General features: G+C 43.5%; 4 protein-coding genes across 9 annotated transcripts in view; 1 reads left to right on the forward strand and 3 right to left on the reverse strand.

Annotated features, from left to right (window-relative positions):
- Positions 1-13,407: 13,407 nt before the first annotated feature.
- nek7 (NIMA-related kinase 7) lies at positions 13,408-75,771 on the reverse strand. Its single transcript, XM_071906934.2, has 10 exons — positions 75,513-75,771; positions 52,836-52,923; positions 46,444-46,584; positions 44,829-44,891; positions 40,320-40,430; positions 36,280-36,388; positions 33,732-33,839; positions 26,299-26,393; positions 16,026-16,139; positions 13,408-13,678 (listed from the first exon to the last, which is right to left on the reverse strand). The coding sequence occupies exons 2-10, from the start codon at positions 52,893-52,895 to the stop codon at positions 13,568-13,570; spliced, it is 912 nt and encodes a 303-aa protein (XP_071763035.1). The 5' UTR covers positions 52,896-52,923; positions 75,513-75,771; the 3' UTR covers positions 13,408-13,567.
- Positions 75,772-82,755: 6,984 nt separating this feature from the next.
- Positions 82,756-93,741, reverse strand: lhx9 (LIM homeobox 9). 3 transcript variants are annotated; one of them, XM_071906931.2, is made up of 6 exons: positions 93,562-93,741; positions 92,344-92,546; positions 90,643-91,001; positions 87,154-87,159; positions 86,101-86,303; positions 85,180-85,434 (listed from the first exon to the last, which is right to left on the reverse strand). In XM_071906931.2, the coding sequence occupies exons 1-6, from the start codon at positions 93,739-93,741 to the stop codon at positions 85,180-85,182; spliced, it is 1,206 nt and encodes a 401-aa protein (XP_071763032.1). The 3 variants fall into 3 exon arrangements, with proteins under 3 accessions (XP_071763034.1, XP_071763032.1, XP_071763033.1); XM_071906933.2 differs by lacking the exons at positions 85,180-85,434; positions 87,154-87,159 and adding an exon at positions 82,756-82,812; XM_071906932.2 differs by lacking the exon at positions 87,154-87,159.
- Positions 93,742-103,643: 9,902 nt separating this feature from the next.
- c9h1orf53 (chromosome 9 C1orf53 homolog) overlaps positions 103,644-144,179 on the reverse strand; it is a 485,525-nt gene continuing 444,989 nt past the window's right edge. Inside the window, exons 2-4 of the mRNA XM_078285836.1 lie at positions 107,009-107,560; positions 105,091-105,192; positions 103,644-104,717 (exon numbers count right to left, since the gene is read on the reverse strand). Of these exons, the coding sequence (XP_078141962.1) occupies positions 104,646-104,717; positions 105,091-105,192; positions 107,009-107,296 (462 nt within the window). The 5' untranslated portion in view covers positions 107,297-107,560 and the 3' untranslated portion in view covers positions 103,644-104,645. The remainder of the gene's footprint in view (positions 104,718-105,090; positions 105,193-107,008; positions 107,561-144,179) is intronic.
- Positions 109,842-144,179, forward strand: part of dennd1b (DENN/MADD domain containing 1B) — a 104,464-nt gene continuing 70,126 nt past the window's right edge. For all 4 annotated transcript variants that reach the window (XR_013505108.1, XM_078285831.1, XM_071906927.2 and 1 more), the window contains exons 1-3: positions 109,842-110,091; positions 110,711-110,775; positions 129,475-129,518. Coding sequence is in view for 3 of the 4 variants with exons in the window: in XM_078285831.1 (XP_078141957.1) it covers positions 110,075-110,091; positions 110,711-110,775; positions 129,475-129,518 (126 nt within the window). In the remaining variant the exon portion in view is untranslated. The remainder of the gene's footprint in view (positions 110,092-110,710; positions 110,776-129,474; positions 129,519-144,179) is intronic.

A 144,179-nucleotide genomic window follows, 5' to 3' on the forward strand; every position in this document is an offset into this window, starting at 1 on the left:
GTCTGGTCTGCGTGTGGCGGAGCTGGCAAAAAAATGGATCTGAACACAGTTTCAGACTGTTTGAATAGCCTGCAATACACTGTAAGATAAATGAATGGCTCCCTGTGTTTTTCCAAGCATTCACAATGTATTCAGCTTCTCTTTAGCCCGGGTCAGGTGTATAGTGGTACAAGGTAGTGTTCACACAGTGTACAGGTTAGTTTGGGCAAATGTGCTCCCCAGTGTGGTGGCGAGCCTCGTGAGCCGTCTAGCCTCTAATACATCCTGCTGGCCATTATCAGCGGCTCAGCCTGGACCTTTGGCCGTGGCACAGTGTCTCATTTGGACAGCGAGCCATAAAACCCCAGGCTCTGTCACTCAGTGTCACTTAAACCAGAATTGATCAGGTCTATCTCTGGCCCTTGCTTTCCTTCCTTCCTCCCCGCTCGCGTTCTTTCCTGGTCGCTTCATGAATAATGAATGAGGATATATGCAGGCTGGAGCTCGGATATTAATGGAGCTGAAAAACACAAGGAGAACCATCCTTTGTGCTGCCAGCCATCGCTTCCCTACCCTGCTGAGGCTGCCCCTGCCTGGTCGCCCCTTTGTTTCCTTCCCTCGCCTTATCCTTCCTCTCCTTTCCTTCTCTGCTGCTGCCGGCGGGCCTAGATAATGCTCAGCCTCCCTCTTTCTCTCTTGAATTAGAGATACTCCTTTCTGTCCTGGCTGTCACAGCAGGGTCAAAGGTCGAACAGTGACTTTGAAATGAGCGGGGCTAACTTTCAAATTATAAAAAAAAAAAAAAAAAAAAAAACAGCAGAGCAGACCGGAGAAGATAAATGAAAAGTTGACTGGGCTGTAGATGCGAGGTGGCTATTGTCTGTCTTTTGTTTGACCAGCTCTCTGTCATTCAAGGGCATTGCAGTGTTGTTTCCTCCTTTGTTTGCCCCCATCCTGTCTTTCTTCCAGCCCTTCCATGATCCGTCTACTCCGGCCAGAGACGCCCCTGGCCAAACCTTGGCAGTCAAGGGCGAGAGGTAGGGTGGAGGGCGGCTGGCTGAACACCGGCCTCAGCACACACACAGCAATTCTACTATTCCAACATCATTTCTTTTTTTTCTTTTTTCTTTTTTTCAGTCATCAAAAGTCATCAAAATGATTGTCTGATTTTTTTTTTAACACAAAACAAGACAAGCTCAATCATATTGCAGCTTTGTTGAGAGCGACCGACAAAGGTTCAGTAACACTGTACATGTGGCAGAGCGGGCTGGCAGTCGGCGGAGCCTGGCCCTGGGCTGGCAGAGCCGCTGCCCATCCTTGGATGACTCACCCAACTAGGCCAGAGGGCACAGATAATGGGCAGAGTCTTCTAACCCTTTATTTGTGCCAGAATGTCTCCGCATTCGACAATGCTAACGTCCGCACCTTATATGGGCAGACGCAGACGGAGCATTCCTATTCAGCGGTCCAGAAAGCCGTGGATTGGCTACTGCCAGAGAGGTCTGGTGGCCGGGCTCCCCTCAACCCCCTGACCCGCGGTGTTATGATCTACTACGTCTCCTGTGGACCGCCTCTCATCCCTCACTGATATTTAATGGCCCTTTAATCTGAGCATTTTTAATTATAAACTGGCTCTCTTTGTCGGTTGGCTGCTGGAGCTTCCATAAAGCTGAATGATTATTAAATAATGCGGCCGTGCTTTTAGAAAACGGTGCCCTTCACAAAACTATTCTTTAGAGGCTTTGCTACGTGAAATGTTCAGCGACCCTTCATGAGGCCCAGACTCTTCTCAAACGCTGCAGATTTGAACACTTTGTTTCAGTGGAGGCGCTGAACCCTACCTGATCTCACAGCTTCTCTGCTGAACAATCTACAGTCTAAACACCTTCCATTATAATACATATAGGCAGCGTGGAATTACAGTTTTAATATAATGGTCAGCGGCTCCAATTACTCTGCCAGTCATTCTGTTAACATGTTGTCAATATATTCATATATTCCTTATTGTCACGACTTTTTTCACGCACACAGTTCTCACAGCTTGAAGTTTGCACAACTTGTTAATGGGACTTGCAAGTTGGCAGTACTGTTTTGCTGTCCACGTACTCCAAAGACTCAAATAAAATATATTTCTACCATGAAGAAAGGTTTTGATCTTGGAAGTGAAGCAGAGTGTCAGTGAAATACCGTATAAAAAAAAAAGAAAAAGGAGTACAGTTCAAAAAGTTTAAAATTCAACTTTTTGGTGCTTGCTTGGGTGAGCGTTTCAGCTAATTACGCACAAATCCCTCGCGCGCGCAGCTCCGATCCACCGGCGCCGCTGTCTCGGCAGAGGACAAAGAAAACAAAGGAGACTGACAAACAAACAGTGAGTGAAAAAAAATATATAAAAGAGAGGGAAGCTTTCTTTCCATATAGCAGCTGAGCTGAGGCGACAGTGGCGTTTAATCAGTTGGTTTTTGCAGCGCCGTCAGCGCGAGCAGCCTCGCTGGTGCAGCCCTCTGATCAGCGCTGGGAGAGGAGCTCCCCGCCGAGCTGCTGCCGCCCCTGAACCGCAGGTCAGTCCTTGGTGAGTAGGTTTCATTCTGCTGTCGCCTTCATAGCACCATCTCCTTCTCTCATTAAGATGCACTGTGTGTGTGTGTGTGTGTGTGTGTGTGTGTGTGTGTGTGTGTGTGTGTGTGCAAATGTGTGTATGTGTGCACATGCATGTATTTATGGGCTTGTGCCTGGGCTTGTGTTTGTTTGTGTGTGCGTGCGTGTATGTGTGCGTGCGTGTAGGTGTGTGTGTGTGTGGATGCAAATGCACCCCAGGACTAGCCTAAAGGGGATGTGGATTCCCGGCCTCCGCTGAGATCCGGCAGCACAACTAGGATTTCTACCAGTAGGGGGGGGGGGATGTGGTTGTGCGGTTGTGTGGGTGTGTGTGTGTGCATGTGTTGCTATGCCTCTGTATGTGTGTGTGTGTGTGTGTGTGTGTGTGTTAGAGAGAGATGCAAGACGCATCAAGTGACTTGGTGCCTCGGGGTCAGATACACACACATGCAGGGAAGGAGCTGGTGCTGCGGCGGGGTAAACAAGAGCAGACTGTTAGATCTCATCAGCCTCATCACACGCTTTATTATGCTGATTTGGGAGTAAACTGTAAACTAATCAGGAAGCCGGGAGTCACAGGGGGACACCCGGCTTAAAGGTTAGGTGTACAGAGAGAGGAAAACTTGCTCTGCCTCTAAGTTCGTAACTTTTACACCCCCCCACCCCCCCCCACCCCCGTACAGCGAGAACCGGTGGCTGTAAGGCAGGCTGTAACCTCTCACCTCGGGTTATATAGAGCCGCTCAGTCCGTGCGCACGCTGTGATTGACTGGCACTGAGAGCACCCAGTGCAGACCGGGGAGGGGGGTGGGGGGTGGAGGGGGGTGGGGGGCTGGGTTATAAATGGAAGTCAGGACTCTGTCTGTCTGTCGCTATATGCTAATGTTGGCCTTTAAACAAATTCACCAAACACCTCCTCCCTCATGTTCATTCACTTGCATAAATGCATATGATTCTCATTCCGCGGCGAGCCGTCGACTCTGCCTGAGAAAACAATGCGGAGGGAGGAACGTTATAAAGTTCACGATGTCTATTAATTTTGAGGCATCTGAATAACTTCCTCTGTGTTCTATTAGATCTGGCCGCATAAATAAAAACAGATGAATAACAGGAAAAAGTTCCTTCTTTGCCCCCCTCTCATGGTCGACTTTTTAAACATTATTGTTCTTGAGAAGCTGTTGAAAGAAGAGCACAAAAACGTAAAATTTTGATAAAAACGTACGCAAATTTTCAAATAGCCTTTTTCTCCATTAGTGTTCCTGTGTACTCCTGAATGGGTAAGAGTGTACTTGACGAGAATTCAGACGTACACACACATACATGCACTGTGTGTTCTCACTAACACACACACACACACACACACAAATGTGGCAGACGAGCAGGTTGGAAAACAATAAGTAACAAACTAGCAGGCAGCAGACTGATAAGAGAGAGAGACGCGGACGGAAGAGTTAGCTGGTGAAGGTGATGGAGCGGAGACAAGGGTGTTAATTAAGAGTTTGGGGTGAAGGCATGTCAGGTGGTTTTGCAGCACAAGAGCACACACACACACACACACACACACACACACACACACACTTCTATCCTACCCCTCTGCCTCACCTCTAAATGACCATTGTCAGTGGGCTTTTAATCACCTAGAGAGTGTTTGTGTTAACAGGTACAGCATGGCTTCTCTCCGCTCGCTAAACTCAGTGGTGATGCGCTGATGTGGCCAGATGGAGAGAGCATCAGTTTTAATCTGCACCTGTGTACTCTTCTCAGAGTGAGTGTGTATGTGTGTGTGTGTGTGTATTGGTGTGCCTTGATATAATAAGCTTGTCTTGAGTGTGTTCATGTGGGCTGTCATCATAAGCGTGTGTGTGTGTGTGTGTGTGTGTGTGTGTGTGTGTGTGTGTGTTCAACCCGAACCCCCCTCCTCTGACACAGGAGGCTCCAGCGGGGCTGTCTGTCGTTTAGGGCTAGTAAACAAGGTGCATGTTTAGAGTGGAAGGGTCCTGCTGCTTTGGTGTCTCCTCCATGCTGTCAGAGAAAACATCAGTGGAACACGCAACACAGCAGAGCGCAGAGCAGCACAGAGCGGGACAGAATACAACAGGACAACAGGACAGAACAGGGAGGGAAGGGAAGGGAGGGAAGGAAAGGAAAGGAAAGGAAAGGAAAGGAAAGGAAAGGAAAGGAAGGACAGAATAGGACAGAATAGGACAGGACAGAATAGGACAGAATAGGACAGGACAGAATAGGACAGGACAGAATAGGACAGAATAGGACAGGACAGAATAGGACAGGACAGAATAGGACAGAATAGGACAGGACAGAATAGGACAGAATAGGACAGGACAGAATAGGACAGAATAGGACAGAATAGGACAGGACAGAATAGGACAGAATAGGACAGGACAGAATAGGACAGAATAGGACAGGACAGAATAGGACAGAATAGGACAGGACAGGACAGAATAGGACAGAATAGGACAGGACAGGACAGAATAGGACAGAATAGGACAGGACAGGACAGAATAGGACAGAATAGGACAGGACAGAATAGGACAGAATAGGACAGGACAGAATAGGACAGAATAGGACAGGACAGAATAGGACAGGACAGAATAGGACAGAATAGGACAGGACAGAATAGGACAGAATAGGACAGAATAGGACAGGATAGAATAGGAGAGGAGAAGACAAGACAGGACAGGACAGAACAGGACAACACAGCATAGCATATTATAGCACAGTGGTCAGCAACTCATATGATGACCTGCCATCTGACATTAAACACAACCTTAGCTTTTCTCTCTGATGCCTATAAAAAGTGTGTTTTTTGTTTTGTTTTGTGTGTGTGTGTGTGTGTGTGTGTGTGTGTGTGTGTGTGTGTGTGTGTGTGCGCGTGTGTGTGAAATACATATTGGTTAGCACACACACACTGCTCACCTGGAGGTGGTGGGTGGGAGTGGGAGGATGGGGTCTGTGTTTAGCTGTGGGCCCTGCAGACAGGCCGATCAAAGGCTCCTCAGTCTTTGTCTGCTAACGTTGAATAGACAATAGTAAAGAGGGCCTGCTTTGATTTCAGCTCACTTCTATTGATCACAGCGGAGCGGGGATTGAAATATGAGAGACTACGCTGAACTGGATTCTTCTTCAGCTATTGATTATATCCACAACAGACGGCATTGCGTGGTGATCCAAGTTTATATTTTTTTATCTTTTTTATTTTATGAAAAAGTGTGTCTGGCTCCTCGCCTGTCTTCCAGGTGCAGTGATACTGTTCTTTCACCAGACAAAGACAATGCCTCGCCTTAAACCTCGTTTCAAAGCGATAGGCTACTTCTTCAAGTTGAAGCCCAAAACTTATCCAGGATATGTTTTGACAAGAACCCCCCCACTCTCTGGCTGCTTGTACACCCATCTCCTCTCTCCCTCCCTCCCTCCCTCCCCTCCAACCTTTAAACCCGAGTGAGGAGGACATTTTGTTTCCATCAGTTTGGAGGATGGAGGAGGTACAGTATATCCAGGAGATGGTGGGAATGGGTACAGGGGGAGTGGGAGGTGGGGGGGGGGGTTGGCTGCGGCACAGAAGAGACCGTGGGAACAAGGAAACGCAGCATGGCCAGGTACAACACACACACACACACACACACACGCTCTTCTCCCCTGTGTGCAGGGCCTCAGCTCGACTCAGGAATGTCTCTGCTCCGCTGGCGACGGTGTTTAAATCACTCCCGAGATGCAAACTGCTCGGCCCGCATTTGAGATCTGGTATCAGTTTATTTGTCCTGGGCTTCACTGTTATGAGGTGAGATGCAAAGCTGCCTTGGAGCTCAGGTTGTGTGCTGGCACACGGGCCAGGTTTGGTTCACCTCCCACTTGGAACAACAGTGTCCATTTGAAGCTTGTGTTCATTTAAGCTGAACTTGGCCTGTAATAAAGATGTGCTCAATTCTAGTACCAATTAGAATTAGAATGTAAATGCAGTATTGCATAATGTTGCATGACAATATAGTTGCATACTAACCTGGAGGTTTTAAAAGCAGTTAAACAGCATAGAAATACAGTTTAAATTACTAGATTACATTTTGCTTTCCTCTTACACACACAATATTTTCGAATTTTCATCTATAAAATCAGAGCTAATTTCGAATGTGACCTCATATTATTCAACAAGCTGAAGAATCAGTCTCCCGGTGCTAAATGCAATCGGCCTCATCGCGGACTAAGCAGCACATGGATTCGTGAGGACATCAGCGCGTCTCTCACACTGTATATTTTTATTTATTGCGTGGCAGAGATAAGACTTTTCCCCGGCTGTGTCTATGTATAGCCGGCGAGGGCCCTTCATCTTTAAAAGTGGCTCTTTAGGGCCTGTTTAAGTTGAGCTGACAGATGTGGTTATTTGGGGACAGCTCATTGGCAAGTTTATGGCCAGAGTGCTTATTTTACTAGAGCCCAGCACATGTGCTCGTGACAGTGAGGGAAATCCTTTCGGAAGTCTGGCATACGGTTGAAATATAGGAGGCTTAAGAGGACATAAAACCGCCCGATGTTTATCACCTCAAAACTCTCAGGGAAGCGGCGTCCTTCACGGACACAAGGGGATACAGTTCCGCTGGGATGGCATCGGCGTAGTTTTCATTCTGGATGTCGTCGGCGTGATCTAAATATTTGATTTGCGCTTACAGAAAACATTTAGACGACCACATTAGCATTATGCAAATCAACTCCTCTAGCAGAGCATTAATGCATTCATTAATTTAAAGTCGCAAATGACTTTTATTGGATTTGGTGGATTTCATCAGGACCTGAGTGCAGTTATTAAGGCAATTGCGCAATTGAAGCATACAGTATATTTTGATATGAAGCCAACTGAAATTAAACATGGTAATCAGAATGGCAAACTCTACTATCTTTATATGTTGTCAAGTGTGTGTGTGTGTGCTCAGATATTGTCATACTGTGTACATTAGGCAGTAAACAGTGTGTTGGGTGTAAACTAATGTATGTATTGGTTGTCTTTAGGACCACTATGCACTTCTTTCAGTATGTATTTGATTTGGAATGACTTGGAATAGATTCAGACAAAGATTCCGGCCGACTCTCTCTCTCTCACACACACACACACACACACACACACACAACCCAAAAGCTGACATCCCTCCCTTCTGTATTTACAGGCAGTAGTCTGGTCACCACAGAGGGGAGGAGGTGGAGTGACTAAAGTCTCACACAGGAAGGAAAACCAGCAGTGCCATGCATGCGTGTGTGTGTGTGTGTGTGTGTGTGTGTGTGTGTGTGTGTGTGTGTGTGTGTGTGTGTGTGTGTGTGTGTGCGTGCGTGCGTGCTGGGGAGGGCTGTCTACATCTGACACACCCCCAGCCACCTGTAAAGCCTCTCTCTGAGGATCAAGTTTCTTTTGAACACTTTTAAGACAGCATTTGTTTCCAATAGTTTACAGTTTGTGAAAAGGCCCGTTCCGGAAGGCTGGGCCGGTGCTTCCGAGTTTCGTTTTGCGGGCCGGCGTTTTACAAACCTCCTGTAGGGCTGCTGCACGGAGCGGGGAGAAGCAGTGCGTGCCTTTTAAGAGCCCCTGACGGTTTTAGTGAGCCACTTGGCTTTTTATTCTGGCTCAGCTCACTGCGGGCTGCTTGTACTTTACTGTGCCCCCTCTGTGCCGGCCTGGTGGTTGCAGATTAAGGACATGCAGAGCAAGAGTCACTCATTACACCGGTTTGTGTGTGTGTGTGTACACATGCTTATTATTATGAGTAGTGTTGGGTGTGCGCGCCTGCCTTCACATATGTTTGTGTGTCAGGAACAGTGCTGATGAGTGACGCCAGTTGCGGCCTGCTGGGTGCAGCCACCAACTGATAAATGACTGCAGGGACTGTCTTTCTCTACCTGAACCTCACAACACTTTCCCCCGGAGAGCGGCTGCTGACAAATACTCTAACCTGAAAACCTAGTAGGCCTAACGCATAACCGTTTCATTCTAAATATGAGTTTAACCTGTTTAAAGTTACTCAAGTTCAAACAATAGCGTCTTTCAAATGATAAACAGGACTGCGCTGCCGTTCCCGGTTGTGTTTCGAGACTGTCCCTAGTGATTCTTCTCTCCCAGCAAACTAATGTGTTTGAAGCTCAGGCTGCCATTGCCAAGCATGCGCCACAAGCTATTTCAAATGTGCAAAAAAATATTGATATTTCAGGCTTCTAAAAACAAAACAAACAAACGGGAAAAAAAAATAAAAAAGACCCAAAAAAAAACTCCCAGTCAATGTCCTCTGGAACGGCCCCATATTTCTGCCTCAAAACATTCAAAGATCACCTGGGACAAATGATGAGCTGAGAGACGTTGTTCTGCTCTTTCTTCCCCGCTCTCGTTCTCTCTTTCACATACACACGCACGCTTTGCTTATATCCTATCTTAAAAATACGATCTCTTTGAAATCAAACTATCTAAAGAAGGGGTGCAGGCCCACCACTTTTGGTGCTCTTGTTCTCCAGCACAAGCTCTGGCAGGAGCAGCGAAAACCGAGACAGATCAATGAGAGACGCTTCCGGCAGCTGACTTGGTTTTCAGATTTGGACTTGATAAATCTTCCCACAATATTGGTCGGTTAACAAAAATAATCACCCCCAAAGCCTTGAAGACGCATTGTGTCACACAGGCTACAAGCTGAAAACAGTTTTCCATATGTTAATTTTTGAACACATTTATATTTTATCCTATACACTTGGAAGAAAACAAAAGGTTGGATAGGCTTGAAAAAGCAAAGTTTGGCTTCTGATTGTTTTTATTCTCCTTACAAATGAAGCCAATAACAGTAATGTGAGAGCATTGTGGGCAACAACATATATACTGTATATATATTTAATTTCCTTCTAGACTAAACTAAATCCTAATGCATTAGCACTATTAGCCAAATGATTTAAGTTTACATTATAACAAAGCTGCCATCTGCCACAGTGCATATGTGGTTGTTCAAAAGGTTCTTACCAATGGAAAAAAGTGCAATGCAGCCGTTTCACCACTAGATGGACTTAGGGGTGCATGAATTTGGGATGCACAGCAAACAAAAGAAAGATTTGTATGTGGTCTAACTTTTTTTGCAACATGTTTTTTTTTTTTTTTTTATAAATCATTATACCCAAACTGCAGAGCCTTTCTGGCGATATATAAATATCTGTATAGTTTGAAGCAGGGGAGACCATGAAGGTGGGGCTGCATGCTGCGGAGCGCCAAACAACTCAAGTATTAATTCCAGATATTTACTTTTGTTTGTTTTCACTGTGTTCGCGGCTCCATGGGAGCAATTTTTGCTGTGATGAAATTGAACAGCAGTCCCTGTGGAGTTCATTACAGGGAGAGAGGCAGTGTCCCCCCCCCCCCACACACACACACACACACACACCTCTGCTGCTCCCTGGCCAAGAGGGATTCGGACGGGGGAGCACCCAGGGGGGCGGGTGTGGGTGGGGGAAACCTAGAGAATGGGGGGGGGGGGGGGGGGACTCAGGGGAAGCAGGGAGGAAGAAGACACACAAACACTCTGCTAATGACCTCAAACACACTAATGAAGCTGCCTGCCAGCACGTCATTTACTCTTAATTTGTGCTTGGTAGTGAAGTTGTGCTGTATATAGTCGGCCTGCTGAAGTTCACTGTATGTGTAGGCTACTGTGTGTGTATGAATTTAATATATGATGGTTTGGTTTCAAGTTCTCCATTACAAAAACATTGTAATTCTAATCTTTTTCACTAAATGAAGTGTTGAATCTGTCTTCTCGAAAGCGAGTGATACCCTGTTGGCTGCTTGCACAATCAAAAAACTGTCGTGACTGAGACGTGTTTGAATGACTAGACCTGATGTGTGAAATTCCCCATTAAAAAGGTGTGAAGAGATCAAGTATTCACGCAAATGTCCAAAAGAAATTCAAAGGCTTTATTGCATTCAGTTAGCATACAAAGCGTTGGTGATGAGGGTCTTGAAAGATGACATGAAATGTTCAGAAAACAAAACAAAACAACCAAACTACCAAGACAATAAATATCACTTGCCTATTTCTTATCTGTTTTTACTTTGTGGAAAACCTGGACTCTTCAATATTAACTTCAGAGGGCCAGTGGAACAGTAGGGTATACTGTGCTGACCCTTATTAGAGCCGAGGTAAAGGGCTGAGTCGGAGGAGCGGTGACTGCGTCCGTTACACAGAGACACAGAACACTCCCTACGAGGAGAGGCCATAACCCTAAAAGTGACCTAGCACTGTGTGTGTGTGTGTGTTGAACAATCGCCTAATGAGGACAAAAAAACCCTGAATCTTACCTTCCCTACATCAACAGAAAACATAAACATTCTTTGAGGCATACACTGTACACATCTATTTTAAGGCAACGTGACTCGGCTCTGCACTGCGTACTGTGTGTGCTTAACTAACAGCAGGGGCAAAGGCAAAGCAAAATCTACGCATTTGGTTTTAAAACTTTTAAAACGCATTACAAACGAGTCGGTAAACAGATTAATACAATTTGCAATGGCTTCCAACGTCTTCTGATACAGTAAATACCATTTTACATCTGGTATGTGATCTCAGGAAAGTTAACCTTACAGCTGACAATGCTGCTTGTCATTGTAAATGTGTATTATGAGAAAAGTCTCTTTACAGATAATACTAAAGCATCAGGAGACAAATCCCCCAAGAAAACAGTACTATGCTCTAAAGAAAATCTGGTTCCTTAGAGGTTCTTTCTCCCAAACCATAAAAGAACCTGTTTTTGGTAATGTTATGGTGTTAAATACAACTGTTTGCTATAAAGGGATCTGTATAGCACCAAAAAGCACAGAAAATAACTAAAAAGTGCTCTATAGCAAAGGTTCCATTATAATTACAACCAAATCACTTTTGGTGCTATATAGAGCCTTTTGTTTAGAGAGCGTACAGGCAGAAGATGGACTTGAACAATATGTTCAGCACTGTGGGTGAAGATGATAAAACAGATTAAGATAATCACTGAAATGGAAAAACAGTTTCACTGTGGTGGGAGAGGAGAGCAATGTGAGGGAAAAAAATCTAGGACAAGGTGTACAATTGCAAACAAAAATTGCAAACACTGTATTTAAAAGTCTCAGACAAACAGCTATCAAGACACCATCAAAATAGTCTGTTAACCATAACAAAATAACTTACATTTTCTTGCACCTAGAAACTTAGATTTTGTATACAACACATGTTAATGAGTACTTAAAGTTAATTAAAAAAAAGCATGAAAAGCAGCCATACATGTACACTATTTCCAATGAATGGCTGACAGACTATTTGATAATGTTAACAAACCGTTCATAAGACACTGAAATAAAGCGTTATCAATCGCTGTTTGCTATACCTTTCATTTCATATCACTGTCACTATGTAAACCAGTGGGTCCCAATCCTGGTCCATTGAGACCCACTGATGTAAACCTATCCACTGTAAAACATTATCACCATTCCCTCCCTCCAAATGAAAAAAGGGTCACTAAAACCCAATAGTATTAAAACTAAAGGAACTTTTCCGCTATGTACAGCAAAACAGTAATGAGTCCCAACGGAGATTTTTTTTTTTTTTCTAGTACAAGTCTTTGATATACTTTACATAAAAGACACCTTAACATACATATATACCGCTCTGCTCTCTCTACACGTTTCTTTGCTCTTTAGTATGTCTACCGAGGACAAGAAGTTAGTCAGGCATGCTGTGGTTTACTCATGATATGGACGGCAACACAAAGGACGGCTCTGCTATCTATTTCTTACTCAACAAGACACATACACTGCAAACTTACACAGCAACATGAACAATTACAAGACGACTTGAGTCTATATAAGCTACCTTTCTGGTGGGTCAAATGCATCCACTGCACCACGATGGAGTGTTGATATACACTACCATGTGTTTTTACTCTGATTTTATCATGTCTTCATTGTGATTTTACTGTCCCTAATAATGGAATGAGACAAACAAGATTCACGCTATCAAATAGCGCTTTTAAAACGAGGAAATATTGTGGTGACAGCGACCGAGGCAAACAGTCGATGTAAAACTATTGTTATGGCCTCTGCCACTCCTCCTGGAGCTAGGCTGTCAACAAAAAAGGGACATTTTGAAATTTTCAAAGACAACACGCCGGTTTTTCCAAATGATTTACATTCAAAAGTGAGACATTTGCCCATGCTCTCCCCTAACATCCCTCTATACCTTCTAAATGATCCTTCCTTTCTTAATACATTCATTAGACATGATCACCCCACCAGCCTTCCAGTACCAGGGTAAAAAAGTGCAACACAGCAACACTTCAACCATCTACAACACTTTGTTACGCTCTCAACTTTGCTGCTGTTGTGTGAAAACCTCATAGCTCAAATTTTGCCACTGACTGTTTACATGGTCCTTTTCTGTGCCGAGTGAGTTTCATAACCATATATGGTCTCATGAGACCCACTGAAGACCTACAACGTAATTTCAAAAACACGTTTTAATCCGATAGCAGAGATTTGGTGCTGCTGTCTCCTGGTATCATTCAACTCAACATTATCATTTTTCACTAATTCTGCCATATTCACAATCTGCTCTGTATAGCTAAATTATTAGTAGTAGCTGCTGAAGAATGGCTGTAGTTCACAACACGAGAATACAGAGGACACGGGTATCAAAGGCACAGCAATAAACATGAATTGGTTATGATACACTGATATTCAGTGCCATCACATGATTATAGTTTAAGGAACTGGAGGTCCATCTGATAAAAAATAGTATAATCTCTATAATCTTATATCCTAGCGTTCGAAAGGCTTAGTACCTTAGAAATAAAAATCTTTTACGTGTACTATTTATCATCGAGAGCTAAACTTTGGAGTAAGTTATTGTATAAAAGAGCTGATAGATGTGTACGAGTCCAGCATAAAAAGCAAGGGAGGAGGAGGAGGAGTTCTGCAAGCTATAGCGTGTGTAGCTCTGGGCTTAGCTGCCCTGTGTCAGGCCCTGCATGTGTTTGGCAATGTCGTACACGTAGGTGATGTCCGGCCTCTTCTCCGGGTCTGGGTTGATGCACATATCTACCAAGTTCCTCAGCTGGTGAGAGGGACGGGGGGGGTGGGGGTTGGGGAGGTGAAGAGAGAAATAATAAAACAGTTAGTGGCTTTAAACAAAGCGGCGAGAGAACACGCTGTGGAGCTAAAACAGCAGATTCAGACAAATGAACAAACCCCCGGTAACAGACCCTGCTCGTCTTTCACACCCTCCAGATGAGCTCTTCCAATAATAGCAATAACAAGGCAACAGGTAACTGAGCTGAGACAAAGACGTGAGGCTGGGTTAGCGCGCTAATCGCTTATCGGTCTGCTGAATCCACTTTTAGCCGAGCCCACACACGCACACACACACACGCACGCACGCATACACGCATACACACACACACACACTGCTGCCACTCCGTTGCCATCCGGAGACAGCATTTACACTTGAAGCCGAGCGAAGCGGCTGATTGGAGCAGATAGATAGACAGGCTCGCAGGCGGAACAGCCACCGCCATCATTAAAAAAAAGGAAGATAGAATGAAAGATGGAAAGGAAAGAAAAAAATAACATCTACGCGGGGTCGCTATGGTAACCGTCTGCCGACTTCCTGGCCGCTGTTGCGTGGCGCTGGTTTGGACGAGTTCTCCTCAGCCGTTTGTGTGTGTGTGTGTGTGTGTGTGTGTGTGTGTGTATGTGTGTGTGTGTGTGTGTGTGCGAGTGAGAGGGAAAGTGAGAGAAAGATGCAAATTCAGACAGTCTGAGAATTAGTCCCACGGAATGGAGGGAGGAGGGGGGAGTGGGGGGGCACGGCGAAGAGATGCAGATATGTAAAATATTCATGCGCTTCTTTGCGTGGCGGGTGGGGTGGGGGGTGGTGGGGGGTGTCAGGTGGAGGGAGGGGGGGTGTGGGAGCTAGTGAAGGGGGGGGGGGCACAGACGGAGATGGTTAAATGACACAACAAAGATGAGCAGCTGACAGTTTGCTGCCGATCCTTCAGGAGCATTGTTTACATCCAGACAGGCGCTGCAGGCACCCCCCTCATCTCCATCTCTCCATCTCCCCGTCTCTCGCTCTATCGTTCCCTCTCTCTTTCGCTTTGTCTCTCTTTCTCCTGGATGGGGGTGACATGTGGGGCAACGCAGAAGCTCAGCGTTGTGTGTGTGTGTGTGTAGGGGGGGAGCTCTTGTGACAAACATACACTTGCACAAATGCACACACACATGCACACACGCACACACACACACACACACACACACACAGCAGAGTCCTGAGACAACTAGCAATTAGCCTTTATCAACCTAATGAAGTAGATACCACACTGTAATGAAAGCCTCTCACTGCAGGGTTTCATTATTTGGCTATGGAGACATGAATAAGGATAGCAAGTCAAAACTAGCCACTGTGGACCTGTTGTACGCAGACACACTGGCAGCAGAGTGGAAGGCATGGAGATAAAAAGAGACACAATAGGTTGGCTGCTTTTCCCCGCTTAAATAGCATAGACACAGGGGGACATCTCCCCAGTGCCGTTTTACTATCAAGCAAATACAACTTACAAAGCCTACTTAAAAAGAGCTCCCATCAACAAAACATGGGCTCAATGCTAAATGGCTTCAGTACCTGCAGTGTGCGTGTGCGTGTCATTGTCTGAGCTTTTGCATGTGAGTACATTGGAACTTAAATAATTTTAAGGGGAAAAAAAGACAGAAAGGTTAGAAAAAAAGAAAATGCCACCCACAAGAAGAGGGCATGCAAACACAAAGCCATGCACACTTGTACACACGTCACTGGCAATCAGCAATAAGGCGATCTTTAACCGCAGCCCTTCTATATTACATTTGCGAGCACGGCTAAGTCTAAGCAGAATTACAGCAGATGATTTAACATTTACTTAGGGAAACATGACACTCTAGCCCATTTAGTTTCACCCCACTCTGTAGCATGGCCAGATGCTTTTGATATGTGCATTTAATTTTCAAACGGTTATGTAATCATATCGGGTCTTTTGATCACAGGGCTTCGCCGGAGTAATATCATACTGTACTGGAGCTAAGGCCGGGTGGACTCTACTCTTTGTGTACGTATATGCGTGAGCCATACAGTCGCAGGCAGAACAACGTTTTTGCCATATCAAAAATGAACTTTCATAGTCAATACAAGTAAACATCAGTAAATTGGCAGAGAGAAAGAGAAGCAGGCCAGCACTGGCTAAAATAGTAGCTCATGTTATTAAATATTTGAATAAAATATACCATGATTAATATACAGTGTATTGATGCTATAGCCTGTTTCTTTTGAAGATGGCAAAAAGTTACATTAAATGAAGCTAAACACTTTTAAACACTGTGACCGGATTCAAGTCTAGTATGTGATATAACTGTAATGGGCCGGTGATACATACCTCCTCTGAGTAGTGGTCCGAGGGGAGAGGGGGGTAGTCGCACTGTTCTATCTTCTTACACAGGGAGTACAGGTTCATCTTATCCCCATAGAAAGGACTCTGGAGGGCTGCCATCTGAGAAATACAGAGAGAGAGATAAAGAAGTAGGGATGGGACAAAGAGAGGGAAAGGGCAAAAGACAGAAGGATGGGGAGTGAGAGTGACAGAGCAGAGAAAGAGTAAAAGAGAGAAATAAATAAAAGTCATGAAGATTTCTACAGTTTTGTGTACATCGCAACACTTCTGTATGTTTCGTTAGGGAGTGATGGTGGTGGTTTCCAATTCAAGTGAACCAAAACAGAAATATCCCAGAAAGTTTCTCTTGGCTTGTATGTTTCCCTCTAGTTAACTGGCCATTTCTGCTGCACTGCACTGCTTCCAAAACTTGGTGATGAGAAGGCGAGGAAAGTAGGAGAGGAGTTGAGAAAGGGAGAGAAGCAGGAGAGGAGAGGAGAGAGTAGGGATAGGAGAGAAGAGAATTTTTCAGTTTGCTGGAGCAGTGAGGAAATGGTATTCTCTAGGAAATAAATGCAAGCAAGCAAAGCAGAGGAGAGGCAGATAGGGATGGTAACGAATAGTGGAAAGGAGAAGAAGAGATATAAGTGAGGGGAGTGGAAATAGGTGAAGAATCCCTCTTGCCTTTCCCAGTATTGAAAGCATAGCATCCTGTTTTTTGGATATGAAAGGTAATGGACATTTCCAACCAGGGTGTGATCTGGATGAATCTTTTTAAAATTTTGAGGGGGTGGTTGATGGCAGAGGAATGCTGACACCTTGGAACAACGAGCATGCATTGCTATAACAGTACAAGATGAAGAGAAAAACAAGGCCAAAGCTTATCATCATGGGAGCAAGGAATTCCGTGATACATTATCAATTTAACTTATTACATTTCTCAGGTGTCCCCCGCATTACAATTCGAGACAGCCTGCTAATTGGTAGCGTGAAAGTACAAGAGAACAAGTTCTCCGAAGGTGGATCCAAATGGATTCCTTCCATCCAGAATGCAGCAGGCTAGTGTGAATTGGCCACCTCTCGCTATCTCAGGCACTACAGAGATACAACATTTCTGTGAAAATAGGACCATAAAGAAAAAAGCAGCATCACAACAGAGGCTGTCTTTTAGTTGGAGCAGAGATACGCAGCCATGTGCCATGGAGTGACAAGAGACTGCAGGTTTTCATTCCAACCAAGGACGATACCAGGTGATTTCACTGATTAGCACACCACACTCTTGGCACTCCATCGCACATGGCTGCCTACCCCTGAGGTTGATAAACACACTAGCTAAGGCCATCTATCACAGAATATTAAAAGAATACACAGTTTTGGAGAGGTTGGTCAACTTACCCGTTAAGTGATGAGAACATAGACATCCAAATTATTCATGTGTTCCTGGCAGATCGTTCAGAACGATCATTCGCTCTGGTGCTGCCTGCTAACACTTCCGCATGCACTAGCATTATCTCAAAAGTGACAAAATGAGAACTTGTAGTAAGTAAGTAATCTTAAATAATGTGGCTAAGTCTGGCAATGGCTAAGTCTGGCATTTTTACACAGGAGATTGGAAAATTAAAAAATAGCATACAGTTTTTACCTAACAGGGGCTACTTTTCCTCTTTCCATATAAAGTAAATATGGTGGGTGATGGGAAACTGTGTACAGCTAAACCTCAGCACACAGCAGACAAATACATTGTTGCTCACCAGAAAAAACAAAAAAAATATAATACAAACCACTAACAACTTTTTATCACAAAAAAGTCACATTCTTACTTTAGATAATGCTACTCGCCTACCTATCACTCAGCATAATGTATGCTACATTGTTAGCATGGAGCACATGATGGAGCACATGATGATGAGAGCAAATGATCTACCAGGGGCACTTGGATGATTTTAGTGTCTATGTTCTCATCATTTAAACTTGTTTTTTATGGTAACCAGCTGGGAGATTTATTGAGTACTTTGAGTGAACACCAATGTTTATCACAATTAAGAAAACTGGTTAAGTCATAAGGAAAGCCGTTAGCTACTGAGCCATCACATACTTTGCCCTCTTGCTGACAGTTCACAAAAAGGGTGCCACTGCACAACAGTAGTGATTTTGCATAACCATATACCTTAACTAAACATTTGTTCCAAAGCATAAAGATTTTACATATTTCTAGTAGTACAGGAGAAGCCAATGCCCAGTGCCAAGTGCATCAGTGGGTATTTTTAGATATACTGTATGTGGAGTAACTTTGAAAAGTACCTGCAAAACTGTACTATTTATTGATTTTGCACCTGCTGATTTGGTGGTTGTGTTCAAGACAACTAAACCATGCCTTGATGATGCACGGGGTTGTTTTCCACTACCAATTAAATGCCTGTGTCTTTAGGACAAAAAATAAATAAATAAATAAATACAGACTGTTTTTACAGTTTTATCTGCACAAAAACCTTCATTAGCACCAAACAATATGCCCCCTTGGCGTTGGTATCCAGAAGTGTGAATGTCCCCTGATGGCTACGATACTCTTGCAAAAACAGAATGGCTACATTCACACATTGAGACAGTGAGTGCCATCAAAACTCTATCAAAATTAATCCCACACATATAATAATGTTGCCTCACTATTGAGGCTTTAAAGAAAAATCTTGTCAAGTGGAAACACTTTTTGACCCTTTGTCTCGCTTCATTGCCTGTTGCTGTGAGTGGAACCCATTTACATTGCCCAAAAACTGCCTAGTACATCACCAACTTGTAGGGAGTCTCTTCATTGTTTTCACTGAAAGATGTGTCAAAGGTTGATGATGCAGAGACAGAAAAGCTCTTGTTCCCTATTGGGCAGATTTGACAGAGTCTCTGTCACTGCTTCCAGTGGGAAGTCAAGATGACGGCAGTGGAATCTCAGCGGGCCATCTCTCTTCTGGACACATTTCACCATCTCTCCCTCACTCACTCGCTCTCTTAATCACACACACAGATATCCACGCACATACGCATGTGCACATACTTGTAGAAAGGATCTCTCTCTCTCCTTGGACACCTCTCCCTCTGCTCCAACAATTACAACTGAGGCTGGCACAGCAGGGAGTTGACAGTGATGGGAGGCGTGTGTGTATGTGTGTCTGTGTGTGTGTCAGTAATGATGCGCTTCCATTAGTAATGGAGTCTCATATCTGTACCCCAAGATTTCAGATTCAATTCGGCTGCGATTCAGAGAACAAAACACATACAGACACATAGACAAATGCACATAGAGGAATGCATGTGCATAGGGGCACACCCTCACACACGCATACTAATCGGAGCTAATGCAGATGATAGTTTTTACCACAGTGCTGTGATATTCCAAGAGCCAAATTCAGGTCAAGCAGTCAGGGGAGAGACCCTTCAATCCTCTATACCTGAGTACTATCAAACATCACAGTTTTGTAGAACTCTATTCCTTATTTAGCAACATCTTATTAATAAAGGGAAGTAAAAGTTGTATTATTGTGAAAATATGACTTAGCTGCAGGTCCTCTTCTCATAAATTAATTTTGATGATGTCACACGGTGGGAGAATGCCCTTCTGGGTTCTCCATCTATTCGTTTGCTTGAACTGGTGCCATATAGTGACGTTAGGCACTAAACCCTACTCTAAATATAGCTAAATATTTTTATGATCGTGAGAAAGGCATTTTATATTAAATTACATTGTGGCATAAGCACTGCTTCTATGAATGTATGTAATGTAATATGCTACAGTATATTTCCCAATGGGTCGGTTGTTAACTTTAATGTTACTGTAGAACAGAAGAGATTAAAACAGATGATCAACTAGGGAACCTGAGAGCTGGCATCACATTCAAATCAACTGGTAATTAATTTGGTGAATATATCACAGATTCGCCATGGGACTGTACAGAATCTGTCCTTGTCCAGAAGTTTAATACAAGATTTATGTCCTCATTTCCCTGTATGCTGCCAGTTTGAGTGACAACTAACCAAACTCTGTCCTCTTTGAGGAAGACTAACAATAGGTCCAAAAGAAAACAAATTCAGTTCTCAGTGTGTTTATACTGTCCTCTCCTCTGACAGAGAACTCGCATTTTTATCTAGCTCATTTGAGCTCTGATGACATCTCAGTCCACCTTACTGTTCACAGCTACAGCTTTTGTTACAGCCCTTTATGATAATTTGAAGGCAGTAGTGACAGTATCAACATCAAGGCTAAAGCACATAGGCCCATTACTGAATGTGATGTGGCTGATAATAGGTTGAATTTGACTGGACAGTACCCAAACTCCAGCCATTACATCACCAGCTAATTTGACAGCCATTGCAGCCCATAAATACGTCACCAGTCCAATGATGCCAGAAAATTACAGTTTTTACCGTGAAACATTTACCACTAATGTCAGTGGACATGTTGCACTTTCATTTAATAAATGAATCACTTCCCCGGGCAAACCAACAAAAGAAGAGAGAGCTCTCAAAATGCACAACTAGAGGGCACTGCCAAGCGGCCTCAAATAGACTGAACTCACATTCAGAACTCAGGTCGCTTTCTTTCAGGAGGGTCTGAGTTTGTCTGGAGTGCTCACATGTGCACAAAAAATGCTGACTAATTGTGAAACACTCTTAATTACTTAATTATAAATATGCACTGCTTGGTACTGTATAGGTGTTTGTGTGTACGTTTGTGGGTTTGTGGGAAAGGCTTAGGCAATGTATTCCAGGAATATAGATAGCTAGAGAGCGAGAGAAAAAGAGAGAGAGAGAAACAGACAGACAGAGAGAGAAGAGGAAAAAAAGCAGCCAGCTATAGTAGCCAGTAGGTAAAGGGTTAAACAAGGCCCCATCGTATTTTCATGCATCTTCTGCTTTTGACAGATGAAAAATGTCAACTGTCCTGTTTGTATTTGGGAGTTTTTGCACTATTCATCTGCTTCATTAGTGCCTGCTGCTCCTAGCCCCTGACAGCTGCCGGCCCCCTGCTCTCTGTACACACACACACACACACACACACACACACACACGCACGCACATACACACGCACACACACACGCACACAAAAAAGCATACAGATGCGTGGCCACATACACAAACACACACACCCAGGCGCAGGCATGCATGCACATGCACAAGTGCGCGCACACAGACACACACACACACACACACACACAGAGACTCCTTTTTTCAGACTCTGTTGTCGCAACGGGCTAGATGATTGACTCACTCTCTGACCTCTGACGCCCTGGTGTGTGGGTGTGAGAGAGAGTGTGTGTGTGTGTGTGTGTGTGTGTGTGTGTGTGTGTGTGTGTGTATGGTTCATTGATATTCAAGAGACATCCACTGCACACGCATGCCTGCTGTCTGTCTAAGGGGCGTGAGCTGCTGGTGGCAGAACACACTCGCACGCACGCACACACACACAAACACACCCACGCGCACGCATACACACACACACAAAATCTCTCCTTTGTTCCTAGGCTCTTCGTCAGCTGGCCAGGTTGCACTCTCCCCAGCCCAGGCATGTAAGCCAGCATCCCTGTCCATGTAAAAGGTCTGGATGGGGCCTTCCACTTTAATTAACACTGATTCCGATCTCTCTCCAGCTCCTCTCCCTGTACGCCAATTAAAGGAGCTGAGAGAGGCTCCTGTCTGCTCCCTGCACCCCTTATCCCTGGAGCCCACACAGCCTGGGACCGAAGGGCCACGCACAAGTTCTCACACACACACACACATGCACACACACGCAACAATGCATGCAGAGACACAGGCCACATCAAAACAGACAAGCTTAAATACTAACGCACATGCACAAATATACTGTATGTGCACTCTCTCTCTCCCACCGTCTCTCTCTCACTCTCACACACACAGTACTGTACATGTGAGGAAAGCATGATTTTTTTTTTTTTTTAATCTGCTCGTTGGTCCTTCATGTGGCTTTATAATGATATATTAATCAAGGCGAGCGGTTGCAGTATGGGGACAGTCATTAAAAATACACCCACACCCAGAGGAGTCATCACTCCTCTACTTCACCGCATTAAAAAAGGGGGAAGTAAGGAAGAAAGAAAGGACGAGAGGATTAAAAGCACCAGATTGTTCCTAGGAGTTGAACTTTTGAGGAAAACTGGTGGAAAAATAAAGACAAGTCCTTATTTTGTCTGAATCACACTGCAGCTAAACTGAGTCTGAAAGTTGGTATTCGAATTGTGAAATTTTAAATACTCAGCCAACTCTGGAAGCATATAACTCCTTGTTTAGTCTCATGATTTAATCCCTTACACTGACGGCAGTGGTTGAACCACAACTGCAAAGACCTTCTCAGTCCTCACACTGTATCAATAAAAATAAAAATCTCTGAAAAACAAACTGGCTTGTATCTCGTGTCCCTTGGATGGCTTTCATTGGAATCCCAACCAAACACGCAGGCAGAGTTTTAAACTCTGGACATCTGAAACATGCTCATAAAGGTACAACGACCTGGGATACATGGTTGGGTTAGCTAGTTTGCTAGTTTTAGCACAGCGGCCACCAAATACTGGCACTGGCCTGAGGGGCATACATGTTGGTTTTAAAAAATACACATGATAAGAAATAGGCAAAATGATACCCAGGCTAAGCACAATCAGCAGGCTGTCTTTGTAAAACGCCTGTTTTCAAACATAGAGAGTGAAAGAGGGAGCAACTCATCACATCCAAAAGCCGGCTGCTGAGAACCTAGCATTTTGGGCCTCGTAAAACCAACAGCAAAACAAGTGGGGAGGGAATGGAATGAGGCAAAAGCAGGGGGCAGGACGCATGAGACATGGGCACAGTCAGAGGTAAGGATGGCTGCGCTCCATACAGGAAGGAGACACATTCCAGCAAAGCTTTTCAAGATATTCTCCTCCTCGGCTAACCTTTTTACAAAACACACCAACCACACACAAACACATGCAAAACACATCCACACAAGTGCGAGACCACGGGTGTGTGCGTGTTTCTTTTTCACACGGCACATGTTGAGTACGATACAAGCGCCTCTGTGTGTGTGTGTGTGTGTGTTAATAATGCAAATGTGAGGTGGTTCTGACTGTGAGCAGGCGAGGAGAGTGCGGCGAGGCTGCAGTCTCATCGATTGGCGCGTGACCGTGGCGGCCTGTGTTGCCCCAACCCCCTCCTAACCTTCCCGGTCACGGTGGGAAACGACCCCGGCAGAATCCCTGTTACCACGGTGTTGGGTCGTTTTGGGGGGGTGGGGGTGTCAGGTGATGTAATGAGGTTGGACACAGGGAGAAAGGGATCAAACAGAATGGGAGATGAAGACAGACGCAGATACAATGGCCAGGTATTGACGGGCTTGTCTGGCTATATGGACCCCAACCCAACCCCTGGGCACAACAATGAAATATTCAGGCTCTCTCAAATGGAGCCGTTTCACACATAAGGAACGGAAAACCCTGGGATACAGACACACACACCGACACGCACACACATCGACACATGCACATACACACACACACAAAAACACGCGAACATACTCGAGCACAAACCTAAGCCCCTACCACGTTCAGAGTGAAATCAATGGGTACCAAAGGGATCAGGCCTGGATTTCTATGTGAATTCCTCATGCCTGAAGGTTAAGAGAGGAAAGGGGAAGAGTAAGGAGGGGAGGAGAGCAGAGGGAGGAGAGAGGAGAGCGGAGGAGAGCAGAATGGAGGAGAGAGGCAGAGAGAAGGAGGTAGCTTTCCTGACACTCAGTGCACCGCAGAGCCCTCTCACCAAGAACAAGAGTGGAAAGCATGGGTCTGTTCTTCAAAGAGAATATGCATGGTGCGGTGAGCGCTGCTCTAGTAACAATATGGTTGTAAAATCTTTATCTCCACAGGCTGCTTGCGTGACTCACCTTGACCTGGTGGCTGGAGTTCTGTCTCTCCTTTCTCTCTCTCTGACTGAACACCCATCTTTCTCCTCTTCCAATCCATATCTCTGCTTTGGCTATTTGTTATTTTCTCCTTTCACCTCTTCCTCTCTTCTTCTCTGCTCTTTCCATCCGTCTAACCCTTCTGTCTCCCCCTTCACATCATTCTCTCTTAGGACTTGTAGCGCCTGCCCCTTCCCATTTTCTTCTTCCTATATCGCAAACTTTTTCACCTTGTATCTTTACTCCCTGCCTCTTACCCTCTCTCACAGTCACAGAGCAACTAGTCCCCCTCCATTTCTTCCACTTTTGCTCTCTTGCTCTTTCCCCCCTCATTTCTCTCTCTGGACTGCAGTAGTTGGTTCAGTTACAGTATTTAGTCCAGATGTCAGTCTCTAGTAGGTGTCCTAAGGGTGAGGGGTATAGAAGATTGTTGGACTGTACCTCAGTCTGAAACTGAGAACCAAACTACACTCAGGTTGCACACTTAATCAAAAAAGATGCAGCATTGAGTATCAAATAAAATTGTTTCTTCAACAAAATATTCAGGAGAGAATTACAATCAAACCAAGCAAATTCCAAATGATTTGCATATGATATGTTTTAGGTTTTTTTGTTTTGGGGGTTTTTTGTTAATCTTTTTGGACTTTTTTACAAGTGCTCAAACAGAAAGTATGTAGAAACTGTGCAAAAACTGTCTACAAATGTATGGCAATTCATATCGCAATCACATTGTTCTTTTTTTTTTTTTTTCTCAATCACGCAGACCTAAATTAAACCATGTCAACCCAAGCCAGACTGACCTACATTGGTTGAAACAAACCAAACCAACTACACCAACATTAGTCTAATTAAACAAAACTGTGCTGTGCTGGAATAGTTACCAATTCATGATACCTGCTGAAGCTATACAACCAGAGTAATGTGGACCAGTGCAATATGGGCTTTATAAAATGTAAAAGCAATATCTTCCCTCTAACACACATACACACACACACACACACACACACACACACACAGATTGCAGAAACAGAATGTGACCTGCAGCACTCAGTGCCTTCAGCCAACCACAGCCTAGCGTTGCCCCAATGCATTGTGGGGGACTAATTAGCATGAAGAACCGTGGTCTCTGAGCAACCATGACCTGGAAGCCGAGCTAACACTTCTTCTTCCTTGCTCCCTCTCCAGCTCTCTGCCTGAGGCGCTACAGAGAAGGTGTAGTCACTGGTGTGTTGAAATGCAACCCAAGTGAACAGCCACTCTGGGGAGTTGGGAGAGAGGAGGACAGGAGAATGTGGGTGTTTTCCTGGCCGACAGTGAGTCTATTTGCCTGCTGCTGTGTGTGTGGGTCTGACTGTGTGTGTGTGTGTGTGAGAATGTGTGTGTTCAAACCCGTGTGTGTGGCAAGTGCATGTGCAGGGTGGCAAGGTGAAACATCAGACTGACTACGATCATTCCCTGTCTATCCTTGTTCTACTCCTCACTCTTTCCCCTCTGCTCCCTCCTCTCTGTCCTCCTCCAGGGCCTGTCTCCGGTCGGTGTGGTCTACAGCAGAGTCCCGTGGCGTTTCTCTCCTGGATAATCAGACTAGTCAGTGTCACTGGGCGGCCTTATCTAAAACACATGGCCATGTCACTTCCCCTCACTCGCCAGATTTCCAACACTCAACAGGTTCCCCGGCTAAAGAACTTTAACTCATAGAGTCGTAAGGCCTCAGCTCAGCCAGACGATGGGGAAAGAGGGGAAGGGAGGAAAAGGAGGGTGACATATTATACAACATACACTGAATGTACAAAATATTGGGAACATCTTCCTGATATTGAGCTGCAGCCCCTTTTGCACAATCCACATCTCAATTGTCTCAAAGCTTAAAAATCTCTCTTCTCTAACTCGTCTGCTTCTCTTTATCTACATCTCCTTTGTGATTGGTATAGATTTAATAAGGGAAATCAATAAGCGATAATGGCTTTTACCTGGATTCACCTCATCAGTGTACTTCATAAAATGAGTTAATGTCCTGAATATTTTATACATTCAGTGTATATATATATATAAATATAATATATATATATATATATATGATGCATGGTTATATTGTGTGTATTATGGAATATACTGTAGTTGCAATGTAAATACAACTCATGCAGGATAGTGCTGGTGGTGATGTGTGTATGCAGAATGTACTTGACTATGTGGGATAGAGGGTGGTTTGTTTGTGCGGTGTGTGAGTGTGTGTTTTGTAAGAGAGTGTGTGTGTATGTGTATGTGTGTGTGTGTGTGTACACTCATGTCACTCCTACAGTCGACTGCAGGGTGACAGTGTGTGCACATATTCCCATAGTTTACCTCGTAGAGCAGGCATCCTAGCGACCAGATGTCAGATTTGAAGTTGTATCCGTTTTCATGTATCCTCTCTGGAGACATGTAGTAAGGAGTACCCACTGGAACAGAGAGGGTGGGGGGAGAAGGAGGGAGCGAGGGAGAGTGTGAAGGAGAGAGAGAGCGAGTGGGAGAGAATGAGAGAAAGAGGACAGAAGGCATGAAGAGAGAGAAAGACAGAGGGGCAGAAAAGGACAAGGAGAAAGAGAGAGGGAGCGTTGTTAGCATTTTGTATCGCCAACCCATGCTTTCCCCAGTTCATCAATGAATGCATCACGGCTCACACAGTAGAGGAAACTCAATCTGTGACACATTCAGTGGATGGAATACTTACCGTATTCAAAAAAAATAAATAAAACAAAACCATTTGAAAACTAGAGGGAGACTGTAAAGTGCACTGCCTTTGTTGATTAAAAATATGTACAGGTAAGATAATATTTAATGGGGTTAGATCAACTTTGGAAAAGTTAGCATCACACACAAACATCCATACAGTGCATGCAACCGTACATGTACCACAGACGTTGCATGCATATGTACAGCAGGAATACACACACACACACACACACACATACACACACACACACACACACACAATATACATAAATCAGCTTTGATTACTGGGGCTCTGTAATGATCTGAAACAGTAGTCAGAGAGTACGCCCAGGGAGCAGCGGTGGAGTCTTAAAAGTCGTCCCGTTTCTGGTTCTGGTTTTGAAACTCAAGAATCCCAAACTGCCATGGTGACTGGCAGAGCTCCAGAGAATCAGACCTTCACCCAACTGGACACACGGAGGAACCGCAGCCCGACATCACAGCCGTAACGCACCGCAGGAAGCTTTGAGAGTTCGCTGTATCCTTAGCTGCGCTTCACTCGCTGTACTTTTTTCATTTGCTTTGTATGCCGTGACTTCCCACACAAAAGTCTATCAAGGATGTTAAGGAGAGGTTCAATATTAATCACATATGGTTAAGGATGGAAATTTTACTGGCCCGCTAACCTGTGCCAAGCAACTCTCAGCCTGTGCTCGTGCAAAATCCTTACAAGCAAGATTTCGAATAGAAGTTTACAGTGATATGGAGACGGCAGATAAATAACCTCTGCTGAGCTGGTGTGCCAAGTCCATCAGTTACATCCCTGCATATGACAATGTGGGTAAGATACAAGACAGTAGGCAGACTGTAGAGCTCCAGATAATACAGGAGGCTTCATAGATTACATCCCAATGCAATAGTCAAATTATTCAACTTCTTCTATGCCAGAGTCACTTCATATCTACTCCTTATGCTCCCATGCGCCTTGTAATCCCTATTGATTAAATATCTGAACATTGTTATGCTGAAATACTTTACATCAGTAACTTATACTACTACTTTTAATATTACACTACCTGAATTCCAAGTCTGATTACAATACGATATAGCTGACCTACCATTGCACTGGTTTACTATGTTGCACTGATATTTTTTTATTATCTCATTTTTACTCTTGCACCGTGACCAATGTTCCCTCTAAGCCAGTGGTGTCCAGTTCTGTGCCATGGTTGAGTCCACAGGTTTTCATTCCAACCAAACACTACACCAGCTCATTTCGCTAATTAATTCCTCCCTCTCTGGTTGAAGGAGTGCCAATTTGTGAAATGAGCTGGTGTAGTGTTTGGTTGGAATGAAATCCTGCATGGTCTTCCATGGCACAGAACTGGACACCACTGGCTTTAAGGGAAAATTGGCCGTGACCCCAAGATAAAAAATTTTTCCTGCACTGTGTGCTTATGTGAGGTGGAATGACAACAAAGGTGGAAAAGTTTCATTCAATTTAATTCCTTTTTGTAACGTTTTCATTCATTGACAAATAGAAAACCTTTAAGAAGAAAGGTTAACAAGAATTTGTAAAAGGAAAAATGTTTTTTTTTAAATAACCCAAAGTCAGCTGTGCTCCTACCCTAAACAGAATGTGTACTGGGAAATAGAGGTAGATAGAGCAAGGAGAAAGAGTTGCTACAGAGGGCAACCAGTAGTTTTGTTGAGTTTACACTACACATAAACAGCTGAAGTGAGCTGGGTAGGTTAGAACAGCTCTCAGGTGGAGAGAGCTCAGGAGAAAAAGTCTACTTGCAGGAAAATGCTAGGAAAAACACAAAACTGCACACTTCCACACACTCTCCAGAGCCGTTCCACGCATGAACAGGTCGGAGGAAATTCAAATGATGATATAATTGCAATTAATAAAATTATTACAGAAGGAGATATTAGAGTTGAAGTCAATGGGAGCCGAAATGAAAGCTAGCACTTTTAATTTAGGTGCAGATTTAATTGGGCTGAGAAAACATGCTTTTATCTTAAATGTGTGGTCCTGAATAATGAAGTGTTACCTATCATTCCAAAAATAATCATCATCTGCACAGGCAGAGAGGGAGCAAGAGAGAGCGAGGGGGAGAGAGAAAGTGAGAGCATGAGAAGGGGAAGAGGGGAGAGGGGGGCTTGTTTTAATTGGTCATCAGGTTGGTAGGGCGGTGTGTGTGTGTGTGTGTGTGTGCGTGTGTGTGTGCTGTGAGGTCTCCTGGTGCAGTCTGAACAAGCTCCCCTAACATCCATTATTAGTTGATTAAAAAGAATCAGCCTCTCTTATGCTAATAGTTGCATAAAAAAGCCAGAGCAGCGCTGAGCTCAGGCTCCTTCGGCATGCTAAATTAAGGGCACATTACTTATTCATGCAAATAAATTGAAAGTCATGTTGGGATTGATTTTCATTATTGTGAATGGTTGTGACAACAGTGTATTTTCTGGCAAACGGGGTAAGTGTTGTTGTATCGGAGGAATGCGAGGTGCCGCCCAGTATAAAGAACTCCTTGTTTATTTAAACCACAGACTTCTAAACCACACTGCTAAATGCATTGCTTAATGTGCGATCTTAAATACATCCAGTATACATTGACTTTATTTTCTTGTTTATACACTGAACTTAAAGCTTTCACAGGACAACTTACACAGTGCAGAGCATTTCATGAGTGCACATTAATGTTGTAGGTCTTGACTAATCTGTGCTCCTTAATTTCAACACATTTCTGTTACGAACATCGTCTCCTCCCAAGCAAGGTTCTACTGGAATCTCAATGGCAGCGACTGAATTTCTCATTTGGGCCCCGGGCAGAAGTTTAGAAACCTCTGCTCTATCGTGTCCTAACAAAATAGGACACACAGTTAGAGGCGGAGGGGCTTGATAGGAGCAACACAGCCAGAACGCAGAGGGAGAACGGAGGAATGTTAAGACACGATCTATTTCTCTGTATTCCCTCATATATATCCCTAATATTTGTGTTTGATTTCTGTGCCTCCTGCTAAGCCTACCTTTGCTTTTATAAGATAACTAAGTCTTTCTACTCAATTTCAAATCATCATATTTATTTCCAACATCAATCACCCTGGACTCCATCTCGTTCTCCCTCCTCCTCTCTTTTCTTCTGCCTCCCTCCCTCTCTCCCTCCCTCTCCCCCATTCCTCATCGTTAACACCTTTCTCATTACAGGTGTTAATTGCAGGTATATTATACTCCTTATTACAGCCAATGGGTTAGTCTCTCATTCCTCGAGTGATTGTATCAGCTTTCCTGTTGCTCCCGTTCTCTTTTGTTCTTTTTGTCTTTACTCCGACCCCCCCCCCCCCCCCGCAACCCAGCGCACCCATCCTCAGCACTGAAATGCCAGAATATGTGCAGTGTGTGTCTTTTGCATGCTTACATGTATTTTGGTGTGTATGAATGTCCCAGAGCATGTGTGTGTATATATGTCCCCGAGTGTGTGTCTGTGTGCTAGCCGTGAGCACATGCCTCTCTTTGTTTGTGTATTGGACATGCACGTGACCGTGCATGAGTACTTGCCTCTGCATGTGTGTGTGCCTGGGCGTGTGTGTTGTGCATGCATGTGCCTGTGCGTGTGTTCGAGCCTGTACGGATGTGTACGGGCTTTTTGCATGTGTGCTTGTGTCTGTGCATGCGTACATCTGTGTGCATGTGAATGTGCGTGTGAGAGAAAGAGTCTGTATGTCTCTCAGTGTGTGCAAGTGTGTGTGAGAGAGAGAAAAAGGGAGTGTGTGAGAGAGAGTCTGTAAATGTGTGTGTGTGTGTGTGTGTATGACTGCGGGCTGCTGAGCGGCTGAGTTGAAAGCCTGGGAGCTGACAGGCTGTATGCCTGGACCTCCATCTCAGCTCCACCACCCTGCTCTACTGTTCACTTGGGTGGCTGGGCTCATTACAGACCCACACTAGCGCGCGCACACACACACACACACACACACACACACACACACACACACACACACACACACACGCTCTCCTCACATTCTTTCTTTCTCTCCTTCTCTCTCACTCTGCTTTCTTTTTTCTCCTCTCTTTTTTTCTGTCACACTGTCATATTCTCTCCTCTTACTCTGCTCCTTCTAACTTTTTTCTTTCTCTCCTTCTCTCACTCTTTTTTCTCCTCTTTTTTTCCTGTCACTTTGTCACATTCTCTCCTCTCGCCCTGCTCGTTCTACCTTTTCTTTCTCTCTGTTTCTCTGTCACTTGTTCTCTACTCTATTTCTTATGCTCCTTTCTTTTTCTGTCATATCGCTTTCTCCTCCCTCTCTCTCTCACTGTGCTCTGTTCCTTTCTCCTCTCCCACCTTATCCTTCTCTCTCTGCCTCATTGTCAAACTGTAGCTTTCTCTCTCCCTCTCTCTACCTAGCTCCCTCCCTCCCCCCCAGTCCCTTTCTCTCTCTCTCTCTCTCTCTCTCTCTCTCTCTGGCTCTCAACACACAGATGGCACCCCATTCTGGGAAAACGTATAGAGAGGAATGCGAAAGAGACACTGAAAGTCAAGGCAGCAGAGGGAGGGACAGAGAAAAGGAGAAGAAATGAAGACAAGAAAAATGGGGGGAGAGAGAGAGAGAGAGAGAGAAACACAGATTGGTGAGTTGGAAGTTGAAACAAACAGCAAGAAATGTCAAAGGGGAATGCAGGAGAGAGAGGGGAAAGGAGGATTGCATTTTGTGTCCTTGTGTCCACAGGTCATGTTAACTTAGGGACATTTTCCCCTTCTATAGCACTGGATCAGCCACTGAGTACACACACACACACACACACACACAGGCGTCCTCATACACATAAATCATCTGAAAATAATTTGAAAGACACTGCTTGTTTACTTGAGAGGTCAGGACCAAGGGAAAGCTATTGATACACACTCTACATTGACATAGGACTATATTGTTAAATAGATACCACCTACTGTGGTTACACAGGTATAACAAAGTACATGCAAAATGTACCGTTATGTGAAAGCCATGTAACTACAATTCTGATGTCTTTTTTTCCTCCATGTCAACCACGGGGAGTTTACATGATTATTTATGGTGTGATTTATTTTTAATGATTCCCAGGCCTACTGTACCTGTTCTAAAGCAAATGTATGATTTAAAAAACAAACACAGGTGTTCATCTGAAAATAAGGTTGTTGTTTCTTATTTCCTGAGAAGTTGACTATTTGCAGATGCACCTGACTGCGCATTTGGGGACTGTGATTTGTGTAGGTCATCTAGATGGACAGACTGATGATTCAAGTATTCTAGGTGACCCCACAGCCAGTGGAGCTGCCTATCCTCTGTCAACCTAAAGAGGGTGCTGTGGACTCAACGTTTAATGAGCAATCACAGCCGCTTTCACCTCGCTCCACAGGCACTGCAGGCTGCTTAGTTGATAGGGCTTCTGTTGAGCTGATCATGTGATTCACACCTTCTCAAAGGCTGGGCTGCTGCTGCACAGAGGCTGAGAATAGCGCATTGTTTGTGGTATTAACTTAATAACAGTTTGACAGAAGGAAGCAAGATGGTGCAAATGACAACGTTTATATTTATCCATGCAATCCACTTTTCTACATTTTCCAATCTATGAAGCGATTTCAATTGCTTAGGGTGTTTTGTAATTTTACAGTATCGCACCTCCATGTGCTTCAACAGACAGAGTGGAAACTAGTCTAACCAGCTCTACTACATGCTGATCTGTGCCACAGCTTACTCTATGGTGCTTTACATTCAACTGGTCGAGTATATTACCAATGAAACCAAGAGAATAATTTCTGAGAGCATTGATGCAAAACAATTAAGGTAACAGGGCAATAAAGACATAGGCAATCATTTCTAGTCCACTGAATAAACTGACCAAATAAATTTGCTGCAGGAACACTGAAGGAGAAAGACTTTTACAACAGGGCGTGGTGATGAAGGCAGGCAGGGACAGGCTGTTAACAAACTGTAAAGATGTTGGCCTGTGTTTTAAACACTAGGGCATCTCTGAAGTGAGGTAGGTGTGTGTACATGTGTCTGCGTGTGTGTTTGTGTTAAACCCCATGTCTCCTGTGGAGTGAGGCGAGCTGCAGCAAGTCCACACCAACAGGGGGATTTGGTCATTACTGACTGCCACTGACACTAAATAAATAGATTTCCTTTGGGTTAACAGTGATTGGACGAGGCTTTAAGTGGTACAAATATGTCTATTCCTTTGAAAGTCAATGATCGCTTAAATTCTGTTTCAGTCTCTTTTTGAAGTTCTGCGCCCGGATGCAAAAGACTACATGGCCCATATGCATCGAACATCTAAGAATACATTTGGTCATGTGACACCACTGACGCTCAGTGAAGATCATGCAGTCTTGTGATTTGACTCAAGATTAGCACACCTATTCTTAAAGATTTTATGTGTGCAGGTCATGCTGTTGCATAGTTGAAAGTTTAAGATAAGGGTTAGATTTGTACAGTTTTTGGTAAAATTTGTGAATAGAACAGACTTTGAAACTTGGCAACATTCACTTTTCATTATCATGACTGTCATCTCGTCATCTGACATCTCTTGGATAAAAGACTCAACAGGTTAGTTACTTCTACTAATTATGCATGTTCCTGGGCTACAATCCTCTCTTCTTTAAAAAAAAAAACCAAAAAAAAAAAACATGGTGTTATATGATTTCACTTCCTATAAGTGTCCACATACGCACACACATACACCTTCTAACACCAACAATAACCCTGTTTGTCGCGTTGGCCAGTATGTTTTATGGCACACAGTCACAATCAGAGCCGTGTGTCGACTGGCTCTGCCCAGACATCATCTGTGTCAGGGTCAAAGGTCAAGGCAACAGGAAGTGGCTAACTGGCCAATGAAGGGGCTGGGTGCAGCCCTGGCCCCGCAGCACTACAACATGACACATGGTTCTGGGCTCACCATTCCTAATGAAACACATCCAGCTCCGGGTGATTACTGGGGGCCTCTGTGTGCGTGTATACGACTGTGTGTGTATGTTCATAAATACAGAGTGTGTGTATTTGTGTGTGTGTGTGTGTCCACATATGTCTAGACTGCTGTGATTTACCTAGTGAGTGAGCGGCAGTGGTTTTGGAGCTGAAGAATCGTCCCAGTCCCAAGTCTCCTAGCTTCACCACTCCTGTGGCTGTGATGAATACATTGGCTGGCTTGATATCTGGAGATGAGGGGAGGGGAGGGGAGGGGAGAAGGGAGACGAGAGAAGTAGAGAGGATATGAGAGGACAGCAGAGAGGACCGTATGCTTACAAAAAATTGCTACAATCAAACTCAATGAATGTTTAAATGCCACTTTGGCAGCATGCATCAAGCAAATAATGTTCATGTAAACATAGACTAACGTAAATGTGAAGTTAGTGACAGATGATTTTAGATGCCAAAAATAGATGCGGGGTGGAACAAGGGTGCCTCTGGTATGGACTACATCATCATTAACAAAAAAAATGTTTTATTAGGGCATGCAATCCGTTTTAGAAAAATTGTGCATATTATTTTGAAGCCCCACCCCCAGCGTCTACCGATCTGCGTGTGTATGTAATTCGCATCACAAGCATGACATCCATGGTTGAGTTTAGCTTGGGGAAAAAAATTTTTTTAGTTGTTGCACAGAAAACTTGACTGAATTGTATAAAAATATTTATTCCAGTTAATGTGGGGGGTGGGGGTGGCGATTTCTGTTACTTTCTCTAAAGTAATGTTAATGTGACCTGCAGCAGCCTTTGAAATTTACTGCTCCCGTATAATTGTAAGTGGCTTTTGAATAGGCGGTCTCTGCTAAGTGGTCGTTAAAGCTCAGAGCTCAGGGTTCATTAGTGTCTCTGTGCCCTAATCAGAGTCAGTCCAACGGAACTACATCACCTGTAGCCGTGTATGGGTGCTGCAGCCTATATACATGAATCCAGGCCTTGATATGACTGGGTCTTATTGGAAGCATGTGGGCCCATAAACACTGTGTTCTCTGGTCTATGTGCTGTTCAACACCTCCAGTCAGGCTTTCTCTGTCATATGCAACAAGGTGGTTCACACTATAGAAAATCCACCTTCATGTTTTGTTTTCATTGTGTGATGATTTTCAGGACTTCATGTTACAGCAGAATGATTTTACTCAAGCAATACATGTATTAAAAGGCATACTATGCTGGATTGTACTGTTTAAAATATTTTTCAATGACCACACCACTTCACTGGACTGGCAAGTATCCCCCCTTCTGCCTCCTCTTGCTGCGTTTACAGTGTTTAGGACGTTTCTGAGCAGTAGCCTTTTTCTGTCTTTCAGTGTTGGGGCAGTGGTACGTTCAAGACAACTGGGAAACTTCCCACTTGGAATTTCTTACTTCTCAACTCAGAGTGTTCAAGTGGTTGAGGTGGGAACAATATGGACGCCTGAAAGAAAGCTGGGTTTGTTTGGCTGCTTTCAGAGCAGCAAAAGCTTTGGAATCGCTGTTATACATCTCTCGCAAAAGCACATGAAGAGGAGAAAAGGCGCTGAAGGAGAATGTATATTTTATGTTATTATTTCATTTTTTAATCATCTAGCCCTATATATGTTTGATTACGCCATGCACAAATAGAAACTTGAAAGTCTGTTTAAAAGCTCAAAACGCTTTTTGTTTTTGTTCTTATCATTCATTATGAACGCCGCCAACGAAGCGTAACATTTCTTCAAAACAGTGTAGTGTGTACTCCGTGCAGCTCGCTTTTCTAGGCATTGTGGGACTCGGCGAAAAAAGAAAATACAGTGAAGCAAAAAGAGCTGCAGACAGGGCTCGTTCAAAAACTAGAGTCAACTAAGATTTAGCTTTTCCCCGCTGGCGAGTATTAGCCTAAAAGAAGGAAGGAGATGAAGAGTGATGCAGAGTTGGCCTGTTTTCTGTTGGACAGGTACGGTATCCAAATGGCTAGTTAGATATCCATCGGTGTTATTATTATGTATTATTATGTTGGGTAACGTTTTCTGCAAGCCCATATGGCATGAGAAAGCCTCTGTTGCGGTTTCACCCAACCAGAGCGGAGGTGTGTCCTTCATAATGATGGTGGGAGGGTGCGGGGAGACGGTGACAATTTGAATGTAGAAACAGAGTCAAAATAACATGTAGCATGGGGGAAAATCCTGCATAGAATGCCTTTAAGTTTTTAAGGATATTCAGAGATATTAAAACACATAATAGCTAGATCTTCTAAATTGTTTCATATATTGTGTTAGCGGGGGCTTATATAAGAGTTTTTATTGCTCTAACATGATAACACATTATCCACATCATTATTATTTTCTATATCTGCTTTTGTTCAAACATTATTTTCTAGAAAATTAATGAGATGTGAACAGTTGTGTAGCCTTCGTAGAAGTCCCTCCAACTAGTATCTATCCTTCATTAGTACTCCAGGATTTTCCAAACAATTCCTCTTGTTGGTAGAGTAACACTGCAGGCACTTTACTTTAAAAAGTGGGATTTGTAGGTGTGAACTAGGCCAGATTAAAGAGATACTATAGACTTATATATGGTACTCATATTGAATGAAGCAAGACAATCAATTCTGTGTATGCATATGTGTGTGTTTATGTGTGTACATGTGTATCCATCAATGCGTCAACAGTACCTCTATGCATGACTCTCCGGGAGTGCATATGTTCCAGCGCACTGCAGAGCTGGACGAAGTACTTCCACACTGTTCTCTCTGGGATCAGCCTCCTCTGCTTCTTAAAGTGCTGCAATGCGCATGCACACACACACACACACACGCACACACACACACACACCGAACAGTCAGAGTCAACACAACATTAGCATACCTGAGAAGAAGGAACAAATAAAATCTTTAACGGGAATAGCAAAAGGCCTTGTGTGGCACGGAATATAATTTTAAGAAGGCAGTAATAATGTTTGTGTCTGTGTGTGAGTGTGTGTCTGTGTGTGTGTGTTTATGTCTGTGTGTGTGTGTGTGTGTGTGTGTGTGTGTGTGTGTATACAGCATCCATCCCCAGCCTCTCTCCCCAGCTCCATGACTCCACTGTTAATGGAACCCAGACCGCTCTCCTCTCGTCTCTCCCTAGCCTAACCAAGCCCCCGTCTCATTTTCACTATGGCCTGCAATGGAAAGCACATGCATTCTCAGGAGCGGGGAGAAGAAATTTGTGGTTCCTTCCAAAACTCTCCCATCTGGCACACAGCTCTTTTGTTAGGTACTGCTTTCAGTGGCACAGCGGTTCCAGTTATTTCTTTATTCATTCATTTATTTATTTATTTATTTTGGAGGGCTGAGTGAGTTGTTCTGGATCATCAAGACTGCGGTCCCTCTCAGAGCCACAGTGATGACAGAGCATCGACTTAGACATGACGGCAGATCGGTCCGCAATGACAAGAAGCAACAAATGATGAAAGGGACTCCCCCTCTGACCAAAAAGCGGACAAAACAAAGAAACAAAATATAGTAACAAAGTACAGCGAAAAGCACGGTTTTCTGAGGTGTTCTCATGGCTCCATAGGTCGAGGCACAAGCCATGAATTCATGCCAGTGTGGATTTGACCTCTATTACATGTCATGTCTTTTCTCCTATTCCTGTTCCAACCTTTCCTGTTTATAGTTACTGCAATACATAAAAAGCACAAATAATGACATCATTTAACATTATAAATAATGTCAAGAATAGCCAATAATGAGTTTTACTTTCTTTCCAGCAATCATTTTGTCAGAGTATGGATTAGAATATCCAGTTTTATTTAATAGTGGATCTCTCCTTTTCGAATGAAACTCTTCACTTTATCATAAAGTGTTCCTTGAAATGTAAAAATGAGTGATGAAAAGTGGTGAAAGCGAATCAATCAACATCCTAATGGCGTATGATCAAGTTATTGGGCAGCTCTTGGCACAAGTCTACTATAGAGTAATGGCTTGTTTTGCTCATTTACTCTTTATTACATATAAAGACATAATAACCCGTCATTCTCCAGTGAGGTCAGGGGTCAAGGAGGAGAAATGACAGGGCTGTTAAGGGGCTAGTCAGCTAGAAGTATTGGTCCACATCCCTAGACCTACTGCGCAATGTCAGAGAGAAAGAGAAAGACAGGGAGAGGGAGAAAGAGAGACAGAGAGAGAGAGAGACACCGATGGGGAGTGAGAGAGCAAGCGTGTGCAAGAGTGAAAGAAAAAGAAGGAAGGATGGTAAGTGATAGTGAGAGACAGAAGAGAGGGAGAGAATAAAAATGTGAAAGTGAGAGAGAGAGAGAGAGAGAGGGGGAGAGAGAGAGAGGGAGAGAGAGAGAGACAGAGAGAGAGAGACCTTGGCCTACATCCAAACAAAGCCTCAGTGAGGAGCTATTCTTCCCTTGCCCTCCCATTTCCATATCAGAGGACTGTTTGATGTCAATGGGGGAGCACATAGACACCCACCAACACCACCACCACCCTCTTCTCCATGCCTTTAACAGCAAACACTGCACATGCAATATTCTGTAAGTGCATGCAAATCAAGGACCATTTGATTTCATTTGAATTCTGAGATGGTCAGAGAGAGGGAGTAATAGCGAGCGAAGGAGGGAGGGAGGGTTGGCAGAGGGAGAAAAGGAGAGAGTGGAGTGGAGGATGAGAAATCAAAAAGAATAAAAAATGTTAAATTCATGCATGGGGGGGGGGGGTTCTGTTTTACATATGGCACACTGTACGAGTGTGTTTACTTCACAATACGGCCCGGGGAGGGGGGCTAAGCCCTGGCGCGTACCTCTGGACTGCCACTGCTTAATTAGAAAAACAAATCATTTAGAACGGTACAGGAGACGAATGGTGCAGAGTAGAACCATGTGTGTGCGTGCGTGTGTGTGTTGTCAGCAGCCATAAGGAGATGACACAGTCTGAATACTCCCAGCATCCTCGGTAGCTCAGCTAGATAGCAGTGACGCTCAGCGGTTTGTTATCATACCTCTTAAGGCTGCCATGTTACATCTCTGTAAAGTGCGTCTCTGTGTATGTGCGTTCGCGTGTGTGCGTTTCCATGTTTGTGTGCGCACAAGCGTCTGCATATGCTTTGCTTATACAGTATATGTATGCAATCAGTGTGTGAGGGCGTGTGTATATATAGGAGTGTGTGCGCGTGTGTGTGCTGAGCCTGCCATGTTCAATCTCTCGTACTGCTAATCCTCGCCTCTCCTAATTTGCTGTGTTGAACTGTGCGGACGTGGAGCTGCTGAGTATGACTGCAAACGGCTTGTCGAGCAGCGCCGATACAACGCTGCTGCATCATTTATGCATGGGAGACACCGGGCTTTTTACATGCACGCTACTAATTTGCTATACTGGCAGGTTGTGAATAACTGGGGTTTTGGTCGAACTTGGAGATGCATAACAGGGAGAGCTTGAGAGGGAATCGTTACTACTTTCGAACAACCATGCAGCTTCTTCTTCAAATTCAATGACAGCATCCTTGCAAGCACAATTCTCCCTCGCTATAAAGCTAACAGTTTAGGACATGGTGATATGGTCATATATACAGTACATTTGCTTACATTTATTTATTCAACATTAATTTCACTGGTTAGTCCCACTGAGATTAAGAATATCTTTTTTTTGGAGGAGATCTAGCCAAGAAAGCAGTATTGAGGCAAACAAAATACAGCAATGTACATAAGCAAAAATATGATGAAAAATCACAGAGGGCGAGTGCAAGACCAAATTCATTCACTAATCCATGTTAAGACAAAATAGCAGCTGTTGCAGCCACTACCTCCCCTCAAGATTTCATCTGAAAAGGTATGAGGACTATTTAACATCAAAGCCAGATCATTTACGCTCACTATTTGGTCATATACCCCCTACAGACAACATGTGTGAACTTTCCGACTTTTCACCATCATTTGATTCTTAACAACTTCCCTTTATACAGTCTAGGCAGCCGTTAACGCAGTCTATTGGGGTTTCAAGAGGTTTGCAGGAGGTCTGACTCAGTGTCCAGGTAGTTGAGATCCTGTACCAACCAAAAACCACAGACCTCCTGCCACCATTCCTTCAGTTATACAAGATCACGTCAGCAGTTTGGTGCTTTCATACTAGCATTCCTTTTGAGCTCCCTCGGACAACAAGCAGAGAAGGGGCCCTCTCTAACTTGAGGCATGGCGTTGGACTGGCTATGATTTTGTCAGGTATTGCACCTCATGGACTAGACATTTAGTCAATAATAGAGTTATCCTTTTATTCTACACAGTATCAAAGTACTATAGACTGTATAGACCTTCTATCCAGAAACTGACATTTCACTGACTTCACTAATATGCTGTAAAATGTATACAACTGTGCACTGTCTGATTCAGTAGCAGACAGTGTAGGTTGCCTCATATTCATGAGTATTAGTAGTAGTAGATTATCAAAATCAGTGCCAAAAAAGAACCAGTATCAAAATCAGTGCCAATATAAAAACTATATAATTGACTATATAAAAACACTGAAATTTTGGTTTAGCTGATATCCCAAGCTATGCTGCCATTTTTGAGTCTCTCCTTTAAGTCTGTTGTGCCTGGGTGTTACCTCAAGCATTCCTCGAGGAGACCAACTAATCAACTGCTCTTCCAGTAGTTCAGCTAAGTCTAGGCAAGATGTAGTGAACAAATGGGTGTGAGTTGGCAAGTTTGCCATTGTGTGGAGTCCCTTACCTTGATCATGCGTGAGAGGTCCCCTGCATCCGCAAGCTCCAGTACTATGTTCAGCTCATTCTCCTCAATAAAAGATGCATGGTACTTTATCACATTGGGGTGGTTCAATTGCTGTGGGGGGAAAAGAAAGGGGTCGTGGAGGAAGAGAGAAAAAGAGAATAGGAGAGGTGTTGGTGACAGTTTTAGCATTAACACAGCTCTCTAGGTCAGCACTGCCTAATCCAAGAGTTACTATCATCCCTCATAGAAGCTACAGACGGTGGCGCCTTCTTGCAATACTGCAAAGTGCCGGTACCCAATGGTTGTGTCATGGCACAGAAGTGGCACATCATTTTGTAACTGGGTGGGCTCATTTAATTGAAACGCAGAAGAAAAATTGGCCTGTGGCACACTGGCGTGCCCTGTAGTGAGCTCAGCGTGTGCTTTGAGATTCTATTCAATTGTAAATAAGATGAAGGTTTAGATTAACTTCATTAACATCTGGACAAACTCGCTGCAGATTACATGTTTTCTCCTGGTTAACTCATTTTGTACCCTATCCAGCATTTACTTGCACTATGCTGCCCCTACTTATTCACACAAAGCTTTATGTGGCGTTCCCAAATAATGACAACTGCTGCATAGTGCTATTATAAAATTTATATCAAAACAACCCTATCATCCCTTGCAGATGATAAACAACAGAGGTTTATGTCTTTATGTCATGAGTTGTGCAATGCATTGTACTTTCACCAGCTAAAACCAATTAAAACAAAACAGTCAAATCCATGTTTGGTAGTAAAGTGTGGACCTAATGAGACGGTTTTGTCCTCAAGTGTGACAAAGCTGGGTGACATGTCACAACAACCCCTCTGTCTGTGATGACAACAGCCCATGTGCGAGACACACACACACACGGACACACACAACCACACACACACACACACACGTCTGACAGGCTGACACGGCTGGCAGACAGAAAAACAAGCGTCCCAGGCTCATCTCTGGGTGAGATTCCTTCCTGTTGGTTGGTCAATAAGGCGGGAACAACATTCCCTGAAGTAAACAAAAAGGCTCTATCCATCCCGAGAAGGAAAAGAGAAGGGGGGAGGGAGGGAGGGACGATGAAGGGAAAGAAAACAAATGACACAGTGACACAGACAAGGAAAAGGAGTGATGGAGACAGGGAGGGGTGAAGAGGTAGAGACAGAGAACAAAGGTGAGTAAAAAAAAAAAGCATGAGGAGGATAGGGCGAGAAAGAGAGAGTTAGAGAGAGGGAGAGAGAGGGGAAGAGATGGAGGGAGACGGTGATATGTGGAGGGCTGGAGAGATGGAGCTGTGTGGCGTGGCGGTGTCGGAGGGAGGGGGTGGGGGGGTGGGGGGGGTGGGGGTGGGGGGGGGTGATGCGAGCAGACGGAGCGGTGTGACACGCGTCCTCCTCTCGGCTCCGCTCTTCTCTTTCTCTGCTGTGATTAAAGAAATGTTCATGCTCCGGATGATGCCGAGAAGAGGAGAGGAGAGGAGAGCACAGTACAGTACGCTACGCTACACTACACTCTCCACTCCATCTCTAACCCCCACCCCCCCACCCCCCACCCCGTCCTCCTCTCTTTCTCATTCCTTCTCTCTTTCCCCTCCTCATGTCTCCATCTTTCCTTCTCCCTCCCTCATCCGCTCATGCCAGATGTATTTTTGGCTCAGGGTGGCAGTTCTGTGCGGCTCCACACTGTAGCACAGCCAGGGAAGCCAGAGTGATGACAAGTCTCTCTGTCTCACTCTCTCTCTGTCCCTCCCTCATCCCCCCCCCCCCTCCCCCTTCTTCCAACACTCGAACCCCAGGCGCAGGATACAGAGAAATGACGGGGATATGTTCACACGCAGATGTTTATGTAAATGATGGATGCAAAATCATCAACTGTGTGTCTAATCTGTCAAAGTCTATTGCATTACAACAATCATTCATTAAGATGATTAACTGTTATGATTTGTAGCCTACTATATAGATGGTGGTTCTCAACCAGTGTGTGTAATTACATAATCACACAAGGCTGATATTGTGATGTGTGATATTTCCAAATAAACAATAACTTGGTGTGCTGGGGATCTCAGGGTTTCAAGGTAGAACAATGTACTGACAAATGCAATCTGATGGTAAAATTAACCATGATAGGAAACAGGATAAATTTCAAAATGGAATTGCATGCACAAAAAATGTGGCTGCTAGCAAACAACAAAGCTGAAAAAAAAAAAAAAGATTTTCTGTTACATTCGAGTAGAGTAGAAATGGTTGCTGTAAGCCAAGATAAAGTGGAAAGACTCTTGTATGCTGGCTTCTAATGGACTTCTAATGTCCAACATTAGTGGAAGTTGCTGCTGTGTCTTTGTATGCACAACATATTTTACAACTCAGTGAATGACAACCACACATCTAATCTTGGGTCGATGTTTCCTTTAAGAGGGAAACTTAAATGTGTACTAAATTTGCCAAGAAACATACTGTTCATCAAGAGACCTCAAACATAAAGTGGGTGTATAGTGTGTGCATCAGGTTAAATGAAGTTGGTTGCTGCCAGTTCTCTGTCTTGTCAGTAAACCGCTGGTATAATCTAATCAGATGCAGAACCCAGGCACGCGCACACACACACACATTAGTCTTCAGAATACAATCCAGGGCTGACAGCAACAAGCAAAAGAGAGGATTACCCAAGTTGCGGGATTTCAAGAATTGTGAAACTAGCAGATTAGCAGAGAGCAGGCTCTCTCTGCACCAACATTCCTATCAGCATGGATTTAGACAAAAGGATGTAGTGGGAAGTGAGATTCTCAAGCTGAAATCATCATGCCAGAAGAGTAGAGCACAGATGAATGAGCAGACATAGACATAGACAGACAAACAAACAAATAGGCAGACTGTTGAAGGGCTATGAGTGTGTGTGTGTGTGTGTGTGTGTGTGTGTGTGTATGTGTACACGCACACGTCTGTATGTGTGTCATTCCAGTCGGTCCATGCCAGTGTGCCTCTCATTATTCTGATTTGGCTGTGTCTCCTGTTGGCCTGTCTAGTGGGGGATAAGGCAGAAGGACTCTCTCTCTCTCTCTCACACTCGGCCCTTTATTATTAGGCTGGCCGGGCAGCGCAGGGCAGGGCATAACTACCACGCTCACTAGCAATCAGCTAGAAGACATTGCTTAAAGGGCGAAAAGAGAGGAACAAAATGCTCTGAGGCGGGAAGACAAGGCAGGGAGAGAGAAAAGGAGGAGGGATGGATGGAGTGACATGGCAACAGGGCGAGAGAGGAAAAGACAGAGGAGATAGGAACAAGCTGAGGGGAGAAGTAGGAAAAGGACATGCAGAAAAGGATGGCGGAAAGGGGTATAGAGGAAGAGAAGGTGGGAGCAAGAGCAGGAGAAGGATGCATATAAAGAGGGAGCAAGCGAGATAAAACAGAATGAGAAATAAAGGAAATGGGAGATGCATATAGGAAATAAGAGAATGCAGTCACCTGGCATAGTGTGACATTTAACCCCCAACTGACCCTTGCTTGGAGGTCACACATACAGATCCAGGCACACCCCGCTGTCTCATGCTGTCATATCAATGATCTACCACTCAGATTACAGTTCTTTACAGGGTATCTCCAGCATCGGAGTATCGTTGTCTGTGATTGGCCCGAAGAGCCCGGGGAGCTTCACTGAAGTGTTTGAGTGGCACAAACTAATTGGCTGTAGTGTTTTCTTGTTTTCCCCAATGTGTATGTGTGAGCACGCGAATGTGTGCAAACTGCCTCCAGCTCACATACACAGAAAAAGCTGCACATATGATATGGAGGGGGAAGATAACCAGGAATACACACACGCGCCGCGGATCTTGCAGACAGGGGGAGTTATTGAAGCTGTCATTAGTTTGTTCATTAGCGTTTGAGAGCAGCACGACTGACACATGTTTAAGGTAGTTTGATAAATGAAACCGCTTCATTTGGAAAAAAAAAAAGAAAAGAAAAGAAAGAAGGAGGGAGGGGAGGGAGAGAGGTAAAACATCAAGAGACACATGAGGGAGGCTGCTAAATTTCCATGCTGATGCACTGTTGCCCCCCCTCGAAACATTACAGAGAGATAAAAAACAATAGTTTTGGCATTAAAAAAAGAGTCAATGTGAGCCTGGAGGGATGGCAAACTGGTGCAAGTGATGCACGCACGCACACGCACACGCACACACACGCACGCATACACACACACACACAGGTGCAGGTACACACATGCTCGCAGACATACAGAGACAATAATGCACATGTACAGTCACACACACACACACACACACACTTATGTACACAAATACTCACACACACTTCTGCGTTCATAACCATGCAAGGAACACACACGCACACGCACACACACACGCACACACCACACAAATCCGAGCCGTCTGGTGCAGATCAATTGTTTTCCTGTGGTGGAAGGTCTCAGCTGAGGCACCTTAAGAGAACTGAGCGCAGCGCATGACGCCGTCTCCCTCTCCTCTGGTTCTTTACCTTAAGGAGATCTATCTCTTTGATGCAATCTTGCCGAGCTTTGGCATCCATCAAGTCGAATATCTATCAAGAGATCAAAAGGAGAGAGAGAGAGAGGAGAGAGAGGGGTGTTATGACATATTCAAGAAATGGAGAGATAGAGAGATGTAGAGAAAATGGCAAAAAAAAAAAACACTAAACAGAGAAAACAGGAAACATGGCTGCTGTTATCTAGAGGGTGGCGTTGGAGTCAGTGCATGATGTTGTACATCTGAGTGACACACACACATCCCTGTGTAAGGTGTGTGTTAGGTGTGTGTGTGTGTGTGTGTGTGTATATATACATGCTCACCCAGAGAGATACAGAGACATATATTCCTGGTGGTGTATATGTGTGTGCGTGTGTTCGTCTGTATGTGTGTGCATATTCACCCAGCAAGGTGCAGAGTCACATCATCTTTAATATAGCCTACACACAGTCGTACAGCACTTTGCTACACTTAAAAATAACATGGCATATATAGCAGCTGCATGACGATCAAATGTATATATAACACATTAAAAGTGTGTGTGTGTGTGTGTGTGTGTGTGTGTGTTGGGGGGGGGGGGGGTGTAGAGGCTCCATGCTGTCAGACTGATCAGCAGTAAGCACTGGGCAGTGATAGAGACGAACCCCAGAGCCAAAACATAATAACAATACTCTATTATATTGTTATTATATGTGTTTTACCACGCACATACTGTACATGCTTCCATGTGTTAATGAATGTGTGCATTTGCACAATTGTTGAGTTTCATCATCTGTGTATTAGTGTTTGTGCATGTGTATCAATAGCATCAGTGTGTGTGTTCATGAGAGGAGAGCAGGAGGTTTTACTAAGCAGCCTACAACAGAGCTCTGCAACATTCCTGTGTGGCCATCTCTGCCAGCTGGAGGGAAGCTTGACCAAGTATGTGCTTGCGTGTGTGTGTGTGTGTGTGTGTGTGTGTGTGTGTGTGTGTGTGTGTGTGTGTGTACGTGTGTGTGTGTGTGTGCACCTAACACTCTAGGTTATCACAATACATTTCTTTAAGAGTAAAAGATATCTGGAATTTAAGGCAAATTTACATACATATTTTAATTGCCAGAAATTTTCTGTAAACCATATATGCATATGTTTTGCCAATGATTTTGAGTTTGTTTACATTTCAGTCTTGAATACAATTACAGACATGTTAAAGTTTGTGTGCAATTGTACTGTTTGTGAAAGAAAATAGACCTGGATTATGAGTTATGTATAAAAATGGAATAAAAACATTCCACGTTTCATCTGCACACCATACCTTTCATGAATTTACACATAGCCATAATTAATATGTCCAAAAAATTTGGAGTGGTGCTTAAATTCATTCTTTGCATGACTACAAGACAAATCTAAACCTTCATGAGGACAAGAAAAAAAAAGATCAGCATAATGATAGACAATGAAAGGCTAGAAGAATATTTCACTATAGTAGCATATTGTTACTTTTTAGCACTCATACCCCCTCATGAGTTCAGGAAACCAACCAACAATATTGACTGCTCCAGGTATCCATAGTGATGCAGCTCACTTGTTTTAACAAGCATAAACAACGACCACTGCCTGTGTCTCACCTGGACCTTCTTCAGGGCCACGGACGTGTTGTCTAGCAGGTACCTCGCCCGGTACACCTCACTGAACTGGCCCCGACCAATCTTCTTCTCGATCTGGAAGTTAGCCAGCGAATTATGGCCCATATCTGGCTGTAATGGTTTCTAAAAGGCCAAAACAAAAATACAATAGCAAACATTCATCCACGCACGCACGCACGCACACACACACACAGACACACAAACACACAAACACACATTAGAGGGAAGGACAACAACGAATAAAGACACATGATTGCTGACATTTTGCGGTAACCATGTATTTGCCATTGCAGTGCAAGCATCTCCACATCGTAATGAGAACAAGAGGAAGAAAGGATGAGGGCTGAAGGATGTGGGTGAAACTGTGGTGAGTTCCAGCTTCTGTAGTTTGTTTTGCTGAGAGGCTGCTCTAGGCTGCTGATGATTTGACTGGCATTAGGCTGATGTGTCACGCTATGAAAGTTCTCCAGGAATTACTACAGCTGCACTGCACAGTGTACACCAAGCTAAAGCCTATAGACTGCGGACTATTTGTGGTGCGAACAGGAAATCTTTCCTTGCATCCCTGTTGTAAAATATAGATTTTAGGAAAAATGCATGGGGTAACAACAATTTCTACCCATTCACCATCCCCCTTAAAGAATTTGAACATATTTCCTACTCCCTGGCCTATAAAAAATTGCACACAACTATGGTGCAAGACTTTACTATACTTGCATAGCTATCCAAAGCACACACTAGCAGTTCAGGCCTACAAATGTTTTTCCTCATCAATACACAAGTGTGAGCTTACAAGATACCTGGAAGGTATTGCAAGTCATGCTAACTATAACGGGCAAAATGTTTGCAACATTAATGGGCTAATTGGTAGTTCTTTAGCAGCCTGACCTAACTTTTTAGGGGCAGCAGGGTGTCACAGTGAGTAGGAAGACCGTCCTTTAACCGGGGGACCCAGGTTCAAATCTCTGTGTTTGCAAGACAGTCCCAGGGGTGCTGGGGTGAAGGGACAAAATTTTCCCTATGGGGAACAATAAGATATCACTTTACATAAATGCAGCCAATAAGCCTTCCATCTCATTAGGTTACTAAGTTCACTAGAATCTAGCGTAGCATTGTCCTCCTTCCTTTGTCTGCCAACTCCCATCACTGACAGCCTGGCACTAGGCCACAGTCTCTGAAGTGCTTAAACTTTCCTTCTCCTCCCCAAAGGATCGGCTGTGCACTCGTCTACCACAATTACAAAAAACAAAAACACTCAAAAATAAGCCAGAATGAGCCCCTCGGACATGATGTGTGAAAAAACGCACAGAGCGGGCTGCGTGACCTTTCCAGCCTTTTAGTAAACTTGTACAAGGCGTCGGCGGGAGCGAACAGAAGGTGACAGATATCAGAATGCCACATGTCACCAGCGCTTCTCCCAACATGGCCGAGGGAGCGGCTCGCGGGCAAGCGACTTAGGACCAAGGGATGGAAGACGAGGAGGAGGAGGAGGAGGAGGAGGAGGAGGAGGTCAAAAAAGAATCTCCTCAGCACTGAAACACACAAGAGGGGAGTGTCATCATGCTCGCTCGCTTCACTTGTGTTTCACAGTTTGATGGAGTCAGCATGAACACAGACTGCAGGCCACACAGGATTCCCTCAGCTAGCAAGCTAGCTGCTCAGTCACTACCACAGAAGACAATGCTGTCCACTTGAATACATTGATTTCAACAACGCAAAAAATGATGAACAATTTGCTAGAATGAAAAAAATATATACAAATGACAAATGAAACAGAAACACAAGTTTTAAAACTAATATGTGGTCAGCTGTAAAATCATTAATTTCTGCAAATTATATTTAAGCCTATGGAGCAATGTCTGTGCCATGTTGTCAACACTCAATTAATTGTCTATAGGCTGACAGCACTAACCCAAACACTGCATAATGCATAGGATCAATGCATACTCATAACAAATACACACACACACACACACACACACACGGTTATGGGAAGCAGGATTCACAACAGGACTGTTCGTATAAGAGGTGGGAGGGCTGAGGGGGGGGGGCAAGGGGGCAACCAATTTAAGCATTTCATTGTTTTTTAAGTTGACAGCCAAGGGAAGAGGCGTGAGCCAACGAGATGCCCCGTCCAATTAACACCGCCGAGGTGTGTGCATTTTTCAGCATGACACCGCCATCATCCCGAGCTGTCTTGGAGTCGCTCTGACAGCGAGCATGACACACTGTTCCACAACCTATTGTTCAACATTACGGCAACTCTGAAGAACTCCTACTGTACTTCACTAATAGCTACCACTACAAGCTGTAACAATAATAAGATATTATTCCACCGGGGAATTTTCATGGGAATTGAACTTGCATAGAAACAAGGCAAAATACATGATACACTAAAATCTACAAAGGCGTGCCACATTGAAAGCTAGGCAATATTGTGTATTGACTTTTTTTTAATGGTCACTGCAGCATTTGTTCACAAAGGATGCAGAGTTCGTGGTGTATAGATAGGAGAGAGGGAGAGAGAGACAGAGAGAGGGAGAGAGAGAGAGAGACACGAGGAGGACAAGGGGGCATTGCTTTCACTCGCTGCATGGTAGCTTGACAAATGTTAGCATGAGCCTCTAAAGCGCTGTGACAACCGCCTGCTGAGAGCACAGTCTTGCTAATGTGTCCTGGCATGCCAGCCCCGTAATCACACATTTACATATGCAATGACCTACATTTGCATGTCAGATCGCACACTGTCCGGCGTGATTAACGGTGGGCACCTCCCCGCGTGGAGTCGCCCTGGGTGGCAGCAGAGGCCGTGCGAGGGCGGAGAGAGGGCCGGAGGGGGGGCGGCTTTTTTGGCAGCCGAGGGGCCGGGCTGCCAGGCAGGATTATGTCAGCCGGCGGCCCCGGCATTAGACACTTCATTAGAGCTAATCTGTTTAGCAGTGGGCAGTGTATGTAAACTTCACAGGCCATTTGCGGCACCTCTTCGCCCCCTGGCCTGGCCTTCAAAGGGCAGCCGGGCCACGGCTGACTGACAGGCCGTCTCATCTGCCGCGCACGGCTGTCACACAATCGGGAGCTCCCAGCTGAAACACAAGGCCCCAACACACACAGAAGCGCACACACACACACACACACATAAGGGGGAGTCACAGAGGAATGACCCTGAATGACGAAGGGGTCAGTGGCTGAACAAAAGTAGGAGGAGTGGGTTGTACAGACCACAGCTCGTAAAGGAGCAAAAGCTGTGTATGTCTGTGAGTGTGTCTGTCAGGTGAAGCCCAGAGAAGACCCTCCTCTGGCCTGATGGACCTTTCAGAGGAAAAGGTCCTGTGTATCTCAATGGGTAGAGCATGGCACTAACGCTGCCAGGGTTAAATGTCTGATCCTACTGCGCTGCCCATGCTAAAAGAAAACAAACAAAAAATTATAAGGCATTTAGGATAAAAGCATCCAGCAAACGGCATCAAAGGAAGACTTTTCAGAAGACTCAAGAGCACAGCTGCGTCTTACCTCACATCCAATCATCTTTCAGTCTTAACATCCATCTGTCACAACCATCTCACATTACTGGTAAGGCCAAAAATACAGAGGTGACCTAAATGCACTAAAAGTGGCCAGTTTCTTGCCAAGTCATTCCTGGAAGAACTTACCGCAAGAACTAACACAGCTATCTGTCTATAATTGGCAGCTGACTGTATCAATATGGGGTCACATGTCAGGTAAGATCAATCACTTACTTTAGGTTGTCAACAAAGGCTTGGGTAAAGTAACAGTTAGTGTTCAGCAGGGTGACGATTAGCAACTCTTTCCAAATTCTGATCCTCATAATATAGATTTCCATTATCTTTTTCTTGTCTTGTATTTCCAGAAATGAAATAGTCGGGCTGTATCATGTGGTGAGCCACTGGCGTCCAACTCTGCTTACTCTTTTCGCTCACGTCATTCTGGTTGGTGATGGGGACAAGCTGCAGGGGATGGAGATTAAGTGGCAGCCATGCAAGGCATTATGGGTAACGTCTGTGAGGGACAGCGTGTCTTGGGTATAAAGGTGACACACAATCGCCATGGGCAACTCACTGGCAGGGGGATTGAGAAAGGGAGGGGAGAGTGAGTGAGAGAGAGAGAGAGAGAGATAGAAAGAAAGAGGGGGGAGAGAGGGAGGAGAGAGAGAGAGGGGGGGGAGAGAGAGAGAGAGCAGACAGACAGCTCATCGGAGGAAGTGTGATACGGGCTGGCCAATAATGACACCATCGCCAAACACAACTGACAAGACACATGGAGAGTGGAAGAGGGAATGCGGGAGACAGAGAGAGGGAGAAAGAGAGGGTGAGAGAGAAAGGAAGACAAGCAGCAGAGGGGAGGAGGTGTGATGTGACAGCCCAGCAGTGCCAACGGCTGCCACAGAAAGGCCAGCGGCAGCAGAGAGGTGCCGTCTCCCACAGAGAGAGAGAGGGGGAGAGAGAGGGGGGAGAGAGAGAGAGAGAGAAAGACAGAGAGAGAGAGAGAGAGACAGAGAGAGAGACAGAAAGAGACAGACAGGGAACCAGGCAGGGGGGCCCACTCCCACCCTCACCAGTCACCAGCCCCCTTGAGCTCGGCACCATGCAATATTCATCCTCAGCCAGTCAGCCAGTCAACCAGCCAGTCAAACAGCCAGGATTCACCCCAAAGGTGCTTCTCCTGCTTCTCTTCTCAATCTGCTCCACAGCCGCACTGCCTTGTCTTAGCGCTTACAGACAGATCCGTCTCTGTCAAAATCTGCAGTGACGATCAAAATCTGATCTGAGGGGGCCTCCTCGCCAACCCTCCCACTCACTCAAAGAGCAAATGCGCCATTAAAAATGCACATCTTACCAGCTCATCTCGTTTACCTAATGCATATGCATCATACCTCCGGGACCAAGAGAAATGATATCGCAAGCGATACAGAATATCCTTCATCGCATATACAATTCAGATTTCTTCAGGAGGAGGCTGGTGGGGTTTTTTTCCCCCAGTGCTGCCGAGCAGACTGAACCTTGAGAAAGTGTGAAACAGATTCAGGACTTGTTGAAAGACACCCATCTGGATGCTGGTTAGACAGGCATCTACATACTCTAACTGACTCTCTCTCCATCTCCCACTAAATATGAAATCAGTTCAGACATGCTCTATGTGAGTGCAAAAACATGACGTAACATAGCAAGTTCAATTTACTGCCAATAACCCAAGCACAAAAAGTGGGCCTAGAATGAAAAACTGATGAAAATTGCTGGAAATAGATTGAAAAACAGTGAGAGAAATCATTAAGCTGTAACAACAACACATCATCAACTGTTGGGAAATCATTGGAAGATCCAGTGAGTGTGGGGGAGTGTGTTGCTTAAAGCTCAAATTAATCATTAGAGCCTTTATCTGACTTTCTTTTGTGCGCAACCCAATTATCCTTAATTTTGCAATTACAAATCTTAGAATAAATTAACCCCCTTGGCAATTCCAGTGTTAATATTGCAGTGCCCTTGCATACACAAGATAAACAACAACTGAGAACACAGGCCTATTTTTAGTGTAGTTTCTCTCTCTCTCTCTCTCTCCCTCTCTCTCAAAAAAAGAAAACAGCAGCCGTTTTCCACATTTACTCTAGGGCATATGGATGATCCTCTTTGTTAAAAGTGTATTCAATAGTTAGGGAGGTAAAAACATCCTTCTGGAAGGAAATCAATGGGGCTGATGTTGGAGAGTGGTATTAAAATCCAACAATGACCAGATTTGCACAGAACCTGAATCGTATCGAACCGAGAGGGGCATGCTGGGAGGTCAGACTCTGCCAGCCTCCAGAGCGCTGATCAATAGAAACAATTCAACGCTCATCCATTGCTGTCTATCTCAGACTCAGGCTACAGTGGTCTGTGCTTCTCTCAGCCAAAGGACAACTGGACTGTATGGAGCAACTTTGTTAAGGCAGGAAAACAAGATAATATACAACAGATATACTTCAAAATATGGAGGGGGTGGGATGCTATGTTTGTATGTTTTACTGTGGTGAGTGAAGTTGGGAATTATTTGAGGGGAAGGGAAGGAGATGGCATCATCATAAATTATGAAACAATTGTCATATAGATTCCCTATAGATTTATGGGAAAAGAATTTATAAGGCCACCACCTATCTTATTCAATTTGAACAAATCACTCACTACAGGCAAGGGGACGAAATAGGCAATACACTGTGACACGACTGCAATTGAGGGGTTACTGAAATAGAAATGGTTAGTGATTTGGCTGCACTTCTAAATGGTAGAAATGGTGACAGGGTGACAGAGAAATAGGAGTGAAGAAAAAGAAGTGACAGACAGAGGTGCAGAGAAAGTGTGTGTGTGTTTGTGTGTGTGTCCTACCTGTGGTTGAAACACTGGTACAGCTGCTTGCTGTCCTTGTGGCTGTGTGTCCATATCCATGGTGTCAGGAGCTTGATCCTTTACACCCCTGCGAAACACACACACACACACACACACACACACACACACACACACACACACACACACACTCTGGTCAGCCTACTCAATGTTTAGCATCAGACAAACCACTCCAATTCATCCTTCGGTGAGAACATCACCACTAAACTCTACTATAACATTTAACCGCAGCAAAAACACAACCTCCAAACAACAGTTCACTCAATGCTGTTGTTCAGAAACAAACTACTGACTACTGGTTGCTGCCACTGTTTGGTCGGTGTACAGTTTCAGCAGAACTAGATCCCGGGTCATGACTGTGGATTCAACACTCTTTGTCTGAGCCCTCTCAGGTTGCAGCGTGGTACAGTTACAGCAGGCAGCGATAGTGAACTGAACAAAGTAGAGATAATGCCACTCTGTATATTTCATTGGCATTCGTCCAGCGAACCTTTTATGGGAATAACTGGTTATACAGGCGTTTAAGTAGCTCCACTTCATTTTCTGTTTTCTAAGGAAATATAGGTCACACAGAGGTGAGAGTATGGAGTATGGGTGTATGGCATGGTGCTGTATAATTGCATGTTCTGGCATGTAGCCTAGAAGCAAGCTAATTGCATAAGATACTCCACCACCGGTTGCTTGGCTTACCACCACACTTAAAACAGACGATGCCATAATGTGAAATGTTACCTGAATGAATAATTTACACATATCTTTGCAGAAAAAGTATGATGCAAAAATTATATTCACACATGCAATTAGCTTATGATTCCAGAGTCTCCGCTCAACTCATGTTTGTGGGAAATACTCGAGTTTTGACAGATGCTGTGGGATCCCTTCCAGTGCATACTGTAATGCACAGAACATGTACTGGTCTAACACGCAACACCTTTTTACTCATAATTTAAGCATGATACAGGGCATGCATAACAACGACCATGTGTCATCCACAAGAAAACACATGTGTAAGGTGGGGAACATGCATGTACTCAACATATGAAATGAAGCTGAAGAAACGCGCACGTTCACACACACACGCAGTCATGTGTGTGTGTGGACGCAGGAATACACATATGCATCGGTACATGTTAAACGCTAGTGGAGAAAATGGAAAGCTTAATGCAGGAAAGCAATAACAAGCAGATGCTGTGGACAGAGTAAGACAGAGAAGAAAATAAAAGTACATACTCTTGCTCATGTTCAGTCCTCAGAAAGGAGAAAAAAGGAATGGGCAAGATTGTATGATTGGTCTACAGATCCAGATTCTGGTGCTGGAACTGTAACGATTCTACCACTATCTGTTGTCTCTCGGCCAAACATCTCTCATTTACACACACACACACACACACACACACACACCCACCCACACACACACACACACACACACACACACACACACCTTCTATACAAAGGGAGAGGGACACAACACACTTCACGGTGGGTCATTTGCATGTTTTTCCACCGGAGTGACGGCCATCTGTCTACGTATCTGTCAGTCTGTCATTTGTGTAGTACTAACTGTCTCTCGTCTCTGTCGCCTCTGACGAACAGACAGCGAGAGCTCAAACCTCCCTGGCCAATTAAAAATCCCCTGGTACAATAGAGAGAGGAATGGCACTGAGGAACTGTCTCCATGCTGATGTCATCAGTCCCATTCACTAAAGGTTAATAATGCTAATTAGACATCTGCATTAGATATCTGCATGGTCTGTAAGCGTGTGTGTGTGTATGTGCGCGAAGAGGAGCCGGGTATTTTATATGTGTATGTGCGTGTGTGTGTGTCTGTGTGTGTGCGAGCAGACACGCATTTTGCCAATACTGTGGTTGTTTATTTTACATTAGTTCAGCTTTTCTTTTCAGGGTTCGCTGGCCTGCGTGTGGGCTTTGAAGATCATGAAAATAAAGTGTTTGCACAACACCATTTCTCCTGGGATTGCATAGACTATATTGGGAATATTATTTTCTGAAATTTACATTAAAAGCTTGTTTCAAATAAGTTTAAAGTGATTCAAATGTAAAGGGAGCTTACAAATTATGAGAATTTAAAAGCACTCAATGCTGGAGGCAAAAAAGGCAAACTAGAAAAACATTGTTAAACGTCCAATCCTGGATCCTTTGCTTCTTATCATTTTTTAACTTAATAAACTCTAAAAGAAAGATCATTTATCAGTGGCTATGTTTAGATGAGTAACCTCGCTATTGGCCTCTGGTTAAGGTCTTACTCAGGTTAGGCTGTTTACATGCATCCTTGACACCCTGTGATTGGGTGTCAAGGATGTTACCATGAATAAACCAATAAACAGGATATTCTTGTCTACCTGTGGTGTTCCATCCACCGAGAGAACAGTCCAACAGGTAATTATACTTTTCATCAAGAGTATCCACCAAAATGTACCAATAATCCTGTGCATGTCTGAGTTTGCGCAGACTGCAAAAAACAAAATCGGTAGAAATAAGATGTTTACATGCCACAGTAACCCATTTTAATATCCGAGTGAGCCAGACATCTTAACCGGGTTTGTCATGATCAGAGTACAAGCTCACCCAGGTTATTCTAATGGCATTTACATGTTTCCACCCAAAACCAGGTTACCATTCTCTGTGCATGTAAACATAACTAGTGGTTCTAGTAAAAAAAACAAAAAAACAGGCACTTCAGCTGCCCATGATGATCACCATGACGTATTAAACATAAGCAGTCATGCTAATGAGGTCTAATGAAGCTAATAAATGCATTAATTAGCAAATATTAGCATGTCAACATACTTGTGAAGTTCACATAACACCACCCATGTGTTATGTGAAGACATGTTAAAGCAGTTATAGTACTTTCAAGAAAATCAGTTTTTCCTCATTAATATGCAAATTCATGCAGCAAGGTGCTCCAAAAGGTAATCTGATCATCTACTGTACAGGGAGAACCTGTGGTGTGAGTATGACGCTTCTATCATGTAATGCTCTTCAGTTGTATCCACACACAGACACACAGACAGATGGATGTCACCATGGCGACATAATATCCCACATACTATGTACCATGGTGCCGGGACATTCATAAACAAATAAATAAATGAATGATATAATAATGAATTAATTTAAAAATGTACCAGAGAGAGAAATGTTGCTTCTGTTGAAAATTAATTACATCATGATGCTGACGATGCTGATCATAATATGTAAAATATTTTTACAAAAATATTTAAAATGTGGTATTTTATTTGTTTTTACCTCTAGTCTGCATCTGTAAAACCACTTGTCATGAGGTGTGTTATTCCTGTGATTTTATATGTTTGGTGAAAGTAGGAATGAACAGCACAATGAATATTGTGGATTAAAAAAAAGATTTTAAGTTCTTCCCAGGTGACTATAAGCTTTCATTTTTCTTATATTCAACTCAACACCATCAGATGGACTTTTTCTTGATTTTAAAGAAATGTGCTCCTATCCACACCCAACAGTGTTGATCAATTAAAATGCTTACTTTTCCAAACTTCAAACGTGTTTATTATTTGCAAAGTTATTACACTGTGTCCTTGATTTAAAAGACTGAGGTGCATAGGGCCATTTCAAAAGGAAGCTATTCAGTGAAGTGCAATATCAAAACAAAAGTCAATATTATACATTTAAGGGCACGTGTAATTTAGGAGCAGTAATTAGCTAGACTATCTATCTGCTTCGTAGCTCAGAAGAGGCCAGCTCATAATATCTCTGAACATACACCTAAACCACAAATGGAGAAACGAAGAATCAGATTACTATCCTTCTTCAGTGTATTTACACCCATGTTTAAATGTGGCTTGGAGCCCTATTCAGAAAAAATATGGAAACATCCTGGATCTGCATTTTTAATGCCAGGTGTAAATGGGGCCTACTGCACAGTGTTGGAGCCAGAGGCTGGCTGACTGGCTGGCTGGCTGGCTGACTGGCTGGCTGGCTGACTGTCGTGGCATTTTGATACCGGTGTCATAGGGGACTTACTAGTCATCCACACAGCCAGCCTGCCTGCCTCTCTTAGTGATTCTTTACACTTCAGCCTTGTGTGTTGTTAGATTGGGGCTGGCACCCTTACTCCTCTCCCTGACCCTCTGTGTTTCTGACTGCCTACGTGTCAAAATAACCAGGGGCCATCTGGGCTCCCTGTCGTTCTGCCGCCTCCCACACCCCACGTTAACGAGATCAATTAAGACTGCCACATTAGATCAGCACACACCGGAGAACACGGGACAATTAACGAAGCTAACTCAATCAGGAGGAGTAAACGAGGCGAGGTCACACTCTCAGGCCTTACACTCTCACATCCAGTTAAAATAATGTGTAAAATTAAAAAACAAACAAACAAAAAACAATGAACTTTGTTTCTAACAAGGGATGGGGGCAACTTATATCCAACTATAATAAAAATTAAAGGCTAGGGCTAATAAATGGACAAATATTAACCTAACCCTCATAGACTCAGGTACTGATTTAAACTTCCATCACGTTCTTATCTACTAAACCCCTCTCACCCTTCCTGTGCCGCAAACCCCATTTTCTGCAATTGCTCTCATTTTTCTGTTCCACAAAAGGTCCGTCTCCCATCACAGAAAGGAATGTTTCCCTTCCGCAACATTCAGTGGGCACAAACAGCAGTGGAAACTCCAGATACCAGCCTGCCTGCCTTTGTGTCGTGTGGAGGAGAGATGGCTGGCTGGCTTGACTTGTGGCGGCAGTGGGGCCGCAGCAGCTAAAAGCTAAATCCCTGACTATTCATAGATGCACGTATGGCAGAGGCCCGTTCACAGCTCTGGCCCGAGACAGCTGGAAATATACAACTGCCCAGACAGCCCAAGGGATCGGGTGCAACCCGCTTTCAGTGTGCTGCAGAGAGAGAGAATCAATAAAGACTGAGGAAAAATATATAGACACGAATTAAGGTAGGTCTGAGTACCTAGTCCTATATCATTTCTTTGAAGGTATCAGGAAAAAAAGGGGGGAAATGGATATTGGTCAGTGAGGTAGCAAGAATCCCATTTATCTCTCTGACATATTGATGGTTTCTTTCCTGTTGAGGAAAGCAAAAAAAATGAAAAACCAACATTCCCGTCCAGACCACCAACCACTCAATGTAAACAAACACTGCTTTCTAACTGTGTTCCATCTAATGTGAGACTCCAGCCCGACAATCTCACAGCAGGCCCAATCACACATAGCTAATTATATGATAGAGGGGAGAAGGGAGAAAGAAACAGAGGAACAGAGAAAGAGAGAAAGAGAGAGAGAGAGAGAGAGAGAGAGAGAGAGGAGGAAAGAAGGGGATAGTAACAAGATTGTTCAGCAATTTTCGGTGAACAGTCCCAGTCTGTCCCACTTCCAGCAGACACCTGATTTATTAATTTGCTGTTGTAATATAAACAATGTTGTTTTTCTTCACCGAATCTATCAATCTTCCTAGATAGAGACCTATCTTCAACTCTGTGGACCCCTTACCTACTCCCTCTTACACTCATCCCAGAAATGAATCTCAGATTTTTCCCATGGCGTAGCCGAGGGCATCACAAATCAAATTCAGGTCAGGTAGTCAGTCAGTCAGTCAGTCAGGTAACACTTAGTGAGATGATGCACTTCGTCAGATGGCCTCTAGAGGGCATTTTTGACTGTGAGATGCAGTGTTTCCCATATAGAGGCACAAAATCAAAAGTTGGTCTGTATATAAATGGATCTAAATCAATCTCTAATGTGCCTGATGTGCGCATTACGTCATGTCTGTCATTTGGAGATGTACAGACAGCACAGCAGCAGACTGAACTCAATCCACAGAGTCTCCCGGCGTGAAAACAAAAGTGAAACTTAACATTCCACAGTCAGTAATGGGGATTTGCAGACAGTAACTGCAAATCCCCGTTAGTGCAATTAGGTAATTTAACCGTGTCGCAGTGCTTCAGTGCATAGAATTGAACACGCGCACTGTGGGTCTGTACAGGATCTGTGTTTGTTTGTTTCCCTTGGGCGCAAGGTCTGACCATCACCTACGGTAGTGTCCCAAAGCTGTGTGCCTTTCCTGGGCAGTGCAGCACCAAGGCAGAGCAGGACAGAGTAGGTTCGACTTAAAAACTGTAGAACAAAACAGAAAGGGACAGAGTGGAGTAGAGTAGAGCAGTGAGAAGAAAACAAAGGAGCACAGAGTGTAGATTAATCGAATAGTTGAAGTCAATGCTTTTTTAGTCACACTGATGATTCAGAACATAGCAATATAATTATACACTGCCAAATTACACCAATAGGCCTAATCAAATTGAAAAGAAACGAAAAACATTACACGTTCTGTGGTAATGCGCGTACGGAGTTAATCACTTGCTCCACAGTGGAAAACACTTTCAGCTGGCAAAGAGGTGGCAGGAAAGGCAAGGTACTGTTTGGCAAGGACAGCAAGTCTCTGGAAATACTTCTTGTTTTTCTGCCACCACTGGGCTGGATTTGGTTGGGTGGAATGCACGTCCCATCTGAGTTAAGTTCCTTCTCATTGTGCTCTGCATCCGCAGTGTAGAAGACCTCCTCAAAAAAAGTGTTAATTGATGTGGCGCCTCCATCTTTCATGCTACTTTTCGGGGGTTTCAATGACCCAGTCATACAAATTACTCAGTTCCTACCCAACCAACCATGCCACCCACACCACTGCTCAAAATCTTTAGCCTTAATCATATTAAAAAGGGATGGTTAACTAGCGTATTTTAGTCAGGACTTTGTCTTTTATATAACTGAAGCTAATAAATAATTGAAGTAATTCTTAAAAAAATAACATCCAGATGTCCATGGTCAATTTCAACATCCATTTCGGGTAATCAAGGATTCAACTATTTGACTACTCAACTATTTGACTGCTGCCCATCCCTAACTTCAACAGAGCAGGGCAGCGTCTTGAAGTGCAGAGCAGTTGACAACAGCAGGGTGGAGCGGACAAGAATGTGGCAAAGCAGAGTTGAAGTCAAGTGGGGTAAAAAAGAGAGTAGGGAAGAGCAAATATGAGTAGGGCAGAGCACGGATAGAGTGGGACAGATTGGGACAGAGCGGGACAGACGTAGAACTGAGAAGAATGGCGAGGAGAGAGAGAAAAAAGCAAAGTGAAGCTTGTTCGCCCTGATGTGTTACTGGTCCTGTGAGAGACAGCGTGGAGCTGTGCAGCACAGAGGTTGGCACTGGCTTTAGCTCCTCTTTCATCCCTACTTCCTCCTCTCTGCATTATTCATTTAATACAGGAGAAGAAGAAAAACAAAGAGGGAGGCGATTAAAAAAAAGTGGATCAAGGCAAACTGGGAGGGAGTGGGGGAGGGAGGGGGGAGGGAGGGGGGGATGAATGGGGAAATGAAGGGGAAGGGTGCTAGAATTAAGCAGTCCCGAAGAGAAGAGCGCTAAATCAGCTCTAGATCCGAGGACAATAAATATGAACACAGACGGATGAGCCTGTGCTCAGAATGGGCCTAAGAATGAGAGAACAGAGAAGGGCGAGCGAGGGGGTGAAAAGAGTAAGGGGGGAAAAAAGAGAGAGGAAAATTAAAAAAGGAGAGAGGAAAAAAATAATGTGACACTATCCGGCCTGGGTGTAGGATGTGAGGGAATCAAAGGCACCTTTGAGGAGCCAAAAGACGACAGTGAAAGTGCTAGAAGAGTGGTGTCCATGATTACAAGAAGTGGAGAAACCTTTGAGTCTGTGCTCATGAAAGCCCACCCCAGGCCTCGTCTGAAACCCCTGCTCGACTAGCAGTGGAGATACAGAAAGAGAAAAAGAGGAAGAGAGGGAAAGAGAGGCGCTAATGATGGAAGGGTCCGTTTACTACAGAAGCAGTGCACTCTCCAATTCATTTTAATCACTATTCAAAATCATTAGCGCAAATGTGCGAGCGCTCTTGTGTTCATTGGACCAAGAGCCGAGAGAGAGAGACAGAGTGGGAGAAGACCAATTACACCTCAGAGAGGCTAGCGAGTGACACAGTCTTTGAGGTCTTTGAGTCAGAGGGTCCAAGACTAGATGGAATAGAAAATGGAGAGAGGAAACTTTATTGTCTCTCAATCTAAAAGAAAAAAAAAAAAAAAAAAAAAAAAAGAGAACGGGGCGATGAAGAAGAAACCTTTGAAAATGGGCTTCGCAAAGCCAGCCAAACACACGACAGTCAAGCCACTTAGACTTTTCCACTCTCCGAATCTGGCTACAAAAACATAAAGTTAATCAGGGAGCAGCTCTGCGTGGGATTACTAAAGTATCTGTACCTATCAGACAGAGGAACCAAACAACAACACCGACATCAAACGGGACTCATTATTCAACAGGCAGAACATGGTCTGGACTAATGGCTAGGTCTCCTTCAAACTGTACAAAGGGCGTGTGTGGGGAGAGCATGTTGGGCGGTGGAGGGGACAAATCAATGTATCTGATCAAACTTAATGAGGCTTTTCAGGGTCTTCCAAATGAGTGAATGATATGAAATACAATTCAATAATAAGGTGTGTGTGTGTGCGTGTGTGTTTGAGAGTTGAGTTTGAAAAGAACAGTTTGCAGACTATTTTTACAAAAAAATAAAAAATAATACAAACAAAAAAAACATGGGCACTGATGTTATGAAGAAAATGAGATCTGTGCAAAATCTTTGTGCTGTGTATGTGTGTGTGTATATATGTGTGTGTGTGTATGTGTGTGTGTGTGTGTGTGTGTGTCTTTGCACAACTCAGACCTTCACCCTCTCCCTACTGGAGAGAGCATAGCGAAATGATAAAAAGGGAATTAAGACAAAGAAAACCGCTGAGGTCTTCAGGGACGCTGCAAGGCCAGTGATCCATATTGCTGCTCGCCGACTATTTATAGTCCTCCTTTACATTTTTCACTTTCAGATTTTATAGGCTAATGATTATTTCACTGCAGAAGTAAATAGCACAGCACAAATAGCCTGGGCTACATGTGAGGCCTAAGTTGATTTATTCCCCCACTATCCACATAAACTAGCACACTGCTCTGTGTCTGGCCTGGTGTGTGTATATTTCATCTACTGCAGCCACTACAAAGCACATCTGCACTATCACCTGACCCTGCATGAACTAGCGATCCCATTAACAACACTGGACTCTCCTCTGTCTTCATCTCTAGTGTGTATGTGTGTATGTGTGTGTGTGTGTGTGTGCGCGTGCACACCTGCACATTTGTATCCCCTGCTCTCTCGCTTTCCCTTTCGCATTCCCAGCCCCTATGTACGGTAAAGATGTCCGCCATTGAGGGAAGAACTCAAGCACATGCAGGTGTCAGCCACTCTCCTCCCCTTTTGTCTCCTCCTCCCTCACTCTCTCTCTTGTCCTCTACTCCTCTCCCTCCTCCTCGCCCTCCTCTGTGCTCCGTTGCTCCCGTGCGTTGTCGATTGCGAGCTGGCACGCGGCGAAAAGCCCAGGCCACCTCTTTGCTCCATTGTCCTGCCCACTCCACAGCAGCACTGATGACTCTCTTGTGGCGGGGGGTCTTTTGTTGCGTGCCTGTCACTTCAGCAGGTGCCTTACAGCAGAAGGCAGGAGCCAGCCAGCCCGCGCTGCTTCGTTAGCGCCAAGCGCCGTTTGATGTGCTCATTTCATCAGCCGGAGACGGCGGCCAAGGAGGATGCTAATAATCACTTGAAAAACAAAAACATTCCGCTCGGGCTTGTAAAAGATAAACTCCAATTTCAATGATAAAAGGAGGAGTGACAGACAGCTATAGTACTGGTCGACAAAAGACCGCCAGCCACACTACCCCTCTATCTTTATCTTTTTTCTTCTCCACCCCCCCCTTCTCCTAGGTGAAACTAATTCATACTGTCAATCACTGAGAATAAACAAGGTATATTGACAAATCGCTGACTGTGTAAGGCAAGACAAAACCGTGTGGGCTAAGTATGCAAAAACAGAGCTGCAGCTCAGACAGTGTGTGATCCCTCAGAGACCAGCTTAGTGTGTGTAGGAGCAGGCTGTGTGAAGGAGAGAACCCCCCAGGCGTTCAGGAGAGGGACCCTGGGGGTTTGGGCTACGCTTGCGCACCCTCACTACATTCACAGCCCTTCAAAAATGCCATATCACCACCACCACACCTCAGTTAAAATAGAAACTGAATGCATAATATTTGGAAAAAATGAGGAGCACTTAATTTAGGCAAGCTGATCTAGCTGCAAGTGATGCCTTAACTTTTTAGGCTGTTCAAGTGACAGGCTCTTTAGAATCAGCATGACTTCAAAGGAGTATTTCAAATATTTGAAATTATTTGACTATATTCTAACACCGGATTTAGTTTCAACTCTTGGTCTCAAATTAGAGTAATATTACAACCTTTGAGGCTGCCACATTAAGTCAAATGCACCTTTGTGGTTTAAATCTTTGAAACTATTTTGACTAGATTCTTGTCCAGCACAGAAACACTAAAAAAAACAGTGAAAAAACAAAACAAAACCTGAGGAGCTCTTGATTTATCATTCTAGTAGCAAGCAATGTCATCACTGTTGAGACTGTTCAAGTGTGTGGCACTTCAACTTGAGCACACATCAAGTAGTTCAAATATTTGAAACCAAAATATTCTTGCATAGGCTGGCTCACATCACAGCAGAGCACAGCGGAGGACCCTTGGGTTTTGGACTGTGCTAGTGCCCTATAGCTACTTTCACAGCCCTTTACACTGCCAGTCCATCACACCTTGGCAAAACAGCTGAAAAAGTTGAAAGCACGACATTAAGGAAAAATTAGGAGATTTTCTTATTTGACTTATCTTATCCAGTCGCAAACTGTTACCATATTTGAGGTTGTTCAAGTGTCTGGTTATTTCGGTAAAGCACACCTCTCAATTAGTTTAAATATTTGAAACCATTTTTAACTATATCCATGCCCAGATTTGCACACCACAGCATAACAGAGACCCTAGGGCTTTGGGTTGTATTAGTGCCCCATGGCGACATTCATAGTCCTTCACAATGCCACGGCACAGCAGAGCGGAGCCTCCAGTGCTCCAGGTCCAATGAGGGCTTTGTTCGTTAGCCATGTCACTGACTGACCGCCAAATTAGCTTCATCACCTCTGGCACCAGGATATCGGATGTGACATTCTGTACCACAGGGCCGGGCTGTGTTTGTCTGCATGGCTGGAGGGGTTATAGTAAAAAACTAAAGAAATAAAAAGGGGGGAAAAAATGAGGGAATTTATTGGTAAAAAAAAATGAGGGAATGCCACGCTCACTTTTCTGCTCCGTTCTGAATAAAGGATTGTTTTGCCCAGCATTTTGACCAACAGTCTGGTCTTCATCAGAATAACTGCGTTTCCTGAAGCATAACCTCATGATCACGCTAACTGGAGTCAACAGAATAGAGCATCATCTCCCAGGCAGCATTCAGACTCTCTAAAATTACATTACCTTTCCTTGTCCTCTCTAGCTCTATGATGGAGGACAAGGTGAAGCTGCAAGGAAGAAAGGGTACACTTAAGATGGTCCATAGAACTGGAAATAGTGTTGTCATGCAAATAACTGATAATTGATACAGTCATGAAACTCGGAAAAGTGATGCGTTACCATGGCAAAGACATAATTTGGCTGAACATGTAGTGGCCATTACAATTAAGATTCCAACTTGTTAGAGTTATTTATTGTTCACACAAGAGACAATGCTAATTCCCATCACAACAAAATCAGGATTCTGTTGCAGCCATATTAGATGTACAGAAGGAGATTATCATGATACAGCAGCAAGTGTCCTTTTTATCTTTCTAATTGTATAGCAGCCGCAGTGCCGTCTACCCTGCATGCAGCGCTGCTCCGGCTATGGCTGGGTTGTAGGACAGCAATGACAGAGCACTGACCCATCCCTGTCCCTGTTTGGAGATGATAAGCCCTGTCATTTGAGATTCTCATCTATGAAATGACCATAAAAAAAAAAAATAAAAAAAACATCTGGCAAATGGGCTCTATTTTCCCTCCACGCAAAACCAACAGTCTCTCTCATATTCCCTTCAAGCAGCTTTTTTTCCCCTTCTCCCTGAATAGTTTGAAACAGTTACCCTGCGTCAGCGTCGAAGTTTGTCTAAGAGGAAATGACAAGAGCAAGATGTCCAAATCATTAGTAATGTGAGAGGAGCAGTTCCCAGGCATGTCTCGTTACATAGCTGAGTGCTAACGTGAGGGCTGAGGGCTCGTGTTGGGGCTTACCGGGCCGGGGCTTTCTCATACGCTCTGAGGGGGGAGGGGGGAGAGGACCGCAAACCTTCGACATCTCCACAGCTACTAATGGAAACGTACAAGGCCCTGACCCCAAAAGAACCTTACCTCGACCCTGGCACTCAAAGATCCTGTGGGGAGAGAAAGAGACACCAAAACACGAAACGTTGCCCACACTATAATGTCAGACACGCAAACACACAAACAAACAGATGCGCACTCACACAGAAATGAATGTAAACTGGATGCATAAATACATACAGTACACACTCTCACAGTGGGCCCATGGGAACATGGCTCCACAGAAATCAAGCTTGGGTCTGGCTCTGGTTCGGTCTCAGCCTGCTGCGGCTTCTGTGGTGGGCCCTGCTGGCTGCCGCACACACACGCACACACACACACACACACCTCTTCACTACGCACAGTCTTCTAACCAAATCCAGAGCACTGCTAGTCGATCAGGGGTCAAATACAGTGCTGTTGGATGTGCGTGTGTATGTGTATGTGTGTATACACCCATGTTGTCGCAATGCCAGAGAGGATGACTCCACAGCATGAAGTTTAACAATACTGCAACTGTTTCAGTTGATTTCAATAGTACAGCCTAGATACACTTTTATGAAAAAGTTGAAACTTGAAAAAGCAAAATCTGCTGGCTCTTCTTTCTTTACCTACCACTTCTCTATTATACATCAACATTCTAGGGAAACAGGCATATTTGTTACTTCCTCTTCTAATACTTGCACTCCTTACTATTAGCTGCTTGGAGCAAAGGTGATGAAGGAATTGAAGCCTATTCTACCGTTGGCTAAATACCTAAAATGTAAATGTAGACACACATTATTATAGAAACATATATATAGACATACTCACATGTGAGCACAACACATGCATACACAAACAGACAGACAGACAGACAGACAGACAGACAGACAGACAGACAGACAGACAGACAGACACACACACACACACGGGAGAAGTTGTGTGTGTTTATTTTTATTCCTTCTTTGCATGAGTGCATCGCCCGGCACTCCGACAGTGCATTTCAGTGTGTGTGTGTGTGTGTGTGTTTAAGGAGCTGACGATCAGAGGATAACGCTACCCCTAAGGGGTCGCACCTCTCTCCATTCTCGCCCCCCTCCCCTCCCCTATCCCTCCTCTCCTCTCCTCTCCACTCTGTGCCTGCAGGGATTTCCCTTTTCAGCTCAGGAGAGATGTCAGTCCTGTTCCGCCACCCCTCACACAGAGGCTGGACTCTCTGCCCTCGATTCACCCAACATCTGTAAAACTCCACAAATTAGCCACGTTTCTACACTGGGGCCAAGTGGGGCTTAAGAGGGCCACGGCCAAATCGAAATGTCTTTAACTCAACATCAAACACACTATTTGTTTATTTGAAACTAATGCCCAGTGGGAGATTAATCTCCGCTGGACCCAAGATGTAAAAAAAAGAAATGCATGGGTTTTGTTTTGGAGAGAATTCAGAGACATACTGTAGATAATGAGGAATCCCTGGCTAATAGCACTGTTTGGCCCTTTAGTGGAAACCAAGCTGTGGCTCCTCTCCTCCAAGCCCTCCCAGTCTGCTCTGTCTCACACTCCCAGGGGCCCCCATAAGAAGTTAACTGGCCCCAAAACAATTTTTTGCTAGCGCAAACTACAAAGAGTAGCCAAAATGATCACTCACCAATATTCAGGGATGGGATCAGAGCCCAGAAATGCAAGAAATAATCAAACATCACAGCCCTGTAAATATTCACCCCCATCCACCTCGCAATAGTCAACGTAGTCTTAACCTCTCTTTTAATCCTGTCATCATATCCGTCTGAGTCTACTCTCTCCATCATGCAACCACCTCTATCCCTTCTTCTCTCTCCTGTCCCTCCCTCTCTACTCACACCACTCTGCCTAAGCTTCATCGGTCTTGCCACATCCTCACTCTTCATGTCCCCTCTCTCTCTCCCTAACCCCCCATTCCCTCATCAGAGGTATCCAGGCAACGGAACTAAAAAGAGCCTCCTCATTTTAAATCATTTATAGGACGCAGAGGGATCGTCTTTTGTAGTAGAGGAGCAATCCAGTAGTAGATTTGAGGGCAGCAGCAAGCGCTATTAAGGCCATAGGTCTGTTTTCACGCCTCTCAGAACATAACAAATACTCAGCCAAAATTACACTGGGCCGATGAGGTTATGGTCAACAGGCTGAATTAACAATCATGTTTAAGAAACATTTAACCTCAGCTTAATAAATTCATCATTCACTTAGGAAATTTCCCAAGCAACTATAATATATATGAATTTTCTGCCCTTTAGGTAGACAGAGAGAGTGCAAATAAAATCTTCATTATCCACAATGAGCCAACAATTAGCAAGAGGCTCCCAGGATGGTACAGAAGTCTGCTTTAGAAATGGCATGGTTTCGTCATGTTTCCCTCCCCAAAGGGAGGTAAGGAAATATACTAAGCATCAAAATACATCACCAACAACTCACAGCTCAAACTGACTAGCTAATTACCCTTGTTACCCTATCCTCTCAGTGCTACAGCCACAGTTAAAGGTAGTTCAACAGGGGAAGTCAATGCAGGACAACTACAGCAATGTTTGAGCAGGATTGTTTTAGATGGGACCAAATTAGCCCCCTGCTACTTTTCTAGGACAGTGTTTCTCAACCTGTGGGTTTACGGGAACGATTTCTCCAGGATGAGGACATGTGCCAGTTAAAAAACGAAAAACCGACAGGACTTACAGTAACCTACACCAACATCCAAGCCAATTTCTCTGCAATCTCAGTACCACTAAGTCTTTTCAATATGCATGTTTTTTTGTATTGTTTGAAGGAGAAACTTCTTATCTTTCATCTGAGCTTAGCCTACATTTTGGTATTATGAATTCAAAAGGTCCTGGAATTGTTCCCGTAATCCCTTGCCTATTTTTGCCTATTCTCTCCTAAACCAAATATTCAGTTTAGTGTAACCTCTAACAATGTCAAAGACAAAAAAAAACATTTTGTGGATACTACCAGGAAAATAAGTTTCACATCAGGTACAAGATGAGCATGTAGTCCCAACTGTTTGAGGGCTTTCAAGTCCATGAATATAATTTTACCATTTTTAATTTTAATGTATTTCTTTTTAAAAAGTAACAACCAGAAGTTGTGCGTCATCAGATTTAGGAGCATTTTTCTTAGACCTATGAGTTGTCTCAACAGATTTTTTTCTTTCTCATTTATTCTTAGAAAAAGCAACTAGGCTTATATCTTGTTATTCAATATAATGGGTTGTGAATTCAAACTGCAAGATTTCAAAAGTTTTAAACTCGGTAAAATATCATTTGAGAACCACTGTTCAAGGATTTCAACCACTTGACTGAGGAAATCGACAGAAAACAAAAATATGATTGCTTCACACTCAGTAATGAATATGTTGTTCATTGTAATGTGCCTGGAACGTGTCATTATGTTAGCTGTGGTATCAACTGTACAAAAGGTATAAAAGTAATGCTGTAATAGGCATCTCAGTTTTAATTCTTCAAACAATAGATTTTGATTTAGTATCGTTTAATAATTTATCAGTGTCTCAAATTGTGGTCTGAATTTAAAAAAAAAAATTTTTTTTAATAAATTATTTATTATTTTAAAAATGTTTCTTAGAGAAAATGATGAATTAAGGTTTCGGAGATTTGGCTGGATTTTGCCACCAGCACTGGTGCAACCAAAGAAATGAAGAAGCACAACTGGGAGACGCTGTCACAGATGGCACTGATTTTAACTCATGCATCGCCCTTGGACAAAACAGAAAATGACTCATTAGCTCAAGCAATGATCAACATAAATTGTAAAAAAAATATTCTGTCGCCCCTGATTTTAAGGGGGGCCATTTGAGTGCATTGACTAAATTCTAGAGGAATAGTCACACAAAGTTGCAGCCAAATTCACATCCTGCTTTAGTTGATACTAAAACTAGAAAGGTTTGTTAATACTATATACCAAAATCTTACATGATATGTTATTCACTAGACACTTTAATCCAAAGCATTTTATAGGAATCTGAGTATAGGCCTATCTATATCGGCACAGAGTTGACAACTTTCAGAAAATGAAACTGCCAGTTGCTGAAGCTGCGGAGAGACAGAAATGAAGAGAGAGAGACAGAAACGAAGAGAGAGACAGAAACGAAGAGAGAGAGACAGAAACGAAGAGAGAGAGAGAGGCTCCACAACAGGGGTTGGATACAGCTAAACCAGAGAGGTCTTCCCTGCCTTCTCACATTAGAATATTAATATTAATGAGACTTCCTGTTTTTCCCCCCTCTCTGTTTTTTTCCCTCAGTCGATTTGAACATGAAAAACTTAAAAAGCGCAAATTCCAGGAGTTGCGTACCACAGTTTGACCCGGAGCCACACAGCAGACACCAACCATGACAGACTCGCTGTTCAAAGCGAGCGGGAGCTGCTTTCATCAGGGGATCCTGGTGTTTTTTTACACTGCGACACCACCAGCCCATGCCATCTGCCTTCTTCTAAAACCAGAACTTCAAGATGTGCTGCCTGCTTGTGCGTTGTTTTTAGGTGGGCTTCACAACTAAGGCCCAACGTCAAGCAGGCTTTTGCTGCTATGCTGCTGGTTGACTGCTGTTTACAGCCAACCTCCGCCGCGTGGCGCAATGCTAAATATTCACTGTTAAACTGTCAAGCCAGAGCTGGCTGGACGCCCAGCCAGGCGCTCACAGTATGGTAGCACAGGGTTCTCCCCCTCTCCAAACTCAGCCCCAACCAACTCGATCCCTCTCCTCTAGTAGCAGCCAATCCAAACCCAGACCAGCCCACCTCCCTCCACCCTTTCACCCACCAAACACCCATCTCCTCAAATGCCTAGACGCCAGACCGCCACTGTATTAAACCCTACTCTTCTCTTCATTGTACTTAAACTTACTTCTTCCTCATTGCGAATACTCCTGTAAACCGCACGCATGCGCACAAAGACACACACACACACACAAAGAGTCTGCACTTTAAAGACGTCTCTAGGCCTGAGTAAGCTGCTGCTGCTGACTCCTGATGCCTGCCTTCAGACATCTGTAAAATATTTTTATTCAGTGCCCCAATACCGCACTGGCAAAGGTCTCTCGTCCCCGGCTTGGCAGGACTTCTGACAGAGCCAGCCGGCAGCGCCATACAGGCCTAACCCCTGCTGCTGCTGCTTCCTGCTGCTCCAAGGGAGTCGGGCTGCCTGCCTCCCATTGACAGTGGGCCAGGCTGGGCAAGGAGGAGGAGGCTGAGGGGAGGCCCTGGGTAGAGAGGACCCCCAGGAGAGGGGAGGAGAGGCAAGACGGAGGAACTGGACAGGGAGCCACAGAGATTGGGGGGAGGGAAGAGGGGGGGGGGGGAGAAGAGGGGAGAAGGGGTGAGGAGGGAGGGGGCTGGTGAGAAAGAGGAAATAAGGGAATGGAGAGGGAAGGGGGGACTGGAGACAGTAATAGGGGGAGAGGAGAAGAGATGGGTGGCATGGAAGGGGAAGGGGAGGGAGACGAGGGGGCTCGGGGGCAGGCTGGGCAGCAGGAGTTGAGGGGAGCTTCTCATCATGACTCCTCTTCCTTCTTCATGCCCCCAGGCCTTGACCACAACCTCAAAGCCCCAGGCCAAACCAAGAGACCAGGGAGACCATGGAAGACTGCTGTGAGTCAGGGTACAAATACAGAGAGAGGTGGGAGGAGGGAGAGAGGAGAGATGGCCCTCGCACCCAAACAAGGCAGAGAGAAGATGGAGAAAAGAAAGATAAAGAAAGAAATAGAAACAGAGGAGAAATATGAGAGAGAGAGCAAGAGAGACAGAGAAAGAGAGAGAAATGTCCCTGGCTTTTCACACTAGAAAGGGGGAGGGTAAAACATTCAGACAGACAGAGTCTGTCAAAACAAGATGCTCTCTCTTCTGCAGCAAATCCCGTGTGAAACATTAAGACTCATTTGTGGTGAAGCTGGAACAAACGCCCATAGCACAGTCAGCAAGCAACACCATGATTTCTTCCCCTCTCTTTCTGTTCATGAGTGCAAATTCATTCTGCTTTTGTCTCATCTCATGACAAATGCATACTGTCGCTGTCACTGATGTGGTGTTTACAGTGGCATATAGCATCTTGTAATTATTCCGTGAAAGTGAATTTGTATCCCGAGGGATTTGTATTTTTGTGTTCGGATAATCAAAAGAGATAGAGAGGGGACTGCGTGATCTCCAATAAAAAGGCAGTTACTGCTTGAGAGCCATCTTTCCAGCACAGTTCACAATGTGGCAACATGGCTTTGGTAGTGTTGTTCAGAGGGCAGGCCTGTGGAAAACACACAGGGGCTTGTCCCTCAACATGCAGCAACCTATGCACTATAGGTATTAGGCAATGCATAATACATGTGCACTCAGCCCACAAACAGCAAAACAGACAGCACAGGCTATAATCTCAAAGGCACATAATACAACTAAACTGCTCTTTATTAAGGCTACCATGGACACTAAAAGTCGGTGAAATATTGAGTCACAAATACAAGGCTCACTCAATTACCAAACTGTGCAAAATGATAGCTAGTATCAGTTTACTATAACAACTAGATAGTAAGCGTAACAGCCTTATTACACAGTTGTTAAAGTCAACTGTAGTCTCAGTGACTATGTGTAATTTAAATAGCATACAACACTGTATTTCTGTCAATATTATATCAAAATGATTATATCTAGCATAGTCTTTATTGAAATATCTACCCACTTTCTGTCTATATTAACAACCTTGTTCTCCAAGTAGGCCAAGCCTCAACCTTTCAAATGTATACTTTAGAAAGACAGAACTAATGAAGCTGTTAGTTCATTCATCTCTGTGTAATCTATTCTGACTTCCTCTTTACACAATCTTAATTAGGTCCAGGTTTAGACACTATATCAAGAGGTGAATTTTATTTTCGCTTAAAGGCTTTTTATTTATATGTGTAACAATTTGCATTCTTTTATCCCTTTTATTAAACCATTTTCATTAATATTACCCAATTACTCCTGCTGCTTCATTACTCCAAAAACCATTACAAACAATTAGAGTTGCTTGATATAGAGTAGAATTTCACACACACAGGATAGCATAAGACAAGACCAGGGTTGTGAAAAAAAAAAGTACAAAAAAAGAATAATCATGATAAAACCTTTTTCCAACAGCCTTCGCAGTGAAGTAAACAGCTGATATTGTGTGGTCATGGCATAAGCTGACCCAGGGGCACAGAAAGCGCTTCATAAACTTGAAAAGGGGTCGTAGGTCAGTAATTTTTGTGTTTGCATGTCTTTGTAGTCTGTTTCCCCTCAGAGCACAGTAGAGCCCAATGAGAAAAGGGATCAATGCCTCAGTGAAATTGAGAACTTTCACGTGACACGGGGAGCCGCAAGGCATCCTCCAAGGAAATTTGAATCCTTGGAACATCAGTGACCCTTCATAAGATAGAAGGGAGATGGATATGAAAAAATATTGACAGGCTGGCTGTTTGAAGGGAGTGTAAGAAGCTGTTTAGACAGCCCACTCTCATTGCCAAAGACCTTACTCTAAACTCTAACCAAACTGAGCCGGGAAAGAAAAGACCTAATTCTACATTTTTCTAGGGAAGGGTACATCAAGCCTGAATTTTTTGGTTATTTTTCACCATTTGGTAATCTAACATACTATTGCAATACATGAGCACCAACTGAGCCTATGTCCTGAGCAGTTATTTGCTACCTTTATCTGCTTCATTTCTGTAGAATGCTGGGCCAAGATCTTTGACATCATGCAAAAGACAGTGTTTAATGTAGCTCAAAAATGGCCTCAGGAAGCATCTTCCGTCAAATATGCTTTGTGAGTGAAAAAAAAGGAGTCAACATTTTTTGTTCTTTGTGAAAACCCCAAGGCAAGATGACTGTTAAAGTGGTCAGATGACAAATGTCTCATCTGATCTTTAATCCAGTATAGCGGCCAGCTCCAGGGCTAAAACAGGAAACTCACACAGGATAGAGGGATTTGGTAAATTCCACTGCGCTAAATCACAGCTTGCACAATACGGGTGCAGCAGAACTCTCCACACCAATGACATTTCAGCTCTAAATGCTTAATGTCTTAGTAATAGAAAGTCTAGCTGCCATCAATACAACTGCATTGACAGAAGAGATGTGTAGGGCTTAGGCCTATATTTCTACATATTATGTAGACATAGGTTGAGTGCAAAGATGCTGGAAATACATATTTATGCTTCTAATTTTTGTGGTGAGTGCCTTCTTTGTTTCCTAATGAAATAATTGCATCATCAATGCTTCCTCCAAAAATTAATCACTTAATCACTTCAATTCAAATCATCTTTTTGATGACAAAGTTGCGCTTGCATCTATTTTTAGAAGTTGTCAGTCAAAAAGGCAGAGCACAACCAATCACCACTGCTATTAGCACTTTCTAGTCTAGTCTGGCTACTCTTATTTCATCCAAACAATAGAACAAGGAAAATAATGACATTTTGCCAAAGCCTGTCAAAAATAATCCACCTCTCATCAGCCGAAATTAAAAGCAAGGCATACTGGCAGAAATCCCTCACCACTACAGAGATTGACACTTCTCAACTCTGTTTGATGCAAACATTTGGCAGCCATTTGCTGATCATCAGGTTCATGACACATTCCTTGATAGTCGACTTCACAGAGCCAGCCGGTGCTCATCTCCATCACCTGATGACGCTGGCAGACTCAAGCCTGTTGTCTTTGACGATGATCGAATGCGGCAACAGAGAAGTGAGTAATAATTAGGTCAACAAGGTATGTCGGTTCCCACTCACTCTTGTGTGAATCCGCTCTCTGCAGTCTAGCCAAATGTGATAGAATGACGCCTGAAATATTTGGCTGTGATAGGCAGTGACAGCAACATGGCATGAGATCACCATTTTCAACCTATGTGTGACCCAAAAACAGTTAGGCCTGGGAAAAGCTGGGAACTGCCTACTTACTGTTATCATACTCTAGGTATGATGAGCCATTACAACAGCAGTCCAATCAAGTCTGGACAGAGCTGCAACAGAATGTCAAGGTATTGGTTTGAATTTCAAGGTAATGCAATGAATAATATGTTCCAATAATACTGACTCACAAAATAACAATGAGTCATAAACGAATAGCTATTTCCCAGTGAAGACCTTCTATTTGTCCTTTATTTAAATGAGTCTCTTTACAACTAACAATAGCTCTCTTTTACAAATAAACCCTGTGCTCAAATGAATGTGTTATTGCATTAATAATGTTAATACAGACAGTTGGAATCATGATTTGAGCCAAAGTTTTTCCAGATAGTGGGGATGGTCTACACTAGGATACAATAAGCACTTTGTTTGTAAGGTTGATAGTGTATTGTGTAAGAGTATTGAGACAAATTTCTACAGAAAATGTCTCCATATTTCTGTGCCGAAAATGAGAACAGAAACTAACCAACAGAGTTTCAAGGTCACACTATCAACTGAGCAAACTATGGTAACGTTAGTAGTAAGCAACTGAAAGAAGTAATTTATAAAGTGCAGTCATCGACAACAAGGCCAGCCAGTCCACATCTAACCTATTTTATTTGGAAAGAAAGACTAAGACAGTTAACTGTCATGATTCCCGCACTTTGGGCTGCAGTGAAAGTTTACTGTAATTTGTGAAAGATATTTCAGTGCTGAGCTTGTGGTGAGCAGAAGGAATACTACAAAAGAGAAACACAACTAACCACACACAGGCGTGCGTACACTACAAACACACACGTACACACACAAGCATACCCACATGGGTATAACACTGTAGAAAAGACAAAGTTGCTGCAATGTCAAAGAAGAAGTCTTATCTTGATGTTGATTTTACAATTGCATAGCTAACGCCTTATGAGGAAGTAATGATGTTGTATTACACTGTCAAATGTAACATGTTATTACAATCACACGCTGTCACACTGTAACATGACATCAGTAACTGTTAAATAGCCAACTAACTTATTTGGCTAATGTTACTTTTCCCCGAGCCTAACATCACCAAATGCTTAGCTACAGGGTTTTGTAACTAGGTATAGAAAGCCAAAGATATTTGAGTTTTGGCACATTGTAAGTATAGAGTAGTATTATTAACTTGCATAAATGGACAGTGGCTAATTCAAGTTTAAGACGGCTATCCTGTTTAGGTGTAAGTTAGCAAACGTTAGCCGGCATGCTGCTGGGCTAACAGGCTAAGCTAGTTAGCGAACTTGGCAGAAACTTTGTTTTCAACCAGGTGCCAGAAAAGCTTTTGCACTATAGTGACTATGTTGCGCTTTCTAAGTATGTCAATTCTCCACCAAAGCCAAACAGCATGGGCAACAGTTTATAGTGGGCTCATTAGCCGTCCACTGTGGCTCATTTTCTTTAGTTCAATGTAAGCTAACGCTGTCTCAGTTCTTACCAGGAAGTGGGACTCTGTTGCTAAGCTATTCCTTCTTCACGTTGAGAGTTTCTCCTGATGGTGATGGCGGTTGTCTTTGCTTTGACTTTCCCTTTCTTTCCAAGGTCGCTCCAAAAAGTGGACTCCGTGGGCCTCTCGTCTTGCGTGGCACTGTTGCCTAAGCACTAAAACTTTTCTGGAGAGGACCTGTGTTGTAGAAAGAGCTGAGATGAGTACGTGCTTCAGAGAGTCTCCACTAGGCCCCCCTCATCACCACTCCTGACCCGTGTGCCAGTAATGTAAACAACCCAGCATTCCCGGAGCGGAGGGGAGGGGCAAGTGTCAAAGAGTGGAGGGGAGCTGTCAAATACCGCGAGATTCAACAGAGAAACTCAAGCCCCCATCTTCCTCCTGTTTTCATCAATATTTTCATCATCATCAAAAGTGGGTAATTATTTTTTCAGTGATATCCACTGAGAAAGGGTATGGTGGTGTGTGTGTGTGTGTGTGTGTGTGTGTGTGTGTGTGTGTGTGTGTGTGAGAGAGAGAGAGAGAGAGAGCGAGAGAGAGAGAGAGAGAATATATTTACTATGATAATGCTGTATATAATGGGTTGTGTTTACAAAATGGAATAGCCTGTTGAATTTGGGCTAGCATTGGCTGCTGTATCTCAACGTTTGGGTGACAAATTAATGGTTTGTTCTTGTAATTGGCGAAAATGCAAAAACAAAAAGATTTAAAACAAAAAGATGGGTCATTCTAACATGGCTTAAAATAGGCCTAATGATCACTTGTGGGTGTGGGTGTGTGTGTGTGTGCAAGAGAGAGACAGAGAGAGACTATGCTTAATCCATTCTCCTAAACACTCACACTCATATGCACACACACACACAGACACACAATCTCTCACTTGCTATCATCACATACATGCAAAATACACACACATCCCATGACACACACACAGTCTGTAATTGGGAATATCATGAGAATTTATTGAAAAAAATGGTATTGCAGATTGACTCGCATGGACAAGGAGAGCATCTGGAATTGATCAGCTTACTTTGCTTTGATAAAAGCTTCCACGCTGATTTCAGACTGACAATTCAAACAGTGCTGATACACAGGAAACACATCTGTCTTCCCATCCCCATTGTTAATAATCAACAAGTTAGGTGGGGGAGTGTTTTTTCTCCCTACTTCAATAGCCTTTTTTGTTAACCTCACTGCAAATATGGAAAAGGGAGAGATGCCTGGAGTGTAGGGTTTTTTTCCCTTTTTCTTCAACAACAGTTGAAGATTAAAAGAAACGTCTCACAGAAATCTGTCAATTCTGTATGTGAATAATGCTGTGTGGAATTTAATGGCATGAGTTATATTGGGTTTCCTCTACACCCACATTTTCTTTCAATAAGATCAATGGCGCTCAGTGACAGATAGGGACGGTCTTTTGTATCTTCAAATTTCAGGTTTCTGAGGGAATAATTAGATGGATGGATGAAAAGTAATGCATCAGTCTGCGAGGGGAGCTGCACCCAGAGATCCTCTAGTTCAACACGCATGCCTCCACGCCTGTTTGGTAGAAAACTGTTTAATAATCGTGTTGAATTTCTATTGTTCTAAAAGTGGCTCTCTGCACTGATCTGCTGCTTTAAACCAATGGCAAACTTTTTTTGTTCTTTTTGCTGATATTGTTTATTTAACTGAGAGGATTTCCTTTTGATTTGGGGATTTTTTTAGCATGAAGAGAATATCGTCTTCTATTTCACTTTCTTCCCCTTCAAACTTTCAGGTGTCGCTGGCAGGTAACCAGGATGGAATCGGTTATTCCTGTGAGGGAAATGAAGAAGCTTATTGCTGGGTTTATGGAGAGGCTGTAGACATTTCACTGTAAATGTGACATTTCACTCTGACGTGTTAAAACAGACTCTTGCTTATATTTTGGGGCTCTTTGTTAAATGCATTTGTCCACAACAATGGAATGATTCACAATTTGATGAAAATTAAGTTGATTATACAAGGATTTTGCCACTAATTTCTTTTGCTCATCAATATTACAGTAATGCCAAGATAGAAGGTCTAGAAATACTTCAGGCCATAATGGATATCTGTTAAATATGGAGGAAAAGCTCTCATTTCAGATCATTTGTAAAACACTGATCAGGCCTATTAAAACTGCCAAGTATACCATGGATAAAAACTGCAATATGCTCAAATCCCATGCACAGTTTTTCAGTTTGTTCGGCCTGACGGTTTATTTTCTTCAACATGCACATTTCAATGTAATTCTACCTGAGCTTTTCATATCTAAATATGCAGAAATTTTACACCCAGGGGCTGAAAGCACACATTAAACACTTAAAAAGAAAAAAAAATGTTGATGTTTTCACTCATGTCTTTTTTTTTTTTTTCTGCTTCTTCTTCTTCTTCTCTGGTGTTGATCTGGCTCAGGGGTTAGGTATGACTGCAATGTGGTAGAGACAGAAGCTGCAGTCAAAGCTCCTGTGATCGGGTGCAGACTTCACAGAGCCCGGCAGATGGAGGGGAGAGGAGCTGCGTGCATCCTGAAGGTTTAGCAAGAACTGAGAGGTTACACTCCGCCAGTACAAAGATGACCTGTCACACGCTGAAGCATGCCGTATCAATGCCGACGAGCTTCCTGTTTATGTACCTCACAGAACAGAGCTATCAGAGGAAAAGAGAGAGGGATTACGGACGGAAATATGTACGAAATGTTATCTCTCCCTCCGTGCGCCCGGGCGAACTTGGAGGCGGCGTGCGTGTGATGCCTGCGCTCCCATTTTATTCGCTAATTAATGTGGTTTCGTCTTCAAAGTGTAATTGCAAACCCATAGTTATCAGCCTTGATCGCAGCATTTCCAAGGTTGTCTAGATGTGAGCCGTCACATAACGAATGCGTGTAAATACAGAATAACAACACAACAGAGAAATAAAGGATTTATGGTGTGTGGAGAGCGCAGCGCAAATGAGGCACAGGAGAGATAGTCTGTGATAATATGAAGGACAAAACAGGCATATTATATCTGCCGAGATCACTCTATAGAATGTGGTGCCTCTGTGTGTGTGTGTGTGTGTGCTGGTGAGCATGTATTTGTGCATGTGTGTGTGTGTTCCTCCTCCTGGCAAACACCAGGCACAGTGGATCTCTCCACCTGTTCTGCATCAACCAGCAGGGCAGCCCTCACACACACACACATACACACACGCACAAATACATACACACACACACACACACCACCACCACCACCACCACCATCGGATGTGCGGTTGAGCTGTGTCTCATCCAGATCGTCACCCCTCTGACATCTGCCTGTGTGTGTGTGTGTGTGTGTTTGTGTGTGTCTCAGTGCCTGTGCGTATTTGTGTTAGTAGGGCGGTGGGTGTGCAAGGTGAGGTTAAATAGACGCCTAGCAATGAGAGGGGGGAACTGAGGCGGAACTGGCAGAATATCAGACACACACACACGCACACACACACACACACAAGTAGTGACAATAGAAACAACACTATCAGAGCAACATGTAAACTGCAGGTGTGGCCTATGCCCCAGTGATCATTCCGTACTTTGTTTTGACCCTGTCGCCTGTCACTGTGTGTATAATGTGGGGTAGTGTGTGTGTCTGTGTGTGTGTGTGTGTGTGTGGAGACACATTTCCCTGGAGTTGGCCCTTTGCCGATCACTCAGTGTCTTAGTCCATGTATTGCAATGTACTGAGAGATGTATTGAAATGTATTGACATTCGGGGACATTCTCCACTTAAAATGTATTGAAATGCGAAGCTACTGTAGATTGCAGGTGTTGTCGATTACAGTAAGTGCAACCTGGTTTTATGGTATCCTGAAAATATTCAGTCCAGCATCTACAGCCTATTGCACGTTGTGAATGGCTGTGATGCATACAAAGGCCTGACTGTATTTCTGATTTGGTTGCTGCAGCTGTCAGAGAGCAATACATGTGTGTCTGTACAAAACACTCACTTGTGATGTCTCCCAATATCCCCCACAGCCCTGATGTGTTTTTGTTTTTCTTTTTGTCAATGAAGAACAGAGTGAAGTGGTTATCCTTGCTCATTTGACCTTTATATTCAGCATGTTTTTTTCAGGCAGAACTGGCCAAGTATTAGCCCTCAGTTACACACATCACAGGTCTTGGGTATGTTTGTAAACCGATGGTCCTGATAATTGGCAGTCATGGTCAGGTTTCCAAACAAGGGCCCAAACCACTTGGATAATTGTATCTCTGCTGTAATAGGAAGATGGTCCGTACAGCGAGGATTATGATGCCTTTCGTGCCCTTAAATGTCGTTAAACCATGCTGAGCCTCTGTAATAGTTCAATCCCATGTGATTCTAATTTAATTTAGTGGAGGCAAGTAAAGCATTAAAAATGTGTGTGTGTGTGTGTGTGCGTGCGTGGGTGTGTGTTTACCTTTGTGAAACCGGCTGTGTCTTTTGACTCACATTTACAGCTGCTGGTCTATCTTCTCTAAAGGCAATGGATGATAGATAATTTTTTTTACAATTACTAACCATATTAGCCGTTCGTGCTGGAATCTGCATGTATTTCAAACCTCTTCATTTTCTTCTTTCTTCGTCTTATAACGTAGCATGTACCTGGATCACCTACCCAAGGTGTATGAAAAAACTGCATGTGTGACAGAAAACACGGAGCATTGTCAGCATTGCTTTTGTACAGTCACACACAGACGGCTGCCATAGAAAGAGAATATACAGAAGAACTATACAGAGGTGAAGGGTTTCATTTGGTCAGAGCCCTTCTTTCTTACCTGTTGATGTTTCTGCACAGACAGACAGCGTTCTTCGTATTTTTTTACATTTAGATTATCACCAAGGCTTAAATAAGGTGTAACTGACCACAATATCAGCTGGATTTCATGGATCATGACTTGATTTTTAAGTTAATGGACCAAAGATAAGCTTAGTGCTAAAATGCTTGAATACAATACAGTCACAAGGGAGCATCATTCCAGTGTCAGTGTGTTGGTTTTTTCTCCTTTCAACTATACACATATATATATATATATATATATATATATATATATATATATACTGTATATACTGTATACTGTATATGTATAGCCTATATAGATCTTGTGAAATAAGGAAGGTAATAGCTTGTCTCAGGAAGGGCTGTTGAAGTCCTGTTGGTAACGAGATGGTTGATCATGCATTGCTCACACACACTTATGCACTCTCTCTCTCTCTCTCTCTCTCTCTCTCTCTCTCTCTCTCTCTCTCATACACACACACACACACACACACACACACACACAAATGTTACGATAAGATGCATTCCAGTAACCGACAGCAAAACCCCTGAAATTCTTGTCAGCGCGGGGCAGTGATGTTGTCCAGAGTGTTCATCCTCCTGCTCCAAAATGGAGCGGGGCTGGCTGTGTTTGTTTGTGTTTGTGCTGCAGCCCTGCTTCCTGTAGCTGTGTGGTGTCAACCCGCCCACCGTCCCCCCGTCAGGCCGGGACACACAGCCCCGCTGCCACAGTGCACCGGCACCCCGGCGACTGAGGTTTCCTCTTGGACCGACTGAAGTGTTTGCTGTTTCCCACATTGTTGGAATTCAACACCAGCCTGTTTACTGGTCCCCATGTGGCTCCAGTCTCTCTCTCTCTCTCTCTCTCTCTCTCTCTCTCCCCGACCCACCTTTTTTACATGGCACAGATACTCAGCATTCATACTTGCACAGTAATGATACAGTACGCTGCCAAACAACTATCATGTTTTTACTCATTTTATATTACTGGTTGTATATTACATTGTCCATCCATTTTGCTACAAGGTACAAGCAGACACGGAGGACCAAATGTCACTTAAACCGGTAAATTAAATGCTGTTTGACTTTTTTATCTTTTATTCCCAAAACAAAAAGAAATATATGCACATTTGTGATGATACACTGAAATCACCTTCCAGTCCAATTCAAATGAAAAGTAACTGAAAAGGCTGATACTATAAATGGCAAGAACGCCAGATGTATTATTGTGATCTTTTGCCATGAGCAGCAGTCTTAGGTGTAGTAGCCATATGCTTAGGAATGTTCTGACATGCACTAGAGTCACTGCTTCCAAGAATATCCACAGTAATGAAATAAGAAACCAGTAACCTTATTGTCTCTACCCTCTGCAGCGAGCTGAATGTCAAGAACAAATAAGCTTGAAGCATTACTATCCATGTCCTCACAGTGACATTTGTTGTTGTTTTTTCTCTACCGTGAGGTATATGGGCATCAAGGACATGATTTTCATATGCTTTATTTTGCAGCTGACAATGAATCATACAATGCATCAAAGGAAATAATATACATCTCAAGGAAAATGTTAACAAGATGATGAGGCGCATGCAAAATGAGAATCTCTTCTTTATCTATCTCTTTTTTTTTTCACTTCCTTCCCTCGGTACAGCCAGATGGCAAAGCTCCAGCTCTGCAGTCCTCTTCATACACTCATCACATTTGATGGGCATCCTGCTGCCGAGTTTCAAGGAGGCCATGTGTTTACGAAATGACACTTGTGACAAAAGAAAACTTCTATATAGCAAGCTGATTCTGGGGTGGGGTGTGTGGGGGCAGCAGCGTGTGTATATGTGTGTGTGTGTGTGTGTGTGTGTGTGTGTGTGTGTGTGTATGTATATGTGTGTGTGTGCGTGTGTGTGTGTGTGTGTGGGGTGGAGAGCAGGGAGTGGGGGAATGTAGATATTGTACATATTGTGCTTATGTGGGAGAAAGGTAGTGGGAGAAAGGTTAGGTGTAGTGTGTGTGTGTGTGTGTGTGTGTGTGTGTGTGTGTGTGTGTGTCCGTACCAGTCAGTCTGTATCTCTCTGTTGTCATGTTGGAAGCCTGCTGTCTTTTTAATCACATCCTCTGCCCTGCTGTGAGAGTTTTTTACTATGTTACAATACAACTTTATTTTCATTTTGTGGATGTGCCGTTCCAATACAGAGAGCAATGTCAGGCTTTGTTGTTGTTTTTTTTTATATATATATATCACAATGATATCAGGAATATCATACATTGTGTGGTCTCCTCCGTTGATGGATTCAAACATTCAGGACAAACTTTTGTTTAAAAAAATCATCTGTTGTACATTTGCAACTGAAACAGGTTTTATGTTGGTTGTTTATTTGTTCTCATTACGCTATCATCTTATCCTAATATTGTCTTTGTCTTCAATGGTGTGGAATTCCCATCAAAGTTTTCCCCTTCTGTTAATACTTTAGGGAATTTTCAAACGTCGGGATGTATGGCTGTAATGCCCCAAGATTTGTTCTCCCTGAAAGAAATGATAGAGTAAGAATATATTAACTACAGAGCAACCTGGCTTTACGGGGTCTGCATTTACTCTTACTTCACTTTAGGTTTACCAATATGTTATGCATAAATATATATATGTATATATATATCAATGTATGCTTTGCAGCATTCCTTTGATTTAAATTTTAAAGCCATGGTCATGCATTAAAAAGCAATTTCATATTTTTGACTGCAGGGTTTAGATGCAAATCCATGGGGCATTACGTTAAAAACTATAAACATCATAAAATAGGAAATAGAAATTAAAAATGGAAGCAAAAATGGGGAACGACGTTTAACTGGTCATTAATAACTGAATGCTTTCTCATTTGTTGATGTGATAAAAGAAAAATTGTATTTAAGGAGGAACACAAAAAATGGCAAGTGTAATGAAAAATAAAACCCATTTAAAGCAAAGTATTTTTATTCACACAAATTTAATAAGATATATAACAACCGTTTGGTCCATAAATATTTAAGGGGAAATAGTTTCTATACACCATCTTTATCAAGAAACAGGGAAACATGGACAATCTTGATAGAACACTTACTGTACTCAACTATTAACACGAAGATCAATATATAAGGTTCTTGGATTACCCAACTATATCTGAAAGAGTGCACAAATGCTTTCTATGACATCGCTGCCCCCTTTTAAACAGGATACACCATAAAAAGATCTTCAGAAATAAGATGCAAAACAGTACAAAACTAGTGAGGCGTCAAAAGGATGTGAATCAGTTAACAAAGAACACATATATCCTGAATTTCACAAACTTTCTCCCAAGTTATAGCATAAGGCACATAGTAGAACTGAGTTAGGCATCTACTTCATCAAGTAGATCTAGAGTACCGCTTTGTTCTACAATAGAACAAATTGTGACGCTCACAATGAAATGTATCAACCCCATTGAAGATTTGCTCTCTCTTTCTTCCCCTCTCTATCTTTCAGCCAGAAGAAACATGTTTTTGGTCTGTTCAGTGGCAAGTGTCATTAAAGAAAGTATAAATATGGCCAAAAAGGAGAACACATGGATAATGATTTCCCACTGGCTGCCTCTTACGACTCCACCTATCTGAGGTCATTTGAATGTTCATGTCAGCTCTACAAATCTAGTCTGCGACGTCGCAACCACTTAATTCCTCACCCCCACTCCTTTTCCCTTTTAAAATCACATCGTTACCCTGAGCAACATGATAATAACAATAATGCACTTTTCACTGGGCAGTATATTGTCACCGTGCAATTGAGTTTAACTGTGGTTCTATGGACATGTTTAATAGTATTTATCCAGTTGACTGTCGTTAATCTGTGAGGCCAACAAATCCGGAAAAGTGCTCTGTCATGAAAACAATCGATTACAACAGTGCCCATAAACTGCTCTCCAATCTGAATTTCTCCTGCTGATTTCTAATAATCAAACAATTTTTTTTTTTTATCAATGTGACTGCATTACATGTTGAACAGTTACCACTGTACAGATTGAGGGATTTGCTCCTTTCTCTTTATCACAGTAGAGGTGTGAATCAAGACAAAAATGTATGTTGTGGCTTCAGCATCTACCTGGCATATGAGTTGTAATGGTTAGGTTCTTGTAAAATGCAATTTAGAAGTTTTACATGTAGCTTTGTGTGATATCCCAATGTCCAGTCCCATCCAACTCAGTCTTACAGACTGAAACATTCGGAAATAATTAAAGCCTGTTTTCTGGATTTACCCTTTACAGAACATTCTACAAGTTGATTTTTCCAAATTATTTCAAAACAGGAACAAAAAAAAAAAACAATTATCTTTAAATTGGATAGTGCGAACATAGTGCATACATATACAGATTTATGAGGGCAAAATATTCATATTATTTAAAATTTACCAATTAACCATAAATTAGGAAGGGCTCATTTTATAATAATTCAAATCAAATGTACAAATAAAGTCAAATCAAGTCAAATGATCTACTTTTCCAAATAAGATTCAAGTTTTGGGTTTTCTCCAATGAATTGTGGAATCCATTACAATTTTCTAATGCCGTCCACTTGAAAATGTCCCGTCAAAAATCAATCTCTGCATACTGTAAATCGACTACAGACACGGCTGCCAAGCAGTTGCAAATGCTACACATTAAAATGATTTCCTTGTGTTTTAATGTGGTCGCTGCTGTTCTTGCTCTTGTTGTTCTTGTTTGTGTATACAGTACAGCACTCTCTGTTCCAAGGAGCTGTCTCTGGTTGCTTTAAAGGTGTCAGTTAAAAAAATAAAATGTAAATTGAGGAGAGAAAACAAAAGAAAAAACAAAAAAATCAAAATAAAATAAAAATAAAGCAAAATGAGTCTGCTAGAGATAGCCTGTTAGAAAAGGTTTGTCAAGGTAGTTTGCGAAGGGCTCCCCGAATCATGGCTGTCCAAACTAGAGGTGACGGAGGTCACTACAGTGATAGAGGGGTTTGTCAGGTCTGTTAGTGTGGCCGCGCTGGAGGGGGGGGTCAGGGCCCCACTGTCGGACGAGGGCGGAGGGAGTGAGGTGCCATCAGCCTTATCAACACCTCCATTCTCCTGTCGCAAAACGTTCCTTCTGAATTTGGCTCTTGCGTTTTGGAACCAAACCTGCAAACCAATCCCAGTGTGGCTTTTACTTTTTGTGTTTATGTAGGATTAATTTTTAAAAAGAAAGTATCAAATCATTCCTCTCTATGAAAATACAGTAGTTTATGTATCAAGTTATCACAGTTATGACTATATCAAGTTGCTCTTGCCTTAAGTATGTAAATCTTTATATGGCTATTTTCACACATTATTTTGAGCTTAAGGGGCAGATGATAATGAGTTAGCTCATTGCTCCTCAACACTGCATACAAGAGTGTGGATTTCAATAGCAAATCAAAACAATAATCCTATCCTTTCAAAACTGGAATCTGTGGGAATTTGATTAAAATACATGTGCACTCTCTTTGTTAAGATACCCCATAATATCAACAATAAGCTGCAGTTTAAACTACAGTGTCTACGCTCCAGAAGACAAAAACTAACTTTCTCCTTTCTTTCCCAAAACCTCTGGAAAAAACATTTAAGACTCTACAAGGTTTCAGATATAAAAAACCCCTGGATATACAACTAATGACTAAATGGACCAACCAAACAAACAAACAAAAAGAAATAAAAGGATGACTTTGGTGAGAATTTGGGGTGTAAAATGAGAGGGGGATGGAGGAGGAGGGGGGGCACACAGATATGGGGTGATCAGATCAGTAAGGAGAATGGGTCTCTGCTTACCTGTAGAACTCTCTTAGTGAGGCCTGTTTTCTGGGCCAGCTGCTTTAAGTCCTTGGCGTCTGGGTTGTGGTTGATGGCAAAGTAGGATTTCATGGTCCGCAGCTGATGGTGCTTGAAGGAGGTCCGCATGCGCTTGGTCTTCTGCGATGGAGGGTAGGCCTGCTGGTCCCGGTCCAGGTGATCGCCGTCGTTCTCGTTACAGCCTGGGAGGGCAGAGGGCAGAGCAGAGGGGAGGCTTACAGTCCGGCTGGAGCAACTGCATGAAACTGTCAGTCTGAGCGAGTGATTTGGTCTTGTGTTAACGCTTAAAACTGCATCTTTCTTAAAACAAGTGAAAAAACTCATTTCTCTTGTTGAAGAATTTCCATGAGACAAGTGATGCTAACTTGAAATAGACCAGATCCCTCCACTAATATTATGATAATGTCACTCAAATCAAGAACCTGCTAAAAACAAGTTGTTTCGCATTGGAAACCAGTGAAATGCTTTTCACCCTATTGGGAGATTTTTGCACTAGTTTTAAGAAAAAATAATATTTTCCAGGCTCAATACTCGATTAAATGACTTGTTATGATGGATAGTTTTTACAGTGGACCATGGTGGAGAAAGAGAGCTCAGTGCATCACATTCAGGCTGTTACGCAGTATATGGATGTGAACTATAAGGATAAGTATGGGAGTGTAAGTTCATACATTTCCATTGACCCGCTATGGTAAGAGCTCTATGGTAAATAATGAGATTTTATAAAATATTTGTAGTATATTATCAGAATATGTCAGTCAATGCCCTTCAAGGAGCGGATTGAATTGATTGGATTGAAATTCATTTTGGCTGTATACATGTGTATAACGCATTGCTATGGTTTTCATGGTATTTGTCCTTGTAATTTTTAAATAAACCAAATATAACGTATATTAATTGTATACTGGGACCACGCCAAAGACTAATAGGCCTAATGGGGCTCATTTGTCAATAGCTCAGTGTGTAAAATACTGAAAGATATTGATATGCAAAAACATATCTACTAAATTAAATGCATGCATTGCTAAGTACTCAGCGCTGTCTAATTTGCAGTTGAAACCTTTATCATTGCATATATGAAAAATGCTTTACATAAAATTTGAATATTATATTGCTTGATAAATGAGATCCAATGTCTTTAATGCATTAAACGTATCTTTGTAAAATCCTATACTGTTGTGATAGGAAACATTTACATATGAGTCAATTCTATATATAAATAATTACAGTATATGTGTGAATAAAATCAAACCTATTCAAATTAATACTTGCACATTAATTTAGCATGTGACCAACTGTTGAACATTGGTGATTTCTATGATAGCAATCAAAGGAAATCTTAATCTTTAATTCAGGGAAAACACCAAAAGTGACAACAGAAAAATCCTACATTCTTATTATTTGATTGTGATTTTTTTTTTTTTTAAGAAGCTGGTACTTGTGTTACAATAACAGCCTCTCATAAGAGCTCATTATTCACTTATTGTATATTTACTGCAGATGCAGAGGGAGACTAGTCAGCAAATAATTAGCATATTTTGCATTAATAAGATCCTGACATTACATATGATAGTAGTTGTATTTAATTCCTCTTCTCCACATAACCATAGCGCTGACAATTTTCTGTTTTGTTTTTTTTCTTTAGCTGATACAATATCAGATGAATTACACCAAAACCTCATCATCAAGATGTTTTGCAAATACTGTCTCACTAATCAATTACAGGGTCATGGAAAACTGCAAACCAGTTTGAATAAGGCAGATGACTTATTTAGTGACTATATAGAGATTTCATGAAGCTTTATAATGAAACATTTTAAACACAAGAATTAAATGCAAAATCAGTTTGATTTAAATTTCATGGGGCAGTTAGGAGCACAGAAAATAAGCACTGCTTGGCATTGTTATGGCACGTTATAGTATGAATTTTATTTTATGAAAATAATTTATTTGAATTAAAAAGACCTTTTTTCTGACACCTATGTGCCCAATTAATATGATAATAATTTGCATCTATGTTCGTCTGGTCACAGCCTTTGTAGGATTGTGTTTGACTCAGATATTACCCACTAGGGGTCTCTATAGCCACAAATACCAAGCTTTACTGTGTGGTGTGGAATACACAGTAGACCTACACCTATCCCTAGCGAAAACAGATAAACATTAATATCCTCACTTTTAGCAGGAATAAAAACCTTACCCTATTTGTCCTGAATATGATTGTCCTGATCTACAAAACGACATATTAATTCCGCCTATAATTAAAATTTTGTCCTGAAGAGACCGTGTGTGTGTGTGTGGGATCAAAGGAGCACGCTGAAAAAGAGCTCAAGACAAAATCTTTCAGTCGTTCCTATATAATTTATTTTTCCTTATCTGGCCTAACTTGAATATGGTAAGGTGGTCTGAAATTGATTATATAATAATTAGAACAGTAGCAGCGAACGTTTCAGGTGACAGAAAAGGAGAATCTCACCCAAGCAGCAAAAATGCATCTTGTGAAATTATGGATATAAATCACTAAGCCACTTTTTGTGGGGGTGGGGGGGGACCCCAAACAAAACAAAATAAATACAGATAATAAACGATTACTTTTCTTTCGCGTTCTTTTCTTTTCTTTTCTTTTCTTTTCTACTCTATTTGGAGTGAAACTATTTAGAAAAATAATCCGAATATCCCTAACGAAAATTATCACTATGTTCCCATTGGGACTTGAGTTTATAGTGGCTTTATCGTACTTTAGGGTATTTTTTTTTATCTTCTTGGAATTACTATAACTAAGAATTACTATAGAATATTCTTTGGTATATTTTTACCTGGTGTAGCTGCGTGATATTTTAAGGTTTTTTTATATTTCTACAGCATCCTATTAATTTTTTTTTATGGGGTTATAGGCTAGTTATTTTCCTGAGACAATGCTTACATTTTCAGGGATTTACATAATCTCTTGGGATTATGTGTAAGAGTAACAGACCAAGGCATGCCACTACACCAGGCATTTAAACCCAGTCATGGACGGTACAGTGTGTTTTCCCTGCAGCAGGCCCCACTGCAGAGCGCTGCTGTGTCCCTCGGAGCTGCGCTGACCTCCGCACCGGAGGCCTGGGATTCCAACGTCACCTTCAATTAACGAAGAACAATTAACGCGCAGATTACCCTTATTCCTCCCTATTCACCGGGAACAGAGGAAACTTGGCGCACAATGACAAACTTTCTCAACCGGACACTAATTCGCAGAAAGCGACAACAAAAAGGGGACGCTGCAGGGGGGTCGGGGGGTCGGGTTATAACATTCAGCGCTTCAATACCAGATTAGATGAAACCTAAATTTAACAGTAGCTTAATGTTGCCTACGGCGACTAGTGTTTTTTGTTTTTTTTTCAGCGAAAGTGAAAGACGAGCGAAACATTTTAGCGCTTTATCGTTTAATTGGCTGCACTTTTTGCGCAACGATCGCAAACTGCAGTATCCCCCTACACGCCCCTTTATACCTTTATTTTGACCTATATTAGTCTTAATTATAAAAGTCGATGAGATGATTGACAACGGGGTCAAATTTCGATCACTCTCGATACAACACACGCCATAGTTCCAAGTGGAGAAATGATGGATTATTTTCATGCGTAAAAGACGCGTATCAATGAGCCAACGGCCACGGGGTCCGTTATATACAGGTAGTGCTCACTATCGATTTGCATACAGAACAGATATATTAATTTCAGACATATAGGCTCATCTCATACAGGTTTACAGAATGGGCATGACGCCCTTGTTTTAGGAATTGTCTGGACTAAAAAACGAGGCTCAACTATCCGTGCGTAATGGTAAAAACTGCTCAGAAAATAATAAATTCATTCAATCACGTTTTTATGTATGTATGTATGTAGCCTATGTATGTATGTATTTCATCTATCTATCTATCCATCTATCTATCTATCTATCTATCTATCTATCTATCTATCTATCTATCTATATATCTATCTATCTATATATCCATCTATTATTTATTGTTATTATTTATTTAAGAAAATTGAAGAAATAAAATAAAATGTAATACGAGAACGTTTTGGTCAGCAAAGTGGAGGGGAGCATGTTGTATAGAACCTAATAATTTTGCGCTGAATGCATAAGGCACACTACTGAAGTGGTTCCCAAACTGGGGTCCAGGGACCACCTGGGGTCTTTGGGGGGGCTACAGGGGGTCCCCAGCAAAATGAGGAATAGTTTAATGTTTAATTTCTCTGTTATTTCATTCCCTAGAAGTTAGTACAGTCAGATAATGTATTCCAATGGCTGGTTTATAGGTTTCACTGTCCCCACTGCTGGGCCTCTCAGTACGGTATAGACAGTTATAGGCTATAGGATAATTCTGCAAGTCATATCTAGCAACTAGAACCTTCTCAGATGGGCTTCCTCGGGACCAAATTGTACCACCTGAGGGTGCGTGTTGTAACATGTAGCCCATCTCCTTGACATGAAACAGTTTGGGGAAGCCCTGCTCTAAGCAACATGCCCTCTCACCTGTGTTATAGCTGGCTATGTCTATCCCCATGGCCGGGCTCTTCCTCTTGCGCGGCCTTCCCTTCTGGGCCGTGCCGGTGCCGTTGAAGTACGGCAGAGTGAGGCCGCCGCCCTTGGCCGCCAGCTCGGCGTAGTTGAGCTGGGGATGGTAGTCCGGACCCTGGACCAGCGTCTCGAAGTGCAGCCGGCAGTACACCAGGTTGTCCTTCATGCCGAAGTGGTCGCCCGTGGTCAGCGTCTTGTTGCACGTGGTGCACGTGAAGCAGCTCAGGTGGTACACGGAGTCTCGCGCGCGCATCACCATCTCCGAGGCGGATATCCCGAGGTGGCAGCGCGCGCACCTCTGCACGGAGAACCTTCTGGAACAAGGACGACAAACCGTCAAGACTTACAGAGAGACTGACTGGGAAAACATACAGAAAGAAGGCACAGGCGAGTTTGCCGAGACACAGCCTACACACTGTATCTACCTGTCTGTCACTGGGCAGATAACTTTTTTGGCACATGGACTTTTGTGGTGAGTTACATCACCAGTGACAAAAAAGTACAATAGTGTAGGCTACCTTTAGCACGGCTCCAGTGGCTATAACCTACACTGTGGTATATAAATAACATGATAGCCAACATTTAGGTTACACTCAGAGTTAATAGGCTACATCTGGCCTTTAACCGAGTAACGGTATATTTTCCATATTTTGTTACTATGAAAATGCGAGCTGCTATGAGAATATTTTCAAAGGGTAGCTAAAAAGGTACAGCCTCGGTGACAAAATGGACAATTGTCTGCTTTATTTCTGACAGTGTTAGTTAAACGCTATTGTTATTGCTATATTGCATGGCATTCACGTCAGTACAATGGTGAGATGGCTAATGCATCTCACCTAGGCCTGTAACCGAGCAGCCTAACGGCATCTTATTTTCTCTCATAGGTTATTGTATTATTTTAGAACAGTGGTAAAAGCTAGGTGTAGCTTGTTGTTACAGCCCCAGTGACGAAATGTAGGCCCACAACTGTGTACCTGGCTTTATGACCCTATGTTATAATATAGGCTAACACATCTGACCCATAACCCAATAACAGCATTTTTTTTCATTGTCTGTTTTCCTATTTTAGGGCATGCTGGCCACTCTGGTACTTTTTTACAAAAGTCATAAGGTAGCCTACTTTTTCACAAAAACGATACAGACACCCAGCGACAACTCCTTTGTTCCTGACTGTGACTGAACACTAGGCTATATACTGTTTACGTTACTCTCACAGCTAGGTTAGCTAATAGCCTACATCTGATCTATAACTGAGTAACTGCACACCTTCACGGGCTATCTTCTTAATTCAAACCATGCAGGCCCCAGGGAGAATATTTTCACCAGAATCATGTTTTGGTCAGACAAGAATTAAGCCTGCTTTGGGCCGATAGGCTTTAACATAATATTCAGGTAAACACATAGCCTGTTGAATTAGACTAACATTAGCAATAGTATCGCGATATTTTTGTCACGAATTCGTTGTTTGTAAGATTTTAAATTGCATTTTGCTATCAAACAAATAGTTTGTCCATTGTGTGTGTGTGTGTGTGTGTGTGTGTGTGTGTCTGTGCGCGTGCGTGCGTGCGTGTGTGTGTGTGGGACAGAGAGTCAATTCTTCCTCCTCCAGCATATAAGTTAAAATGAGAAAAAAATATTAACCTTAATTTTTCTTACCTGTAGTAATCCTCCTTGCAATAGATACTCCCATCCTTGGCAAAACACGTTAGCTCCGACTCCAAAGCTAGTTTACATTCACAGCATTTGAGACACCGCAGGTGCCACTGTTTGTCCACGGCCAGGAGGTAATATCTATCCGAAATCTTGCCCCCACAGCCGGCACACAGCGCAGGCTTCTCCGGGCTCATAGAAGGCATGGTCTGGTGGAAGTTAGAGAGAGAAACATCATGGGAACTACTTCATGCATAAGGACTGGTGGGAAATACTTGTTAAACTCACATCATGCAAAAACAGTAACAATGGGCCTATAATAGCTTTCTGGACATAAAAGAAAATAGTTGGTTTTTTCCCAAACACCCTACGCAAGTCCTTTGGAGAGAACTTTTAAACTCGCTGCACATGCAGGCTTTGTGTGTCCACAGGCCCCACTGAGCAACTGGGTCCATTTAACACAATGTCTACGAGTATGAATTAAATATGAAAGAAAATTGTAGTTTGATTAGTTTTAACCTCCCGTTCCCTTGTAGCCCTTTATTTGAAGTCCATAGCCAACTAATAAATTCACTGCATTCGCTTCGGAAGGCGGCAGAAAAATAGGCCCTATGATAATAAAAAAGCTAACAACATAAATATAATATATATATAAATAATAATAAAAATAATAATATACCCGTTTTATCAACACAAATATTTATAAATATAAGGCTGCGTGCCACAACAATAATTGACCTATACTTTCTGGTAAATTAGCAACCAGCACAACAATAATAATAATAATAATAGTAGGCTGCAGCTTTAATCTAATATGAGCTATTTGATTTGTTGAAAAGGGTAATATGTTTCAAATATGTAGAGAGATTTGTAGGCCTAGAATTGCATGCACGTTTGTTGCCTATTTATTATTTTAGTCATGCTTTTGTGTAGATAATTGAGCAGCTATTGAAAGCAAAAGAAAATTAAACTGAGGCCTTTCCAAGTGAGAAAAGAGTTATAGGCTGTTATGATTTAAAATAACCAATTTGTTGTCTGACAGTGAGAGGCTATTTGATCAGAAGGGAAGAAAAAGTAGCCTGATAAATTCTCATCACTGGTCTCACGTGTAGCCTACTTACCCCAAAACAACTGCACTTTTCCTTGCAGGTTAATAGTGCCGTTGTCACGTAGGGTACAATCAGTTTGATAGCAATTCAAAACACAAGTCGACCCGGCTCTTACCGACTCTCTCCCGTTGAGCTGCATGCCCTTGGCCAGGCGCGACTCCGTTTTCGACCTTCTCTCCATCTCCTCCATGATCCCTTGGATGTGATCCCCGGAGATCCCGTGGAAAAGCATGGCTCCCGGTCCTGGACGCAACGTGCAACTGCCTGCCTCTGTCTTGCAGCCCACAACTTCCATATACTGTACTGCAGCGCTGCGCCCCGCTCTCTCAGCGCATCCAAATGGGCTCTGAGGCTCTGAGAGAGGCACACAAAACAGCACAACACAACCCAAAGACTCAGATCACCTCCTCGCCAAAAGAGTGCAAAGGCAACTGGAAAAAAGAAGAAGAAACTACAACTCGATGGAAGGCTGATGGGTGGGACAGGAGGAGTGGTGGTGGTGATTGCAACAGCTTTTCCTTCTTTCCGTAAATGTCTCTCCAAAAAAAATATAGTCCAAATGATGCGACAACCGGTGTGGTGGTGCTGTAGTGGTGGTGGGGGCTACAGTATGCAAAAAAAAAAATAATGACACAAAGTTTTGTTGTTGTTGTTTTTTTGTGATTTCTCTCTCCCGCTTTCCTAGTTAGGGGTTCCTTGGTGCTTGGAGGTCAGGTTGGGACTGCCTGGATTTGAGAACCGTGTCCTATTTGTGAAGAGAGCAAAGCCTGCCCAGTCTGAATAATTTGGTAGGAGGAGTTCCTCCTCTCTCTCTCTCTCTCTCTCTCTCTCTCTCTCTCTCTCTCTCTCTCTCTCTCTCTCTCCATCGCCACTGATTTCTATTCACCAACAAAGAGCTGTCACTCTTCCCTCAAAACCCCCGGTGCTGCCTGCGCGGAGGACTACTACTTTATGGTATTGACATTTTCATTACTTTTTTCCCCCCCATTTATACTTAACAGGACAGGACGGTGGCGTGTAGTCATGTGCTGCATAAACTAATATGGACTTAGAGTAGCTCATGTGTAAATATACTATTTATTATACTATTTATTTAAACGGTCTAAACAATCTCTAGCATCTTATTCTAAATTATAATAAAAATCCTTTGGCATTTTATTGATAGAGACAGAAATAGAAGTTAAATGTTTCTCCTGCATGACGTGTATAGGACAGTTTAATTGTGAGCATGAGGTTTTTTGTCATGAAATTACATTATTAAAACTTCTGCATTTCAATTGCTGGTTTAATGTGTTCTTAATCAGGTGTTTGGGTTGCCCTAAAATAATGTAATAACTATGTGTGTGTGTGTGTGTGTGTGTGTGTGTGTGTGTGTGTGTGTGCGCGCGTCCGTGCGTGTGCGTGTGTGTGTGCGTGTTTGGGGCGGGGCAGTCATCAGTGATAGGCTATAGGGCGGAGACAGGTTATATTAACCAATTTGAAAGAATAGGACATTGTTTTATAACACAATAGCATGATATTTTAATTGAAAAAAATAAAACATGCTGCTTTAACCTCACTTACACTATAGCTACCATATGACAACCTCTTTATTCAAACAGGATAAACACACACCAGGCCTTTTTCTGAGGACCAGTGTGATAGTGTATAAATAATATTGTTTTTGAGTATTTGATGAGGCGACGGAACCTATCCTTGTGCTCTCTTTAGTGGGAGATCAATGTCCTCTCCATTAAACAGTATCCTATACACTCAACTGCAACTAATTACTCACTGCCGAGCATTCATTAACACGGCCCTTGTCTTTTCACTGTCTCTTGAATGAGGCCGAAACCCTGTTTACCTACAGGAGAGCTGATCTGATGATGAAATGCATGTATAAAGCGCAGCTACAGTAACAGAAGTCATTTCTCCTATTTGTGACGACCAGCGTTGTATAGTGGTAAATAAAAAAAAAAAGACTCCTCCAGTCAGTGGTCACCATATGGAAAACAACCACCATTATAAACACAAATCAGTTATATTTTCAGAAAAACACATTAATTTGTGTGTTTTATTCCTCATATAACTTCCATCAGTCTGATGCTACTTAATACAACGAAGAGGCGACTATGAATTTATAGGTTACCATAAAGATTTATGCCGGTCTAAAAAGGTGGGAAAACTCTATTCCGCAAATAAAAAGGTGGGTAAACAATATTTAGGTGCAGGGTTTACCGTCCACTAATGGAAAAGCTGAAGGTCTACACTTTGACAAACACACACTGGCTTTGACAGCTGAAGTATAATCCTGTCTAATATCGGGCTACAGTCTCCGTTTGCAAGGTCGATGAATGGATAGTTTGTGCCATAAAACAATAGATACAGGCTGGATCTTGCACTCGGCTTTGGGCCCATTAATAGATTTACCGAGGCTCAGTGGGGTTTGCAGGTGTGAATGCTTCATCTCAAGACGTGTTACATTTTCATTTGTCCCCCCATGAAGTTGTGTTGCCTTTAATTGGGGGCCCCTTGATAACAGCGCTGAGACGAGGCTTGAACCCTGGACGGGCTGGACCTGCAGCTGCTCTAAAAAGCATAAAGTTAATTTGCGCTCTGTCAATGTCTCACCACCAGCCACATAGCGGCGAAAAGACACACAAAAAGGACATGGATTTAATTTCACCTGTACAAAGACACCCCGAGAGAGATGGTCAACTCAGCTCCGTGTGATATTTAATCTAACTGGTGTATTTTTTTTCTTCCCCGGGAATTAAATAAAGCGATTATATGATTGATTATTTAAAAAACTGGACTTATCCACAGAGTAGATTGGCCATAATTGCAAGGAGTAAATGCTAGTATTTTTATGAAGCCATCTGTTATGCAGTTAGTGTTGATGAAGAATACTGTATAGACCCGTTGCCTCCAGCAGTGACATTTCACTTGACTGAAGAGGGCTTAACAATGTGTCAGTGAACACCAAGGAATTGAGGGAATAATGTATTTTGTGTTGGTGCTTTTTGTTTGTTTTGTTTCGTTTCTTTTTGTTTTTATCTAATTAGGATTTTACCTGCAACTGACGAAATACTTTTTTATTTATGTTTATCCATGTCCCTTTATTGTTGCTTTATAAATTTATAACGTGACAATTGAAAAAGGTCTGCAAAGATATTAGCCCTAAGCCAATAAACCAGCTCATGCTTTTTGAGAAAAATAAATAATTCTCAACATTTGACTGAATCGAAGTCATTCTCTTTCGAAATGCTTTCTTAAAAAATACATTATAGCCTAATTAAGGGATCTGGATAATGTTATCTAACCATATGTCATTCCTGGTTTGAAATAAATCAAATTAAATAAATCCGAGCGATTCTGTGTCATTTTTCGTTTAGTCATTGAGAATGATTTGCCCTAATTTAAGATTTGTGTTTGAGATTATTATTATTGAGGGATCTAGGATCTTGTTTGGCCAAAAGGCATTGAAAACACCCAGTAGGCCTACCCTCTGCCTATTCATGCACTATACTGTGCTCCATTTATAATGTTTTTCTAAAAAAAACAACAATGTAATAGCCAGTTCTATATAGGCACATTTAAAATGGCGTATAGTGAGCCCAGGATGGCTTCTGACTTTTGTCGCTTGAAATTTCTCATATATCGCATTATCTCCAGTGATGCAGTGGCACATAAACATGTGGATAAACTATGACCTCCAGTCGGTGATCATCATAAGGCCATAACAACAACTAATAAAAACAAAAATCAACTCTACTTCCAGAAAAGCATCAATTTATGTTATTTCCCTCTTTTAAAAAAACCTATGCCCTCTTATAACCTACATCAGTTTGATACCACTTACAATGGTGTACACTATAAATTTACATCATTAAGATTAATGTCAGCCTGAAAAGGTGCGTTAACACTATTCTGCAAATAATAAGGAGGGTATGCTGAGTTTAGGTGGGCTTGCCCTCCACTACATCCCTGTTATCCCGGAGAGGAGAATATTACCTATTTCACTCTATTTCTCACGCATCAAGTCTGTCGCGCATTGTTTTGCACGCTTTTCTTCTCGTTCTTTGTTAAACAGCCTCCTCAGTACTATTCCCCCCCATTAAGACATATAGAAATGGTCTTACCTGAGGCTGTAGTCTGTGTGAGATCCCAGCAAAGCGTGCTGGGTGAGGCGCTCCGGACTGTGCGCACTGTGGAGAGGAGACAGAGGAGACTCTGCCGGTAGATGGGGGCTGTTCCTTGTTTCTGCTATAGTCCTAGTGAGCGTCAATTAAAACACAAGGCATTTAAATATTCCTCTGCCATATGCAGACAGCCCTCACCACACCACAGCACGCACAATGCACAGAAAATGAGAAGCCATGAGCCAATAGCCTACTCAGCATGTAGGTTTTAACCAGTGATGCAGTGGTAAATTAAAAGGTGGGTAAACTGTGACCTATGGAGTCGGCGATCGCCAAAGGGCAAACAACCACCATTATAGACAAAAATACTGAACATTTCTAGAAAACCATACAGTTATGTTCTTTTTTTTTCCTTAAAAGGCCCGATCTTCATGTGACTTACATGATGTATCCTATGAATTTAGGTCATGAAGATTTATGTCAGCCTAAAAAGACGAGTAAACTATTCTGCAAATAAAAAAGATGGATAAACTGATTTTAGGTGGGTTCAAGCACACAGCCCTTAAAAATTCTGCTCACAAAATTTATAGTCACCTATATCAGCGCCCTTATATGAATTCACACTGTACGAGATGCAAATCAAATGAGTATTACAGCCCTAATTACACTGGTTGGGTAGCAGAGGTTTGTGTGAATAAATCATTAGGTAGGTTCATAGTCAAACGAAATCAGTCATCAAATCTGGCAAGGATCTGGAGCACTACAAAACACGCCTGTAAAAACAACAAACAAACCCCAATACTGGAGATGGACCGAGTCTACCAAATCGAAATCACATTCGTAATGAAGGAGGTAAAATAAATAATTTCAGATCACTTATTTTAATTTGGATTTTGATCCAAATAAAGGAGAGTAACCTAAATCGAGCTGTTGAAACGAAAACCCATGGTGAAATGTAATTCATGCTAAAGACTATAGGCTGGTACACTGTATTTATTTGATGGCCGATGATCATTCATTTCAACATCGTCAACATAGAGCAGATGTACATAGTACATTTATTAATCATTCTAAGGAAAGTTTTAATTCCCATACCCAACCTCAGCTCTATATATTTTCTTCACTGGTTACATTGCATTAATTATCGAATATTAATAACAATATTATAAGAATGAAATTCTTGGGTCAATATTTCGTTTCCCCTGAACCGTGTCTCCCTCTCACCCGGACAATCCAATTTATAAAACGTCATATTAATTTAATGCAATAGTAAGGGCATTTACGCGTGACGTATTATACACATATTTTGGTCCCATAGGGAAACATCCTTCAATGAATAAGTACATTTGTTGATGAAAACTCCTTCATAGCCTATAACTATTCAATAATGTTTTATAGTCAGATAATATTTATATAGTATTAGGAAGATGGAAGCTTGTGCCTGAGCTCCACTTAGCCTATATTTTCTCATTTTAGGTACTAAAACAAATGACCAATATTCATACAGGCCTATTGTCATATAATGTCCCTTTTCGTTGTTTTGGTGATCTTTTTATCTCATTGTGCACATGTTACTAGCCTATTATTCACCTGAGAGGCTAAACAATATGCTAACCAGCCATTTAATAATAATAACAACAATAATAACAACAGAATAGAATGTAATAGAGTTTTGAGTGCGTCGTCCCTCCAGCTGAATTGCTAATTCACTGTTAACATGGCAGAGGGAGGTCATCCAGCAGACACGATGACCTAAACCATGGTATCCACGCTAACCTCTTTGGAGAACTCACACAGTGAGGTAATCATGGACCGACTTCAATTGACAACAAGTGAATATAATATCGCGTGAGTGAGCAGTGGGGCTGGGAGCGAAGGGTGACAATTAATTACACCTCTACCGCTTGCATAAATGAGCATGTGCCATACTGCTAACAGTCATTTTGCTCTGCTCCTTCCGCTCGGTTGACATCACAATGTATCTCATCAATAATGCAGCGGGCACAGAGATCCATTTCACTGTGTACCACAACACGTAGCGCGCACGCGGCGTTTGCGGAGCGCGATACCCAGACGGGGCTGTGTAGCGTGCGCGCTCGGTTCACCGGTAGACGCGGCAGCGCAGCACCAGCCGGGGATGCCTGCCCGCCCGCCCGCCTGCCTGCCCGCCTCCCCGGCCGCCTGGCTCCCCTCTCTCGCTGCTGTAGGGCATGGTGTGGTAGATTACCGCACATCCAGGGTTCATCTGGAGTTATCATTTCTGGGTCACCTCAAGTGACACTCAAGTCTCGCGGAGGAAGCTCTCACTCGCCTCGCTCCCAAAAGCATGCGAGGGCCCCCCGGAAGAGGGAGCAGAGGAGAGGAGGAGGCGAGGAAGGAGTTGAAGAGAGGGGAGGAGGAGGAGGAGGAGAATAAAATAAAAAAAAATAAAAAAAAGTGGGAGAGAGGAAGGAGAGGAGGGGGAGTGGGGGGCAGGGGGTGGGGGGTCTCTCCCAGGATCCACCGTGGTGCAGGGAACCACAGGCTAAACACTGACAGAATGAAGGAGAGGAGTGGGAAGGGAAGGGAAGGTGGGGGGAGGAGGAGGAGGAGGAGGAGGAGGAGAGGGAGGAGTGAAGCACTGTAAAGCTGTATCCCTGTCACATGAGCCTGGGTGGGTGGGTGGTTGGGTGGGTTAGTGGATGGTGAGACATCCTGGAAATATTTACAAACACACAGCGGGCATGGCTTCATTATTATTAGGGGAAAGAAAATATACCAAATGTGATATACAGGGACGGAATGCAGCCACAGCTTTGCTTTTATTGTTGGTGCACACAATTATGATGTCTAATCACGATTTTGAAACAAATAATAATAAAGAACAATAAAACTATAAATAGATTTTTGAGGTGTCTCAGTCCCCCATATATCCTGCTTTTCATTTCCTTGCCTATTTTCTCTCTCCAGGTCTTTCTCCCTCACTTTTTCCCTCTCTTCCTCCAACTCCCTGTCTCCTCCACTCTCTTTTTTTTTCTGTGTCTCTTCCAACCGCACTCCCCCTTCTCCCCCCACCACCCCCCCATCCTACTACTGCACTCCCCCATCCCTCTCTCCCCCCTCCTCCCCTCCATCCACCCCCCCCACCCCCCTCCTTCGATCTCCTCCCTGCTCTGCTCTGCTGGAGCTCAAATCACAGCCCCGGTCCCTGGCAGATGGAGGATAGGAAGAGAGGAGCTCTTAACTAGCCAGCCTGAGCCTCTGCTCTCTGCACACCAACTGCTGCCTGCCTCCCCTCCCTGCCTCCAGAACAGCTCCAACAGCACACCGCCACCCCCCACTACTACCACCCCCACCACCACCCCTCCACCCCCCTCCCCTCTGGGGGACGGAGTCTTAGTATCCTCCTGGGGAACGGTGCGAGTATTAGTCCATATCTGGCCACACTAGAAAGGACAAGGAAACATAATAGATGGATGTTCTTCATCCCTGTATAACCTTAAACCTAGATTATGGGAGAAATGCAGCTTCTCTGTGTAGACGCACTGGTTTAGACGATGCTTTTATTGCTTTTTTCGCTGCCCAACAGGCTGTCTCTTCCTCCATCAGCCATTCACAGATATATGGAGTCAGGAGTGTGAACACAATGTGAAACGGTTAGAGGTTAGACTCTGTAAAAGCTAGCTAAAAGCTATCACATCCACTTTTCTTTGAATGTAGACAAGAAAGGACAGATATGAGTTAAACCAGAGGGGAACAAAACAGGCCAAAATGCTCCTGGGGCGTTTAGGTGCTGTGTGACCGCACTTGACTCTCCTCATATCGGGGCTCATCTGGCGGCCACGACCCGGCCTGGCATGGGCCTGACCACCAGTTGAGGTCTGGGGGAGAAAGTGACTGCTCCTCTGTGCTATTTGCAGCCCCTGTCTGTCCAAAGGAATCTGATGCGCTGACTGTCACTCAGTGGTCGTGTGTGTGTTTTTTTTTTATCACTAATTCCACCACAGGGATCTGGTTGTCCATCTGACCACTGTGGAGGCTGCTGCCCCGAGGCGAGCTGACATTGTCTGTGTAGAACGACCAGACGTTGATGTAGGGGCTGCTCAGATGCTGCTTGAATATCAAGACACATGTGCACGTATGCACACACACACACACACACACACACACACACACACACACAAACACAGACACACACACACACAAAGCAGTGCCTGGCCGATTGCTGAGACTGATGTTCCTTTCAGCCATCATACGGCTGACACTCAAGTTTTCCCCCCGCCAACCCTGTGTCAGTTCCTGGCTGGTCTGGCCAACAGTGATGGAGACACTGTAACTGACTGAGGTTGGGGCCATTGGCCGCAGGGCTGCTGTGTCTATGTGCCTGTTTGAGATGGGGAGGGGCGAGGGGGGGGGGCTGAGAGTGTTAGGGGGCTGCTTGGCCTGTCAACTGGTTTTGACTGGAGCCCGTCTGGTCACAGTTCCAAACTGGACAGCTCTCTCTTTCTCTGCGGCTAGTGCCATCGTCCTGTAGAAAGGCATACGGTGTATAGCTGCCACTCCGCTCCAGCACAGCATATGCTGCAGCTGAAGGTCAGAGATGTTCAGTTCCAAAATGCCTGAAATAAATAGCGCACGTCCAACTGGCTGTTGCAACTTGGGAGCGCATCTGCACTGAGGGAATCTACCACTGTGTGTGTGTGCACGTGATATTTGCTTATACAGATAAACAGAACTTTCATCATTTCTTTATTTTCCATCATTTCACTGGCATTGCATAATACAACCAAAAATCAACAAAATGATTTCATTCATGAATAAGGCAGGTTAATGCCTGCCCCAGTAATAACATCAACGTTGCAAACTTCTCAGGGAAATAAACTGCATTAGCCTACATTTATTAGAATTAATTATAGGCTACAGTTATTAACAATATGAATATAAACAATTGTCTTTGTAGAGTATCACAAACAGGAAAGACATGGCAGGCCTACTGGTGAGAACAGTCAATATGACATATAGATGATCAAATTGCTTTTTAGTTGATTTTTTCACTGTAACATATAGATGACAGATTTTTTCACTGAATGCTCTCACGCCATAGGTCTATCTGGCATAGCCTACTTCAATCAATTATTTATTTATATAGCCAAGATTTAAAAAGCAATGCTCCGAGCCAGGCTTTACTGCTGGTAAACACATAGCCTACTATAACATGATGATTGGCCTTAGTCTGGTGGTACAGGGTAGGGATAGATATTCCATGCTTTCTGCAAGTGAATTTCGCCATAAATCTGTCTAAGGGATTGCTGTGCTGTTTGTGTCTCAGTCACCAACTGCTAGGCTAGAACATGAAGAAAAAAAAAAAAACATTTCAAACTGTGCCATCACTGGATTGGGAAGACGTGGAGGGATGAGGCAGACATGAAAGTTGGCCTATTTCATGGTCAGGCTGCGGGACCGCCGAGGCCCTGAATGGCAATGCATCTACTTTAATGTGACAGACAAGTCCCTAGGCAAAACCCGCAGAGCCGCGGCAGGCAGGCGGGCCCAGGTACTTGATGAGTGTGACACCTTCACCGTCCCGCTGCAGAAATGTTGCTGCCGCACGCTCCGCTGCCTCGGTTCAGAATAACACCAAATAAATTCGCCTCTCATCCCGCCTGACGACGCGTCCCCGAGAACCTGTCCTCCCCAGCACTGTTGGGATCATGAATCTCCTTGTAGCCGCTCACAGGGCTTTGCTCCGATCACTAAGCACTTGCCTTTGGGACCCACCTGCCGAGGAGAAATTGTGGCCGCGCCAGTAGGCGGCTGCGACAGGAATTCCGCGGCAGACACATTCTCTCATCCCGACGCTGTTTGCCCAATCAAGCGGAGACAGGCGAGTGTGTGTGGCAGGTTCAGAGCCAGCGCCTGAAGGCATCGCGCTGCCTACCCACATGCACTCACAAATCAAGTCGCGCATCCCCCCCCCCCCCCGCCCCCCCTACACCCTCCAACATCTCTTGCACGCACAGGTAGTCCTATACGAGCGGTTGACCTCACCTTGTACTATCACTGCAGGCTACAAAGCGCAGCGTTTAGTGTAACCTTTATTCTATATTGGCCTATTAGGAGCCACAGGGTGTTCTGATGGGAGGAAGCCTACTGGGTGTGTATGCCTGTGTGTGTGTGTCTGTGTGTGTGCGTGCATGTGAACATGGGCTGATCTATTGCAGGGTTGGGAAGAGAGGGCCCAGGAGTTCATTAGGCTGCGGCTCAGGAGAGCAGCCGCGGGGAGCTGCGCTGTAGCCAAGTGTTGCCAGGAGGCTGAGCTGCGAGTCCGGTGGGGAGGGAGGCCGTTGATGTCCATGGCATGTTTGTTAACAGCCTGATTCCATCAAGTGGTGTAAAAGCAGCGCAGCCAAGTGTGAGCGCTGACCCTTGGCCCCTGCCTATTTTTAACGGCACAGCACTTCAGTCAAAGGTAGCCGGTTCAGTCGAGCACTCGTGGAGTGTAGTAAATGATGCTAATATTCATGCAGTCGTACATTTGGGAGAAAAAATAACAAGAAATGCAAAGCAAAAAAGAGCACAAGACTCCATCTGACTATCTACAGTTACTATCGCCTATATGCCCTTTATCTTGAGGGCAAAGATCTAAAATGCACTTTCAGTTTTCATCTCCATACTCCCACAACCCTTGTAAATGCATCAGAGGAGTGGAATACCACAAAATATTAAATACCCTTAAAGAGGAACACAGACAAAAAATGAGGTTCAAGGCATTTCATTGGACATGCAGGCAAAACATCTGAAAAATATAACAAAACAAAAATGTGATAAAAGACGCTGTTTTACATGAGGTTCTAGTGAACAAATCCTTACTTCCCCCTCCCCTATCTTGTTGTGAGAATGAAAATCATCCGGAGAATAGTTGTGATTCATAGGAGGTAGGTATTGCACAGACACCACTCCATATTTCATCATTTAGTATGCTGCTAAAAAATGACTCTCAAAGCAGTCCAAAATAACGACAGGCAGAAGACTACATGCGGTGGGTTCCATCCTAAACAGGCATCTTACATTTTTACCTTTGGCGCGAGGCTGCTAGGCCTCACACATAAAACAGAGAATTAAACTGTTTCTTCATTGCAGGGTCTTTCACGTTGACTTGGCCATATGGACACTGGAGGAGAGAATGAAATAATTAAACGGGGTTAAATGAGCCGCATGTGGAGAAGACACAGGTTTAGCTTTAGTCGCTGAGAAGACAGGACAGTAGGACACGCACAGAAGAGCACAGACTAGAAGAGCAAAGCACAGAACAGAGCAGAACTGGAGAAGAGAAGAGAAGAGAAGAGGAGAGGAGAGGAGAGAAGAGAAGAGAAGAGAAGAGAAGAGAAGAGAAGAGAAGAGAAGAGAAAATGGCAGAACAGAACAGATTAGCACAGAGCAAAACTAAACAGCCAAGAACAGGAGAGGAGACAGAAGAAGAAGAAGAGCGCAGCACAGAACAGAGCAAAGTGGAGAAGAAGAGAACACAACATGGGAGCGCTCACATGTCTGCATGCGCTGCCGCAGCACTTCCCTCTCTGGAGGTGGGCATGCTCTGTGAACACCTTGTACCCAGTGGATGGGTCCACATACACCTGCTTCTTTGCCTGAACATAAAGAAGATATTATTCAATTGTATGTCGGAGAGTGAACCCACACACAGAGGCATGCAAACACACACGCACATACAAGCATAATATTGAACACAAACATATACAGCACATAGAAGAAACAGATTGTTTTGGGTCAAGAAGAAGGAAGATGGATGACCTATATGCATAGAAACAGATGTAAAAGACAGTCTTATAATGTTATTAATTAGTTTCATGCTGTCTTTTTGTGTGCAATTCATTAGCTGACAATCTGCAATGACTATTAAGCTGCTAGTTCTTTTTATTCACTGTACAGATGCAGGAATAAAAAAAAAAGATGCTCTACCCACAATCACCCTTTTGTTGTGACCAACCATTCATCTTGCACAGAGACACACAAACACCTTCTGTAAGTGAAAAGCACTGAACTCCTCTCCCATCCCTTTGGAAGTTCGAAAATGTCATCTCTCAGTCTGTTTCAAACTGAGAGCCCACTAGTTGGTGAGCTCTGACAGGCCACAAAGGGAAAAAGGCCCCGGGCTCTCTGGTGACACGGCCTGTCATTTCGCATGGCATCGCAGGACCACATAGTGAAGCTGGCGTCGCTGGGCCCCCTCTGTATTGTGCTTTTCCCACCCAGGCCCTGCTAACGCTCCTCAGGTCGCGGCCAACTTGCCTCAACTTCATGCACACTCAGAAGCACAATATTTACAACAGAGAACCCTAAAGGCATTTATGGATGACACCTATTCACTATACGGCCATCACCACAGAGTGAGCTGGGTGTGTGTGTTGGAAGGGCAACTGAGATTTGATGAATGACAGATCCGGAAAAAAATATGATTATATTACTTATGTCACATGTATATAACACATTGGGTATATATGTTTGTGGTTACAAATGACATTCGAACAGTGCATTTGTTATAAAAATTTAATTATCCAATGACATCAAGTAAACTGAATAGTCACTCAAATAGTCCTGCTATCTTCTTTAGCTTACAGGCACATATTTGACAAGATTTTGGTGCCAAATATGGCCAACCTGCTGAGAAGATTTTTATTGTTTTGATGATTTAGATAATAATTAATATTATAGTTGGGGAGATACCAGTGGAGAGAGTGAAACCTGTGATCAAAGTAGTCATTCTTAAATGTTCCCACATTATACTAACTTTTACTGATTGAAATAGCAGTAATAGTAAAATTGAAATATCTGTCATTTTGCTGAGGTCCCCCCCAGGACCTGCGGGGGCCCAGGACCCCACTTTGGGAACTAATGGGCTAGTGTATTTCCGATTTTTTTTGGCAAATCGATTCAGCTGGTACAGAATGAAGCACCATATGTATTTTCATATAGCAGTAGACTATAACAAAAATACATAGTCCAAGGACAGTTGTTCCCAAAGTGAGGTTTGGGGACCTCCAGGGGTCCTTGAGGGGGTTCCAAGTGGTCCCCATCAAAACGAGGAATAGTTTCATTTCACTGTTACTTCATTCACTATGTAATGACAGAATGTATCAGGATGAATGTTTTGTCCATAGGGTTCACTGTCCCCACCTATAGTGTAGACAGTTATGCAATTTTGTACAAAATCATAACCAACAACAAAATGAGATGAGTCATTTGGGCAAAATGGAAATATTCTGGGGGTTGATGATCTCATGAATATCTATTTGGGGGTCCTTGACATGAAAAAAATGTGGGAACCCCCCTTGGCTAATAGATCAGAATTCATCATGATAATCAGGACGGACGGACAACACGACCCCAGTTAAATGCAACACACACAGGCATTGGTTCTGAAGTCTTTGCTGTAACGCATCTTACCTCACATGCCTCTCTATGGACTCTGTGTATGGCCAGTTCATCCTCTGTCAACTTTCTCCCACCGTGCTCCGCCTCACCACCCATGCTGCTTGTCACCACTTCATTGAAGTCTGATTCACTCTTGTCTACATTGATCTGTAACGTGCCGTTGCTTATCAATCGCTTCGAGCTTTCTTCTGAGAGGTTCAGTATCGACATGGTTACAAGTCGTTTATAATACTGCACATGAAGAAGAATCAATCTGCTGACAACGGCTTTGCTCGGGTAACTTTGGTGCAACATGCTCATTTAAAAACGACTAATATCTCTCGTTTAAACGATAGGGATGTGTAAAAGTGGTATACAAGTTGGTCATGTAAAACCCTACTTTGACATTGCTGACTCGCATGCAACAGTGTGGAAAATGAGTTTCGCATGGGGCGAGATCCCGCAAAAATATCCTTTAATTAAACATAATTACGACTGTATGCGCTATTCTCCAGTTATATCATCTGCTATAATCAAAGATCGTCTATGTTTAAGTCCATATTTATATCGAATGTGTCGTTCCCCCTCTCAGTTACATAGAAGTGTGTGCTACTTCCTCCTCTGCCCCTCGTCACTTTGTTGACATGTGACCATCCCGTAATACTGAGCCAGTGATTCACACAGCGCCTCTGCTGTTTCAAAGCAGCTACTATGGACTCCCTCATGGTGTGAGGCAAGGATGACTACACCTTATTGAAGCATATAGAGAAAAAACAATCCAACAAAACACACAGGAAAATTGTCAGATAAAAAAAAACACAGATAATCAATACATCAACACTGGGTTATTGCGTTATTGTGCCACTGAAAGCACTGATGTAGTGGTAAATAAAAAGGTAGGTAAACATGCATTCCTCTTTGTAAGTGCACATCCCTTTGCTCTCACAGTACAAACATAGACTACACCTTCCCATATTAGAAATAACACAAAGTATGGTGGCGACTTGGACTGAGCACTACAAGGTTGATGAGTGGACATTAATGAGTCCTTTCAAGGTTATCCGCCGCTGTAAGCCACCTCTGATGATGTGTCTAGTCCACGATTCTGGCTAATGAAACCTGACAAGTGTCTTTTGACTGACATTGTGGGGTCAATTTACCCTCAGACAAATTGCACATCACTGGTCAAAATATTTATGCATGTTTACTGTGAAAAAAGGTTGGTTGTGGACATAAGAACAAGTGATGTGGGTCTTTTGCTGAACGGGTTTATTTTGCCATAAAATATAGAATGTTTTTTTTACTTTTCCACCTTGAACCATTTTGTAATTGCAAGCTTAATCTTAAATACTGTTAAGGATGGTGAAAAATGTAGGAAAATACAGACACTTCATAGAGCCTACAATGTTATGGGAGATTTTATGTTAACTCTGTGTTTTTTTCCCTATCAGCACTGTAAACATTGTAAGAATGTATAAAAATCCTATAAACAGAACTCCTATACCCTACATTGTGGCTTACAACTGGCAACAGTTTATGAGTGCAGTTACAGTTTATTTGTCATTTAAATCTTGTATTGACTTGAAATGAACAAATGAATGAATAACAATTGTAGGATGTCAAGAAAAGACCTGGGCTAAATAGCAGCCGACTAGCCTGCATTTTCACCACTTGAAAAACCATAGGGAACACTTGTTATATTTTTTCTTGTAAGTGATATTTCCATTTGGCAAGACAAATCGTGCACCCCAGCTAGGCCACATTTTTTGAAACTATTTTCAAATCTATATTTTTCCAGGCCTGGAAAGGAAAAGACACTGTATGATTTCTTTTCAGTGTTAGACTTTCTTAAATTGATGTTATGGTGGGATTGTCTACTGTAGGTTTCCCTGTAATGTGAGTCCTGACTGGTTCACAACACCCAAGCCTCATAAGAGCTTTGTGTGTGCACATCTGTTTGTGTGTGCATGGGTGTGTGCGTGTGTGTATCATATTGTTTTTTTGAATGGTAAGGCAGCGGGCCTGCCATTATCATTTCATACGAGTGCCTGAAACAGCATGCCCCAGTCTGCTGCCACTTAATTACCTTCCAGTCAGCCTGAAGAAAATTGGCTCTGATCCAGACAGGCTCTCTGGAGAGGAGAGAGAGAGAAGTACATCTAAGCCATTGGTTTCAATTTACCATGGGACAAATATAAACATGGGACTCAATGCAAATATTAAATGGCCAGTGACTCAGCTTATTCATGAGCAATGTATTGCATGTAGACTTGTGTGACAGATTTGATATACAATATGCTGACTAGGCTTGTTTAAAACAAACAGCATAACAGTCAGACAGTTTTCCATAATTTAAAAGCTTATGTAATTGAGTTGTGTGTTGCGACTGAAACATGTGTTGCATGTATGGACTATGTAGTCTAACATGCATATGTAGCATAAATAGATAATGAATAACATCTATACTGTAGATGGTAACAATGCTAACAGTGAAACCTATGACAAAACAGCCATCCTTATACATTCACTCATTGTCCTAACCTCTAGGGAGTGAAATACTTGTGAAATTAAACTATTTCTCATTTTTCTGGGGACACCCTGGATCTCCCAGGACCCCACTTTGGGAACCACTGCTCTAGGCTGCCACTCCCACTACTATTGAACTCATAATACAGTGTTATACGGGAAACATATTTCCATGAATGAATCAAAACATGAATCATGCGGGTTAGCTCTTGAGTAAGCACGGCTGTTATCCAGCTGAAGTGGAGGATGCTCCCAGGCAGCAGCAAGGTGCTCGTCTGACGCGCTGACGTCACTAAATCTTTGACAGCACTTCCTGGAGTGGTGTTTGTTGTGGGAAATAACCACCGTGGTACTCAACTGATATTCAGGCCACCTCAACGGCACAAGGAAGACATACATTACTATACTATTCTCCCTCCAAGCATGTCGTCGCGGCAGCTTTCGAGCGGTATCAGATAAGATAGCACAAGTTACGGATAAGGCTAAGGAAGGACGAGGGGAAAATCTTCTGTCTCTCGGACAATCAGCAGAGCCGCCGACAGCCCGGAGCTGTCGCGATGTTGTAGCTAAACCATGGACAGCAGAATAAAGTAAGACCTGAGTTTTTGTGTTCCCCCCCTCCCTATCTCTCGCTTCGTAGTGTAGAAATGTCCAGCTAACGGCTAATTGGGTGCAGGGACGTAGCGTTAACGCGGAGACGACTGTGAAATACGAAGGAATGTTTGGCGTAATTTGAGACATCTCCAACAGTGGATTTAGCGGCCAGGCCAGCTGGCTCGGCAGCATTTGGGTCAGTCTGCTGCACTGTCTACTAGCTGACCACCAATTAGCAGCTCTGCTAGCCAGGCAGGCAGCCCTAAATAGGTTACATGTGGCCACCGAGCTCGCAAGACCCGAGTCGCCCAGTGACCAAAGTTTATCCAGATAAATAATCACAGATAAGAAAGCTTACCACATTTTGTCATATTAAACGAAAGCACCATCACCCCGACTTGCAGTTACTGGCACTGACAGCTACTGACAGTCTGCCTACTGTAAGTGGGAAAGACCTGAAGACAGGTCCACTTGTTCAGTCTCACTGTAATGGAATTTAACAGGAACACAGGTGTTATTTGAGCGAATGTTGATTGCACAATTGTTGAAAATGATTCTGTTTTCAAACAGATGTCTCATCTTCCCCCGCAGTAAATGGTGTTCTCTTCATTTCAGGGAGACTCCAGAAAGAACATTTGATCTGGTTCTACAGGTGGCATGTCCAACATCTGAAAATGAGGGTAGGTAATATAATTCCTGCCACTAATAACAGACTGTCACTCTAACCTCATGACCAATGTTTGTCTGTTTGAGGATTGTTTTAAAAAATGTTTTAATGACTGAATAATAGCATCCATGATTTATAAAGCAAATTCATTTTAAATTATTGTCACAGACATGGTCATTATGATATTGATCAAAAAAAAGTTGCAGAGTGTTTGGTATGTCTTTGTATGTTATGTGTTTGGAAAAATGACTGTTTGTGTTGCGTAATTACAGTGTTAGTAATTGTGAGGCTATACGCTCAATGTGTAATGTACAATGTTAGCAGCAGTGTTTAGTCTTGTCCCAGTTGCTCTTGCATGGTATTTTAAGTCAGACAGCTAGCGCCAAAGAGCTAAAATATACTGCATGTCTGATTCCGGCCTAGGGCAATAAGGGCGATCATTATGTCTGTAGTGTTATTGTGGGTGCTCCTTAGTTGACCCTCTCAGGAACAACCTGAGGATAAGACAAGGTCAACACAGAGTTCAGACTGACAGACAGAAGCAAGCAACGTCAGAGAAGCTGGTTGCTCCAAAGCCTTTATTAGCATTATCCATCATTCGTTAATTAGACCCATTTACGCATTTAAACTATGCTTTCATCAAGCCCAACCATAAGTTATTCTATCAAGCCTAACCATTGCAGGCATTTCTCCTGTAGCTGTGACCCCAGACAGGCTGTTGTAGAAAGATCATGGGTCAGCAAGCTGCATGAGCTGTTCTGCTATTCTGCTGTTTGCGATGGTCAAACATTCCAGCAGCGGTGGACTGGACAAAAACTGGTCAGACTAGTCCAGGAAATGACTCTGGCCACTGAAGAACAACACCATATTGCACCTTTATGAATATGGGAAATAAAACAACCTATATTTCACATCAATATCCAATGTCACCCTTAAGTCAAATATCATGTAAAAACATTTGTGCTGCATATTACACCAGCTCTCTTGTTTTCCCCGTTCAGTTCTGACGTTAAAGAGGTGTTATGTGGACGGTTCACTTGTGCAGCTGCTGAGTTGACCAGAGTGGACTGAAAGTTATCCTTGGATGTAGTTCTGATATTGGATTTTAAACCAAACTCATAAACCACCGGCCTATACTGTAATAACTGACTTCCCCCATGTATGATCCAGGGTCAGACTCATATCCGGACTCCTGCTCTCTGGAGCCCAGCTACATAGCAACGTTTGCACACCCCTCTGTTCAAATGGAACATACCCATTCTGTTCAGTCATTGGACAGAAGTGCTCCTGCTGCTCTGTGCTGAATCCTGATTGGATAATCGAACTTCCCTGTTCAGGGAGTAGTTATGATAGCTGAAATCTCACAGGAGCTCTAGATGTATATTATCTGCCGGCTGGGGCTTATATTTTTGATAGATTGTTTTTTAAAGGAGAGGTTTCAGATAACCAAATGAGGAATGAACCACTTCTCCCTCAATCTGATCAATTTCCTGTTCTTTAACTTGGCTTTGACTGAAGTCTGGATGAAATGAAATGCTTCTTGAATGCTACAAACTGTGCCGCATGGGCTTTTATCATTGTACTTAGAGGGAATTGATGGATTGTGTGTGAATATTAAACATGCATGTCTATAGATGAATTAAGCCCTAAAATTTGACATTTCTCATGTGTGCTGTATGCATTTGTCTCTGTCTCTTCTTTCTGCCATGCAATGTTTTGCACACTTTTATTATGAGCTGAATGGGTTACTGCTATGAGTCATACCAGACAGGCTTTGGCCATGCTGTGAAACCTCTTCAATCACTCACCGCAAACTAGAGCTGTTTCTCCTACGGCCAAACATTAGATTCTCTGCCAAAAAGCACCACTTCACATTCACACATTATCTTCCCACAGCTTCACAGAGGCAAACAAACAATAGTGCAACCATGATAGGCTATAATTAAATTGTCATAGCAACATGGTGTGGAGCATTTAAGCATTTGGAGAAGTGGTCGAAGGTTTCAGCTTGCTCATATTTCTCATATCTCCTTACAATTTAGGGAATAGGAGTTTAATTTTAGATTGATTTTGGCTTCCATTTCAGTTGTTGCGCACTGCCTCTATCATGCATAGCAGTCTAGCTTACAGTATTCTATGTTGAAAAGTGTCTGTGAAAGGGTATCCTCTTTGAGTGACTAGAAAGCTAGATCTGTGCACTCCTGGTTTTGCTGATGCCACAGCAATGTTTTGTCAATTCTGACCACATCCTGGTTGTGCAGGTATGAAACTAGCTCCATATGCGCCAGCGTGACATAGTATAGTAGTATTAAGCCTAACTGTAGAGGGTAGTGCCCGCTGCTTATAATAGTCATGATCGCTTTGCAGAATTTGAAAAGGTGCACTGCATAGTAAAGATCCTCTAGGCTTTAGGTGGTCAGTATGCTTCTCTCTCTACTTCCTGTGTTAACAGGATTTTACACCTTCTCTAGTCAGCTCTATAAGCCAACAAGTCACCCACATGTTTGCACACAGGCCTGCAGTAGGCCTGCTTTTTATAGTAAGTTGTTTCAGGGTGATTAGGTTGACCTTTTAATGTCAGTGATCTCAGAGTAGAATGCTCACTCATTGCAAAGTGTTAAAGATGATATTAACATTTTGGCCTAGAAACTATCCTAGGCTTAAATCTACATCTTAATATTTTATTATGTGACAGACTCAGAGCCTCTCTTATTAAGCTCACACTTGAGTGCTGAATGATTCAGCAAATGCTTAGCCTTATTTACACTTATGAAGCAATGATAGATTAAAGATAACCTAGAGATAACCTACCATACACTTCAGTACATTTTGTCACCCAGCTTTTCCAGTAAACAAACCAATAATTAAATTGTTTACAGTAAGCCAACCTAGGAGTGCTTACACCTTACAGGTCTGACTCACTATCAAGTAGACCACTGCTAACAGGGTCTCACAAGAAGCCTGAGCATTTCTGATGTTCAGCCATCAGGGGCATTCAACCACTCTGGATGACCATTCATCCATGGGCATTGTTGCTATAGCTGCATGACCTTTTAGACCTAAGTTCAGGTCTGACTTACAGACATGCAGATCAAGTTAATAGCTTGTGTCTTACTCTGGTCAAGGGGGATACTATTTTAGTTTGTAAGTGTGGTGTTTGAGTCATGTAATTTTGGATACTTAACTTTGGCACCGTTCTCAGTTTGTTCCTGTTGGACTAGGTTCCACTTACTACTCCCTTGGGTAGGTTTGATTTTTCTGTCTTGGCTAACACTAGTGGTAACAACATTACATCAATGCTGCATGTAAGAACATAATATTAACAGCCTGTAGACATGATTATAATATGTACTATAGTTACAATAAAGTATTTTGGTAGCCTGTTGGAGTGATGATCTCTAATGAGTCACTTAATAAGAAAATTGTTAGCAATTGAGATTTCATGAGAGCATCTACATTACAAAAAGGAAAAGTGTCATTGAAACAAAAAAATATGCGATGCTCACAGTTAGAATGGTGGCGGTGTCTGTATCTGGATTTGGCCCCGCACTTCTAACCATGGATGTGTGGATAGATGACAGACGCAGGCCCTTTTTCCCCATGCAGGTCCATGGAGACCTGGCCTCTCTGTTCAGCCCTAGCTCAGCTCAGCTTAGCTCAGTTGGCTCAGTGCTCTGTGGATGCTCAGGCTGTGAGCGAGCGTTGCCGGAGAGCGTGACTGGCATGCTAGCTACTAGCGGCCCTGGCTACATAGAGCCATATTGATGTGCTTCCAAGATGCTGCCAAAGCTAGCAGATGACGCTAGCGCTGCCAAGGCAGTAGGTGGGGACAGATGCTACCTGTCCTCGCCCGCTCCCTCCAGCCAGATTGCTCCCAGTAACAAAGCAATAAAGTTAATAGATCAGCATATCAATTTTACAGCAACATTTATGCTGCAATTAGGGGAACGATTTGCTGTTTAAAAAAAACAAAACTGTCAATGTATTCATCTGGCTTTGATCTGCTGCTTGTGCCAGTTTGTGCTGTGCCAGTTGAGGCAGTTATCAGTTGTATACCATTGAGCATATGTCATGTTTTCTGTGAGATTATTGACAAGTTCATTAACTGCTTCAATACCTCAAGGCATCTCTTCGCTGGTATTGAAATGCACTGCAGAAGGTTTGATTATGAAAATTATCAATGCCCTTGGATATGTTTTAGGTCTCTTCCTACAGATATAAGTAAAGGAACCAGAAAGCAGAACTATAGAGTAGACGCATTTTGCCTTTGATTCACATGGCCTTCCTACTTCACTTGGTCCAATGCACCAATTATGAAAAGTTACTTTTGTTCTGTATCTCAAGAACATTCTTGCTGAGACCCGGAGGTCTCACAGTGTCACCTCCCTCTAGCTAGTTAGTTATCAATCTGCTTCCTTCTCTGCTGTAGCCCCCTCAAGCAGCACTGTGATATTCCATTTTCACAGATTCAGCTACGCTATTTTTTTCTTCGGCTTTCACCCCCTCCCCACCTCCACCCTTCGTATTCGCAGAGCAAAACGCCTGTGTAGTAGAACTTTTAGAAGGTTGAATGCTGACATTCTGCAAAATGTCAAAATTGCTCCTTGACCCAAGCATGCCAGTTCTGCGATCTGATTGGCTTCCGGCTGCGTGTGGAGTTCACAGTGGGCTCACACTCAGGCGGGAGGCCATTGGAGGACTAACAGATGCCATGGCAGCAAGGAGGGTGTTGATTGGTCATTAGAGAGGCCACACTCCTCTACTCACACTCCTGGGAGAACCCCTGGGTCTCACAATTTGTTTCTCCCACAACCTCTCTGCCTTTCTCTCTTGTCTCGCCCATTTAACTTTGCTAAATTGGCTTCCTTACAGAGAACAAAATATTATCCGATTCTGTGCCTTTTATCTGCTTCTACTGAACAGAATTGAGGAAGTCTCATAACTTCCCTGCTATGATATCTAACGACCGCAATGTGAGTGAACTTTGAGAAATCCCCTCCCACTCTATTCCCTCTGTGAGTGTCCATAGGATCACGTTTGACCAACAGTCCAACTTTCAGCAGCAAACTTCTCTTTGTCTGCATTCAGGGTAGAGGTCAATGGCTATCTTATCCATCTGTTCTTTTGTGAACTGTTGCCTTTTTCTTTTGTGAGCAGTCTTAATAATATGACATACTGTAACATTTGGCAGTTGGTGGACACTTTTATGCAACGATTGTTGGATTGGACATGATTGTTTGTAAAAAATGCGTGACCCACATGAGAATCAAAACCATAGTTAATGAGGAGTTAAAATGACATTACCTCCCTGTTTTTATTTCCATGATCTTAGGAAGGTCAGTATTCACAAATATAAAATATTTGTGAACATAAACAACCCAAGCTAGAAAGTCTGAATTCTGTTTTAGGGTGGATTTTCCCTTTAATGCCATGCCCTGTGTACTAGCCATTGAGCTATAGAACAAGTAAGACTCATTTGTACTTTGGTTTTGGTTATCCAGATGACAAATTTGGCCAGCCAATGTTACCGCTGTTCTCATTGCGCTCCAGTGTTGTTCTTTTGTTAGTCATTTGTAGCTCCCTATCCCCAGTCAGTCATCCATTCAGAAGCTGTGTGGCCTGCTGCTTGTTGGGTCCAGTTCCAGCTCTTTTTTTTATTTAAAAGAGAGTGGACCAAATGTTGTCCTCCCATTTCACTCAGGCCTGTTTTTTCAGATAGTATAGTAAAGATTGACTAGAAAAAATGTTACTGTCAGCATCATGTATGTTGGATTTTGGCCAGTGTATAGGCACAACACATGTGGCTAGTTTCCTAGGTAAGAGCACCAATCAATTTCCAATCCAGGAAATTATACTTTTGCATTCACTGTATTTTTGAGTGCATTAGTTTTTGGCAGTAAATCAATTATTCCCCACAAATATTGCAAAGCAGTTTTATGTATTTCTCCACATTTAATGCAGATGACTTCAACACCTCCTCTTGAAAAGTGACGGGAAACTAAATTTTCACATATCACAACAATTTCACCATGCTCAACAGCCTAATGAAAACCCTTGTCAACAAGCAGAGCATTGCAACGCTTTATTTAGCCCAATCCTTGCGCTTTTGCCAAAAATTTTAATTGAAAACATTGCGAATTGCCATGCTATAGCTGCCTTTTCGTCTGTACACCTCTTACTCACATCTCACATCTCATATCTCTACCTGTTCTTCCACTTCCATTTCTGTTTAGGCCTTGTTTGCCCCCCCACACTCCCCTCCCCCTTATTCTGATTATCACTAGTTGTGACGGGGACAGACGGGCCCTACAGGGAGAATGGAGAGAGGGAACAGGTCACTGGGACTTTTCAGGTGGTGCTGTGTGACCTCTCTACACTTTCACTTTAGCACACACACACACACACTCAGACACACACACACACACACACACACACACACACACCACCCTCAGGACAGCAGTGAGTGGACTGCCCTGCTGTTTCTTCTAAGAGAGAGCACATAGAGTGTTATTGGCCACAGCACGAAGAACTGGGACAAAATGAGACAGGGTGGGGCAGGGAGGGAGGGAGGGAGAGAGGGGGAGAAAGAGGGAGAAAGAGAGAGAGAGAGAGAGAATATGCTGATGGCAGTAGTCTGTAAGCTGAGAGGTGACATACTGTGGGGGTTGCTGGCTGTGCTTTCCCACTCACTGATGCAGTACTGAAACTCTAGGGGCAATCACACACAATGTACGTGTGTGTGTTAGCAGGTACATGTTTAAGTGTATATGTACACCGTGTGTGTGTATACGAGTGCAAGCGTGTGCATTTATGGCTGTGTGTGTGTGTGCGTGCTTGTGTGTGTGTGTGTGTGTGCGAGAGGCAGAGACAGAAGCTGTGAGAGCTGCAGGAGGCTCATCTGAATTCACTAATGCTGCCAGACTGGGAGAACATGGAAAGACTTCTAGGCACTGACGCTCACAGGCTATTTTTAGACTTCCCTTTGCACGGCGAAAAAGTGGGGAAAAGTAGGGACCCGATCAATAATTTAAAACGAGATGATTTTGATGAATGCAGAAGAGTTTCATCACATCGGTCTCACTCGCAGCCTCACAGCATTGTTTTTTTGTGGCTTGTTTGTGGGTGTGTGTGCGCTTGTATGCATGTGTGTGTATGTATGTACAGTATGTGAGTTTATTCCCCTCTGACCACAAGTTAAGTTCCAGAGAGCTAACGGAATTTCATGTGTTTAAAAACAAAAACCAGTAAGCAAATGGCTTGGTTACAGTCCAGCCGAAATTATCTGTTGCAGTATTTCCAAAAACCGCTTGAGTCATCATGAAGCTAAGCTCTTCTGCACACGTGTCGGTAGATGAAAATGGATGACCAGGAGTATGTATGTAACAGGTCAGCACAGCAGATGGCACATGCATGTACACACACACACACACACACACACACACACACACACACACACACACACTCACAAACACACACTACCACTCATTCGGAGTCAAAGAACAATGATTGGCTGGTTCTTATGAATGTAATACCAATGTGGCCTAGTTTAGCCCACAAATGAACAGGATTAGCGTAGCTCCAGTTTTAATGTAGCTTCGGTGCTGCTAATCTGCCCTAGTCTGGCAAATGGGATTTCATGAAAAAGCAGTGTTGAAAAATATGTTGACATTTATGGCTGTCATGTTGAGCAGATTTTGTGATGACAGGATTTTAACAGGATTTGGGGTTGACTCAGTACTCGTGGCTCCATCAACAGGCACACTTCTATTAAATGTGGTGGGAGGGATGGCTAAGACCAGAGGCTGTCTAACCTTTTCATATCCAGGATCCCCTCCATATTAGAACAGGGGACCCCTTTCTTGGAGATTTTTCCCACAGGAACCTCCATGTGTGAATATTTTTTATTTCAGATAGCATTTAGTATACAGAAATGCATCGTCTCACTCATTCTGTTAATATGAGCAAATGATACACAATGCTAGTGAAATTATATGACTTTTGATTTTGCAGTGGATCTCTGAGATCGTCTTGAGGATGCATAGGAGTCTTTGGACAGTAGGAAACCACGGGCCTAGACTAACAGAAAAAGCAAACGGCAAACGACGTTACCACTGATGTAGTTTCAACAGCGGTGTCTTAAGAACTATACTACTGTATATCATTAGAAGGGAATAGGTCAAAACCAAGGCTGGTGGCTATTAGAAGGAACAATCAATTATTAAGGAAGTAAACAACTCAGTGAGCTGACACGGGACCTGCGCCCTGCAGCATCAAGTCAATTCACCTGCAACAAACTTCCTTTCTGTTCTACCACTGTTTGAATGTTTGAATGACAACAGTTTGGCCGGTCCCAGCAAAAACGACTTCTAGTCCCAGTGCTGGTCCCATTGTCACTGAAGATCTGTATTGTTGTCAAAAGAAACTGTGATTTGATTGTTATTGTATTGTGCTTTGGGCTTCATTCAGAGCTATATTATTCATGCCTGCAGACAGTGTTATTGTGCCAACTTCATAGCTTCTGCTTGCATTTCAACAGCCAGACTCTCTGGGTATTGGTCATGTAGACTGATGTCAAATATACTTAAAGGAAAGACAAAACTGTATTTTCCCCTGTATCAAGGAAATCAACCTACTTATCGATATGGTATGAGCACTGATATCCTGACAACTAGACTGTTATCCGTTAGACCTTAATTTCTGGGCCAAGGCCAAATCCAAGTCAAGCAGAACTAGCGATACAGGCCTACTGTCTGTGCTGTCATTTCAGCTTCTAGCCCCACTATTTACATGTCAACAGCTATGCCTTCAGGGTACGTCTCTCCAGTCAAGGCTGCTCCTGTGTTGCCTAACACCCCACACTTACTGTGAAGATGATGGCGTTTACATGCAAGTAGTAGCCCTACTGGCCCTTAATTTGGGATCTGGCCCATTTTTCAAGACAGAAAATGTAGGTCAATCTTGATGCCTTTGTGAACGTCTGAGCTGCTTCACCATTTGTCATTGCAAATCATGTGACTCATCCACGAAGTCTTTGTTACCACACACACACACACACACACACACACACACACACACACATACATACATGCTGCATGCTCTCATTTAATTGGCCCAGAGGGGCTGAGCATGCTCCATGAACGTTTAGTACAAGTGCACACTCAAATTCCCTCACCCTCCACTTTTCCCTCCACCTTACAAACTCCCACTTCGCTCGTTTTTGGAGTTTCTTGTTCATAATATTCCCTGAAGAGGCAATGCTCCTTGATTATCTCACTCGAGGGGAATTGGTTAAGGTGAGGCAAGCAGTTGTGTAGACATTTTTTTTTCTCAAGTCATGTCGACATGCCTTAATCCAGTCTGCTGAATCACTCGTTAGCCATGCCCACTTTTTCAAACGTCTATGTGATTCAGAGAAGATGCTTAATGAAGCAAAGTGAAATGATAATACATGTTGAGTACAGTATCTACGGTATTGGAGTCTGTGCTGAGTGATACCGACAGACTGTGCTAGAGGTGCATAGCAGAATTACTGGTTTATGAGGTGAGATGTGTGAGAGCAGTCAGTGTTGTCAGCCATTGCCCCTGTGTGAAGCGTAAACCTAAGTAAACGTTGTTCCAAAATTGAGTAAATGTTGGCTTCTCTTGGTACTTAAGCTAAGCTAAGCATATTCATATATTTGCCCTATGGGTACCTAAAAGAAACAGGCCTACAACCCATATAGGGGCCAACCCTGTAGTAAGAAACACTTTTTTAAGCTATTCATGTATAAGACTATTGTGATAATACATGACTAATTGTAGTCAGTTTGTGTGATGAGTGAAATGATTTTGCTGGGCTTGTGTGAGAGATGAGAAGGGAGAATAGCCAAGAGAGAATATGATAATGTAGGCTAAGTCTGTGCTTGAACTACTCTGGAATGCTTTGGACTACAATGGCCCTTTTCCTCTAATGGGGCATCCCAGATAATTCCCTTGAAAGTTATGGTTCTCCAAAAGCTGATATTTTCCACATCTTCCATTGAAGCTAATTGGGTTATTAGGGAATGTGTATGTATGTATCTGGGTGTGGTTAGGTATGTTGGTGGGTGGATGGAGTTTGCCCAGTATTTGTCCGTCAGAGTTTTGTCGATCAATCCCCCGCCCCATTGAGACCCCTGTGAATGTGTTTAGGATTAGGCACTATTGTTCGCTTTTAACAGATACAGATGTGTTGTCATCCCTGCGGAAAGATTGACTGACTGTCTGGCTGACAGACTGACTGACTGACTGAGAGCTGTCTGTCTGTCAGCCTTTGCATGTGAACTTCAAATCACAGCTGAACGGCACGGAGCATGTAGCCGCCAAAGGCAAGGCTTTGCACTGTCATCAGCACCACCCAGCTGCCTCTGGGTGCTGTGCCATATGACATTGACTGAGATCGATCCTCTCAGCACCTCAAGGAGCTGCTGTGCTGCACACAGCGTTGTCACAGATAGCGCTACCACCACCTCAAAGACCAGAGCATCAATAACAGATTGACAGTGACCTGCCTTCTTAAACTTTTTGGGGTGTGGACCCAAAGAAGAAATTTAGTCTCTTATTCGGTGGAAACGCCACTCACGTTTGTGTAACCATAACCAATAATAAGCCCAATAATAAGTCCCTATACTCATTGGCTAACCAAAATAATACCTAGCCCAGTCATAAAAACCAACTCTAATAATTTCCTCAATAATTTTCCCATGGAGCCTGGTAAAGTCAAAGCAAATCTTGTAAAAGAAAGCTACACTCTCACTACTGGCAATTTTCATATCTTTTTATGCATATTAGCTTAATAATAGAGTTATTCATTTACTGTGTTTTTTATAGATGTTGTTTTTTGACTGAGGCAGATGGTTGGACCATATGGAGAGAAATGTGTGATTACCTGAAGAAAGGTTGGTTTTTCAGCCAGCCAGCCAACAACCAGCAATGGAATTATCACCATTAACCTATGCTGTTTCAATCAAAACCCTGTAGTCTAGCCTACATTTCCTTCTCTATGTGGAAATAAAAATGTAGGTTATATCTTGCATTTCAGGGTCCCTTACTGGCAAAGAGGAATTACTCTGGCTTAATCTGAGCACATCATTTTATAGTGACTTATCTTTCAAAATGATTAGCCTAAAATGAATCCACAGCAACCGAACATCACATTTTGATAGAGAGTTGGAGAGAAGTGCGGAGACGAAGAATTCATGTCTTGGGAGATATCAGTTTGTTTTTTGATAGCGTAAGAGGCCAACCCCCCCCCCCAACAAACACGCCGCCTGTGTGTTGTGTTGAAGATGCAGTCATGCGGAGCCGGTGTTTGACATAATGTTGGACCAGTATGGAATCTGACTGGGAACATCAACGCTGATATGTGGTGATACACAGAGGCTGTCACAAAGCTTGCGTCCATATGCTGTGCCGCTCATTCGTGAAGCTGTGAAATTGGGTTGCGTCCCAACTAGCCTGGAGACAGTATCGCTTCCACTTCTCTCTTTCTGTCTCTCTCTCTCCCTATCTCTCTACCTCCTCCTCCCTCCCTCTCTCTCTCAGCTCATCCCGATGAAGCACTCTTCTCAGATAGCTGGGAAGATGGAACAACTAATGTGGCATTAATAGGGTCACAACATCTCCATGCAGCTCTCTCTTTCTTCTCCTTCCAGTGAGGCTGAGGATGTTGTTTATCTTCTTCAGATGTAGCTGTAGCAATGGCGTAGAAATCCCCCAGGCCAGCGTCTCTTACATGTGAAGCCTGCCAGTTGATTCTCTGGCTGGAAAGGCAGGCTCTACCTTAGAGGTTGTTTTCCTTTTTGTTTATTCAAATTTTCAAGTATTGGAATTGAATTTTGGTACTCATTTGCAAATCTAGACCTATTTTTTGAGTGTTGAGCTTTTGGAAGATTTTTTTTTTTTTACATTTAACAATGTCTCTGTGTTATATGTGTTAGTCTGAAGTGCCGGTTATTGTAAATTATTTATGAAATTATTTAGCCTATAGAGTCCTTTCTGTCAGCATTTCCCACAAACCTGTTACACTTTTGATATAATTAAGCCTAGATGCTAATTTGATATCAAACATAGTTCTGTTCTTGTATTTTAATGCAGTGCTATAGTGTATGGCTTACCTCATGCTATCACTGCTTCTATCAGTCCCCAGTTCTCATTTGTAACAACCTGGTGTGACCAATCAGTATTAGTAAACTTAAGGACCATATCATCGTTTGAGAAGTTTCTCCTTTCTCGAAACCTATGCTCACTAAATCAGCATGAAATGTAATGCCATTTGCAGTGTGCAATCTGAGAGCTGATGGGCAAAAGGGGGAGAAAAAAACCCAGTTTTAAACGTCTGCGAGTGTGTTTTTCTTTCTGCTGGCCTTTGAAAGATGCCAGTTAATCTGCTTACTCCTTTAATTGTGAGTAGAGGGGTTGGGCCTCCTCCCAGCCAGAATAAGGCTACTGATCCAGAAGTAAAACGATGACCACCACAGTTATTCCTTCCTTTAGGTTCTGCAACCCCCCCAGTCTTCCTTTAGCCTCCCCTCGTCTCCTCCTCCTCTACCGTACCCTCCCTCGGAGGGAAGAAAGCTCCTTGTTCTGACAATAGACATTTTTTGCCATATGTTGGCTTGACATCTTCATCAGGTTCACAGCAGGTTACCTTAGTTAACTTTCACTCCACTGGCTGATGGGATTTTCTCCCTCTGTTCCTTCCACCGGCCCGGGCTCAAAGTCTAGACGGCCTCCGAGGCAGGGTCCTTCCAGCCCTGTGTCCACAATGGGCGTATTGTGGACGCTAAGTAGCGGTAGCTTCCTCCCCGTTTCTGCGAACGGACCAGTGCTAAAACAATGCTTTTGTCCGGGGGCATACGAGGGGGGCCTAATCCACTACATACTGTGAAATAAATCTCTGAGAGATGAGAGAGAGTGAGTGAGAGAAACAGAGTGAATGAAATCATTGCCAAGGAGGTTAGAGTGCAGCAGTTTAACCCCTGGCCAAGAAAGAGGGAGGAGAGGAGGCAAAGGGAGTGAGAGAAAGGAGGAACAAGGAGAGGCAGGCGCTACATCCCTTCATCTCCGGAGCACGGATGGAGGAGAGGGGCTGCCGGTGGCTTTCACAGCCTCTCTTCTCACCAGAGGAGCTGCTGTTCACCATATGGGATTTGGCCTTTCTTAACAAACAGGCCCCCTATTCACTCACAACACACATTCAGTAGTTCATGGAATAAGGTGAAAAAAGTGCATTTTCTATGCCTTTAGAACATTGGATGGCCATGAGGGCTCTAAGTCTGTGTTTGATTCACATAGTATAGAGAATTATAGGCTAGGGGCCTTCATCTAAATGTGTATTCACACTGGATTTAGGGTTAGGTCTTTTTTTGGCTGAAATCTCCCAGAGTTTTTAAAGACAGAATGATGCCTTAAAGCCCCTGCAGTTGAGCTCCTAAGATGAACTTATAGAAACACTACGCACAAGCATAGCCTTCTGCATCGTGGGTGTATGTCTGCATGTGTCATATGCTTTTGTCACTTCTATTTTCATACGACCCTGTGTCATTCAAAGGAAGTAGAAGGAGCTGGGTTTTACTTTTTTACTTTTCTGATGAAATGGCTAAAAGTTGACTAACTTGCCATGCAGTGCTGGGCAGTATGAGGTTTTTGACACACTGGTGTCATGAGCCAACTTTTCCTTCAAGCCAGCAGCATTAGAAGTGACATCCTCTGCCAGCAGATTCATTTTAGCCTACTTGGAAGTCCCAAGAAGCATAGATTCGTGCCAAGATGAAGATGCCAACATTTTCATTTTTAGCCTACTTGGAAGTGCCAAGAAGCCTAAATTTATGTACAGAAGTGAAGTGAGAATGAGAGATGAAGAAGTAGGCTTATTTGTTGTAGCGCTCATGCATCAGTGCAGATATACAGTAGCATGTAGCTCTTACTAACGTCTTCTTTTTAGTCTACCTGCCTCCCTCTCTTACTCAATCCACCCATCTCTTCCTTTACCTCCCCCCTTCATTCTCCCACTCCTTCCCTGTTGCCCCTCTCTCAGCTCCCAGCACCCCTCACCTATTAACCCTCCTTTCTCCTCCCTCCCTCTCCTCTTTAGCCTCCTTGCTCCGTCCTCCCCTCGCGCCTCTCCCCCCTCACCTTGCCCCTTCTCCACCTTTCCTTCTCCCCAACTCCCTCAACCCCTCACCTATTAACCCTTCCCGTCTTCCCCCTCCCCTTCTTCTTTTCCTCCCCTTTTCCTTACTTTCAGCTGCCTCCTTCACTCACCTACTGTAGACCCCCCCCACACGCTGTAGCCTCTCCATCACCCCCACTAAAACCCGTTGACTACCTCCTCTCCTGCACCTCTCCCTCTCCCTCAGCCCCTATCAAAGCTCATTGTATCGACCTTTAAAGACAGGCATCTCAGCAACGGCCAAAACATTGATTTGTGACACCCCCCTCACCACACACACACACACACACACACACACACATACAAACACATACACACATACACACATACACACACACACACCACACACAGTATCTGTGTCACGGCTCGGGGGCCGCCTGCATGTTGCCCCCGTGGCGGCTGTTGGAGGTCAGCCACGCTTGAAGCCCACAGGGATCAATGGACATGCTATATATGCACTCCTGAGCTTGCTATCGCTCTGTGTAAACACACACATTTACACATACAGTACACATTTGCGCACAAACACACACACACATTGCAAACAGTGTTGAGAGACCAATGGTCACTGCTTGAGCTTGCCATCACATTTGCCCACCTCCATTTCCTGGGGTGTGAAGAGAGGAATCTAACTCCAGATAGGTGATTTCAATTCAATTCGCACCCACTGGATTTGTTTGCACTCTACAAGGCCGAAATATGCTATAGGTTGTTTTCCCCTTGTCACTCTGCCTGTCACTGGTGTCATGTCATATGGACTGTGTTTACACAGTTTGCAACAGCTCTTTATAGATTTTGTCAACTTTAGGAAATACAATAAACACATTTTGAATCCCATGCATTTTTAGCTTTGATAGTGATAAGGTGATACAGGCCCGGGCCTGACAAGCCCATGGAGTATGCAGGCAGGCCTAACAAAGTTTGCAAGACAGAAGTATGAAAGAGCAGGTCATGTTGGTTAGGTTAGGAGGAACGGTAAAAGCTCCCATACAGTGATTGCATGTTGGCAAGCATCTGTCCTGCTGAAGTGCCCTTGAGCAAGGCACTGAACCAGTTCCAGGGGTGCTGTTCTGTATCTGAACTCCCTGGAGAGGGTCAAGCAAAAAGATATTATTAGCTGTGTGTGTGTGTGTGTGTGTGTGTGTGTGTGTGTGTGTGTGTGTGTGTGTGTCTGTCCAACTTTTTTTTTATTGTAATTGTAATTGTAATTGTAATATTGTAATTGACAGCTACCATTGTCTCCCATGTGCAGAAAATGTTTATGACCCTGCAACCAAGCCAAAATATTGATAACAATGCATTTATATAATGCATGGCTATTCATGGGGAAATCAACTAGTTCCCATCGGTTCCTGAAAAGTTGACTTTTTGGAGATGTAAGGTTCCAAAAACTCTGAATCCCAAGAGGCTGCAGAGAGAAATATATTTAGTATGGACTCATGTTTTACGTGGCTGTGCAGAATCTCTGCCCTGCGAATCAAGCTGCATGTTGAAGAAATTCAGTTATATTCAAACTGAGCAAATTCTAAGCATTAGCATGTCACCTCCAAATAGTTCTGTGCTGAAAAGAAAATGATGTAGAAAAAAGCTGCATGTTTCACAGTTCACATTGCAATTGCAGTATTCACAAAATTAATCGCAATATGACTTTTTTGGTTTTCAGTAGATATCATGCAGCTCTAGTGTGTGTGTGTGTGTGTGTGTGTGTGTGTGTGTGTGTGTGTGTGTGTGTGTGTGTGTGTGAGAGAGAGAGGCAGAGGGAGGGAGGGGAGGGCGGATTAACCAGTGCAGGATCTGTCATGGTGACATTTGTGTCCCCTGGCGGAGCGGCGGGGGTCCTCTTCACCTCTGTAACCTTCAACTTTCAGCCTTAACCCCCTTCAGGCCCCCCCCTTGTGTCCACCACACGCCCAGCCTGGCCAGAGGGAGGGAGGGAGGGAGGGAGGGAGGAGAAAGAGAGAGCAAGGAGGATAGAGGGCTGCAGGGGAGGGTGGGATGGAGAGAAAGAAAGAAAGGCAGGGAGAGAGCGAGGGCTGCAAAATGAGGCAGGAATGGAAAGAAAAGAGAAAAGTGAGCGAGAGGAAGAGAGGAATATGGGTAAGAAAAGGCAGGAGAAAGCAGGATGGGGAGCTAGGGAGAATTATGAGGGCAAAAAGAGAAATGGAGGAGAAGAAAGGATAGGAAAGAGAGGGGGAGAGAGGAAAGGTGGTGAGTTGTGGAGGAGCAAGAGGGGGAAAGATTGGCAGAGAAATCTGGAGGTACAGCAGAATAGAGAGAATAAGAGCGCACAGGATAGAGAGGAAAGGCGAGAGAAGAATAAGAAAGGAAGATGCTCGGTAGTGCTCTGAATTTCTTATATGTCCTTAGGTGCATGAGACGAGTGAAGTGTTTGGTGTGTTGTTATACCTCACCTTTTTCTCCCTCCTCCGCTCTCTTTATTTATCCCCCCCTCTCTCTCCCTCTCCCTCCATCTGAGTCTGCACTGGATTGGAGATACTTGGGTCCATATGTATGAAATGTCTTGGAATGGGAGTGCTGATTTGGGGCGGGTTTGTCTTTTAAGCAGCAGTGGAGTTCATTTGGTCACGTGACATGATCTTACATCAGTACTCCTATTCTTAGAGGTGGCATACAGGCCCCGAGGTACTTAAGTCTAGATAGTATGCCTTCCCTCCTTCCTTCCTTCCTTCAACCTTCTTCCTCCGCCTTCTTCTATTTTGTGTTTCTCCTCTGTTCTCTCACTGTCTCTCACTGCTTTTCCCCCTCTTTCCCCTCTACCTCGTCTGCCCTCTTCTGTCCTCTTTTCTCCGTCGTTCTCCTCCAGGCCTTCTCCCTCTGTCCTGTATCGCTCTCTCAGGCAGCGGTTCCCATCCTCTCACCCAGAAAATCAGCATAAAATTGCCCTAACTGTGGCGGATCATAGGGTAGGGGGAAGGGGGGTGGGGTTGTGATGGAGTTGGAGTATAGAGCTGAGAGCTCTGCTTTTTTTTTTTTTTTTTTCTTGTGCCGCTCTTTTCAAGATGGGGCCCGTGAAATTATCCAATAGGATTATGTAAGGCATCTTTGATTCTGTCCGCTGCGTCCTGTCATCCGTTTGTCCATTGTGTGTGTCTCTCTCTGTCTGGCGTCCTCGGGAGTGTTAGCCATGAAGCTACTGTAAGTGTTATTTATTCTTGCAGGTCCTCCTTCCTAAAGTACTGGTGGTCTCTGGTGTTGTCTACTCATAAATAACTACAGTAAGCTATTGGATATATGCCTAGGCCAGGATCATAACCAAATATATAGGCCTTGTGGAAATGATTATAGATATTTGAACTAAATTAAACATCTTTCATGATTTACGCCTGTTCAAAATGTAGCTGTTATTTTTCCTAGGATTGAAATATGTTGGATATCGTGAGGCTTGATACTTCCAGTTTCACTCTAGTTCAGCCAGCCAACTTTGTTTAGGCAGATGGTGAGTTTGCTCAGGAGCCTGTAGGCTCATGGTATGTCCATGACAGTGAACTTGGCATGTGAGAGCTTGTCTCTTCAACTCCTTGCTGTTCCTGCTGAGGTCACAGGGTGACCTTAGAGCCGTGGAAGCCATGTTTACCAGAGACCCCTGTGTTCAGGCTACGGCTGGGTGGCCGCTTCCTTTCAACTTCATAGTATAAGCCTAAGAGAAGCGAGGCTTACTTTTCTCTGAGATTGGCTGTTTAGAGGTGATCAGTTGCATATAAGCTAGCTCCAATAATTACACACTCTAATAGTTTTAAAGGCTAACAGTAGACGGGCAACTTTTTTCAATTAGTCTTATTTGCCAATTCTATCTTTGGTTAACATTGCCTAGCTCTATTGCCCTAATATCAGCCCTCCAGCCCTAAGACAATTAAAAAGTATTTGTAATACTCTTTGTTTTAAGTAGCCTATTTTTTATTACATATTAGAAGCCTTTCATAAATAGTACGTTCCTTTATAGATTACTAAATAAGAATGAATATTCCATGTCCCATAGTTGCGGTCATAGTTTACTGCTAAAAAAAATAAAAATAATCACAAACCCAGGCCACCCAAACCCCTGTTACCATTATAAACCTTTTAGCTGAGCTTACATCTATCCATATAATAGCCAGACTAGTATCAATGTACGAATAAATGAGCGAATTAACTTGAGTATGTGTGGATATGATTTTCTCAAACATGCATGATGTGGTGTATAATATAGCCTATCATATCTACATGGAGAATATAGATTTGCATATTTAGAGCGCATAGAGCCTAGGCTCTCTTTCTCTTGTCTCTCACTGTGTATGCTACTCTGTGTGTGTGTGTGTGTGTGTGTGTGTGTGTGTGTGTGAGCATATAAGTGCAAGTCTGTGTGTGTGTGTGTGTGTGTGTGTGTGTGCGTGTGCCTGCGCCGACTCGCAGCAGCCACCCTTGCCCCCACCCCTCTCATTAATATGTATGTGTTCTGAGGCAGCTAGCGAAGACGGTGTGTTTCTCACCCGCTGATTAATGCTGTCTGTCAATTACCTCTAGATCCAGCCGTGCTGTGGAGCTTCCCCCAGGACCACACAGACCAGGTTGGAACACACTCTCCTCTTTTTCATTCTCTCTCTCTCTCTCTCTCTCTCTCTCTCTCTCTCTCTCTCCTCTCTCTCACCTCTCTCTCTCTGTCTCTGTCTCTCTCTCTCCTTCTCTCTGTCTCTCTCTCTCTCTGGCTGTCTTCCTCTCACTCGTTCACTGTTACAGACAACCTCCACCTCCTCCTCTCCCCTCTCCCTCCTTTCCTAATGCCCTCACTCACCCTGCCATCCTGTGGTAACCTCCCCCCACCTATCACCACCACCACCACCACTCTCCTCCTCTTCCTCCTCACTTCTTCTTCCCCTTCTCTCTCTCTCTCTCTCTCTCTCTCTCTCTCTCTCTCTCTCTCTCTCTCTCTCTCTCCCTCTCTCCCTCTTCCTCTCTCTGTCTCTCTCTCTGTCTCACTGTGCGTCTGTTGCTGGTAATGAAAAGCAGTGAGCAGGTCTTCAATAACTGACGAATCAGTAATTATCATGCAACCGTGACAGGAATGCACACCTCTGTTTTCCCTTCTCTCTCTCTCTCTCTCTCTCTCTCTCTCTCTCTCTGTTTCTTTCTCTCTTGCTTTCTCTCTCTCATTATCCGGTTATCTCTCCTTTTTTTCATTCTACCTCTGCTTCCTTTTGTTTCACATTTGCAGCATTATCGGGCTCATTTTCAATCTAAAAGCCAAATAGGCAGCTGTTTTGAAATATGTTTTTGGCACACTATATGTTCTGAATTCCAAAACCAGTCAGAGGTAAGTATTGCAATGTTATGTACACCTCAAAATCTCTCCGTGGTTAAAATATTGCCTTTTGGATGAGGATGCTTTGGCCAATCACAAGTCCGATCATTTGTCTTAGAGGGACGGCACAAGCACGCACATATGCAAATATATTTTTGGACTAATATAAAACTGGTTTTAAGTTTCCCTGTATTTAAAAGGCCTGCTCTTTAGCCTCGTAAAAAAACACACCACAAAATCCTCTGGGTGTCTTATGTTGTTTCTCTTGGACTTCACCTTCAGAGAATGACAGTGTACTTATGTCCAACTTGATCAAAACCATCACACAACATATAATAACATGTGTATTTATATCCAACTATATCATGCACATCTCTCCGTAAATAGATTAGGATGAATCATTCTCCTGTCGTTGCTCCAGCATGTGATCCATGACTCCTGCTCTCTGTTGCTGTGGCTTCTCAGGCAGTGTGTGAGTTGTGTGTGACTTTTACACCGGCATATCATAGCTAGTCTAAGAACGGCAGAAGAGAGGGATTGGAGAGAAGGAAAGAGAGATGTGCAACATATTGTTTTTGTGCCAAAATCAGTCGCAGCACAAAACAGGTCCTGGAGCGAAGCACTGGACAGCAGACTGCAGCAGCCCGTGACTGGAAGAAGGGAAGAAATGGACAAATGAATAAACTAGAGAGAGAGAGAGAGAGAGAGCTGTATGTGCGTAGGCTAACCATCTCTCACCGCAGCAGCCGAGCCACTGAGTTTAAACAGCTCTCCGGCCTCTCTGATCCACTTTGAGGAATCAACGGGTTAGTAGGAAGACGCTTCAGGCGATGTCTGCCTGCCCCACAAGAACCAGAGCATGCTATCAGTGTAAGAGAGATAGAGTGAGTGAGCGAACGAGAGTGTGAGCGAGAATTACAGACTTAAACAGAGACAGGGCGAGGAAAAGGGAGGTGGAAGGAAAGGTAGCAAAAAGAACATCAGAAATAGAAAAAAGAAATCCAGCGAAATGAAAACGATACAACACGCTGGATGTGGTGACATGGGGCCTGCCTCATCCCCTTCTCCAAAGTGTCTTTTTCTTCAGCCCCCCCGCCCCCCCCCCCCCCCCCCCCCCCCCCCCCAACACACCTCGTCTTTCTTTCATTCTGTTGTCGACCAGATCGTTTGTGTGGATAAGATGGCCCTTAAGATGGCTAGTTAGCGTGCTGTGTACAGAGGGATTGGCCCTTTCCCCCGTATACATAAAGGCTGTATTCACGGGCCTCATTACCAGGATTAGGGCTCCTTTCCTCCTTTGTGGGGCTGGAGGCTGGAGTCCTCTGTAGCCACCGTCTCTCTCTCTTTCTGTGGCCCGGGCTGGCCAGCATATGGCAGCAGCAGCCAACAGTCTCCACAGAGGGGCTCAGAGCTCAGAGCAAGGCCTCCTTTTGTTTAGCCCGTTATTGTTGCTCAGCGTAATGACATTTGTAGGCCGTAGGATCGGGGTGGAGGGGGTTAGTCTACCCCAGGGGAGAGGGAGAGGGAGAGGGAGAGAGAGAGGGAGAGAGAGAGAGAGGGAGAGAGAGAGAGAGGAGGAGGGAGGGGAGTAGAGGGGAGAGGCGAAGACAGGCAGACAGACAGGAGTGTGGATTATGGAAATATGAATTGATTTTTTTTCTGTTCTGTGGTAGAATAGAAGCTCAAAGGAGAACAGACTGCAGGCTGGCTGGCACGCCGGGGTGGTGCTGGGGAAATATGAAGTGAGAGGCGCTCGCTCCCTCTTTCTCTCTCTCTCTCTCTCTCTCTCTTCTAGCTCTTTTTCTTTTTCCCTCCTGCTCCCCCCCCACGCCCCCACCCCCCCTTCCTCCCTCAGCCCCTGAGACTCTTGATGCCCTGGTCATCCGCAGATGCCATTTGGAGAGAGAGAGAGAGGGAGAGAGAGAGAGAGAGATGGAGAGATGGAAAGGGAGAAGAGAGAGAGGGCTAAAGCATATATTTGAATCGCAAGAAGGGATTTTTTTTTTTTTTTGCAAATGAAGCAGACAGATGGAAATCTGTCCGTTTCCTCTCAGATCTCATCCCAAAGTTCTGGAAAAAAACACACAGACAGAACAAACACACTCATACACACACACACACACACACACACACACACACACACACACACACACAGAAAATGGTTCTGCCAGTCACTTCCTAGTAAACCACAGTGTGGTATACAGAAGGCCCACTTCTCTGTAGAGGACAGAGAATAATATGATAAACATTCAGCAAGTTTCATGAACAGATGACCATTTGGAAACTTGTAGAAATTACAAGCAACTCCAAAATCTTAAAAAAAAAAAAGTTATGATACTGACACATAGATACACATACAGGGTCACGTCCCTGAAAATATTACACTTCTCAGCCCACCCAAGACTACAGGCAAAAATACATATTTAGAGTTGGCAATGCTCCAGCACTAAACATTTATTCATTTATTTATATATCTGTGTATCTGTTTATCTATGTATTTGTCTGTTTGTCCTTCTGTTTATTTATTTATTTATTTATTTGTTGGCCTGTCGTGATGTTTACTACTTCAATGTATTTGGCTGTCACGACTGTGTCAACCCACCGTAAAATATTAAGGACCGACAAGTTTGCAGTGAGAACGGAAATCATAAAGAACACCTCGTAGCATCACTAGCCAGTTAGCCGTACCCTACAGGCACATATGGCCGTTTTCTGTCTATTTAGTGTCTTTGAGTTCTTACTATCACCTGTTCCAGTCCATCTTCTGGCTATACTCCACACACACACACACACACACACACACACACACACACACACACACATACGTTGTCCCTCTTTTTCCCCTCTTTCCCTGCCTCCCTCCCTTCTGTCCCCTTTGTATCTCTTGCTTACTCCCTCCCTCCCTCCCTCCCTCCCTCTCTCCGTATAATTTCATCAACCTTCCTGTTACCGAAGAGCTTATCTCCTATTTTCTCTCACAAGTGGCTGTTGCAGGAAATTGCAAATTACACCTAAACTGCAGTTTTCTGCCCGTCTTGTTGCAGCATCATAGCCATAGAGCAATACAGGAAATATTAAAATATGAATAGCTGTTACCGTAAGGTCTTCTCTCAGCCATGAACTAGTGTCAAACGTACTCTCTGTGGCCATGAATTTTAATGAGGCACTTCCGATTTGCCCGCTGCATACTTCATCGGGTTGACCATATAACATGCTGTTTTTCATTTATGCTGGAGTTTCAGTTGGTGCGGTACAACACTTAAAGAAAAAATCCACCCTCAGATACCTTGTTATATATCAATTTGTGATGTTCAGTGCTTTCCAGGAGTTATTTTGTGATGAATTTACATTTTGGTGTACCCACTTTTCCTCTACCCGCCTTGGTTACTTCTACTTCAGTTAGTGATTTCCTGCATTTCCCAGAATGCCTTTCAACAACCCCTAGAAAACAGGCGCAAACTTGTTGCATTCAGTACATGTAGGTGGAGAGAGAGCAATCGCAATAATGGAGTGAGAGTTTTTCCAATTGAGAAAAAAAAAAAACAGTGTCACCCCCCTTGCCCAAAACGCGACCTGTCTTGTTGCTGCATTGCATTCTGGTCTATTGAGGCTGTCAGTGTAGAAATTGGTATCTCTTCCTCTTCTGTGATGGATTTCTCCCTGTTTGATTGCTGAACGTTGATGCAAAATGGTGGCTCTAGAAAGAAGCCCTTACTTTTTGCTTCTGAGGGACTGACACCAAAACCTGATGTTTACAGTTGAGGTTTTGGATAGTTGTAATAATTGTAGCGACGCTGCATCTTGTAGTGACATCACATCGTCTGCGTTTGGCTGATTATCTGCAGGAATAAGAAAAATACACCACCAAATAAGATGTACCTTACATTTCAAACCAGAAATGCAAGGAACATCGGCAACATCAGCTGTTTTTTAACAGTGTTAAAGTGTTTTAGGGTGGGTTTTGTTTTGTAGTCCTGTGAATCCATCTCTGCCCTAAGTCTCAGTGTGTCAGCAGCCAGACAGAGATGGAGGGATAGAAAGACATAGAAAGGAGAAAGAGAGAGAGAGAGAGAAAGAGAGAGAGAGAGAGGGGTCTCTTGAGGTTTCAACCTCAGAGCAGTTCTGAGTGTTGCTTTGACACAATGCTCCATCAGGAGAGGCTGCCTGACATGCTGTGATTGGTGGCCACAGCCCTGGACTGGCCCTGGGTGGGGGAGGCAGGGAAGGGGCACTAGGGGAGAGAGGGCGATTGGGTGGGGGTAGTGGGTGAGGTAGCATGGGTCTGAGAGGTTGAGGTAAAGGAGGGAAGCTTGAAGAAGACATGATTGGTGGCTTCAGGCCTGGGGGAGCTGATCGTTGACCCCAAGGAGGGGAGGAGGTAGCGGGGGACGTAGGGGACAGTGGTAGCTGAGGAGATGGGTGTCCTTAGGGGAGAAGGGGGAGGTAGGGTGGGTGTAGAGGGTGAGGCGGGGGGGAGAGAGGCTGACTGACAGGGGATGATATGTGGTCTTCGACCGAGGCCCCCAGATAGCACCCAAAGGAGGGAGGGATGAAAAAAGGCAATGGGGGTAGAAGAAGGGGGCAGAAGGAAGAAAGATAGGAAGCGGAGAAGTAGATGGGGTTAAAGAGGGATGTATGACAAAAGGGGGAGCCAAAGAAGGTGGGAAGGGGAGAAGTCGATGAAAGGGGATGTAGAGAAAAGTAGGGGAAGCGGGAGTGTGGAGATGGGAGATCGGTGAGTGGGGAAGGTAGAGAGATGAAAGGAAAGTGGAAAGAGGTTGGAGGGAGGAAATGGGAGAGAGATGGAGAAAGTAGAGGACAGTGACGAACGGGGAGACAGACTGAGTGAAGCAGATCGGAAAATGGGAGAGGAGAGCGGGTAGAGAGCTCAGAATTAAAATGATTGAAATTCTAGGGAATGTAATGCTGTGGTTACACGAAAACCTTTTGGCTACAATTTGGGTGGTTTTTGCATTTTTTTTAACTTGAGTTGAAAATTTACATGGTTATTTATGCGCTGAGTAAGTTTCATGGCCCAAGGGTCTGCAAAACCGATTCAAAACCCCTCTGATAATTTAAAAAACACATTGTTGTCAATGTAACCATAAGGTTGTTTTCCTTAATTTCTCAAAAATTGACGTTTGGAGGTGCAAGAGCAGCAATAAGTCATTTAGTTGGTGGTGTGCCCTATGGTTTAAATAATATACCCCATGGTAGAGTTTGTGTAGGCTGGGAAAGGAGTGGATGGATGAGGGCAGTGAAGGAGGTGTTGTTGGAGACTTCTAAAACTTGAGTTTCAACCTGCACCTCCGATGGACCACAGAGGCCTAGACCAAGGACAAAGGAAAGGTCTCAGCCCCAGCCAACCTCCCCACCCGCCCTTCAGAAAGATGGAGATAGAAAAGGAGTGATGTACTGTGACAAGCTGGTGAGAGTGGGCATATTTTACCAGCTCTTTGGGTGCTGCTGCAGCCGCCTTTAAAGCCTTAACAGCAAGAAACAGGCCAAGATGGGAATACATGGTGGTTTGTGTTGTGTGTGTCTGTGGATTTGGGAGTTTATAGTCCCATATCTGTGTGTGTGTGTGTGTGTGTGGGTGTATTTGTGTACATGTATGCGTATGATGTCTCAGTGTGTCACAGGGCCTCGTCTTTCCCCTTCACTGCACCCTGACAGCGGTGTCAAACAAGGCCCTATATGATCTGTGTGTGTGTATGTCTTTGAGTGTGTGCATGTGTCTAGGTTGATGGTGTTTTTATTCTTCTTTCTAACCCTTTCCCCCCAGATCCCTGGGGTGTTCCAGGGTCTTGCCTAATGGACAGTCTCGCCCCGCTGAGCTGGCCTTTGGCTCGGGCACTGAGCTGGACGCCTAACTAGGGCCCTTTGTTGCTCATGGGTCCTGATTGCGCTGACCTCTGGGCTGGCTTCCTGGGAGAAGAAGGGAGGTGGAGAGAAAAGAGGAGAGCAGGGGAAGTGTTTTTACGCCCCACTGCTCACATCTCTCCAGCAGCGCCCAGTGACTGGCGAAAAGAAAGCCGCGGTGTGTTTTGGCAGCGGACTAAAGGGCCGTTGGCTGCTTGTGTTTTCCAAGCTGCAGGTGGACAGTAGTAGCTTCAGCTACAGATAGAGCCATCCTACAAGTCTCACTTCTTACAAGCTAGCTGCACTTTGGCTGCACTGTTGTTCCACTCCCAGGAGGAATAGTTTGGAAAAGCCTTCTGTAGTGTACATGGTGGGTGAGTGGTTACTTCAGTGGTTCTCACTGTACCTGGGCAACAGAACACTATCCCATCTCAAAACCAGATGATGCAAAATTATATTTAGAAAAAGGATTACAATATTGGCCCAAGTACTAGAAAACCCTCTCAAACCTTTCACGGTGGTGGTGTGGCTGGTTGGCCTTGAGGATAAGAAGGTCTGTTCAAAGTGGCGATGCAAAAGACTCTTTCGCAAAATTAGATTGGAGTATTGGTGTAGGCCGAGTGCATTCCCACTGGTGAATGATCAATTGGGAACACCCTGCAGGCAAAATAAGCTCAGTAAGTTCATAAAATCATACACAAGCTCAATCAAGCTTGATCAAAACCAAAAGATTTTAAACATAGGCTACTGTATGTAACTACCCGTGCCTTGGTCTGTTTGAAACGGGGAGAGTTCTCGCATACATAGCCACAGTAACGGAACAGAGATTTTAGAATAGGGAACAGGGAGATGATCAGTCATCTGGCAAAACTTAGTTCCACCTTGTTTTGTTTCACTCTGTCTTGAAGTCTACATCCATTAGCCAGAACTCCTAGTTCAGTTTTACATATGCAAACTGGACCTATTGTGTAATGCTGCAGTATATATTCTTCACAAATGTAAAACGGTAGCACAGACATTTTGGATGTTTTAATTTACAGCTCAGTGCTAGATTTCAGTCTGTCTTTGAGGTCCTCTTTGTACTCGCACATGCTACCAAACGTCCCCTGTCTAATGACAGCAGCCACAGAAGAAGACGCGCGTGTCTAAGTGTGACTACACTTTGAAAACAGGATGTCCCTGTCAACCAGCAATTCACAGTATCAGATGCCAGATATATCCTAACCTCACAGGCCTATGTGTGTTACCAACAAGTCTATTGCACATATAATTGTCTGGCCTAATTATCATGCGTGTTTCCTCAACCAGTAGCCACCAGCCAAAGGGAGAGATGGTAATGATGGCACAAACGGAGTGTAAAGGGAAAGAGGGATGGAGGAAGGGAGGCAGAGAAGGGTGCTGTGATGACCTGACCCTCTCCGCTAGATTCCATGTACATCTGTCAATGAGACGTCCGCAGCCAAATGTTTAGGAGCCAGTGTTGCACTGCTGCTCCCCTGCTGAGCTTCAATGTATACATTCTTTGTGTGTGTGCGTGTGTGTGTGTGTGCATGACGCCATGTGTTAGAGGCAGGCCCACATCAGGGTTCATACAGTCGAGCTAAGCCAAGTGGGAGCTGAAAGCTTAAAGAAGGAAATCCCCCCCGGCTGCTCGGCACGCACACACACACACACACGCACGCACACACACACACACACACGCACTCGCTCTCTCTCCCTCTCCCTCTCTCCTCCTGGCACTTCATTAATGAAGCCCATGCTTGTGTGTTTGGGGCATATGCAGCTCTCTTGGCCCAGCACTACAAGTGTGTGTGTGTGTGTGTGTGTGTATGTGTGTGTGTCTGTGTCTGTGTGTGTGAGGGAGTGAGACATCTCCCCCTATCACATGGTAATATATTCAGTGGAAGATCTCGGCAGAGGCATAATACTGCCGCTCTCCCCTGTCTGAGCCCATCTGTGATATGTAGAAGGGACATCAGCAGGACAGGGTATTAGCACTGGAATAATACACACTGTTATTGTTGACTCCAAATACTTATTCTCCATGCAATATGCCCCCACACCCCCCCAACATAAATACATCTATTGTAGGAAAAGAAAAAACTAAATGAATGCAATACGATGGATGGCATGTATAGTGTCCGAGTGGAATGTTGTTATATTGGAGGTGACTCATTAACAGCTGATAGATGGGGAATGAGTGTTGGGGGTGGACCGTGGGGGGTTAAAGGGATGCTATGCCTCTTGTTAACACAAATTATTGACTTCGTCCCATATGCGTTATAGCCTTAAGAGGAAAAAAAATGAATGGAAGCAAGCACTTTACCTCAACTTTTTAAACCTGAATAGAGCCACCACTGCTGGTAGATGGTATGGCTTCTGGGCCACTGTGGTTTTCCAGTGATGTTTCCATCCTAGGGGGAGCAGACAAGGTGTTGAAGGCAGTGGGAATAGGGTTGAGTGGCTAAGGCCTTCACTTTGTCCTTGGTTTAGGCCTCTGTGATGCACAAGGCCTTAAGGGTCCAGAGTTGCCGGTTTGGAAATGACTGCTATTTTCAGCAAACAGGGTTTCTTCTTCCTATAGAGGTGACACACGCACTTATTAATATAGAAATGCACACACATACCTGTCAGGTGTTGGGAACTGCTTGGATAGACCAGGGGATCAATCTGTCACCTTCCACACCTCCTGGAGAAGGGCCTGGTAACCCGGGACCATTGTTAACCAAAATAACCTCCCTCATCCGCAGATACGCTGCACTGGAGGGGGTCACTGGGAACAGAAGCTATGGAGGGGATATATGGAAAAAATAGAAAGACAAACCCCTCCATCCTTCTTCTTCTACCTCCCTCTCCTGTCAGCCCGGGCAGAGGGAGTGAGAAGAGTGAGCAAGAATGTGAAAATGTGAAAATGTAACGCCCCCGTGTCAATTTGAAAGTGCACCTCGTCGGCTCCAGCGCCCCTCCACCTCTCCCCACCCCTCCCCTCCCCGCCATCCCCCCCTCAAGCAGCTCTGTTGCTTTGGTCCGGCTCTGAAGGCCGTTCTTATTACCGGCACAGAGCGTGGGTCAGGATGGCAAGCCGGCAGCATACTATTAAAGCCTAATGAAAGGAATCTCTGCAGGGTCTGAGGGCTGCAGCGGCCAGAGGAGCCTCTGCCTCTGCCCATTGTTCTTCTGCTCCTCTTCGTACTATTCTGCAGGTTTTTCTGTTCCACCTCTAAATCTGTCTTCTCTGCTGTCTCCATGTCTCTCTGTCTCTGTCTCTGTTTCTGTCTCTGTCTATGCCTCTCTCCCTGTCTCTCTGTCTGACTGTCTTTCTCTCTCTCTCTGTCTCTCTTTCTTCTTTTGTCTTTTTGTCTGTCTTTCCTTTTGTCTTTTGTGTTCTGTCTTTTTCATCAGTAGCAATCTGACGTTTGATTAAGAGAAATGTAAAGCAAATGACTGTGGGCTGCATTGAGGTCTTTCTGCTGCTGGCCTACAACACCTTGTCACCTTGTCACTGTTGTGACTTTATTAAGTGAATACATGATTTACCACAAAACATTGTCCACCTTTTTCCTTTTCACCTGTCCCGCTGCTCTGCTTGCTCATCCTTCTCGCACACCGTCTTTCTAAAGAAATCTGTTATCTTGCCAGCCATGATGATGGCTGATGATGTCACATCTTTTCTTTTTTTTATTATCTGGATTTTATGCAGTTTGTGTGTGCAAATAAAATATACTAAAACTAAAATAAAATGATAAAATTTGCAAGGATCAAGATATTTGAACAAGCCACGTTAGTAAAATAAACTCTACTTTACACGTGGTAGTTGTTGAGTTGCCGGTTGTAGCACCTCTTTTGTAAAGCGCTGTAATGAAATTCTCTGAGTGAAGCAGCTTCTGGTGCCAGTTACAGCCCCAACTCAAGCCATACAGGCACACAAGCTCGACGTTCTTCTTTGTCCCTGCAGTGGAACTAGTAAGATAACACTAGAGCGCCCCTCTGGATTGCTATTGCCATTGCATGTTGTTAAATACATGCAACACTGATGGAGTTTTACTGTGCGCAATGCATCCATTGTAATGAATATACAGTATACGCACATTTTATTCTGACATTGGGCGTATTTTTATCAAGGCGGCACAGAAAATGACCCAGGCGGCAGCCTTGGACTATGCGGGAAAAACCCTGATAATAATCAAGAGAATGAATGTGATACTCTAGGGGAATTCTGTTTTCCTTTGCCTCCCTCCTCAGGGAGGTCAGAGGTCAGGTAAGCTACAGAACAGCACCCTTCGAGCTCGTAGGGATTCAGTGTCGTGCTCAAGGACACTTCAGCAGTGTGGATGTTTACTTGAACCCGGGTCTTCCGGTTGAAGGGTTGTCTTCCTACTCAGTCCTTCCACCACAGCTAGCAGTAGCTTCATGCTGACACTTGCGTAGGGAATGGTGGATCCTCACTGAATCATTTTTCAGATGCTTTACCATATGGGAACAAAACCATTGGTTAGCTCTAATGTTGAAATGAACGTATAGCTTTGTCATTTCTATCTCACTCAGTGAAAACACTTTGCAGTGAGTATAGGGCATGATGCCTTTCTGTGGTTGAGTCGTCATTCCTCCACCTCTGGAACCACATGTGCCCCCACTGTCCTGGGATGAATCCCACCAGAACCTGGCGGGCCTGCATACTTTAAAACAAACAAAAAAGTCATGATGAGCTGAACCGCTCCATAGAAATCATCTTGGAATAGTCAGGATAACAGTCAGGATAACCACATCATTCACCAATGTGTTGTCAATGCACCAATGTATTGTCAAGAAGAACTACTATGTTGCCACGCTCTGGTCTTTCAGTATCATATAGTAGCCTGTTAGCCCAAATGTTTTGTTAGCATTGACCAAACTTAATAAATTCCATTACCTGTTAGGCAAAACTGCTTTCCTGGTAAGTTGTAACTAAAATATTATATATTCGCCAACAAAAATATTTTGGTCATGCATAGATTAGCCACCGCAGTTACAGACATTGTGATACCAGCACTGGGCCAACGAGCATCAATACGAGGTGAGAGAGCGACGTTTCATTAGTGCTGGGCAAACTGAATAAATTCCACACCTGCTATACAAAAAACGGCTTTGCTAGTTCAATCTAGTCATTACTAAAATAATCACCGGCAGAAAATATTCTTTTGTCACACATAGATTAGCCATTGCAGTTACAAAGCTATACCTAACACCGGACGAGAATACGCATTTGTCTTCTCTCTGCAGAGGGGGGACAAGTGGAAAGTCGACTTTGTGACAGCTGACGTAAAACACTACCACCAAGGGACTCAAGGGGTCGCTAAAGTCATCAAGTTTCAGATTCTACTCGTAGCTTTAAATTTGCCTCAACGTCCTTTTCTTACCTACAATGCAATGACTCATGTAACATTAGCCGGTAACCACCCATACCTGCATTCATTTGATGAGCTTAGAAAATAAAGCTAGCTGGCTAGTGGGCTGTTGAACACAGTGGAAGTGGAACTTGCTGATACAGACGATTCATGATATTTGTTGAAGACCATTAGAAATATGCTACAGTGAGTAGCATGATACCATACAGTGACTGGAAAATTTCCACCTCCTGTGACTTTTAGTTTATTTGTTAAATTTCCTGCATTTAAGAGTGCATTTATGTGTTTGTTTTTTTCCCTGAAATCTGTACGCTACTCAGTTGAGGTGAAAAGGAAATTCCGCAAATTTTTGTGAAGGTATGAAATTCAGCAGAAACAGGAGAAATAGAATTTAGAAAAGTATTCAGCCCCTTGTTTCATTTGCCTCAGTGGCAAAAAATTTAATTTGTTTTTATTCCAACCTCCCCAAGTTTAAACCCTTGAATTGCCCCAGTTTATCTCTCCTCTCTCTGTCTCTATGTCTCTGTCTGTCTCTCAGTCTCTCTTTTTCTAGCTCTGTCTTTCTTTCTCATTAGAGCATCACGTCCAATAATCTGCCAGTATCTGGTGCAGACTGGAGAAACAGGAAGTTGTGTAGAAAGCTTGTTGTTTACCCGAGCCCGAGCAGACAAACTCAGATGGGCGGACAGGCCATCTTCCCCTAAAAGTACTCATATTTTTCTGCACTTCATCAATTGTTTGGTAGCAAAACTTTTTATGAGTCGTATGTTTATGGCTGCGTGTTTTTAGCGATTTTGAACCGAGTTTTAATCCACCAGTCTCTCCAATCAAGGTCTCATACCATCATACATTTTTATTCTGCATTTATTTATTAGTTTTTTTCCCCCTCTCTCTTTAAAACCAAGGCTCAGCTGTCCTTGTGCCTTTACACATTGCAAATGAATGCATATCCATGCAAATTCTTAAAAAAGAGAGGCCGAGAATTTGAATATTTTGCTTAAAGCTGCACCCAGGTCGACCCTGCCATTCGGCATTTGAAAGCAGTGTGTCTGTTTGAATACTGAGGATCTCTCTTTGTCATGTTCGCCAGAGGGGCTGGGTGAGCGAACCAGCACAGGCAGGATGGGCAGAGATCGGCTGGGTAGCTGCACACAGACGGACTAATTGGGGAAAGGGGGGCGAATGGGGGGACGGGGGGCGTCGGTAAGGGTGAGGAAGAGGTGGGGTGCGCAGGAGGGGGGGGGGGATCTGAGATGACGACAGGGGGTTTGGGAGGGAGGTGAAAAAGGACAGGGAGTGGGGGATGGAGGGAGGGAGATAGAAGGGAAGGAAGAGAAGAGGTGATGAAGAGGGCACAAGAACGGGCGAGAGGAAGAGGTGAGGGAAGGGTGAGAGAAGACACCGTGGTTTCCAGCGCTGATGTGCTAGTAGCCATGCTGACGATGTCATTATATTGTAGAAGTGCTGGCTCCATAACCAGGGCGCCGCCTTCTGCAATCCACTGCAGCCCCAAAACTCCATTTTATCACATGTTTGACAGGGATTGAGGAGGTGGCTTAGCACCAGCCAGTTTTCTAGGAGTCGTTAAACATATTCAAATGGGAAATGGTCTCTCTCACCTTTGGACCCAGTCTAATAAAAACATTAATACTTTTGAATCCAACAGACCAGGCCACCATTTAGGGACGTCCTCACGTATAGTCAGAGAAACACTGTCCTGAACCTGGTACAAGCAGTGACAATGTCAGTGTGAAGTATTCCAATTTGTCACGATCATTGTATTAAAAATGTTTGATCATAATCAGGAAATTAATTTCAATGTTGCCTAATTCAAAGATTTAATATATTTTGATCCAGAAAAAGTTTATGAATTTAAGCATTTTTTATTATGTAAAGTTGGCCTATTGTATGCAGTGGCTGAAAGCTAAAATTGACCAGTTTTGAGATTCAGCAGGCAGAAGCAACCTGGTTTTCATGGGAATTTCAATTTTGAGGGGTTATAAATTCTGTCCAGCTTCTGTTGTCTGCCTGGATTTGAAATAAAACAGTTGAAATACTTTGAGAGGCTTGCAACCTGACAGAATATTTTCTTATAGGTAATATGGGTTTTAACAGGTTTAGCTTTGTAGTTATCACATAGTTTCCAGATAGCAGTCAGAAAGAAATAGGATAATTAATATGGCATTTCTTTCCAGAGACTTCCATTAAGAAGGCGTGGCAGTGGCTCACATGTTAGAGAAGTGAGCCTGTGACTAAACGGTCACCAGTTTGAATCCCCGGATCAGCTGAAAAATCTGTGCAGGCAGAGTGAATGTGTAATGCTCTCCCCCTTCAATATCCGCTGTCGAAGTACCCTTTAGCAACATACTGAAACTCCCAACTGTTCAAGTGGGTCTGCTCAGTTTGCACTGGGCAGCTGTCAGATGTGAATGTGTGTAACAATAGGAATGTGAAGCAGGGCGTGACTGAAAAAGCAAAACTCCTCCCTGGATAAATAAAGGTTAAAAACAGTAGTTGGACAGAGAGGCTTGATGCTTTGGCTCCATACTTTTAATATTTTGTGCAGTGACACAATAACTGTGATGTCAATACGCAGACTGTGAGTCGGAGGTATTCATGCATCAGAAACTGAGTCATTGGTCCCCACCCAACCCAGGTCCTTTTGGGTCCAGCGGTCCTGGTGG

This window comes from Centroberyx gerrardi, chromosome 9, assembly GCF_048128805.1.
Source record: "Centroberyx gerrardi isolate f3 chromosome 9, fCenGer3.hap1.cur.20231027, whole genome shotgun sequence".
NCBI classification, from domain to species: domain Eukaryota; kingdom Metazoa; phylum Chordata; class Actinopteri; order Beryciformes; family Berycidae; genus Centroberyx; species Centroberyx gerrardi.

What these genes read in the sequence shown, in the direction of transcription:
- nek7 (XM_071906934.2), bottom strand. Translation starts at nt 52,895, where the DNA reads ATGGATATGGACACACAGCCACAAGGACAGCAAGCAGCTGTACCAGTG. An exon ending in ACCTCTCACGCATGATCAAG is followed by an intron (nt 36,389 to 40,319) that starts GTAAGGGACTCC and finishes TGCGCATTGCAG; the next exon opens with CACTTTAAGAAGCAGAGGAG. An exon ending in CACTGCCGCTCACTCACTAG is followed by an intron (nt 26,394 to 33,731) that starts GTAAATCACAGC and finishes TCTCTGTTCCAG; the next exon opens with TGGGTACTCCTTACTACATG.
- lhx9 (XM_071906931.2), bottom strand. Translation starts at nt 93,741, where the DNA reads ATGGAAGTTGTGGGCTGCAAGACAGAGGCAGGCAGTTGCACGTTGCGT. An exon ending in AGCTCAACGGGAGAGAGTCG is followed by an intron (nt 92,547 to 93,561) that starts GTAAGAGCCGGG and finishes AACTTCCACCAG; the next exon opens with ACCATGCCTTCTATGAGCCC. An exon ending in TGCAAGGAGGATTACTACAG is followed by an intron (nt 91,002 to 92,343) that starts GTAAGAAAAATT and finishes TCCTTGTTCCAG; the next exon opens with AAGGTTCTCCGTGCAGAGGT.